This window comes from Magnolia sinica, chromosome 19 (assembly GCF_029962835.1).
Source record: "Magnolia sinica isolate HGM2019 chromosome 19, MsV1, whole genome shotgun sequence".
Lineage (NCBI taxonomy): Eukaryota > Viridiplantae > Streptophyta > Magnoliopsida > Magnoliales > Magnoliaceae > Magnolia > Magnolia sinica.
Genome location: NC_080591.1, coordinates 6,453,887 through 6,583,794, shown reverse-complemented (window position 1 = coordinate 6,583,794; position 129,908 = coordinate 6,453,887). Strand labels below are relative to the sequence as shown.

Genomic DNA, 129,908 nt, shown 5'->3' with positions numbered 1-129,908 from the left:
TTCTTTATGCCCCACCATGATTTATGTGTTTGATCCACATCGTTCATCAACTTTTTCAGATAATTTAACGTGTGATCCAATAAAAGAAGCAAGTCCAATGATTAATTGGACCATAAGGTGGGGATTGAATGTCCACTGTTAAAAACTTCTTGAGAGCTGGAGAAGTTTCAGATAAAGCTAATATTTGTGTTTTCACTTCATCCATGTCTACATGACCTAATGAAGAGGTTGGATGGTAAAAAAACATCACAGTGGCCCATGTAACTTTGATCTCTTTGAACCGTTTGGACGTAGATTGCGTACTACCCCCGCCCATCCCTAGCTCCGAACGGGCAGTTCTGTGGGCGGGCCCACCGTGATGTATCTGTACATACAAACCCTCTATCCCTTTTCTCATATTATTTAAAAGCATCAAAACAAAAATGAGTCAAATCCAACGATCAAATGGACCACATCACAGATGACTCTTGCATTTAATGCAACTGGTGCATTTTAATGCAACCAAGATTATTATTTGGTGCGGTCCCCTTGAGCGTTGGATCTGCCTCATTTTTATTTTGATTACTTAAAATAATCTGAGAAAAGGGATTGACGGTTTAGATGTACATATACATCACAGACCCACCCACAGAACTTCAAGTTCGGAGCCAAGGACGGGCGGGGGTAGTACACTAGTGCAAAATCCTTTGCAGGAAGCTCCTGCGTAGGGAATCTGGATGGGGCCCATTGAGATGTTTTTGAGAAAGCCACACCGTCCATCCGATTTTAGAGATCATATTAGGATATGCAGCCAAAAATAAGGTATATTCAGAACTCGAATCGACCACATGAGAGGAAACAGTGGAGATTTAGTGACCACCGTTGAAACATTTATATGGCCACGAAGGTTTTGTCTCCGTCTAATTTTTGATATTTTCACTTCATCCCAGTGAAAATGACCTTATAAACGGCTTGGATGGAATATAAACATCAAGGTGGAGCCTAGGAATGTTTCAGCGGTGGACATTCCTTTCCCACTATTTCATCTCGTATGGCCCACTTAAGTCTTATATCCTCCTAATTTTTAGTCACATGTACTAAAATGAGCTAGAAAAACGGATAAACGGGTTAGATTTCTCATAAACATCACGGTGGCCCCCACCATGCATTCCCAGCGCAGGAACTTCCTGCCAAAGACTTTCGTCGGAAATCCTCGTCCATTACGGGAGCGGACTGGCTACTCCCACTGCCACCAGCCAGTGGCTGATGGTCGGTGCTCTGTGGGCCCTACCATGATGTATGTGTTTCATCCATGCCATCCATCTATTTTTTTAGATCATTTCATGGTATGGGACAAAAAATTAGATATATCAAAATCTCAAGTGGGCCACATTACAGAAAAAGTGTTGAATGAGTGTCGACCATTAAAAACCTTTTGGGGGCTATAAAAGTTTTGGATCAAGCTGATCTTTGTTTTTTCCCTTCATCTGGGCCTGTATGACCTAATAAAAAGATTGAATGTCACATAAACAGTACAGTGGGCCTTAGGAGGATTTTAATGATGCATATCCAATCATTATTGTTTTCCTACGGTGTGGTCCACCTGAGATTTATATCCCCTAATTTTTAGGATGAAGCATTAGAATAATCTGTAAAAATGGATGAATGGAATGGATGAAAGACATACATCGTGGAGGGGCTAACAGAGCACCACCCAGGGAGTAACCAATCCGTCTCGAGTAAGGAGGCGCGGATTTCCTGCCAAAGGCTTTCGCGGGAAGTTCCAGCGCTAGAAAGTTAGGTGGGGCCTACCGTGATGTTTGTGAGAAATCCACCCCATCCATCCGTTTTTTGAGATCATTTTAGGACTTAGGAGAAAATTTGAGAAAGATCCAAGACTCAACTGGGCCGCAATAAAGGAAAATGTGTACAGGGAAATTCCTGCCGTTGAAATGTTCCCGGGTAGACTGATGTTTATGTGCCATCTATACCGTTTATAGTATCATTCATACTGCGATGAAATGAAAACAAAAATATTATCCTGATTCAAAACTTCTGTGGCCACACAAATATTTCAACTGTTGACGTTCAATACTCACATTTTTGTCCCACCTGAGTATCGGATACGGTTCATTTTTGTCCTTATGTCCTAAAATGAACTCACAAAACGGATGAATGGAGTGGATTTCTCACAAACATCACGTTAGGTCTTACCTTAGTTTCCCGGCGCAGGAACTTCATGTGAATGCCTTCCGCGATGAATCCTGGTCCGAGCCACGGACGGGATTGGGAAGCGGATTGGCTGGTGTATTGACCTAAGCAAGTTCTGTGGGTCCCATCATGATGTATTTGTTATATCTAAACCGTCCATCCATTTTGCGAGCTAGTCGTAAGACTTGAGCTAAAAAATAGACAAATATAAAGATAAACTGGACCACACTGTAAAAAGTAGTAGGGGATTGAACGTGTACCGTTGAAACCCTTTTGGGGTCATAGAAGTTTCGGATCAATATGAAATTTGTTTTTCCTCTTCATCCAGATATTTTTGACCTTATGAATATATTAGATGGAAATAAACGTAATAGTGGGCCCTGCGAATTTTTTAACGGTGAAAATCATTATCCCACTACTATTTTTGGTGTGGTCCATTTGAGTTTTGGATATGATTCATTTTTTTGACAATGCTCTAAAATAATCTTGAAAAATTTATGAATGGTGCGGATATAATAAATACATTATTGTAGGGCTCATGTAACTTTGATGTCCTTTGAAACCTTCATACAAGGAGTATTTGGAGACTTTGAACAAACTATTATGTCCAATATGCGAGAAGAAATTGCCGCCACACTTATACATGCAAATCATTAATTTTTTATCTGTATTCATGAATAATGATATTTTAATTTTTTTTATTAAGTATTTTATAGTTTATTTGAATTAAATAGAATAATTTTATTTTTATTTAATAAAAAATAATTTCTTTATAATGTAAAATATTTTCAAACTGGAGATAGAGGCAAATGTGTCAAATCAACATATTTCAGACAATTCATATATTCATTAACAAACAGATTGTTTCAAATTCAGTACTTAATTTTCAGAGTGCCCACACATCTAAGTACCTATTGAAAGACCTATCATCATCATCATCTGATCCTTATTCCCACTAATTGGGCTGGGCTACATCAATCCTTTCCTGTGCTTTCACTATTAAGTGTCGTAGCTTTAATTCAATTATGGATTATCAAGTCTTCTTTTTTTTCTTTTTTCTTTTTAATCATTATCTATACTCACATTCTTTTGAACATTTTTCACTGCTTTTTTAAAGCTTTAAACTTATACAAACTCACTCCTTCCAACCGACGTAGCTCTTAATCTTCGTTGTACATTGTCAAACCATGTAACCCTACTTTCACTTAATTATGTGTTGAGTGTGCTAGAGTCATGTTCAACTCAAATCAAACTGAACACTTGTGACCCTAAGTTCCGAATTAGCCGGATTAAGATTAGATATCTTTGAAGATTGGCCTAACTATTCAGTCACTGATAGAATCAATGAACACGAGATCTTGAAAGGGAATGATTAGTCTTTTAGAATGAGTTATTTTTACCTTAAGGATGAGAATTTTTCTTTCAATGGTGATAGCTTAGATCGTGTTTCTCAATAAAAGTAATAAAAGATAGATAAATTAAAAATAATAGCTTAATCACCGATTTTATTAATCAAAGTGTTAATGCAATACAATCAATAAAAATAAAAGAAAATAAGTAGATGAGGTTATCTACAGTAGTTTGTGCTAGCAAAAACTGTTGTAGTCTTGACAGTGCTCTAGACCTAGACAATCATGAGATGGTTATAGAAATAGTAGACAACTGTGAGACGATCGTAGTGTAAGGTCAACAAGATGTGACCAAAGATATACTTAGTAAAAACTCAATAATTTGGGGATCCAACGATGAAGTCGTGGATATTTATACTAACTTATTGGCGTACTACAATTCGTTGGACAGTAACGAAACTAACCTGAGAAACTAATGGCTTTGAAGTTGCTGCAAAATGGTGATGAATGGGGGTGGAGAAAACTAAGCTAAGAAACTAATAATTGTTCATAGATGACGAAAGAGATAAGTAGTAAAAAGTTGAAAGGTTGTGTGTAATTTTATTGGCGTGCAGTCCTGAACTATTCTTCGTGTGCTACTTCTATACTTTTGGAGAGGTGATGGTCATGCGTAGCGTTCGACCACGTATACAAGAAAGATTATGTAAGTCTTTTACTTTCCAATCAGTAAAGTTGTACACGAATCAAATTGATTTGAGGTTGGCACAGCTCAACTCAACTCAACTCAGCCAACAGCCAACCCCAACTCGAACTCAGCTCGGCTCAGTCCTTGAGCCTGATTGTCCAACTCAACCCAGTTTAGTCAGCAGCTCGGGCTAGCTCGAGCTGAGTTTGAACTCAAGCTTTTGAGGTAAGTTTTAGTTCGTGCCTTCGAGTCGAGTTCAAGTTTGATCTGTTGAATCGAGTTTGAAGTGTGTGTGTGTGTGTGTGTGTGTGTGTGTGTGTTATTAGCATTAATTAAAATTTAAAACTGAATGGGTTGCCATGGATAGTGGCCTGCCAAGCATCCAAATACAGAGAGAGAGAGAGAGAGAGAGAGAGAGAGAGAGAGAGAGAGAGTGTGTGTGTGTGTGTACTGACACTCGGACGAAGGGAAAATGGGCATTAGGCAGCAAGGGTTCAATGCTCGGCTCAAAGGGAATGGCCGAGAGGGGTGGTGGGCTAGGAGTGGGGACAGGGGTGTGCTTCTGGACGAATTGAGAGAGGGAGAGAGAAATGGGTTAGGGAAGGAGAGTTAGGGCCAACCGGACTTAAGGTTCAGACAAAGAGGAGAAAATGAGAGAGAGAGAGAGAGAGAGAGAGAGAGAGAGAGAGAGAGATTTCTGAATTTTTGAATTAGGGCTAAAGATAGGGCGTTCGACCGGGTATTTAATTACTTGGTCAATCCGAGTCGACTCAAGCCGATCCAAGTTGGGTTCGAGTTGTGGACCAAGTTGAGTTGAGTCGAGCTCGATCCAGCTCAGACTCGGCTCGAATTTTCTCGAGTTCCCCAAAATCAGCTCGACTCGGCTCGAATGCAGTTTCAAGCCGAGTCGAGTCAAGCATTCAATTACTACTGGCTTCTAACCAACTCTAAAGGACATAACCGAGCCCAACCCAATTTCTTACCAAGTCCAAAGGGAGACTTGTACCTATTAAAATCAGGTACCCACACATATGAGTACCCATTAAAAAACCTTCCTAACATCATCACAATCTAAGCCTTATTCTAACTTATTAAGCTCGGCCATATGAATCATTTTTTGTTATTTCAATCTATCAAGTGTCCTGATTACTATTAGAACATGAATCATTAGTCTTTTTTTCCATCTCTACTCACATCCTTTTGGACCTTTTGGTTGTCCTTTTGAAGCTTTAAACTTATACAAACTTACTCTTAACTGGCATGGTTATTGATCTCTATTGCAGGTGACCAAATCATCGAACTCTATTTTCTCTTGTTAAAAGGGTAGGTATCCATTAAAAGACATCCTTAATGTGCTACAACAAAGATGGATCGAGTGGATCTGACAATACATTGCGGTGGCACCACAAATATTTTTTATTACACAACTCACATTGAATTCACATCCATCTCAGCTTTTCAGCTTGAATAAGTAGGGCCCATGGTTCAATGATCTAGGCCATTCGTATGTCACGCCTCACCTCATGTTCAAAATATTCCTCGATGAGCTAGACAAACCTAATATTTTGTTTTCTAGCCTAGTCATAGGCATCTCAATTGCATAGCTTTAGTAATTAAACCGTCCAAATTATGTCTAGTTCGGATGTATCATGAACCAACAAAAAATTGTACATATTTGATTATCCGACCGTCAGAATGGTCAACATTCATTACACAGTTAAAAATGAAAAATTGCGCCACTTATTTGATTATCTGACTATCAGAATGGTGGACATTCATTGGACAGTCAAGATGAAAATTATCCAATGATCCTATTTCATCAAACAATTGTCCACGAAACAGAGGTTGTGATTACTCAAGCATGATTTTGGAACGGTGAGTACAAAATCTAGTCATTTTCTCGCGTTCAATTTTTAAGTCCCCACGTATCAAGCATCAACGCAACGGACTATCAAATGATCCAGTGTCTCCCATACAATGAGTCTAGTCCGTGGAAGTCTCGTAGTTAGATAGGGACAACGGTCAAACTTGGTGGGCCGCTAAATGACAAGCACCCCGGTTGAGTGTGGGCCATTAGCCATGTTCTGATGGTCTGTTATGCATGTCAGTCTAAGGGATCTTGTACGACCTATGCAGTCTTTTTATGTTAAACATCTGTGGTGGGCCACTACCTCGTAAACTCCGAACGACCGACGTCCAAGCTGGCAACATTGACCCAAACGGTCTAAAAACACTAATCACATTTTATTCATTTAACATACAATGCGGATGGCTGAGCAGCTAGAATACGATTTTGCTTTCTAATCATTCCCCTATCTGAACCATATTCATCTACTGGGCACCACAATATGGATGTGCCTACAGGGAAAGCTTACTGGAAGCTGGCCTGCTTGGTATGTTCTTGGACTCAAGTAGGCATTCTTACCTTACCCTTATAGAGAGCTATAGTACTAGGATAGGATAGGTCTTACCTGATTCATTCACATATACCTATTTCTAACTTGTGTGTACAATCTGACTTCAAATATCTCAATATATATATGTATGGAGTCCCAGCCATCTTGGCTTGCGAATGGATGGTTAAAAGATACAGAGTGATCCACTTCCATTGATAAAAGATACATCCATGGGGACAGTCAAGTATGGAGGTCCTTACTGGGTCACTTGGTGAACAATGGGTGTATACCAACGGTGCTATATTATTATTATCAGTATATATTGCATATGCGAGGTAGAATAAAGAGATGAAGTTGTTTGTGGAGAATTTTTTGTTGAATATTTGTTATTTGATACCCTGACTGACGGTGATGGTTGATAATCAGGCACCTTAAAATTGAACACAAGGTATATATTAACTCAATCAAACCATTTAACTCTTGGGACCTTAATTTAGATAGGCCGTTATCCAAAATTCAAAGTGATCATTTAATGATCCCAACCTTTGATAAGTACATCTCAACCTTTGATAAGTGCATCTTATTTATCTTGGCTCATGAGGCGAGTTGGTAGAGGTGCATTCGAGGCATCCCATAATTATAGTAGGACTCGATCAATGAGTGTGGACCCCATATTTTCAGGGCATCCCATAATTATGGTATCACTTGATGGGCAAGTGTGGACCCCAATTTTTTGGGGTCCCATAATTAGGGTAGGACTCCATGGGTGATTGCGGACCCTAAATTTTTGGGGCATCCTATACTGATGGTAGGACTCCATGGGAGAGTATAGACTCAAAATTTATATGGCATCCCATGGTTCTGATAGGACTTGATGGGTGAGTGTAGACCACATGGGAACAGTTGAATAACATTAATAGGTTCGACTCATGTTAGTAGCAGTTTTTTTTCTTTTTTTTCTTTTTTGTTAGCTTGTTAGTACACCTACTGCCAGTTCACACTTCACTGTTAGCCACCCCCACTAGGGAATGGATGCCAAGACCTCAGTGTTGAAACGAGGTATCTTTCATTCAGTCTACCACTTGAGCTATGGATCTGGGTGTACTCATGTTGGTAGCTTCTACACCCATGTTGGTAGACCCATGTTGGTAACCTTTACACGCTAACACCCAGATCCATAGCTCAACTGGCAGACTGAGTGGAGATACCTCGTTTCAACACTTGAGGTCTTGGAATCGATCCGTAGCGGGGGTGGCTAACATGGAGTGTGTGTACTGACATGGGTGTGTACTAACAAGCTAACCCAGAAAAACAAAAACAAAAACCTTTACACGCTGGTAGATAAGGTCTCTAGAAAAAAGCTTCACGGGCGTTTGAAGGGAGTGGGGCAAGGAATTTTTGTAAGAGCTTAAAAAATGAGTTCTAACCACCTAGTCAACCCATCCGCTGCAAGTCATGTCTTCGACCCGACTCAGTGACTCATGGAGTCCTGATTTGTGCTGACATGGCCATGTTTCTGCCCATGGTGGGGCACGGCAGAAGTACTGTCTGCTCTGCCTGTAATGTCTAAATGCATGTTATTTTGAATCCTGAACGTTGAATGGGATAAAAAGGAAAAAAGGAAATGCAGCTCGTGTTAAGATTTGATCCTTAAAATGAGGTTTAGCCAAGTTTCAAGTGGGCCACACCACAGGTAATAGTGGGGATTGAACACCCACCATTGAAATCTTCCTTTATATGCCATCCAACTTGTTTAGAATCTAAGTCCCACCAGGATGAACAGAAAAAACCAAATATTGGTTTTGATCCAAAAATTCAGAGGACCCCAAGGAGGTTTCAACGTTAGACAACCCCATCCCACTTTTTCATGTGGTGTGGCCCACTTGAGATTGGTCCTTTCGTCAGATCATGTCCCAACACTACGGTGGTCAATTGCTTGGTTCAGGTTGAGTCCCATGGCACCTTTTCTGGGCTAACTGGGTCCAAGTCTGGTTCCTGAAAATCTAGACCTAGATTCAATTGGGTTCAGCTACACGTCGCCCTACCCATCGGGTCATTAGATCTAGGTTCTGAATTAGGTTTCAAAAAAATAAAAGCATGTGTATGGCTTGCTCATCTAATGAATGGATTAAATTACACACATGTGCCACTTTGACAAATGCCTAGTTTGTAAACAGGCTCTATTACATGCCTATGGTTGAAAACCCTACTTTATTGTTAGAATAATCCATTTATATCCAATATATAATAGTTGTATTAGAACTAAATCAACCTGACCAGCACCCACCCAATTTTAACTAGGTCCGAATTAATAGTTCCGGATAGACCTTATTTTTAATTGGGTCTAAAGGGTGGGACCCAGCTTGACCCAATTTCTTACCAAGTTCAAGGTGAGACATCTACCTATTAATTAAAATCAGGTTCCCATGGGTCTGAGTAATGAATCCCTATATCAAGACCTATAACTTTATTTAAATTTTAGGTCATCAAGTCTTTTTTACTACCTCCATTCATGTTATTTCGAACCTTGTCATTGTTCAAATTCACTCTTAATCGACGCAGTTTTTTATCTCCATTACAAATGATCAAATCATCCAACTCGCTAGCAAATATGGACGTTGGACATGACAAATACATTATGGTGGCACCACAAATATTTTTGTTGGACAGGTTTACATTGGATTCACATACATCTCAAGTTTTCAATTTGAATAAGTGAGGCTTATGTTTCAATGATCTAGACCATTAGTATGTATAATGGTGCTATTAGAACTAAATCAACGTAAGTGGCACCCACCCAATTTTAACTGGGTCCAAAGTGAAGGACCATACTAGACCTGATTTTCGACCGGGTCTAAAGGGTGGGACCCAACCCAGCCCAATTTCTTACCAATTTCAAACGGAGACCTCTAACTATTAAAATCAGGTACTAGGATTCCATGGTACCTATTAAATGATAACCCTAACATTATCATCATCTAAGATGGACTCCCACCAACGAGAGTCAAGTGCATGAATCCTTCTTTATCATTTCGTCACTCATAGATATCCTTAAGCCTTTTTAATATTATCTCTACTCATGTCTCTATAAATCTTTTATTATTCTTTAAAATCTTTAGCTTGTACAAATTCACTCCTAACCAATGGAGTGTTTTTTAATTATTATTTCCCTTCCACCTGAAGAAATCATCTAGCTCTACCTCTTCTTGTTTAAAAGAGTTGCATGCCATTTAAAAAGATATTCTTAATATGTTAACACCAAAGATGACGAAGGACATGATAAATACATTATAGTGGCACTACAAATTTGCATGGCTTACATTGGATTGAATAAGTGGGGCCCATATGGTTCAAAGATCCGGACCATTGGTATGTCATGCCCCACCTTGATGTATCATGCCCAAAAGTTTTCCTCAATTAGAAAATTCTAATATTTTATTCTCTAGCCTAATAATAGACGGCTGAATTGCATACGTGTAGTAATTAAACCATCCAAATTATATCCAATTTGGATGCATCACCAACTAACCAAAAATTGCACTTATTTGATTATCTAACTATCAGAATGGTGGACATTCATTGGACGGTTAAGATGAAAATAAGGCAATGATAATATTTCATCAAATATTTTTTTTAGGAAACAGAGGTTGGTATTACTCCACCATGATGTGGAACATTTGACTACACAATTTAGTCGTTTTTATTTTAGTTAATATATTTCTCGTGTTCAATTTTTAAGTGCACGTGGATCGAGCATTCAGGACGCGGATTCGCTACTGACAGGTTGAGTAGCGGGACTCGCTACAGAAATAACGTCACCAAGTTATATGAGACCCACCATGATGTATGTGTCGTATCCACACCGTCCATACATTTGGAGATATCAATTTACTGTATGAGGCAAAGAATGACTCAGATCCAAAGCTCGAGTGGACCCCAAAACAGAAAAAAGTGGAGAGAGTGACGCCCACCATTAAAAACTTTTAAGGGCCACAGAAGTTTTGGATCAAGCTGAAATTTGTGTTTTCCCTGCTTTCATGTCTGTCTTGACTTATGAACACGTTGGATCTCAGATAAACATCATAGTGGACCTTAAGAAGGTTTCAATGGTAGGAGTCACTCTCTCCACTGTTTTCTTTGGTGGGATCCGTTCGAGTTTTGGATCTGACTCATTCTTTCTCTCATGCCCTAATATGATCTCTCCAAATGGATAGACGGTGTGGATACAACACATACATCATGGTGGGTCCCACAGAACTTGATGACGTCACTTCAGTAGGGAGTCTCGATACTCAACCTGTCAGTATCTAATCCGGGTCCAAGCATTCAACGCAGGCGGACTATCAAATGATCAAATGGCTCCCAGACAACGAGTCTAGTCAATGGTAGTCTCGTAGTTATTTCCGTAGAGAGAGAAGCTCCCTTTGTATGTTGAGAAGTGGACAACAATCAAAACTGGTAGGCCGGTACATGACAAGCATCACAGTTCCGTGTGGACCACTGGCCATGTTCTGATGGTCCGTTGTGCATGTCAGTTTCTGTGAAGGGAGCTGTACTTTCTCTGTAATCTTTTTCACGTTGACGTCCGTGGTGGACCACCACCTCGGTAAGTCCGGACGACCGTCCAAGCTGGCAACAATGACCCGGGCGGTCCAAAAACACTGAACTTGAAAATTGACAAAATTGCCCCCGCCCGCCATCAATGGGGTACCGAATTTTCACCGTATCCGGCTAGTGTTTGTCAAATTCGGAGGCCTCTTTCTTTTCTACTTTCACAAAGGCAAGGATACAAAGGAACAGGACCATTTGGTGGTCCACATAACCACTTAAAATGACGTCCGGAAAGCATGATCAGCCGCCCTCCGTTTCTGATTGTTAGTTTTAATGTTCATCTGGTTTGTCCATGGTGGGGTCTACGTGATGAACGGCTGCGATCATGGATCACGAGAGTTGTTTGAAAGGTTCAAGAGCTAGTGGTCCCGCGGACCATCAAATTTTCTATGCCCCGTTTCGGGTGTAGTTAATCTCACAGAAGCAGTAGCCAGTAGGGATGGGAACGGATTGGCTACTCCCCCTGCCACCAGCCAATAGCTGATGGTCGGTGCGCTGTGGGCCCCACCATGATGCATTGGTTTCATCCATGCCGTCCATCTATTTTTCTAGATTATTTTATGATATGAGACTAAAAAATAAGCTATATATCAATCTCAAGTCGACCTCATTACAGGAAAAAGTTTTGAATGGACGTAGACCATTAAAAACTTTTTGGAATCCATAAAAGTTTTGGATCAAGATGATCATTGTTTTTTCCCTTCATCTGGGTCTGTATGACCTAATAAATATATTAGATGTCAAATAAACAATAGAGTGGGCCTTAGGAGGATTTTAATGGTGGATATCCAATCACTATTTTTTTTCTTATGGTGTGGTCCACCTGAGCTTTATATCCCACTCATTTTTGGCATTATTCCATAAAATGATCTGAAAAAATGGATGAACGGAATGGATGAAAGACATTCATCATATCGGGGCCCACAGAGCACCGACCATCAGCCCCGGGGCTGGTGGCAGGGGGAGTAGCCAATCCGTTTCCAGTAGTGGTAAGTGAGGTGAGCATGTTGAACTGGAATATGGTAGTTCAACCTCTTCACAACACACATGGCAGGGGAAAGCATCAATCTGTACCGTCCATTTAGTGATGCCTGCCATGTATGCCCTTATTTCCAGAAATCACACTTAGAAAACAATCCAATCCATTTTCTCTCTCTGAATGTTGAAGTCACTAATTTTTTTACCGTAGAAATTTAAGGCCACTGATCAGAAGGATGAGATAAATGATTATTGTATATTTCAAAATAATCTTCATCCATAGAAATTGAAACTATATGAACGGTCTTGACTGGTACTTCACCTGCCACATCGGCTGTTAAAAGACTGATCTACCATATTAGGTTCTGTCAGACAGTAAAATAGTAAATACTGCTTTGCTAAGCCTAGGCGCGTGTACAGTAAAGCTCATGCACAGACCACACGTCTGCCAGCATGGCACGATAGGTCTGGCATCCAGTCCATCCATCCGAACCATACCAATATATTAATGCGGTGGATCAAGCAACAGATTGATCCGCCAAACAGATTAACCATAACTTGCAAAACAAATGCACGGCTCTGAAAAACTTAGCTGTGGTTTTCTATCAGATCCACCTGTTTCCAATATTGGAGCCACATACTGATTGGATCAAATTTTATTTTTTGGGAAAATATGTACAAGGTCGGACCAGATTGATGGATAGATCTTGCGCATATGTGCTATGGTGGCACATGTGTGGAGTATAGTCACACACGTCTGCAACATGGTAAATACTCTGAGGTCTTTTCACAGTAGGCATGAATACTTTCGAACGTGAAAGAATCCATCTAAGAAGAAGAAAACAAGGGAAACGCTTCGAAGGTTTTCCTCAAATGAATGGGCCAATGTCTCCGACAAATAGGGGTGTATATCAAGTCCAACCGCGTCGAGATGAGGCGCTCGGCAACTGGCTGACCTCAGCTTGAACTTGGCTCGGCTCGGTACTGGAGCTTGACTAGCCAGCTCGGCTCAGTTGAGTCAGCAACTTGGGTCAACTCGGGCCGAGTTTGAGTCAAGATTGAGCTGAGTTCGCCGTTGAGGCATTTTCACAGACACTTGGATTGCATCTTCAAAATCTCTTTGTATGTGAAACAAAAGCAATGGTTTTATAGGTATTTTAGCAAACACCTTCTAAGCAACATAAAAATTGAGAAAAATAAAACTATATATATATATATATATATATATATTTGTTTCATGTACATACCTTTCTCGCCACCAGCCACACTTCATTAAGTCATTTTATCAAACACTTGGTGAGCAACATCAATGGTAAAGTAACCAAGTCACCAACCTGGTTCAATCCAAGTTCGATTCGAGCTGGATTTGATCCGAGTCAAGTTGAGCTATGGCCTGCTCGAACTCATTTTCAAGCTCAAAAAATTAGCTCGACTCGACTCGACTCGACTCAAGCTTAGCTTCGAACCAAGTTGAATCGAGTTTTTTTGAGTCGAGTCGTGCGAGCTAACTGAGCTAGCTCGATTCGTATACACCTTTACCTACAAATGTTGAGATGTTGTATCAAGAGAGTAAATTACCAAACTACCCCAATACTAAGCCCATTTGGGGCCACTGGAGGGAAGCAAATGTAGGTTAATGAGCAGTATTGTGAGTAATTTATAAGTAAACTGGGTGAAATACTTTTTTGAGTTTTCATAGAGAGTCACACAGGTGAAAAAAGGTGCCGCTATGCACATATCCACCATACATGTAGCACATTGATGATATTTCAAAACAATTCAATTATTAACTACATCACTAAATTCACACTTCAAAAATAATCCAAACTATTTAAAGGTTGGTCATTGCTTGTTTGTAAATTTTATATTTTTGACCCACTTGGAGTTGAAAATATCTTCATTTTTGAACTTATTATAATTATTCTATTAAATATCACATATGTATAGTAATTTAGAATATTAAAGTTAATTTTGAAAATTATATATTTTTGTGAATATATTGAAAATTTTCAATGCATTTTAATTTTCCTTATTCACTCTCATTAAAACTAAATATTTAAATTACAAATGCATTTCATTTACTCTCATTCAAACATAATTGAATTAGTCATTTACTCTCAATTATTTTGCCTCCAATTTTGTTTCCAATTTTCATCTATTTAGAAGCTCCCAAACAGACCTTCAAAAGCTGATGTGTTCTAGAAGCTGATTGTACTTGAAACCCTTTTGAGGTCATAGAAGTTTTGGATCAATATGATTTTTTTTTTTTCTTCTTCTTCTTTCTTTATGTCTTTGTGAACGTATGAACAAATTGAATAGAAAATAAACATTATAGTCACCTTATAAATATTTAATGGTGTTCTCATTGCTATTTGTGATGTGGTCTACTTAACCTTTAGATATGACTCGTTTTGGGGCTGGTGCTTTAAAATGATCTTGCGAATTGGATGAACAGTATAATGTAATACATGCATCATTGTGAACTGTTGGTACAACTAGGAGCATGAGCAAAGTCAGTGCTTGTCTTTGCACGGCATGAACTCACACCAGCCAGGTCAGTGGTGTGTGGTACACGAGCCAATCAACTCTGCATGAGTGCCACTCTCATGGTGTATTGATGTGGCAAATCTTTTTAGACTTACCATGTACATATTATATTCACACTGTCCAATCATTTTAGGTGATCAGTTTTTAACATAAGCTTTAAAATGAGGCAGATCAAAAGCCCAAATGAACTATACCACCGAATTAAAAACTTTATAGGGAAAACACTTATATCAGCTTTCCTTGTAACCCCAAGAATTATTCCTGCTACTCTATGCGGTATGGTATACTTGAGCTTTGGATCTAACTCATTTTTAAGTTCATGCCATGCCCTAAAATAATCTGGCTAGCAAAATGGACAGGCGTTGTGAATATAACACAGACATCATGGCGGGTCCACGACTTGTCCACGTCAACATTCCATCATGGTCGGTGGCGTGGGTCACACCACGCAGTCTTACTTTTACACGATACCGCACATTCCAAATCCACACGTGTTTGGTGGAAGAGATTTAAGCAGACTGGCGTGGCTACATTGAGCTACGCAAACCCTATATAAACCGGGCCAATTGCCGTTGTCTCTTCACTCTAAATTCGGGCTTCTTCTTCATTTTCTTCTCTACCATTTACATACATTTCCTTCTCTCTTTTTTTCTCTACAATCTCTAACGATGGGAATGCCAGTCATCGATCTGAGCGGTCTGGATGGAGAGAACAGGAAAGAAACGATGGCTCTCTTGCGAGATGCCTTCGAGAACTGGGGCTTTTTCCAGGTACGTTTGGACGGAGCAGATATCCGATGTGAGATGCCCACAATCAAACAGCCATGATGTGTGTATCTGAATTTGTTGAAGTGGGTCCCACCGTTCTCGAGTGGTACCCCTTTTATCACCGTTCCATCCTGCTCAGGCATCAAATGGTTCTGCCAATAGTGATTTTTCGATGTGTGTGTGTGTGTGTGTGTGAACGTTGACACATGTGGCACTGATAGCACACGTGAATGTGTACGTTGAAACATATCGCACGTGTGGTGTGTTTGATGGCCCACTTATCAGCAGAAGTGGGCCTCTTTACAACTTCCCATCACCACCCAATTTCTCAATTAATCAGATGTGCTATGTATATGACATGTGGGCAGGAATTCACATATAACTGCTGGGTGTGATGATTTCTATATCTATTTTCGAGTGCTTGACTATGAGATGATCTTGATATGGGGTCCACCCAACTAGTAATGACCACCATCTGATCATTTCTACATGTGTGTTTGTGTGTAGATTGTGAACCATGGGATGCCCCTGGAAGTAATGGATAAGGTGAAGAAGCTGGCAAACGCACACCTTGCTGCATTAGCACAAAAGAAGTTCCAGGAGTCGGAGTTGGTGAAGAAATTGGAAGGGGTCAAATCCGAATCGGAGGTATCGGACGTTGATTGGGAGGCCTGCTTCTTTGTCCAAAACCTACCGATTTCCACCATCGCGGACGCCCCGGATCTATCGGCCCAGCTCAAGTAAGTTTTTCCATCGCCTATGATGATGTTGATCTGGTGGACCCAATCGTGGGATCGGGACTAAATCAGATGGTCGGGATTGTTTGATGATGGATTTTTCTTTTTTCTTTTTTCTTTTTCTGCCCGTGTTGGGGTTGTTTCGGGGGTTTTGTTTCGAATCCACCACATTGACGATATGAACGGTTTATGGATGATATCAGATGGTTAGCACCACTTGAAAACGGGGATTTGGGTTATCTCCAATCCACCACATGGACCATCTGAACGGTTTGGATCATCATAAGGTGGGCCACAAACACGTATAAAACACAGCTGGAGATGCTTAAAATGACTTGTGGAAAACAAACTACCAATTTGTCCACATATGATCGGGGCCAAATCAGTTGCTTAAGATTATTTAAAGTGGAAATTTTTTTGTGTCCTCTCCATTCCACGACACACACCATACGAACGGTTTGGATCATTAGAAGGTGGACCCCAGCTGTGTGTAAAGCACATCTGAACATTCTCAGAATGACTTGATTTCTCTAAATTTCAGGGAGGCTGTTGAAGAATATGTAGCAGAAGCAATTAAGCTGACTGAGAAGATGTTGGATCTGGTTGGGGAGAACTTGGGACTTGAGAAAGGCTACTTAAAGAAGGCCTTTTCGGGTGCTAATGGCCCATTCATGGGCACCAAGTTCGCCCAATACCCTTCATGCCCAAAGGCCGATCTGATCAAAGGTCTACGGACACACAGCGACGCCGGCGGTCTGATCTTGGTCCTTCAAGACGACAGGATCCCCGGCCTTCAGTTCTTGAAGGACGGCGAGTGGGTCGATGTCACTCCACTGCCCAACTCCATCTTCGTCAACACTGGCGAACAACTAGAGGTTTGTGTCTACATTTTCATGGATACTTATCTGAGAATGGCACATCAGCCATGGAACCTTTGTCCTGACCGTGTTCTTGGGCCATTGTCCAATTAATCAGACGGTCCAATCCTGAATTGGCCCACCAAGAAAAGAGTGGGACCCATCACTTCTAGAATGACTATTATATTTAATACTATTATTAAAACTAAGTTGACTTAATCCAGACACGATCTGCCATGAGTGATGGTGGGACCCGACTAGACTGATTTTAGCAGGGTCAAAAAATGGTGGACCATGCTTTATTTAACTTCGTAACTCAGACCAACTTGTTCAGTCTCGAGTCACGACTAGCCCATTTCAAGGGGTGGCATGCTCGACCGAGTCTGAGTTTACTCATGAGGTGGACCTGAACCCAACCTGACTTCTCAACAGGGCAGAACAATACACCCAGACTCATTTAAGTCTAGTTGGGTTCATAAGTTGCCGGCAGGTCTGGGCAGCCATTGATAACAGCCCTACCAGGTGGTGGATCCCATATATGGTTTTTAGACTTGGATGAGTCTGACTCGGATTCAGTACAACCCGATCGGGTTCGATACGGTGAATTGGGCCAATTCAGCCCCATCGTGCAAGTCACAACTTGACTCATGGTAGACGAGTTGATCCGAATAGCTGTCTTTTAATCATGGTCTCATAATTAAGATTGATCATGTGCATTTTTTGAAAATTCATTGTACAGGTAATTAGCAATGGGAGGATTAAGAGCATTCCCCACCGTGTGATTGCAAGGGAAGAGGGAGGACGGCTGTCCATCGCCTCTTTCTACAACCCAGCGAGCGACGCAGTGATCAGCCCGGCCGAGAAGCTGGTGTACCCACAGAACTACCGGTTCGAAGACTACATGAAAATATACTCGGGCACCAAGTTCGCCGAAAAAGAGCCTCGTTTTGAAACCATGAAGAAGGGTGGCGTTGTGGCCCCATCTAATGGCCAAGCTTGCTATTGATAGAGCTAGCTTTTTTTGAAGGCAATACAAAGGATTGAACCATGGTTCACTCACACACACCTCACTGCCCTTGGTTTTGCTGTTTTCTCTTATGTCTGATTGAATCGTCATTGCTTTTGCTGTTTTTTCTCGTGTCTGATTGAATGATTATCTATTCTTCTTCCGTGTGTTTTCAGAAATTATATAATAATAAGAATAATAATAAAAGCGTGTTATTCATTTCGTCATCTTTTCTTTTTAAGTTTTGGTTTGATGAGCTGATCCAGTGCTGAAGCTGAGTATCTTGCTCTTGCTCTAATATTCAATGGTCATGTTCCTACGTTGAGATATAATGTTCCCATATTTACAGCTACTTTAAAGTTTTGGTTTGAGTGGTTAATCCTAACCATCCAATCAATGTCTAGCAAATGAAGGGTTGGCAAGAAAATAAAGCAACGAATATTATATAGCTCTAGCAACTGGCCTAGGGTTGTTACAGGCCACCTTAATTTTTAAATGATTAGGTGGGCCTATTCAAAATTAGGCATGCTTTGACACTTTGCTACAGTGTGATGGACGATAATCAAGCACTTAGAAATTGTTTACTTGGCATACAAGTAAGTTGAATTAAATGGGCTAAACCATGGATTTTCCAAACTCGCCCAACATTTCGAATCTCTTCACTATGGGATAGAAATAATCATGGATTCTTACAATGGGCTCATGATAGATTTGGAGCTGGGAAAACCTACCTCCCAGTTGAATAAAAGGCCGCCCAAAATTGATGACCATTATACATTTTCTACTTCCTTGGACATGAAATCCACAACCTAATTCATGACAGTGATTGTGAGCATGAACTTATCCACTTGGGACTTCCAACTTGCCAAGGATCTTGAATAATAACGACGGGCCCCATATGATAAGAATTTTGGGATCAAATCAATCATGATTATCTTGACAAGGAATGGGGAAGGCAGGCATGGGACTAGATATTGACGTGGTCTAAGAGAGTGAAAAGATAGTTGACGGAGTGGGCCACCTGGATGAAGATTCGATTGTAAACTTTTTTAAAAATCTTGATTAGGACCATCCAGATCCATCATATTGCTAGGAAAATGTAGAAGTAAATTCAAAATTTAAATCACACAATGAGAAACAAACACAAATAAAGCATGCATGGAGACACATGATTTTACATGGGAAATTCTTATGAGAAAAAATCACGACATAAAACGACAAACAGATCCACTATGAAAACGAAAGTATAAGATATCTAATCACTTAAAGATAAGAAGACTCTTGTTTTCTCCCTTCCAAACCCTAGAATCGATTTACCCCTCTTTGTTCTCTTATCATAATCACGTATTATACCCATATATATAATGTTACACTCGGAATAGGAAACAAATTACACAATTACGCAAAATTGTGCGCGTCATTAATCTAATTAAGCATCGATCGATCGAGATCCCATGTTCAATCAATCAAACATGCTCAAAGCATTCATAAAGTTAACATGAATTTTTCAAATTATGTCGATTGCTTGAACCTCTAAGATCGATTGATTGAACCTATCTAAAGCTGTCAAAAGACCAATCTATCTAATCCGAGGTCACTCGATTGATCGAGTAGCCTGTTTGATCGATCAAACTCCATTTACTTTTATACAGATTGAAAACATTCAAACAAAATTCTCCACCATAGCTTTATTCATCATGATCCATAGCTTCAAGCTCCATCTCTAATTATGTCAATCATAGTAACCACATTGTCGTCCATTTTCGTGCACACTCTGTCTTCATCAAACTTTCGTCAGACCTAGAGAAATCGAACAAAATTTGAACTTCTCTATAAAAAATGTAACGCCTCAGTTTCTAAAACCCGAGTACGAGACTCATTCCAGAAACACGAGGGTTAATAAATCAGAATTAGCTGAATATCAAGTCAGAGTGCGATAGCATAAGTAAGCATGGATAATATCATATAAATTCGAATATTTGGCCCACTCAACTAGGGACCATAGTTATAAAGTTTTAAGAGTTTCAATGTATCAATCAACCATAAGAAATGTTACTACTACTGGTTAAGCCCAGAGTAATTAGCCGCTTCTTGCTGCGGCTCATCTTCATAATATCCGTCTTCGGGCTCCACCATCGCGTCTTTAGGGCTAGTGCTGCCATCTTCTCCATTTATACCTGTATACTCTGTACGGTTTGATATTCGATAAATGAGTGGTCAGCTCAGTGTGAATTCCCCTTAAGATTATACACCACCGCCTTAACAAACATAGTTTAAAGAAAAGCAATGATACATACAAAACAAACAAGATGCGATCTTATTAAAATGCATGGATGAATAAATGCATATCGACCTGGGGATGCTCAACCAATCAGACTTGGGCTCGTCACCCATGCATAAGACCTGTCACCAGCGTAGCATATCTCGTACAGCATGGTGCCAAGTCATCGTACATATCTCGTACTAGGTCACTAGTGTAGCATAACTTGTACAGCATATTGACCAAGGGTCAATAGTCGGTGGTCTGGAAGCCAGCGAAACAATACCCTAATAAACATAGGGCACGTGCTACGGCATCCAAAATTAGTCACTCGTCATCGCCAATATGCTATGAATGCATAATTAGCCAGATAATTATTATTCCAATTACAACCAACTAGTTTAAGAAACTCAATAGTCACTACGGGGATCTCGTCACCCAACGTAGGCCGACAGCCCGGGCATAGTGTCCCATGACCATCATCCCCTACTCATGAGGTTTTCTACCTTGGGATGTTAAATAAAACCATTTGATCAAAATGACACTAAGTCAAGGGCCCTTTTCTTCCACACAATCTGTCTAACTACATCCCAAGTGTGGCATGCAATAGTGGAATTTTCCACGTGTAATGTTGTGATTTGAATATTAAGGCGACTCGCAATCAATTATTAACATGTGAAGTGCATAGAATTTCATAATGGTAATAGGATTTTCAATGTATCATCATGAAACTAAAGTACAATCTATCAAGCAATATAATACCAAAGCATGGGAAGTCAGTGATCATTGCATATGAATGGCACTCATGATTTACTAATTATTATGTAAGTCTACAGAATCAATCATGAATTGGAGTAGGACAATTAGTAGAATTTAAAAAAAATTCAACAACTATTAGGACCTTGAACTAACGATAGTAATTTGATGTATACTATGTTTGGCTAACTTAGAGATGTAAGCCCAAGGGGAAAAATAATCACCTGAGTTGTTGTAGCTATCGGTCCAATGCCTTATAATGGATTTCCTAGAATTATTTCCAAGACAAGAATTGTATTAATAAGTTAGCGATTGAGCAAGTCGATAAGGGCCCTCCTACATGTAACTTTGGGCCAGACTTCGCCCAACAATCAAGGCCTAAACTGGGCCTTACCTTGGCCCGATCTGGCTGCCAATTGTAGTCTAATCTGGGCCGATCGGAGCCCATTATAGCTGGTCATGGATGGCTCAAAGATTTTGGGCTAGACTGGGCCTTGTTCGGCCTAGCTTGGCTACCCTCTCGCTGCTATAGTGTGGTCTATGTAAGTATGGTGAGGCCCACTGGGATTTATTCCCGGTGCTGCCCACTGGGACGTGGCCCACTGCAATGTATGGCAAGGCCCACTGGAACATGGCCCACTTCAATGTATGATGAGGTGGGCCAATGGTCTGGCCCACCTGGTTGCCTAAACTCGGGCCTGCTATGTTTTGGCCCACTTCTGGGCCGATTTTCAGCCCAGATCAAGTGGCTGATTCTGGCCCAAGTTGGGCTGGTTTTGGCTCAGTTCTGGGCTAGTTTTCAGCCCAAATCACTAGTTAAGATCCAGCTCTAATCAACCCACTGTAGACACTGAGTTCGGCCCATATACTTGGCTGGAATCTGGCTTGGCTCAGCACAATTGTTGGAGGCCTAATCTTTAGTCCATACCACAACCCGACGTGCTTCTAGGCCTGAGCTTCATTCAGGCCGAATCTTAGCTCACGCTCATGGCTATCCTCGACCAGATCTCGATCCACTTTTCTTGCTGGAACTAGGTCTGATCTCAACCCAGTTTTGAGGTTGTTTTCAACCCAAAACGTGATTGGTTTTAGCCCAGCACACTGATTGGTCCCAGCACCTCCCTCAGCTATTGTTTCCGACCCACACCACGGCCCGTAATGTGGCTGTTTTTGGACCAGCTGGGGGGATGATTGAACCCCAGCTACACGGCCCAAAATGTGAAAGTTCTCAGTCTGATTCTCACGGTCTGCCTGGAAGCCATTTTCGGCCCAGACTTCAAGGCTGGCTTCAACCTAGCATAAGGCTCAACTGAAGGCTACTTTCATCCCATATTTGGGAATGTTCCTAGGCTTGGACACGACTTGGTTTGGTGGCTGGGACTCAGCAAAAGAAAATAATTAGAAATGCTTGATCAAGCTGGCTTTTTCTGCTCATCAAAAAATGGCAATACTACCCACCATTGCATTGATGCAGATGTGCTCTCCCAGCTCGTCGAGTTTAGCCGGCCCATATGTTTTTGCTGAAAGTCTGGATTGGTATAGAACAATTGTTGGAGGTCCGGTTTCACACTGAATCGAGCTGGGTTCTCAGCTCTAGCTGCCACCTAGGTCTGTCTTAGGTCTAGCTTATCTTGGCCCATATCACAGCCATCACCCGGTCTTGGTTCCGGGCCAAGACTTAACCATTACATAGACTGACTAAGAGAGCCAAACGACCCTATTGTCACTGGAAAAAATGAAATGGACAATGGAGGTGGTGTGTTTGGCGTTACCTGACTTCTCCTTGCACACTTAGAGATGCCTCTGGTCTGCACTTATTCGACTTAGTCCGAGAGGCCAGGTCGACTCAGTGCGGCACCAAGATCGCACCTATCCTTCCTTCCTTCTTCCTGATTCTCTTTTCTATCATAATCCCTCTATCTCTCTCTGATTTTTCCCTCCTTCTAAAAGGTATTTATGGGCTGCACTGACCCGACTCGATCCGACTCGAACGGCTTGACTCAGTGCATTGTGGCACCTGGTTCAATACCCAACTCAGAAACTCGGTTCCTCTCTCTCTCTCTCTCTCTCTCTCTCTCTCTCTCTCTCTCTCTCTGCGAGCTCGTGGTCCGAATCCCGAGGCCAACGGTCGGTTTTTATGGTTTTTATAGAGTGAAGCACGTGTGAACTTCCCATTTAACAGTCACGATTTAATGGTCGGATGCACACGTTTATCTCGAATTTTTGCATGTATGGAATCCATCCATCATTGGGGATGGGTTCCTGCTGCTGTGGCCCAAATATTGCATATCAGACCCATTTATTGCATGGATTTACAAGCATGACACCGTTTAATAGCCTAATTTAATTGAATTTGTGATGCAGGGCGTCTTCATGAGCTTGGACTGGGAAAGGACACTAAAAAGCATGGATTTACCGATCTGATGACACTAAAGCAGGGAACGGACTCTAGAAGACTAAGAGCGACGAAATTATACACCAGGAGTCCGCGAAAATCGAGAAACTGAAGCTCAAATGGCCTGAAAGTTAAGCAGAATGCAAGATCACAGCGCTCCCACCATCCGATTGGCTCAAACTTCATACATGGGATTGGGACCATAAATTAACCGTACACGCCAAATTTCAGCCATTGGATCCTCGTGAAAGTGGCGGAGAACTAATAGATCAGTCCATAAAACCCCTGATTTGGGGCCCACCCGCTGTCCAGATACGCTTTAACTTCGGGCCCCACGGCTCAAATGAAATGGGGAACAAGATGGATGGTGTGGATTTCTCATAATCATCATACAGTGTACGTACTACACTTTTTGCACTAAACTTGCATGGCAAGACTCTCCCTGACGTCTCATCTTCAAAAACATAAGTTCTGTTTCTATTACGAAACAGAGCCTGCGGTTTTCCTTTGTGGGCCACCACCGTACACCAACGGTAGAATCCGGACCGACCATCAGGAGTGGGCCTAGAAATCGACCAAAGCCTGATCAATTCCTTGCAACTATGTAAACGATTAAGAATGCAAAGACTGGATGCTTCTGCTACGTTGATTAGTGGTGTGGTCTACCTAAAGCTCGGATCCACTTCGAATTTGAAAGATTGGCCTAAGTAGACCTTATGAATCTAATTATCGACGCTGATTCACTGGAAGATCACCGAGAGTGGCTCCCTCAAGGTCCAGCACAGCTGCCGTGCGCAAAGCCAGCGTCCGCAAGTTCCGGACGCTGCCCCGGCTTTTACGGCCCATTGAATGATCTTGGAGGTGATTGGTTGAAAGATCGACACCGTCCAAACTGTTGGGAGGGAAATTTAGACCCTTCCCAAGTTGACGGAATGCCCGGACGTGATCGCATGCTGGTCCACATCTCATCCAAACACAAACCGGTCTCGCGGTTTTGCTGCGACAGAAAACGCTGCTGTGCGTAAGAAATTCCGATTTTTCTCAGCGTAAGCAAGGTCGGTTCCCTGCAACCGACCTCCCCACCATCTTCTCTGCTTATAAAAGAAAGAGAAGAGAGAGAACCAAGGGAGTTTTTGGGGAGAGTTCGTCTTTGGTTGGAAAGAAACGGGAAGAAAGGAAGGACGGTCTGCGGTAGGGGCTGCTGAATGTGCTGCTGAGGAGTTTTCGTTTGGGAGAAGAAAACGGGGCTGCTGCTGCTGCTGTGCATGGGAGGAGTTCTTTGATGAGATACGGGAAGACAAGGAGAAGAGAGAGAAGTTTTTTTCTTTTACTTTATTTCCTTGCTTTGTTTTTTTGTTCCTTCTTCTTTTTCTTCTTCTTTTTCTTTTAATTAGAATTTAGCCCGCATCATGACGGGCTAAACCTCTTAGCTAGGGCTAAGAGGTGAAGCTTGTAGTGAGATGGGAGACTCTAATTGCTGGGTTAACTATTTAATCGTGAATTGAACTTGATTATGGTTTAATTATTAAGGGAATGTTTGTAGTTTTTAATGGTCTATTGTGACTGAAATTACAATGGGTCTGTGATAGCTTTGAGCATGTTCCTTTTCTCCTTTTCATGTTTATGAAGTCAGGAAGCCCTATTGTTCACCATCGTCTCATGGGCATGGTCGGATGACGGTACTCTGCCTAACTTTCATGGCATGTTGATTGATTGGTAATTAGATTAATTTCTGTTGTTTGCTTTGTCTCCTGGGCAAGGTTAGGTGATGGAATCCATTCTAATTCATACACCTTTCATCTCTTGAAAACCAGATCAAGTAAGTTCAGTTTAATTTCCATGATTCCTGATGCAGGCAAAAGATCTCCCTGATCTCTACGAGTGGATCCTCTGAATCCCTAGTTTTCCTTCCTTTGAATTCCTTAAAGTCTTAGATAATTCTTCCACAATTATTCCTTAATTTCTATTTGGTTTAGATCACATCTTAGTCTAGTTCTAGTTCTACTTGGTTTCAGATAACGTACAGGTATCAGTCCCTGTGGATTCGACCTCGGTCTTACCGAGTTTATTACTACATCACAACCCTATACTTGGGGAGTGAACAAGTTTTTGGCGCCATACGATTTTCTGAAATTAATTGGTTTTAGGATTAGTTTAAGATTAGGATTTTACTAACCTTAGTTTTTATTTATTTATTTATTTATTTCTATTTTTAGTTCAAAACTAACTTGTTTCCTATTTTATAGGATCTGGACATAAGTTTCTCAATTGGTAATTCCTTCCTAATCTCTCTACTTTTTCATATTTTTAGAATTTAGGTTATTTCTTTCCCTTCTTAGAAATTAACTTTCTATTTTTGTTTTATTTTAGTAACTTTCTAATTCTAACACTTTTAGAAACTAATTTTGTTTCCTAATTTATTTTTAGAATATCTGTTTAGAAACTAACCTTCTTATTTTATAGGCCTTTAAGATAGAAATCTCTAATTCGGTACACTCCTTCCCTACTTTCTATTTTTTTAAATTCTCCTTTAGTAATTTACTTTCTAAGTTAGGACTCTCCTAATTTATTTTAGAAATTTTCATCTTCTCTTAGGAATTCTTTCTTTTAGAAGCTAGTTCACTTCTATCTTTCTTTTAAGGATTGTTTTTCTCCTTTTTAGAATCTAACTTATTTTGTTTTATTTTGCAGGTCCTTAACTTAGGGGCTTCAATTTGGTAATTTCTTTCCAACTCTCTTTTTCTTTCTAGCTTTTCTTTTCCTTTCTTAGGGTTAAGTTTTTAATTTAGGGCTGCGAGTGTTTTCATGCCCAAGTGGGCCCGTGACGACACTCGACGTCTCTTGACTGAAGGAGGATTGGTTGAGGGGTTGACTATCCATCGCAGGACTAGACACCACTCGAAATCCCCTGAGTTAAGTGAAGTTATGGCTGAAGACCAACCTCCTCTACTCCCACCCAGGGTGGAGGATACCCAAGATGAGAATGAGGTGCAACAGGCACCCCCGCCTCGTACTTTACGAGATTTTCTGCAACCGGCGGGAGTGAGTATGCCCTCATGCATGATTTTTCACAGGACAAATGGACATCAAGCCAGGAGTTATCCAACTCCTTCCCAAATTCCATGGACTTGAATCCGAAAGTCCATATTTACATTTGAAAGAGTTCGATGAGATAATAGCTACATTATGTTTTCCTAATGTATCCGAGGATACAATTAGGAAACTCTTTCCTTTTTCCTTAAAAGAGAAAGCTAAGACGTGGTTACATTCACTACGCCCTAGATCCATTGGCACATGGAACGAATGCAGAGGGAATTCATAAAAAATTCTTCCCACATCATAAAACGATTACCCTCAGAAAAGCGATCATGAACTTTGCCCAAAAGGAAGATGAAACATTCTTTCAATGTTGGGAAAGGTTCAAAGATTTGGTCAGTTCATGCCCACAACACGGATTTGAAACGTGGCGCATTACAAATTTTTTCTATGATGGACTGACATCTTCCATGCGCCAAATGGTCGAGACAATGTGTAATGGAGAGTTCATTAATAAAGATATCGACGAGGTACGGGACTACCTCGATAGTTTGGCTGAAAAAACACAATCTTGGTTACCCAAAATCGAACACCACGTCTAGGCCGACTCAATTAAAGGAGAAAGGTGGATTATATCTCTTGAAAGAAGAGGATGATCTCAAGTGTAAAGTGACTACGCTCATAAGGAAAGTTGAGGCCATGGAAGGAAAGAAGGATAAGGTCAATGAAATTGTTTGCGGCATCTGTGATTGCAACATTCACACAACTGAAAACTGTCCTACAATACCTGCCTTTCAAGGAGTGTTGAATGAACAAGCCAATGCCGTAAATAACTATCAAAGACCTTTTACTGGACCTAACTCCAACACATACAATCCTGGCTGGAAAAATCATCCAAACTTTAGTTGGAGGAATGGACAAACGGCTACTCCTCCAGGTTTCTTCAATCAAAATCCAAATCAAGTGAAACCTCAAGAGGAACCGGTTCAAAATCCCATACAAGAGCTGGCTCAGGCAATGCGGGGAATTACAGATTTTATGCAAAAGATAGATTCTCGTATGACGGTTATAGAAAAGGGGATGCTTCCTGCACAACCTATCCCCAATCCTAAACCGCAGTACGAGAATAATGATCCCAGCTCTTCAAATCAGATGGGGCATGCTAAATCCATCACCACTCTTAGGAGTGGGAAGATCATTGATAAAACTCTTCCGGTTAGGCCCGAAAAGCCTCAAGAACCAAGAGGACAACAATGATGGATCCAGGATGTCCCACAAAAAGTAGAACCGGAACTTCTAAAGAACCAGTTGCTCCATTCCCTCAACGGTTGGTTTCACCAAAACCTCTCTCTAACTCTCGGATATCCTAGAGGTATTGAAACAGTGAAAGTCAACATTCCTCTACTTGATGTCGTAAACGATACCTTCATATGCCAAATTCCTAAAAGACTTATGCACGACCAACGACGGAAAATTATTCAAAAGAAAATTTTCGACGGAGAAAGTGAGCGCCATCCTCAAGCAAGACGTGCCAGAAATTCAAGGATCCCGTAGCCCAACCATATCATGTGTAATCGGGAACCATCGAATTGATCACGCACTTCGTGACTTAGGCGAGCGTCAATTTGATTCCCTACTCGGAATACAAACAGCTAGGTTTGGGTGAATTAAAACCCACCCTAACCACACTACAACTTGCTGATCACTCTGTTCGTGTACCAAGAGGGATAATTGAGGATGTGTTGGTCCAAGTTGATAGATTTTACTACCCTGTAGATTTTATCATCCTGGACACTGAACCCATCAATAACATGAGCACTCAGATTCCCGTCATTCTTGGTCGCCCATTCCTTGCCACGTCAAACGCAATTATCAATTGCAGGAATGGTATCATGACCATGTCTTTTGGAAATTTGATATTGGAGTCAAACATTTTTTTCAATAACGGCAGCAATTCAGAGGATGATGACGATTTCCACGATATTAACATGATTGACTCTTTCGTGGAAGATACGACACCTCTGACCTTATCCTCCGACCATCTAGAGACGTGCCTGGCCCACTCCCATGATTTTGATGATGACATGATTAGGGAGACGTGCGCCTTGCTTGATACTGCACCGGTACTTGAAGTTAACCGATGGAGGCCACAATTTGAAGAATTACCACAAACTGATGTAGTGCCTCTACCGTCTAACCTCAAGCCGCCGAAGCTTGACCTAAAACCTTTGCCCCCGATTTGAAATATGCATATTTGGGTCAAGATGAGACATACCCGGTGGTGATCTCGGCCCACCTGGAGAAAGAACAGGAGAGTATGCTTATATCTACTCTCATTGAGCATAAAGGAGCCCTAGGATGGACGACAGCGGACCTCAAAGGAATCGACCCTCGATTTGTACTCACCACATATATCTTGAGGATAATGCAAAAACCGCTCGGCAACCACAACGTAGACTAAATCCAAACATGAAGGAAGTGGTTAAGGCCGAAGTTCTTAAACTATTGGATGTGGGTATTATATACCCTATATCTGATAGTCAATGGGTGAGTCCAACTCAAGTGGTTCCTAAGAAGTCCGGAATCACCATCGTAGCCAATGCTAATAATGAACTCGTACAACTAGAGTCACTACTGGTTGGAGAATGTGCATTGACTACAGGAAGTTGAATACCGTCACGAGGAAAGACCACTTCCCTTTACCATTCATTGATCAGATCCTGGAAAGGTTAGCTGGTCATTCCTATTACAGTTTCCTTGACGGGTATTCGGGCTACAACCAGATAGAGATAGCCCCTGAAGACCAGGAAAAGACCACATTTACATGTCCCTACGGCACCTTTGCCTATCGAAGGATGCCATTCGGACTATGTAATGCCCCTGCCACTTTTCAGCGATGTATGCTTAGTATTTTTTCTGACATGGTGGGGCAATATCTAGAGGTCTTCATGGATGATTTCTCTGTTTACGGTCCATCTTTCAGCGAGTGCTTGGAAAGTCTTAAATGTGTGCTGAAAAGATGTGAAGAAAAGAACCTGGTACTTAATTGGGAGAAGTGTCATTTCATGGTTCAGAAGGGAATTGTCCTTGGGCATATCATCTCGTCCAAAGGAATCGAGGTAGATAAGGCAAAAATCGATCTTATCTCTAACCTACCTCCACCCAAGAACATCAGAGACGTGCGATCCTTCTTAGGACACGCAGGATTTTACAGGAGATTCATAAAGGACTTTAGTCTTCTCTCTCGTCCTTTATGTAATCTTCTTCAAAAGGATGCTCCGTACGAGTGGACTGAGCAATGCCAGGAAGCTTTCACCAAGCTTAAGGGCACGTTAACCACTGCACCTATCATGCAGCCACCCGACTGGAGCCTTCCTTTTGAGCTTATGTGCGACGCTTCTGATTATGCTCTTGGGGCGGTCCTAGGCCAGAGAAAAGACAAGAAGCCCTACGTCATTCACTACGTAAGTAGGACTCTAAATCCTGCCCAAGTGAACTACTCGACTACGGAAAAGGAACTCTTAGCTGTAGTGTTCGCCTTGGACAAATTTAGGTCCTACTTGATCGGATCCAAAATCATTATCTACACAGATCATGCGGCACTTAAGTATCTTCTTTCTAAGAATGATTCTAAGCCCCGTTTGATACGATGGATCCTTCTACTCCAAGAATTTGATTTGAAAATTAAAGATAAAAAGGGAGTAGAGAACGTAGTGGCCGATCACCTTTCTCGCCTTAATACCTCTGATTCCCTTGAGGCGACCCATATCAATGATATGTTCCCTGATGAACAACTGTTCAGAGTCGCCCATTCACCTTGGTTCGCCGATATTGCTAATTATCTTGCTACAGGTGCTATACCGACACAGTGGACCGCGCAAGATAAGAAGAAATTTTTCACCGAGGTGCGCAACTTTTTCTGGGATGATCCTTATTTATTTAAATATTGCCCAGACCAAATTCTAAGGAGATGTGTACGACGAAATATTACCCACCCCCTTCTGTCACTCGAGGCCCGTGGTGGTCACTTTTCCGCTAAAAAGACCACGGCCAAGATTCTGCAGTGTGGCTTTTATCAGCCCACTATGTTTAGGGATACTCATGAGTTTTGCAAAGCTTGTGAGCGTTGTCGTAAATTGGGAGCATTGTCCGTCGAAATATGATGCCTTTGAATCACATTCTTATCATCAAGGCATTGATTTTGGGGCATCGATTTCATGGGACCATTCTCCCAATCATTTGGAAATCTGATATTTTGCTCGCCGTGGATTATGTCACTAAATGGGTCAAGCGATTCCGTGTCGAAAGAATGACCATCGCACGGCCATTAAATTCCTAAAAGAGAACATCCTTTCTCGATTCGAACGCCTCGAGCCATCATTAGTGATGGGGCTCACACTTTTGTAATAGACCATTCGAGAGCTTAATGAAGAAATACGGTATCTCTCATAAGGTGAGCACCCCATACCATCCACAGACAAGTGGACAAGCTGAGATTTCCAATAGGGAGATCAAACATATTTTGGAGAAAACGGTTAACCCAGATCGTAAGGATTGGTCAATCCGATTGATCGATGCCTTATGGGCATACCGTACTGCCTTTAAAACTCCTATTGGAATGTCTCCCTTTAGACTTGTCTATGGGAAAGCTTGTCACTTGCCTGTGGAGCTGGAACATAAAGCGTACTGGGCGATCAAAAATCTTAATTTCAATCTAGACAACGCTGGCTCGCTACGCAAACTTCAACTAAATGAACTTGAAGAAATCCGGAACGACGCATACGAGAATTCGAGAATTTACAAGGACAGGATGAAGGCGTTTCATGATCAACATATTCTACGAAAATCATTCACGCCAGGCCAGAAAGTCCTTTTGTATAATTCTCGATTACATCTCTTTCCGGGTAAGCTTCGATCTCGTTGGACCGGCCCTTACATTGTTGTTACTGCTTATCCTCATGGGGCCGTCGAGATAAGAGATCCCGACAATGGCAAGGAGTTTAAAGTAAATGGACATCGTTTAAAGCCATTTGTCGAGAAATTTGATTCAGAGGACATGTCCATGCCTCTGACCGATCCTGTTTACCAGGACTGATCTCCTAGTCTGATGGAGGTATAGGTAGGTTTATCGCTTTCATAGGATTATGATAGTTGCTTTGGTCTGGCTGAAGACGTAAACTTAGCGCTCCTGGGAGGCAACCCAGCTCTTCATTTCATTTCATTTTTATCATTAGTTAGTTCAATGTTTGTGGGTAACATTACTGCAAACCCTCACGAGACTACAACTCGTCCACTAGGGGTAACCTAGGGGTTTAAAGGCTTGTTGCATGCGCTAAATGCAATCGAGAGCACCTGCGAAAGTGGTATAGGTAGGATTTTATTTTTGTTAGTTCTGTGTCACTTTCTCTCTCGTGCTGACCGGATTCCATGCTGCAATCTCTTGGAAAGTCTCTCACGATTCATCATCCAGGTACTATCTTCCCTTCACTCTTTCTTTACTTTTGTTGTCCTATGCGCATTTCATACTCATATCCTTTACATTGAGGACAATGTAGCTTTTAAGTTGGGGGTGGGAGATTAGGTTACATAATCAAATTTTTTTTGGACTTTCTGGTGAATTCAAAGTGATTGGACGACCATCTTTGATTTAGAATTACAGGATATGGAATGTTGGTGATTTACTGCTCTTGGATTCAGTTGCTCGTTAGATTTCACAGTTAAGTTTAATTATTAATCCATGATTAGAAGTTGTAAACATTGATTGAGTCATGATTTCACATGTCACATCTCGCTTACACATTAAGATTTCAGTTTGAAACTGATGGGTTAATTTAGTGATCAGTAAGCATAGAAGGAACCAACTTGAACAATTGCCCGTCAAGATCAATTAAAAGGAAGAGATACCATTGAAAAAGGTTAGGCAAAGAATCTTCACTATAGGTTTGCTCCCTATAAGTGTGGACTTCATTCCCCTTCTTGGTTTTCAGTTAAAAAAAAAAAAAAAAAAAAAAAAACAAAAAAAAAACTGAAGGAATGAAAAGATGATCTTTGAGGCAAGCTTTGGTTATTATAAATTCTCTTGTTGATTACCAACGATATCCTGAAATAAAGAATTGAATATTAATGTTGGAAGTTGGGATTACACTTTACATCTGTGGAACTCAATGTTTAGGATTATTTCTAATTAAGGGACTAATACTTTGAATGAAGTTTATCGTGTGTTTGAGTCTAGGAGAGAGTAAGGCCCAACATTCATGAATTGTTGAATTCTGAATATCTAGATTGTTTTCCAAAATCACTCGAGTTCATAGAAATTCTCCTGTAATTATCAACTTATTTTTCGCATACTTTGCTCGGGACTAGCAAAATGCTGGTTGGGGGTTGTGTTGAGGGTCAAATATTGCATATCAGACCCATTTATTGCATGGATTTACAAGCATGACACCGTTTAATAGCCTAATTTAATTGAATTTGTGATGCAGGGCGTCTTCATGAGCTTGGACTGGGAAAGGACACTAAAAAGCATGGATTTACCGATCTGATGACACTAAAGCATGGGACGGACTCTAGAAGACCAAGAGCGACGAAATTATACACCAGGAGTCCGCGAAAATCGAGAAACTGAAGCTCAAATGGCCTGAAAGTTAAGCAGAATGCAAGATCACAGCGCTCCCACCATCCGATTGGCTCGAAACTTCATACATGGGATTGGGACCATAAATTAACCGTACACGTCAAATTTCAGCCATTGGATCCTCGTGAAAGTGGCAGAACTAATAGATCAGTCCATAAAACCCTGATTTGGGGCCCACCCGCTGTCCAGATACGCTTTAACTTCGGGCCCCACGGCTCAAATGAAATGGGGAACAAGATGGATGGTGTGGATTTCTCATAATCATCATACAGTGTACGTACTATACTTTTTGCACTAAACTTGCATGGCAAGACTCTCCCTGACGTCTCATCTTCAAAAACATAAGTTCTGTTTCTATTACGAAACAGAGCCTGCGGTTTTCCTTTGTGGGCCACCACCGTACACCAACGGTAGAATCCGGATCGGCCATCAGGAGTGGGCCTAGAAATCGACCAAAGCCTGATCAATTCCTTGCAACTATGTAAACGATTAAGAATGCAAAGACTGGATGCTTCTGCTACGTTGATTAGTGGTGTGGTCTACCTAAAGCTCGGATCCACTTCGAATTTGAAAGATTGGCCTAAGTAGACCTTATGAATCTAATTATCGACGCTGATTCACTAGAAGATCACCGAGAGTGGCTCCCTCAAGGTCCAGCACAGCGCAAAGCCAGCGTCCGCAAGTTCCGGACGCTGCCCCGGCTTTTACGGCCCATTGAATGATCTTGGAGGTGATTGGTTGAAAGATCGACACCGTCCAAACTGTTGGGAGGGAAATTTAGACCCTTCCCAAGTTGACGGAATGCCCGGACGTGATCGCATGCTGGTCCACATCTCATCCAAACACAAACCGGTCTCGCGGTTTTGCTGCGACAGAAAACGCTGCTGTGCGTAAGAAATTCCGATTTTTCTCAGCGTAAGCAAGGTCGGTTCCCTGCAACCGACCTCCCCACCATCTTCTCTGCTTATAAAAGAAAGAGAAGAGAGAGAACCAAGGGAGTTTTTGGGGAGAGTTCGTCTTTGGTTGGAAAGAAACGGGAAGAAAGGAAGGACGGTCTGCGGTAGGGGCTGCTGAATGTGCTGCTGAGGAGTTTTCGTTTGGGAGAAGAAAACGGGGCTGCTGCTGCTGCTGTGCATGGGAGGAGTTCTTTGATGAGATACGGGAAGACAAGGAGAAGAGAGAGAAGTTTTTTTCTTTTACTTTATTTCCTTGCTTTGTTTTTTTGTTCCTTCTTCTTTTTCTTCTTCTTTTTCTTTTAATTAGAATTTAGCCCGCATCATGACGGGCTAAACCTCTTAGCTAGGGCTAAGAGGTGAAGCTTGTAGTGAGATGGGAGACTCTGATTGCTGGGTTAACTATTTAATCGTGAATTGAACTTGATTATGGTTTAATTGTTAAGGGAATGTTTGTAGTTTTTAATGGTCTATTGTGACTGAAATTACAATGGGTCTGTGATAGCTTTGAGCATGTTCCTTTTCTCCTTTTCATGTTTATGAAGTCAGGAAGCCCTATTGTTCACCATCGTCTCATGGGCATGGTCGGATGACGGTACTCTGCCTAACTTTCATGGCATGTTGATTGATTGGTAATTAGATTAATTCTGTTGTGAGCTTTGTCTCCTGGGCAAGGTTTGGTGATGGAATCCATTCTAATTCATACACCTTTCATCTCTTGAAAACCAGATCAAGTAAGTCCAGTTTGATTTCCACGATTCCTGATGCAGGAAAAAGATCTCCCTGATCTCTACGAGTGGATCCTCTGAATCCCTAGTTTTCCTTCCTTTGAATTACTTAAAGTCTTAGATAATTCTTCCACAATTATTCCTTAATTTCTATTTGGTTTAGATCACATCTTAGTCTAGTTCTAGTTCTACTTGGTTTCAGATAACGTAGGTATCAGTCCCTGTGGATTCGACCTCCGCCTTACCGAGTTTATTACTACATCACAACCCTATACTTGGGGAGTGAACAAGTTTTTGGCTGTGGCCCAAAGAAAAAGTAAATTTTTATCTTCAGTGGGGCCCATGTCATGAGGGTGGGTCATTAGGTTGGACAGAGGGGATGATATGGTTGGCAATGGTGGATTTTTGTCTACGGTACATTTCCGTGATCTGGTCTGTTTGAACGGATCAGATGGGACCCTTGATCACAATGGGGCCATTTTTATCACTCACCATCGCCGTTTGATCACACCTAGCGATATTTTCTGCCTTATCTGAATTTCTCGCGAGATGAGAAGTTTCTGACAAGGGAGCAGTTGCAGCCCTAGATGGGACGGCTAGGATCCATCCACGGAGCCCAGAGAGCTACTTGGATCACGCCAGCTGGGATTTCCTAAGAAGGAAATGTCTCCCACGCCATTCGCTCCTACAGACCATTGCCTGTCCACTTCCGGAAATGGATAGAAAGTTGAGATTTTTAGTCTTAGGAGCGGCTGAGATTAAGAGAGGGTCGAAGACGCGGATCGCTGACGTGGAGGACCTTACAATGGCTCTTTTCTGAAGAGTGTAGTCATGCATTCGGGACCGTCTGTTACTCACACGCATGCACGTGTGCATGGATTCGAATGACTGGCATGGAATTGGTCGTCCGGAGCTCCCTCACCCAATGGACGATTTAGATCATCCAAATGGTGGCTCAAAACGAGCCACAACTCGTCCCAAGTGGATGTTTCCCGTCTTCCCTTACCCGTGCATGAGCATGACTGCATGGGCCCAATTGACTGACATGTTTGTGGTCGTTTGGATGGTGTAAGACTGATGAACGGTCTAGATCTTGCGAAAGGTGGTTAGAGGTGGGCCATGTTTCATGCGAGTGGACACCACACGGTTCGTCTCGTTGCAGCGGGAGAAATCCCGAGTTTCTTTCGCAAACCGTCAGGTCAACGACGTTTTGACCGCCTTGGCCGGCTGGTGTACATTGGGTCCACGTGCTTTTGGTGCACATTCATGCTGACGTGGACCCTGTCGAGGTGGGATTCACACCAATCATCATCCATGATGGTCTCATTCGAGGCAAATGAACCATTGATCAAGACGATCCACTGCTTGGACGATCCCCATGTTATGATTGGAGCATTATTCAAGGTTTTCCGGGAAGTCTGAGGGTTGGATTTCTTCTAAGTTTGAATATTAATGGTCAAAAAGGAGTTCTGGCCTTCCTAGGAGACTGGTGTTGAGTACTAGGTGTTAATAGGTAGTTTCAGCACGTAGGTCCATCCCTTGTCTCAATTTTTAGTTTGAACCTAGGCTTATCATTATGTTAGAAATGTTTATTAGTAACACAATGTTTATCAGTAACACCCGTGTACTAAAAATGTGGGGTGTTACAGGAGCCACCTTAGTAAGCATATATATATATATATATATATATATATATATATATATCCGTCAGATTCACGCTTGTATGGATCTTCTCAAAAGTGACATTGTCTTCCTCCAAGCACGTGTCAGATAAAATGATAATGAACATCAATATGCTAAATATAATAATGACATATAGAAGTCTTTTCCAAATTGATCACACTTTCACTGTCACAATTAATCGACGCGGCCTCCTACTGAAGACTCAATTCGTTCATCATTCCTCTTAACCAAACACATTCCTTGAATGCTTCTATCATTTTCATATACTCAGCTTCAATTGTGGAAAGAGCAACCATATACTGAAGCTTTAATATCCAACTGATCGCTCTACCCGCTAGCATAAACAAGTAGTCGAAAGTCAACCTTATATTGTCGACATTCCCTATGTAATCCAAATTACTATAGCCTACAAGTTTTTCCTCTGATTTCTCACATGTCAAAACGTAGTAGCATACATCAAACTATCAACTGCGCTCGAATATGATACACGAGACATAAACCGCTTTTCTTCATTTGTAATGAAACATTACTATGAAGAAAGTCAAAAGTGAGCAGCATGAGGTATACTAACCAATTTAGCCTTGTCCATTCCAAACTTCACCAACACATTTTCAGTGTATTTTGCCTAAAATAACTATAATATACTCCCCTCTCTATCACTGTGTATATCAATACCAAGAATACTTTTTGCATCCCCCGAGTTTTTTATTTCAAATGTCCTTAATAACTAAATTTTCAATATATTGATCTCAGACATGCTATGTCTTATGATAAGCATGTTATCAACATATAATACCGATACAATGAATTCTCTATCATTTAGTGCCTTAAAGTAGACACAATAATCATATGCACTTCTGGTAAATCTAAACTCATAATAAAAGTATCAAATTTCTTATACCACCTCTTAGGCGACTATATCATGTCGTACAACGACCTCCTTAATCTACAAACTTTATTCTGACCCCTGTATTTCAAACTCTTATGATTGCTTCATATAGATTTGCCCTTCCAATTCTCCATATAGGAAAGCAATCTTTACATTATTGTTGAAGTGTGAATGGCTAAGCTACATAAAGTACATTCATGAGCCCAATAGGTTGTGTTTTATCACAATTGGTTGATTTAGATTCTTTTGAGTGTTACCTATGAATTTTAAAAATATTAATAGCTAATTATCCATCCATAACCTACCCCAAATTTTGGATGATCTAGTTATGTTGTACGTGTGCCACATAAGTAGCATGAGTCATCACCATTTTCTTTTGAGAATGGTGTTTCATCATTTAAGGAAAAGTGAAAAAACTCATGCAAAAGTCTAGCCAAGGCAGCAATTGAATCCATTATTCAAGTTGAAAATTGAAAGTAAATTTGGTAAGAATGAAGAAAAATGCAAAGAAGGTAGGGGAGAGTTCCCACGTTGGCAGCCTTATCTGAAAACCATGTCAATATTTGTTTATTTAGATATGCAAAATTTAAAATTATTCAAATGTTAAATATTTTTTAAAATCTTGCTACCTTTAATATATTTGTAATTTATTTATTATTGAATATTTTAAACCTTTATTTTTTAATATTATGTAGCATTTTAATTTTAAAAAAGATGCCTTCTATATGATAGTAAAATATGTTAAATATTTAGTTATAAATTTCTATGCTAATAAGAAATTTTACCATTTTCTATTTCGGTGTCTGATTAAATAATTTAATTATAAAAACAAATGAATTTAATTATGTAAATTTTAATGAGTTTTCCTAATAATATTTTTGTTGTTTATTTTTATAATTAACTTTAAAAAAATTATTTTCCGATGGCTTTTTTTACATGCACCCCCACACCACGCACACTCACACACATATAGAGGTGGGCACCAGACAACTCAATCCGGCTAATTTGACTCATCCGACTCGACCCGAACCGAATGGGTGAGTCGGTCTAAACTAGGTAGGCTTCGCCCAATCCAAACTCAAACCGAGTTAAGTTTGAGTTATGCAGTAACTCGACACGAAAATCAATCCGGTTAGACTCGACTCGATCCGAAACCGGACTCGACCCAACTCTCTAACCCTGCCCACCACACCCTACCCTGACCCGATCCCAAACTTTCTCTCTCTCCCTCCCTCCTCCTCCTCCTCTTCCAAGCCGGCAACCCACCACCATCACCACCCTCCTCCTCCTCCACCTCCTCCTCCTCTCCACTCCCTCCCTCATCCTCCTCCTCTTCCAAGCCGGGCAACCACTCGCCACCATCACCCTCCTCCTCCTCCTCTCTCTCCTCTCCACTCCCTCCCTCCCTCATCCCTCGATCTAACTCAGTGCCAACTCGACCCGACTCAATTCTTCTGACTGGATCGGACTTGGTCCAGATCAATTTAAGACAGACCGAACTCGGATTGAGTCAGGCATGTTGGATTCGGTATCGAGTCGGATCGAGTTCAGGTCAAGCCTTTTTCAAAACCGGATCGAGTCGAGTCAACCCTAACTCGGTCCGACTCGACTTGATGCCCAACTCTACACAGGCACCCACACCACATAGGTACTCGGTCCCATGATCTCAGTGATGAAACTAGGCATGTACTTTTTTTTTACTAACATGTATATATAACATACATGTCTGAACATTCTTAAAATAACTTGTTTCTCTCGAACTCTAGTGGTCATTTGAAAAATAAAGAATTCTTAATCACTCCTTTCTGACATAGGGTTTGTTTGTCTGCACAATATTATCTATGTAAATGCTTTACATGGTAAAGTATCTTACTAAAGAAATTATATGACTTTGTAAGCAGTTTACCATGTAGCAATTTAACAACCATGCTTTTGATTTTGATTCAATTTATAAGTGTAAGTTACTTTCACATGGGTCTTTATGCAAGCCTCCGGTAGACTCATAAGAGTTTCAATATTAGGTCATGAGTTCAAATACACATTATGGTGAAAACTCACTTGAAGGCCCAGCTATCTCAAATCACTTTTGATCGGATGCCCCAAGCCATCTAATTAAAAGATCTGATTATTTGGAGGCCAAAAAAAAAAGTTTATGCATTGATGTGGATAATTCATCATGTGGAGCCCACCTTTAATTGCCCATTTGACCATCCATTAAGAGGACTTCGATTACCCATGTCCTTGTTACCTCACTGTTATCAGATGATCCTAACTATCCAATTGGTGGTTTTGGTAAGGTGACTGCCCACATTAAGTATACTAGACTGTGGACTCTCCATCATGTGGGTCCCACATTTTATTGCCCATCTCCTTCAACACAATTTACCAGATGATCCTTAATTATTAGATTAGTGGTTTGGTGAAATGGAAGGTCCCTCTTAAGTATACTAGAGAGGTCTAAGAATCATCGTGGACCGTCCATCATATGGGTCCACCTGTGATTGCTCATTCTCTTTGATCGATTTTGCATAACCACCGAATCAATGGGTTGGGAAATGAGCTGTCCATGTCGAGTATACTAGAGAAGCCTAAGTAATGACGTGGACCATCCATTTTTGTGGGCCCACAGTTTGATTTCTCATCTCCCTTATATCACTTTGATTGTATGACATAACCATCGGATTAGTTGTTTGGAAAATGGACGGTCCATATTGGGGTAGTAAAACCAAACGAGCGAAATAAGGCAATTTAACATACGGAAGATCCTAGCGCTTCAAACTATGTCATGTTTTCCCTTGATTGTGAATTGTTTCCCAACATTCCCTTAATCGTCTATTGATAAGTCACTGATTGAAAGGTTAGGATCTTTCGATCAAAGAGATTTACATGGCATCACCAATCTACAGTGGTGCCCATCAGATTAACGGGGTAGATCACCAAACTATGCCCCCCAAATGGGGAACATCACCCCGTCCCATTCACAGCTGTAATGAGCTTACCTATTCAAAGCTTTCCTCTCAAAGTGGGACTTTGTTTGTTGAGCTTAGCGTGAAAATTCTTGATACTCTGAAAGAGTAGGACATATGATACGCAGCCACTTAGAAATTGCACATTATATAAATAGTTGAAGTTATGGGTCCCAAGTCAGATGTATAATGAACCAATATTTGTACTTATTTTATTTGGAAACCTTCAGATTGTTGGACATTTATTGGACGATTGAAAATGAAAACTATCCAACGGCTTTATTTCAAGAAACAAATGTCTACAAATCAGAGGTTAGGATTGTTCAACATATATATTTTTTAAGATAATCACTCTGGTACAATGATTTACATAATGTAGTCGGTTTAACTTGAGTTGAACTATGACACGTGTACAAGTTCTAAATGCCCGAGTATCAAGCGTCATACTCTGATGGAGTACTAAAGAACTACCGCTAAGTTAAGCCTCTTACGACAGATAAGTAGATAAAGCAAACAGATCCTCCATCTTAAAACGTCTCAGATTCTGCGTCAGAAATGTGGTTGATTTGCGCGAAGATACATTGAAAACGCTAATCGCGTCACACCAGCTAATGTAACGTACATGTGAGAGATCTGTACCATTCATTAGGTGCTTTGAGAATCCCTGAACCATAAAAACCAAACCAAAATCAATCAAGAATTTTAGGACGCTGAAAAATGAAAAGTTATAAAGAAAATCACCAACGGCCTTATTTAGCGTACATATCTGGCCCACCTGATGAGTGGACCAAAACTAACTATAAGGACGGGCAAGTTTGGATAGGGTCGGATCGGTAGAACCTCCTTCACATGCATGCCCGAATCCAACTCTTCAACGTCTCCTTGCGCGACTGGCTTCTTAGCATTTCTCATCACATACCGACCGAGTTATTCGATACTCTGGAAGCGGTCGATGCTTTTGATACACATGCAGTCGGAAATGGTATACGTGTAATACATTATCTAAAATTAATCCGACTAAATTTTTTAACCCACTATATCTAAATCACATGACTAAAATCAAGTTGTTCGAGTAATATAATCGTTGATCCGTTTGTGGAAATGGACCCTTGCATATATTTCATTTTTGACTGTCCAATAAATGTCCAGCAATCGGATGAAGAAGATGATAAATAACGATTATTTTTTATTCAAAAATCCATCTAAACTGAAATACATAATTTAGACAGTTAAATATAAAATATATGTATGCCACCCACGTATTCAATTTCTAAGCACTCTAGAAACACCTGCGTATCATCCGTCTATCACACACTCTGCCAGAGTATACAAGTTTCTCTCCTATATAAATAATGCCTACAAACCTCACGAAATCACACCACGCGCGCTGGAGAACGAGAAAGCAAGAGAATAGAGAGATTAAAACAGAGAAGGCAATTGGGTCATATTCCGGCCAGCCATCTGACCCACATCACGACCATATATCTGACCCACTTGATCCATCTGATTATTTCGTCAATCTCATCCATCTAATCAAGATCATCACTAGCAATGTCGACTGATTACATCGAAGAGGACATCACTAAGGTGGATGAAGGCTTATCCAAGAGCACGTCTGATGTAGATCACAGCGACTTTTGTTCGGCCAACATGGTGAATTTAACTCAGAAGGTGTGTAATCTGATCTTTCCTGACTAAATTCATCCATGTGGCCGATTGTTGTGCGGGCCATCATTATCAAGGACATGATCATTTGTATGGCTAATGTAATTTCTTCCATTTCTCGATCGATAGGTGCTTGCAGAGATCTTGGGAACTTTCTTTGTGGTGTTTGCTGGATGTGGAGCAGTGGCTGTGAATAAGATATATGGGTCTGTTACATTTCCAGGGATCTGCATTACGTGGGGTTTGATCGTCATGGTCATGATCTACTCCGTCGGTCATATATCCGGTGCGCATTTCAATCCAGCGGTCACGATCGCGTTTGCCATTTTTAGACGGTTCCCTTATCGCCAGGTGAGTTCCATCTATTATTGTATGATGTTTCCTCCAATACAGCGAAGGATAGAAGAAAATATTTGTAAAACAATCAGATTTATCGGGATCAAGGTTCTACTTGAATAGTCATTCTTCTTCTATTACCAACTGGATATACATATTTTTTATAAAAAAATTAAAAATCAATATATTTATTTATTTAATAAAAATAAATTTTTATTTTTAAAATGTATTTATTTTTATTATAAAAACACAGCAATATTTATATTTACAAAACAAATGTGGAATATTTCTACAGCTCGGATCTTCCAATCTGAACTGGTCCATCCATGGTATATCCCATCGTATTAACTGTTTAGACCACTCACCAAAAAATACATCCTAACCCTTTATTGATGCTGTTATGGGGTGTAGTCAGAGATGGTAAATGTAATAATAATAATTCAACTTTTATGGTATTCCAAAAATTCTCATAAATCAAGTAATTAGTAGTTAAAGAAATGGCATCCAACTGCTGCGTGTGAATTTTCAATGCATCGATGTGTAGAACATATTGTCTATGAAAACAGTGGGCCATACCATCATGATCACTTATTATGAAATCAGCTGGATCAACTTATTAAGTGGGCCACACAAATACAGTAGTACTGAACCATATACCATCAACTGTCCAAGGTTATGACATTGCACCCAATTCGATTTTCGTACCAGGAAATCAACACGGTGAGGCCCACCTTTTGCATAGATTAGATATTTCAAGAGAACATGAGGCCCTAGACATTACGATAAAAGAAAGAACAGAAAAAATGTAGAAAGTGAGATAAATCCCACACCCTAGCAGGAAAAAGAAAAAACAAAGGGCCAACACCCCAAGCTACGAAAAAATAGTTATTGTTCACGTACGTATGCATGATCATATAACACCCACGACACGTGTAAATGTGTATGTGGGGGAGTTATTTGATACTCTGGTTGTGCACTATCCATTCGGCATTCAATTAACTGAAATTAAACTGACCATGAAACCAATGTTGGATCAGCCATTACACGACTTATAATTATGATTAAAAGATCTTAATATCTTTTTACTGGCTGCATTTTTTGCTTCAATCTAGGCCATTGACTAGTTTTTTATTTAGGCCGTCCGGCTGATGTCTAGCGTTTCAGTTATATTCTTCTATTATAAGCCATCTTCTACAAATAAAGATGGATCCTATGTGATGCATGTGTGATTGAATTCATATTAATTACTGTATTTTGTTGTCTTTTGTTATATTTTGTAGTATCTCAGTGGAATCTTTTACTTTTGTAGTATTTAAGTGGAAGTTATTGTATTCAAATTCCGAATGTAGCAAATATGCTTTAATAATATATTCTCCCATAAAGTTGAGGAAAAAAAGTCCGGTCCAAAAATTAGTAAATCAAGCCGTCTAAAGTTTGACATATGATTTGAATCACACACACACACACACACACACACGTGTGAATGTCATGCGTTACATATTCTTTTTTTATCATATAAGATGAATTTGTGACGCAGGGGAGGACGTGAGGTCGAGCACCCTCTTCCTCAAGAGGATAACTATTCCGAATCCACGGAACTTCTTTGGACTCCTCACAGAGACTTCTTGAATCCACGAGGAAAGAAAGTAGAAAATAGAAATAAATTCTAATAAATTTAAAATTGATTGATGAATAATTAAAGACGAGTTCACAACCCTTTAAATAAGGGTACCAAGCAATGGGAAAGAAATTAGAATCAAACTACAACTCAAACTCCTAGAATCCGTGACTTACTATAAATAGTAAACTTACTATTTATAGACGGTCGTGATGTCTACTAGTGCGCAAGGTTTTCGGCCAAAAATAGTAAGTGTCCTATTTGGCTTCACCAAACCGTTCTCATAATTATTCTAAGCTCTTTTCACGTTGGGCGCAACTCCTAAAGCCCGATGGATGAAGAGTTATAAGCAAACTAAAACTTACTATTTATAGTAAAAACGAAATTAAAACAGGAAAACGACCATCGATTAGGGGGTTTTTCGCAATTCCGGGCTGTGCAACCCGGCGTAACTAGGTTGGATGGCTAAAGTAGCTCGTTCTACCCCAAAATCATATATTTTACGTCAGATAACTCATCCCGGATTGCAAGATATGCCCGATCTAAGGTCCGATGGTCCGGATCACTTCTGTCGTCGACCGGGCCTTTTCTGATCCATCTTGGCCATGAAACTGTCCACAACCCGCTCTACATCAATTTGGTTATTTTAATAAAAGGCTTTTTGAAAGTATCAAACATACATAAATAGAAATGTAGCCACCAACCTTGTCCAATTTAGATTTGAAGAATTTTAAAATGTTTTTATACTTTATTTTTCTTGATAGATCCATGCATAGAAATCAATATACTAAATAGAGAATATGAATTAAATACCAGATAATGTGATCAGAAATTCATAGAATAAGTTCGAAGGAAAACACCTGAATTGAAAGTCTAAAAAAACGCTTAAATCATATCAGCTCCAGTATACTTAGTGGAGGCGCGGATCCATATCACTTTCCTAAAGACTATTCGACCCCGTTGGATTGGTCTAGCCAAATGATCTAGATTTCTTGCAACCAATGTCTTTGGGATTCAATCACTTCTCAATTTAGAGTGACCGACTCAATTACCAGGTAGTTGATGCTCGAAATATCTCTTTATGGATTATAGAAAATTAGAGTTTTCGATCAAGAAAAGAAAAACTTGCTTTGAAAATTGACTGCGGTGCTTGTATTTTCTATGTTTTCCACATTACTATTTATAGGAATTTCAAAAGGTGATGTGGCGGATACTTGACACATAGGTGTCAGGACTCAACCACACGAATATCTCTAGAAGACTCGGTCAAACGAATATCTGCGAAAAACTCAGTCAATAGCTGTGAAAGATAGGTTCAAGGTAAAAGAAAAGGGAAAAATAGATCATGTAGACAATCCCAGGTCTTGAACCTCCTTGAGATTGTCTACATGATCCTTTTTCCTTTAATTTTTTTCTTTTACCTTTAACTATCTTCAGTAACTATTGACCGTGTCTTCCACATATTCATTTGACCGAGTCTTCTAGAGATATTCGTTTAGCTGAATCCTTGGTGCAACGGAAGTCCGTGTTAGCTGACACCTATGTGCCAAGTGTCCTCCACATCACCTTTTAAAATTTCTATAATAGTAATGCGGATAACCTATAAAATGCAAGCACTGCAATCAGTTTTCAAAGTAAGTTTTTTTTATCGAAAACTCCAATCTTCTATAATCCGTAAATAGATAATCCGAGCATCAAACACCTACTAATAGAGTCAGTCACTCTAAACCGAGAAGTGGTTGTATCCCAAAAACATTGATTGCAGGAAATTTGGATAGTTCGTCCAAACCATCCAACGGGGTCAAATAGTTTTCAGGAAAGTGACATGGATCCACACCTTCACTAAATATACTGCAGTTGATATGATTTATGTGTTTTTTCAGACTTTTGATCAAGTGCTTTCCTTCCAATTTATTCTATGAATTTGTGATCGCATTATCTAATATTTAATTTATATTTCTCTATTTAGCATATTAATTTTTGTGCATCGATCTATCATTTCTTTCCACGATTCATCTGTTTTTTAATTATATATAATAAACTTGATTAGCAGCTTGGATCTCGCGCGTCCTCCTAGTCGGCAAGTTTAAGTGGTGGATCTCGCACGTCCAATCTTTACCATTTTTTTAGTTCAATGTGGATCGTTTATTTATTTGTTTGGGGAAGCACATTGCTATATTGACATGAAACCGGATGGGTCCCGCCCCAAATGGCCACTGTGCCATTTCTTTGAATAAAAGATACGAACAAGCTCATTGGCCATTTCAAGATGGTTTGATGGACATCATCAGATAGGGGTGAAACGGGCCTCACGGGCGGCCCAGAATGGGCCCATACAGCCCTCTTCGAGCTATGTTGAGGCTCACTGCCCATGGACTCGGCCTCAGCATGACTTTAAAGGCCCAACAACTAATTGGGCCTAACCTATGGCCTTGAGCAAGCATAAAAACCAACCTAGATATACTTAGTGACATTCTCTACCTGGGCCTTATCATGGAAATTTAGATCATAAGCCCCTATATTTCAGAAGTAATTTTTTAAAAAAGGATTATGAATTTCTTAAAATTTTATATATATATATATATATATATATATATATATATATATAGTTTTTATGTTAGGCATTGACGTCCTGATACTTGTGCAGGTGCCTATTTATATTGTTGCTCAGTTATTGGGTTCGATACTCGCAAGTGGCACGTTGCGCTTGGCGTTAGACTCAAAGACGGATCATTTCTTCGGAACAGTTCCGGTGGGATCCAACGCTCAATCCCTGGTTCTTGAGATCATAATCTCCTTCCTATTGATGTTTGTCATTTCCGGTGTGTCGACGGATAATCGAGCGGTCAGCAACTGTGCCTACACTGTCACAATTCTCTTATCTTAATTAACAGGAGTTTTGAGTAAGAGCACATGCATGTGGTCCACACAACAATAGTACACACATACCTCGGTTGTCATCAGATAGTGGTGGGACCCACACTTCCAAGTATAACCCGTTGGGACCAAATTGTTTGCTAGTGACCACTACATTGTTGGGCCACATTCATTTGTGCTAGCAATCGAGTCAATATTTAAATAAGGCAGTTTATTTCATTTTCTCTGTTATTATTTCACTAATATTTTTTTTTCTTTTTCTTTTTTTTTCTGCAGATAGGAGAACTGGCAGGCCTTGCCGTGGGATCGACGATTTCGTTGAATGTCTTCGTCACAGGGTAATTCTTAGCTTGTGTTTGTGCGTTTGCTTTTATATATATATATATATGGGAAAAGGTACTATGCGCTCGACCTCACCATAAGCTCCGGTGAGGTCGAGCTGTGTGGGCCCCACCGTGATGCATGTCGACCATCAACACCGTGCATTTGATGGTTCTCCTCTAAATTATGGGATATCCCAAAAATCAGCCGTATAAGGAACTCAGGTGGGCCATATCATCTAAAATCATGTGAAGACACCATTAAAACATATAAAAGCACACCTGAGTTTTTAATGCTTCTGAAACTTGGTCTAAACCCTCATCCAAGTGGGACACACATAATGGATGGGCTGGATTTGCAAACCACATCTCGGTGGGCCCAAAAAATGATTATGAATGTTTTAATGGTGCACGGCCCCTCCCCACTTCTATATGTGGTGTGGCCCACACAAGTCACGGATTAACTTGATTTTTGAGAACTAGGTCCACGATGGAATGGTGCATCTGACTGATGGGGTAGATGTTCGAAACGCATCACGGTGGGGCCCACACAGCTCGACCGAACGAACACATGAGGTCGAGCGCATAATACCTTTTCCTAATATATATATGTGTGCGCGCGCACTCACTTAGCACATGATGAGAACTTTTTTAGCCTCTTCTTTTGTTATGGCCCACTAGAGTTTTGGATCAGGGTGTATATATATGCTCACTTAGCACGCGATGAGAACTTTTTTAGCCTCTTTTTTTTGTTATGGCTGTTTAGAGTTTTGGATCAGGGTCAAAGTTGGACCTCAGGGGCACTACATCACCTGGACCGTTCAGATTTTAGGCTCACATCACAAATAGTGTGAGAGGTCCAAGCTACACGTGAAGTGGGCCCCACCATGTACATGACTTGGCCAAAAAATCAAGCCCCGGGATGGATACACATGTACATTGAACGTGGACAGTATGCAAGTTTTGGTAGAACAGTGGTTGCACTGAGAGCATGCTCCCTTCCATTTTTCCATCTAAACAAACAAGGACCCATATCTACTACAGTGCTTTGGACTTACTAAGCCATGGGTATGGCCCACCACGATGTGTGCACCATATGCTATCCTTTGTCCATCACGTGCTCTCTCTCATGTTTTCCCTGGCTCCCAAAAATAAAACCTTTTGGATTGTGTGTGGGGCCAACATATCTTGTATTTTCCATCCATCCATTCACAAGATGCACCCCACCATGACGACTAGACCCTCTAAATATCAAGCCATTCTAAAGCTCAGGTGGGTCCCACCACTTGATTTTAGAAGTTTTCAGCATGATTTTACATTGATGTGGCTCACATAAGTTTTCGAATTGAATTCAATATAGGATCTGATGCCTCCTTTTTAGAGGATGCTATCACTCGGACTCGAACCGAGATGCTCTAGCACTGCTTCCTAAGAGCAGCGTGTCTATCAATTTCACCATGGCAGCTTGATCGAAATAGTAATAGCCCATATGATGTTCAATAGCTGAGATTGAAAGATTCAATGCAATTTTTTCTCATTTGGAAACAGTATCAGCATCTATCTTTTGGCAACTGTACAGGAAGATCTTTGATCAATTAAGGTTATAGGTCTGCTGACACAGGCACTTACGTGATGGACACACTGGATGTTATGCAAACATCAAGGTGGGCCCCACACATTGTGTTGTAGATTATGATTACACTTAGCTAGCAAAGCTTCAAATCATGGATCCAACCGTCACAAGTGTGGCCTAACAATTGCTAGCATCGGTTAGGCCCACATGATTTCATTTTCTCTAGACAGTTTGCAAAGATAAACTAACTAATAACATTCGTTCTGCAAAATGGTAAACATGCAGGCCGGTCTCCGGAGCGTCGATGAACCCAGCACGGAGCATCGGGCCAGCGATCATCATGAACAATTACAAAGGCTTGTGGGTCTACATCATTGGGCCGATTATCGGCACCATTGCCGGAGCCTTTGCCTACAATCTGATCAGGTTCACGGACAAACCACTCCGGGAGATAACGAAAAGCACGTCCTTCCTCAAGAGCATGTCTAGGGACATTCCCTAGTAGGGTTCTCCCCATATTTCTTCTTTTTCACTTTAATTGTGTACTGCTTACGAGCCAAAAGAATGTATATACTAGGATGTTTTACTTTTATTATTTATTTATTTGATTTGATTATTTAGGCCTTGTTTGGACATGAAATCCTGAAATATCATCATAGGATTTTTACTCAAAAATAGATCTTCCATTTTATTATTTTTCTTCAAAAAGTTTTACTACATTTGCAAAAATTGTTCTATGAGAGTGGACGGGTAGAGAAATATCCATGATCTGCTGTTCTAGAAAATTTATTTTAATACATGGAGCATGTTTGGATTGCAATGGAAATTAAAATGAAAGGAAAAAAAAATTAATATTATTTTCATAAGTACTATTTTACCTTGGACTCTGACATTGGTGTTCTTGTTTGGATGGCAATTGAAAATATCATGATTTCTTGTAGTCTTATAAAGAAGAACAATAACAGCTACATCGAATATTTTATTTTCTTTGCTATCTAAACTTTTTAAACTACTAAATCAATAGAAAACCATCTTTATTTTCCTTTTTTTTTTCCTCCTTGGATTTCACGTGTGCAAATACACCGTTAGAGGTGTTTGGTTGCTAGTTTTTCAATTTCTCCTATTGACATCCTTTGATTTAAAAAGAAGAAGAAGAAAGCTTGGTCTGTATTTTCGGTCGGTTTTTTCATACAAGTTTGCCTCAATTTTTAGAGCGAGCCAGGATAAAAGAAATTTAAGGAGAAAGAAAGAAAATTGTAATAATTGTTTAACGATGATTTTGAAGCATGTTTAGATACATGGAATCAAAGGCAAAATAAAAGAATATATAATAATCATCCAATGGGATTTTTAAGAGCACTATTGAAACATGGTTTATAGATTCTAATTTAAGGGACATGTTTGGATAATAATTGAAAATTGTACAGAGATTTTTATCAGAAAATTCCCTTAATTTAACAATTGTACCAAAAAAAATTAGCTACCGATGTAATTTCTACATTTTTGTCTACATTGACCGCTTGCTTTTTTTACACTAAAATAGAGAGTGTGAATTTCATGTGGAGCCCATTGTAATATGTGTGGCTTATCCACATCATCAATCCATTTCGCATTCTAATTTTGGGGCATGAACCCAAATTTGAGATAGATCCAAAGCTCAAGTGAACCACGCCACACAAAATAGTGGGTTGAACTCCTACGACCATGATTTCCTATGGTGTGGGCCACTTGAGCTTTGGGTCTACCTCATTTTTGGGCTCATGACCTGAATTTTTTAAGTAAAACAAATGAATGATGTGAATATGTTACCGACATCATAGTGGACCCCATATATTTAAATCAGTCTTTTATGGATCGAGTTTGAAGGTGGAAATACTACTTTGGTTATCAACCGGATGTAATTTACCAAGGAATTAAAAAATCAAATACTCAAGTGTATTTGGATGGGAATAAATGTATGAAAATGAAATGAAACAAGAATAAATGAGCTTGCAAATGAAATCCCCTATGGGAGAGAGGAAATGCCTTTTTGAACTCCTTGGAGAGTCGCATGAGTAAACAAAAGTGTCACTACGTACATATCCATCATATGTGGCACGCTAATGATACTCTAAAACCACTTAATTATCAGCTATATCACTAAAATCACACCAATAAAATGATTTAAATTATCCAAAGGTTGATCATCCGAATGAACTAAATTGTAGGAAGATTTCAATGATGGTGTATGCATTCTTGCTTTTTTCCTGTCATATGGCCCACTCAAACAAATGTTTTGGTAAATATTGGAGGTCAAAGGATTTTCTTGAAATATATTTACTTTTTTATAATTTTTTTTGTAGAAATCCCAATTTCATACTCCTTTTAGTATAGACTTAATTTCATATCAAGAGAATCTTAAATATGAATAAGTATAATGATTAATTTGGACAATTCTCCTTTTATGATTTTTTAAACAACAAAAATGTTAAATCAATTGGGAAACCTTATACATTTAGGAGCTGTCTAAATAGGAAATAATTACTTTACTAGGTAATTAGCACATCATTCCCAATGTTGACTATGACACCTGCTTTTTTAACACTAAGATGGAGGATATGTGCAAAATAAATGTGGAGCCCACTGCGATGTATGTGCCTTATCTACACCGTCCATCTATTATGCCAGCTAATTTTAGGGCATAAGCTCAGAAATGAAGTAGATCCAAAGCTTAGGTGGACTACACTAAGAAATAGTGGGAATCGTTAAAAACTTTTTGGGCTCCCCAAAAGTTTTAGATTAACATGATATTTGTATTTTTCACTCATCTATGTGACCTTATGAGCAGGTTAGATGACAAATAAACATCAATTTGAGCCTAATAGAGGGAATAACTTTTAACGGGGGACATTTTAAGGCCACAGTTTCCTTTGGTACTTGAGCTTTCAATCTACCTCATTTTTTAGCTCATGCCCTAAAATGTTTCGATAAAAGGGATAGATGGCGTGGATGTGCCACGTATGTCACAATGGGGCCATTAAATTTAAGTGACCTTTTGGACTGATTTTCAAGGTAGAAATACTCTTGAATTTTCAAACAAGCTGGAACAGTAATAATAATCCATTTATCACTTATTTACAAAAGAGATAAAAAATCAAACAGGCCCTTGTTAGGTTTACCTCTTCTTTACTTGTATTTAAACATTGCTTTTGGCCTGTTTGTACGCTCTTGTAGAAGAGGGGTTCCTGTAATTAGAGTTTCAACCCTACTTTTTTTCTACTTCGACTCCGTGTCCACATCTTAGTTCTTATTTTGCCGAAGTAGATGGTGAAACAAGGGTTTGCAAAGTCATTCCAATTGCATCTACATCTCAAACACTCCTTTGGAGCGTGCACCCACATGCCCTTAGTTTTGGAATGGAAAACCTATGGAACTAAAATAAATGTTTATTCAGTTTTTCTCAAGTTTTCATAGAAAACTCAATTTATTAACCAAACAAAAATTTAATCATTCTCTAACAAATAATAAGCCAATCATAACATTCTTGGGAAAGATAAAACTGTGTAATGAATTCCCAACAACAAAGCAGACTCTTGAAGCCTTGTAGTCATCTCCAGGTGCGTCCATAGGGTTAGATGACTGCATTGGGACACATAGTCATGCGAGCTTCCCATGAGGTTGAGCTCCATGGGCCCCACCTAAAACATGTATTGGGGCCACAATGAATTCCTTGTTGTTTATGGGGCCACTGAGATGTGGTTCTAGGGGTGTACATCAGGCCAAACCAAGTCAAACTAGGCTCAACCCGGCCCGGCCCGATTACCAGTCAAACCCAGCCCGAACTCGGCCCGGCCCAGTTACAGGGCCAACATGTCCAGCCTAAACTTGGCCCGGTAAGTAATCGGGCGAGTTTGGGCCAAGTTCGGGCCAGTTTCGGACCTGCTCCATCTACAAGGGGACCCACGATTTGGACGGCCTGGATTGCTGTAAATCTATGATACCTGTGAGGTGGATAAGTCACTGTCACTTCAAAGATGAGCGGTGAACTATCTCAAAAGTCAAGAGAGAGATTGAGAGAGAGGGAGAGAGAGATTGAGGGAGAGAGACAAGAGGGACGAGAGAGAGAGAGAGAGAGAGAGAGAGAGAGAGAGAGAGAGAGAGAGTTTTAGGGTTTAGGGTCGGGCGGCGTTCTCACTTCTCTGTCTCAAATGGTTAGGGTAAGGATTTAGGAATATATATATATATATATATATATATATATATATATATAAACGGCTAAGTCGAGCCGGGTTTCGGACCGAGTCGGGCCGAACTGGGACCTGTTCAAACTTGGCTCGAACTCAATTTTGAGCTGAAGAAAATGGTCCGTCCCGGACCGAACTCAGTTCCAAGTTGGGCCGAGTCAAGTGAGTTAAAGGGGCTAGCCCGGTTCGTGTACAGCCGTATGTGGTTCGGACATCCAGCCCATCCATTATGTCTTTTCCACTTGGATGACGGTCCGCACCAATTCAAGCCATTCCAACTCATGATGGACCCACAAAGTGCTTTTACATATTTTAAGCATGATTTCAAATGATTTTAAATGGTGTGGCTAACATGAGTTTTGCATTTGGCTGATTTCTAGGATATCCCATAACTTAGAAGGGACTCACCAAATGCACGGTGTGGATGACAGATATACACAACAGTGGAGCCCACAAAGCTCGACCTAGTGGATGCTTCCCGCGAGGTCAACCTGATACTACCTTTTCCCTTTTACATAAGAAAAGAAGTTGGCCTGTCATGATTAAGGCCTAATCGCAGTCTTGGTGGGGGAATGCCTGTACTCTCCTTCTCAAATTCTTATGTTAAGAAGTGGATGGGAAAAGGGCCTAAGCTACTAAAATTGTGATATAGGCTTATCATGATTTGACAAGACCCATACATTGACGTAGCATTAATTGTCAATACCTTTTACAGGCTTAATATAAAATTTACGTTCCAATACCTTTTTCGAAAGGTTTTCACTGAGCTACCCTATTAATGAAAGCAATTAATTTGGGAGTAGTTAAATTACTTAATTGGTTGGTTGTGCAAGCAAAGGGGTCGGTGGCTTGGGCAGGCTTCAACGTGATGTGAAATCCATCATGACAATCAAGTCGTTCACTCGTATTAGCCCTTGTGCCAAAAAATCAACCTTACCCCTGATTCAAATAGTTTATATGATTAGAAACAGTGCATGGGACAACCCTCGGCCTCCAAACAATTTCCCCTTACATGGCCCTCTTAAATTATGTATGTGTTTGATGTTTACGCTCCATCCTTAAATTTTGGTGTGGCATCTAATGATTGTAGTTGATTTCATATAATTATTGAGGTGGGTCTTGTAAAATCAAGAGTGGATGTCTCTCTCCTAACCATTTACTTTGGTATGGTACACTTGAATCATAGGCTAACTTATTTTGTTTTCCTTGGGCCTAACATGAGATTACACATCCAATGGTTAGAATGTCACGTACACCATGATCCATAGCTGCTATGGTAGATTGAGTGAAAGATACCTCGTTTCAACAACGAGGTCCTGGTATCGATCCCTAGTAGGGGTGGCTAACAGTGAAGTGTGAACTGCCAGTGGAGTGTACTAACAAGCTTAAAAAATTTATTTTTTAAAAAAAAAAAAAAAAAAAAAAAGGAGAATTTCACCTACACATTATGTTGTAACCAAGGTGAGTGTCCCCAAATTAAATCTTTGTTTTTAACTATTGTGAAAGAGATACCACCCTTACTTTTTCAATGGTCCACCATGATGTGTACGTAAAATCCACTTTGACCATTAGATGTTTAATCCCTCATTAGGCCAAGGGCACAAAAGTTAGGTTGACTTGTGATTCAAGTGGGCCACACCAAAGAAAATAATTTGAAAAGAGGTGTCCACCCTTGATTTTCACCGGGCCCACCAAAACAATTATATGAAATCCACTCTAACCATTAGATGTCACACTAAAATTTAGACTTGGGATCTAAACATCAAACTCATCCATGTGATCCGGGTAGTCCACATAAAGAGAAATAGTTTAGAGGGTGAGGATTGCCATGTACATTGTTTTCAATCTTGAAATCCACATACATCACCAATGGGGTTGCTGTTTGGGCCCTAGGCCTAATACAAGGTGACACGCTTGGTTGTCAAGGTGGATATCACATAAACATTATAGTGGGGCCTACCGAAGCTGCTAACCCCTTTGTTTTAAAGAAAATACTCTAATGATAATTACTTAAATTAAGAGACTAGTTTATTGATTAAAAAAATCTTTTTAAAAAAAAGTAACAGAATATAAATTCTATATTAAGTAGGTGGTTTTTGGTAAAATTCTTAATTTTTTAATACAACCCTTGTTTCTTTATAACATCGACCCTTTTTAGATGAAATGAATGGTGGAGATGGTTTTCCACGACGATATCTTTGTTTGGTCCGGTGGGCCCACGTAGGGTTGTGTGTATATTCATCCATGCATAAAACGAAGGGCTTTATCCTTTTACATCCCAGGGAAGGCTCCCCTTTCGCACTACATGACTATGCTTTTGAAAAAGAGACATTGATACTTTGGCCGAATGTGATGTGACATTGACGCACTAAAATATTACCTTGAAATGAAAACATGGTGTGCAACTAATTTCAACTAAATTATCTAAATTATGGGTCCAATTTAGATATATCATGAACCAAAAGTTATACTTATCATTATTATATGACCATCAGAACGGTGAGCTTTAATTGGACAGTTAAAATTAAAATTTTAATTAAAAAAAAAATCCAATGGCCCTATTTTAACAAAAAAGTGTCCACAAATCACTGGTTTGGATTGTTCAACCAATCTAATTTTGGGAATGCGATTTAGCGACTGTGGTCTCTGCAATATAGGTGGTTTATTTTTTAGTTAATGCACGCCATATGTACAATTTATGTGTATTAAGTGTCGTACTCTTTCAGAGCATCAATCACTTCCTATCGAAAAAGCTAAAAAGATGCTCTTATCGCTTTTCAATTTTCACTTGACAAGTTCCAAAGGAGAGGTTTTAACGTGGCCAACAAGGAAAGACGTCGGTGGCTAAGCAACTAACACGTGTCAGATGGGGGGAGGAGAATGCAGATGGTGCGTATGGTTGGTCTTGTACATAAATAGCCAACGGATGAGAATCAAATCAATCGGATGATCCTATTTGTATGGAAGGTGGCATTGTAATGGATGGACAGGATGGAAAGATAATCAACAGTAGAAACTTACACGTTTGGTTTGATTTTCCACCTAAGGCCATATATGATAGGACCCACCTAACCTCCCCATTTGCAACATGTCTGAGTATTTGAACTTTAACATACAGCATTTTCATTTTCTGCTGATGTATCACTTCATTAGAACATCTGAAATGTGAAAATGTGGGCCCATGCTATTAAGATTTTTTTTTTTAAAAAAAAAAAAAAGAACAATCAGCTCATTAGGTGGACCACACATGTATATTGAACTGGACCATCCATTGATTTCGACGGTCTAGAACACCTGATTCGGAATACATCGTGTCCAACCAAAAGTGGTCAGGAAACGAATCGGTTGTAACCGACCCATCTGGAGATTTGACAAGAGCTGAAAAAGGCTCATGGGCCCGCCTTGGAAAAGCTTGAGCTTCCAAGCATGGTTCCGGATATTCCCGAATAAATCAACCCTTTTCAATGTAGCTTTTAGCCTTTTACATGCGCTAATGGGGTTAAAGGCACTGTCACGGATGGCAGTAAATGCTGCTTCTTTAAAATTAAATTATTTAAAATTTTGAAATGTGGTGTACAGCTAATCCAAATCCCTTTAAAGCTACGAGGAGCCCAAGTGGGACCACTTATAATCAACAAAGGCCCATTGGGTAGGAGCCGTCCATCGTGTATTGCTACATACGAAAGCTTTTTACGTGTGTGTTGTGCGTTTAAGTATGTTTAAGTGCATCTAAAGCATGTATGAGTGGGATTTGAGTGTGTAAGTGCATCCAAGTAGACAAACCTAAACACACTTTTACATCATATTGGATGCACTTTATAGCTTGTTTGGATTGGAAATTATTACGGTAATGATATGAAAAGTTCCTTGTTATGATTTAACCAATGCAAAAACAAACGTGGCAATCGTTAGTCAAATGTCCATGTTTTTAGAGATGATTAAAGGAATTTATACTCATTACACTTTTCAATCATACTATCGTGAAAACTTTAAATCTAAACAGAAATATCAGTATATAAATTTGATGATTTGTGGTTAAAATAATGAAAAAATAATGTCATTATTATTTTATCACCAATAAACCAAATATATCAATTCCCCAGCCAAATGAATATTACTTTAGAAGAATAGTAAAAGAATTTATAATCATTATACTTTCATTGTGTTATTATACTAATCTTCAATCCAACTAGGCATTTGATGAAATTAATTACACTTTAACATACTTTTAACATATAAATCTTGGTTCCAGTCCTTGCCTCAGTGGTAGACTCTGAGGAGTTTCACTACGAGGTCTTGGGTTCAAAATCCACAGGCGGTGAAATCCCACTACAGCATGCATAGGTGTGTGTGTGGGGTGCGTGTGTTAAAAAAAAAAAAAAAACATACAAATCTTGGTACTGGCTGGATCCAACCTCTTGTGGAAGTGTCTTATAAGTAGCAAACGTGGACCGTATAAAAGTTTTCAACTTTTTTTGGTTTACAAGGAAAGAAAAAATCATTTAACTACAATTAAGGGCAAAAGTAGGGGTGTACATCGAGTCGAACTGAGTCGAGCTGGCCTCAGCTCGACTCGGCTCGGTCACCAGGCACACCCAGCTCGAACTCGGCTCGGTGACCGAGTCAGCATCTCCAACTCGACTCGGCTTCGTCAACAATCAGAACAGTTCGAGCCGAGTTCAAGCCAAGTTCGAGCTTTTGAGACGAGTTCGAGCCACAAGACAGTTGAGCAGGGGCCTCGGGCAAGCGGCGTAGCCTCGAAGGGAGAGGGAGAGCTCGAGGGCCGGGGCCTCGAGCGAGCAGCGCAGCCTCCCAGGTGGCTGACAGGCTGAGAGAGGGAGAGGGAGAGAGGGAGAGGTGGAGAGCTTGGGTGAGCGATGCCAGTGCAGCAGGTTGAGAGAGGGAGAGGGAGACAGGAAGAGGCGGAGAGCTCGGGTGAGCAGTGTCGGTGCAGCAGGTGGCTGACAGGTTGAGAGAGAGAGAGATCGAAGACTGGAAGAGGGAGGGAAGGAGAGATCGGGCAGTCCACAGTCAGGCGTGGGTTGAGAAGGGTAAGGGTAGGGGCGTGGGTTCGTTCGGAGAGAGAATGGGGTAAACTTCGGTTAGGGTTTTTAAAAAGTTTATATAACCTGTACCGAGTCGAGCTGGATTCGATCTGAGTCGAGTCGAGCTAGGGCCAGCTCGAACTCATTTTCGAGCTCAAAAAATCAACTCGACTTGGCTTGAACTCAACTTCGAACTAGAGCTAGGCAGAATTCGACCCGATCTGACGAATCCAACCCAAACCGAAGGCTAAGATCGGGTCGGATTAAATAGGCTCACTCAGATCCGATTGTACATCGAGTCGAGTTTGGATTAATGGCCAATTCGGACCGATCCAATTCGGAATCCGATCCGATTCGATCATCACAATATTCATTCAACATTGTTTCCTATGATGTTGTCCACTTTAGACTGGGATATACCTCATTTTTGTTTTAATACCATAAAATGATCTAGAAAAATAGATGGACGGCATGGATGAAATAAATACATCATGGTGGGTCCACAGAGCACCGACACCGGCCATTGGTGGTGGCAAAGGAGTAGCTGATTCGTCCTCTCCACATACACGGCTCAATGTGCATAGAGCACCGAGCTGCTCTGACGGTACATGGATTCCGTGCAAAAGCCTTTCCAATGAAGTTCGCGCGCAACAATGCTATATGGGGCCCACTTCAATGTATATGAGAAATTCATTCCGTCCATCTGTTTTGCGAGCTCATTTAAGGATGTGCCACCAAAAATGAGAAGGATACAAAAGTAAAGTGGGTCACATGAGAGGGAAAGTTGGGGAAAGAAATTCCTACAGTTGAAACTTTCTTGGGCTCCACCTTGATGTTTATTTGCTATCCAATCCGCTTATAGGGTCATTCCCAATGGGATGAAGTGAAAAAACTAGAAAGATAGCCTAATACAAAACTTTTATGGCCATAAAAATGCTTCAACGGTGCTAGCTGAATTCCCACTATTTATTCTTGTGTGGCCTAGTTGAGTTTTATATCCATCTCGATTTTGGTGACATGTCTTAGAACGAATTCGCAAAACAAATGGACGAAATGGATTTCTCATATACATTGAATTGGGCCACATAGCATACTTGCGCAGGAACTTCCCACCTAAAGCTTTTGTAGAAACTGCCTTGAAGAAAGGAAGCAGATTGGCAGGTGTAACACGTACATGCAGGAAGTGGATTGGCAAGTGTTTGGTGTACCACGCACATGCCAGCTGTGGAAGATAGCAAGTTCTATGGGTCCCATCACGAGGTATGTCCAAACTGTCCATCCATTTGGCGCGCTCGTCTTAAGGCTTGAGCCAAAAAATAAGACATATCTAAAGATCACGTGGACCACATTGTAAAAAGCAGTGGGGTTGAACGTCTACCATTGAAACTCTTTTTGGGGTCACAGAAGTTTCGGATCAATATGAAATTTGTTTTTCCTCTTCATCCATGTAGTTGTGACCTTATTAATAGATTCGATGGAAAATAAACGTTATGGTGGGCCCTATGCATTTTTTAAATTTGAAAATCATTTTTCTAAAATTTTCAAAAATAAAATAAGATATAAGATTTGATCCAAACTATACCTTACCTGATTCGACTCGGTTTTCCTGACTGGATTGGACTCGGTTCGGGTCAAGCCAGCAATGCAACGGATCGGATCGAGTCAGAGGACCCGGACTCGGTCCCGGATCGGATTGAATTCGGGTCAGCCATTTAAAATTTCGGACCGAGTCGAGTTGGACCCAATCCGGTCTGACTCGACTCGATGCCCACCTCTACTTCAAACCGAGTCGAATCGAGCCTTTTCGAGTCGAGTCGAGCAAGCTAACCGAGCTAGCTCAGTTCGTGTACACCTCTAGGCAAAAGCCTAAAAGTTACAAAGAATGAAAAAGTCAAAATCTTAACACAAGAAAAAAAAAAAGAAAAAGAAATTACATATATATATATATCAAACATCCATACTCCAAGTCGGGGATAATAAAGTGCTCACACCCTAGGCCAAAGATAGTAAAACACTCATAACCTTGGGTCAAAGAAAGATACAATCTGTATATGAGGCTTGATATAAGGAATGTACGTGAGCTTAGCAATAACCTTCTTATACAACGAGGAAGAGAGAGGAGGGGGCCTTGAACTTTGTATAACATGCTTTTAGTAGCTATGGCTTTAAGGGGCAGATTTCAAGCAGAACCCAAGACAGACATGATGATCTTCTTTATGTTAAAGTTGGATGTTGGGGGAAACTATGGAAGCACACAAAGATGAATCATGCAAAGTACTTTAATTGCACAAACAAGTTCAAACACAAACAGACCGAGTTTTATATGAAAAAATCCTTGTGGGAAAAAAACACGACACAACGTAATAGTAATACACTATGAAAGTAGAAAAGTACAAGAGATAGAGATTACCAATTTAAACAAGCCTCAAATCTTCCTTATAAGCCAAGTTATGCCCTTGAAAACCTGGAAACGAATTTAGAAAACCTAGAAATGAATTAAGAAAATCTAAAACACCTCTCTTGCTACTCGAATTCCGATTACACTCGTTATATATAGCATAACATCGTATCACAATCGGAATAGGGAATAAATCCCGCACTTACGCAATTGTGCGCACGTGTTCAATGTCACCTTCGATGGAACTTCATTGGCATCGACGATCTATCGATGGCATCGAATACCTTCGATGGTATTGATTAAAACACCAAAATGTTACGGTGATAAAATATGGATTTTTTCAATGGCATCATGCATCCGTCGATAGCATCAACATATACGACAGACCCTGCTACTTACAGATTTAACACATCAACAACATTGGACACTTAAACTTGATCATCCATATAAAAGTTGGCACTGAATTAGGTACATTGTACCCATGTTAGATCATATCATGGTCTGGGTTAAATTTTCACATTTAGAAAAGGGCATATTAATGCAAGCAATCGATGGTATAGGATGCAGGGATCGAAAATTAGTATATTTGCCAATTAAGTCAGACGAATTGATCCCATGCTTAATGGGCCAATGCTGAAATTTGAATTGATTTAGGTGATCCCAGCCTTCAATCTTTTTTGTCCATTTTTACCATCTAAATATAGATCATGGATTGAATATTTATTACCCTTGATTCAACATAATTCTTTTGGCAATGGCTTATCTGAGAAGTGGGCCACTAGTTAGATGAACGAAAATTCTCATCCTTTGAGAGATGGATATGTTGGCTGGTCCTTTGATGGGATTATTAGAATGTCTTACAGGAGTAATATTTGGGCTATGGCCGATCCATGCAGAGCCTACCAGATCAACGGTTCCAATCGTTTTGCTGCAATTTGTTGGGGCATTATATAATTTCCCTTGCAATATTCCGATTACTGGCATGAATCAAGCCATTACATTTTTAACTTGTGAGTGTACCGTTCAGTTTTTAAGAAGGCAGGGATCGATTCTATGATGAAGCTAGGTGGGGCCATCGTAATGTTTGTGTGAAATCCACCACGGCCATCCATTTTTCCAGCTCATGCCAGGACATGAACCCAAAAATGAGGCAGTTCAAAGACTCAAGTGGGCCACACCATAAGAAACAGTGGGAATGGAATGCATTAATGTGAAGCATCCATTATTAAAATTTTGTGTTTTCAGTTCATTGAAGTGGTAATGACTCTACCAATTAGCTTGGATGGTATGTAAACATTAGGGTGGACCCAAGAAGATTTCAGTGGTTGCATTTTTCTTTATTTTTAGGCTTATGTACTAACATGTCATGACAAAACAGATGAACGGAGTAGATTTCTTACAAAAATCAGCTCTACTTGGCTTTGGACGGCATCATCGAGTAAGTAACGGAAGCAAGCATACTTCAATGTTATTGCTGCACATGCGGCATAAATGGGCAATATCCAAACCATCTCAACCGTTCATTTGACAGAAAAGATAGAAGATTGACTAAATTACAAACATCATTCAAGTGGACAATAAAAGAGGAGAGTAATCATTACTAACATTCCAGTCCGTAGAAGGTTACATATCAGATTCTTAGGGAAATATAGTCAAACAAACTTTTAACTGTTAGCCAATCAATGGCGGGGCCCCAGGATGCCTGGTTCGGATCATCATAAACACATGCCAGTATCCTGTACATGATTATGAGGCATGGAGATGCCGTGCCCCGCAGGCAGTGGATCAGCTCCCCAAAATACCCCTCTAGACAACAAAAAATCATCTGGATTCACCACAGAAGTGAGGAGACGTAGCAAGGTTCGATTGGTGGGCCCATTCGGTCAGAAATGGGCTGAATTCGGCCAAGATACCTTAGAAAAAGGCTGGGCCCATCTCTCACAAAAGGTCCATCAATCATATCTCGCCACGTCTCCTCACCAATGCTCCAGGGCCGGCTTTATAAGGAAAAGAGACAAATAGAAAGGTTAGTCCCACATTTTTTTAATAAAGTGCCTCACTTTCGGCCAAGGAAGCTCAACGGCTGACTCTCAAAATGGATGCACTGGACCCACATTTTTATACAACATGAACTGGATCTCACACGTGTGAAACATAGTGCATGAGCCAGACCATTCATAACTACATGGGCCTAGCCCAGCTGGACTGGCCTGGCTTAGATTTCAAGCCTGGGTTAGCTTTGGCCCTCAGGCTAAACTTTAGGGCCAGGATGACAAATGTGGACCGCTGATGGCTCAAGAGATTAGGTAAGATGGAGAGCATATTAGGTGAAACCCCGGCCTCACCCAAGATGGTGTGGCCCTTACTTTGGGTCCCGTCTTGATGTATGTATTATGTATCCACATTGTCCATCCATTTTTCCATATCATTTTAGGGTATTATTCCAAAAATGAAGCAATCCAAATATCAAGTGGACCATACCATAAGAAACAATGGTGATTGATCATTAATGGGCCACAAAAGTCTTGAATCAAGCTGATATTTATTTTTTCCCTCCATTAAGGCTTATGTGACAGATTGTATAGTAAATAAACACTATGTAAACATTAATGTACACCCTAAAAGTTTTTAATGGTAGGACTGTTTATCACCACTGTTTCTTATGGTATGGTCCAGCTGGTAATTGGATCTGCTTCATCTTTAAAATAATGCCCTAAAATGATCTGAAAAAAAAGATGGACAACATGGATACATAATACATTCATCACGGTGGGCCCTATGGTAAACCCTGTGGTAAGGGCCGCACCATCGTGGGTGAGGCCAGGGTCTCACCTAATCAGCTCTCGGGTAGATGGGCTTGTGCCATACAGACCGGAATGTTTATGTAGTGGCCTAGCCAGCACTAGGTCCTGATCTTTGGGTCATGGGGTGTGCATCTACATGCCTCTCCATGGCCCAACCCAACCCAACCCAACCCATTTACATTTACAGCCCTGCTTGCTTGCATTCACAGGTTTGCAAGATCCAAAATCCAATTAGGGCCACATGAACGTGTCCCTGCCCAACAATCTATCTGGCCCACTCATTGGATGAGATCAATATTCATCTTTTGTTTTAACTATCTATTTTTCTTTTACCCGTGGATACATGAAGAATGCCAAGGATATTGGTCTATTTCTCAAGGAATATGTCCATTGGGTATGTGTCTTTAAATCTGGTTCATTCATCGCTATGATCCACTGTTCTAAAACTAATTTGATCTGTTTTTACGCATAATGAAGAGCGGGTTGTGGACACTTTCACGGTGAAGATGGGCTAGAGAAGACTTAGATCAAAGGTGGAAGTCATAAAGACCGTTAGAACCTTAAAACCGGCATATCTCGTAGACTGGAATGAGTTTTTCAACGTATCAAATATGATTTTGGGGTAAGAGAGGCTACTTTAGCCAACCAACCCCACCATAATGGGTTGCCCATGCCGGATTTGTGAGATCGCATCACATCAATGGTCAAAAGTCCAGTTTAATTTCGTTTTTACTACAACTAGTAAGTTTTAATTTGATCATAACTTATGATCATCTAAGTTGTAGAAGTTGTGTCCAACATGAAAAAAGGCTTAGAAAAATTAGGAGAATAACGTGGTTCAATCAAATTGGACACTTACTAATTTTGGCTGGAAATGGTAAAGCTTAATAGGAATCATGATGGCCTATAAATAGTAAGTTTACTATTTATAATTGATCATGTTTTTTAGGAGTTGGAGTTGGAGTTTGAGTTTGAGTCTAAAACTTCTTCTCAGGTTTGGGCTCATTATTAAAAGGATTGTAAATTAGTTTTTCATCATCAACCAATCTAATTTTGATTTTATTATAATTTATTTATTTTTATCCCTCATGTATTCGAGGAATCTTCATGAGGAGTCCAAAGAGCTTTGTGGATCCAGAGTAATTATTCCTTGATGAATGGAGTGATCGACCTCATCACGTCCTACCCTGCATCAACACCTAATTTGATCGCAATTGATTTAGTGATTCAAATGTTGCCACATGACACAATATCTTAACAAGAGAAACAAAATATTTTTTTGGTTTCTCTAACAATCGAATTTAATAAAAATCTAAAAGTTTATTGGTAGCTCAAAAGGGAAAGTCTAATTGACTACTGTCATGGGACACATGTTACATACGTTGCTCATGTGACATAGTTGATCACTTATGTTAGTGGTCTTATGGCCAATAATGGATACCGATTGGAATATGGTCCCAATGACAAATTCAACCAATGTGTCATACCCTCGCACAAAAGAAACCCTTGTAGTCAAAATCACTCAAGGAGTTATATGACAACGTAATGACAATGCTAAATTTTACAGTGCATAATACACATACGAGAGAAATGGATAATGCAATCTACGGATGGTGTTACAAGAAGAACTCTTGTCGGGTGATGGACTTAGGACATGCACATAACCAATGATTAACTCATGATAAACAACTAATACACATGACATTGTATGATAAGTTACAATCATTTATTGATCTATGGAGTTATCTCTACATCAACAAACGTGAGGAATTGTAACAAACATCTCCTTCCAATTATCACTTAAAGTTTTTATAAATAAGAGCGAGATTGAAAAGCTTTAGATTCTCGTTAACTTAATATAACATAACTCTATAGTGCAACACTATTTACCTAGTTTAATTATCAGTTTAGCTCTTAGTATAGTCCAACCCGTTTAAATTGTTACACTGAAAATCCTAACTTAGGAGTAGAGTAAATCTTTTTTGTTTATGCCCATGTCACTGAACTAGCAAAGATTTTCCCCCCTTTTTTTTTATGCTTCAGTCGCTGCACTAAGGAAGACTTTAACTTCATGAACTCGTCATGAGGGCCAAAGTTGCTAGATTGTCAATAATTTTTTTAAAATTTTAATTTGAAAGTGTTGATTTTTTATAATATAATTATTTTCTTTTTATTGTCAAGTTATGTTAGTAAATTAATCTTGGTTATTAAAGTAATAAAAAGTTATTTTGACTAAAAGACAAATTTTTTTTTTTTAAAAGATAGATATTTCATTTTACAAATAGCTTATTCTCTATTACAAGCAGTTGAACAGATGAGAAAATTACAAAATTCTAAATTTCTTTGTGCATCTTGATGCCTGGAGTCAGATCTACTGTGAAAAGCCCCGGATCGTTCATGCAATTATCCCATGAAAGGTAGTTTGATAATTTCGCAAAAGGAGTGGCATTTCCGTAATTCAACGCCAAAACAGTCCCCCAGCGCAAAAAGCGGTTTTATAAGGACTGTCTGAAACGCATGACTCTCTCTCATCATCAAAACCCCAGCTCTCTCTCAAACCCTGTACTACGTCCGATCTCTCACTCGCCGGATTCCCGTTGGACGTAAGAATCAGCCACCGGAATTTCAAAGATCCTCTAATCCCATCCGATCCTCTCGTTTTGTCGCTAAAGATCCGTTTACCCAAACCCTACTTTCAGCGACATCGGAGGAATTTCCATAAAGGATGGGAGATCCTTTGGAACGGTTGGGATCCGAGGCGGCTGCCGGCCTCGAATCGTGCATGAAGGATGATCTGAGCATGGAGATCGACCCACCATTCCGTGAGAACGCTGCGACAGCGGAGGACTGGCGGAAGGCGCTGAACAAGGTGGTTCCCGCCGTGATTGTGCTGCGGACGACAGCGGCCCGTGCGTTCGATACGGAGGCAGCCGGTGCCAGCTACGCGACTGGGTTCGTCGTCGACAAGCGCCGCGGGATCATACTCACGAACCGCCATGTCGTCAAGCCCGGTAGGAGTCTTTGCCTTTGTATTGTTTTTGTATTTCGATTGAGGAAAAATGCAATCTTTAGCTCCTCTTTCTTTCTGTTTGTAGGGCCTGTGGTTGCTGAAGCTATGTTTGTTAACCGTGAGGAAATTCCGGTGCATCCGATATATAGGGATCCGGTGAGATAATTTTTTATATCTATTATCTAGACTGCGTTTGGATGCAGTATCTGATCTAATTGCGAAAAAAGTTCAATTAAGTGGGAAATTACTAAAGTGTTGTTACCTTTTATCTTTTATTATTTTGAGGGAGTAAGCTCAAAATTGCAACTATTCTACTTTCAAGTTGAATTTGAAAGGAGTCTAGGTGCAATTGGAGCGCTACAATTTCATAATTTTCATCTCTATTGATTTGATTCAATGGTTTGCATGCTCTACGAGAGCGCATGTGACTGACGTAAGTTCACTTCTTTAAAGGTTCATGATTTTGGATTCTTTCGTTATGACCCTGGAGCAATACAATTTCTAAGCTACGAGGAGATCCCTCTCTCTCCTGAAGCTGCGTGTGTTGGACTGGAGATTCGGGTGGTTGGCAATGACAGTGGCGAGAAGGTATTTATACTGCATTTGCTTGGATTCTGTCTTGTTATACTTAGCAAGAGACAGTTTTTCATTTGATAGGGTTCCTTCAAACCTGTATCTTGTATTGTAGAAAATGGATCTTCTTAGCTGATCTGTCATTTTGAATTTGTCGCAGGTCTCAATTTTGGCCGGCACTCTAGCTCGCTTGGATAGAGATGCTCCTCATTACAAGAAGTATGCGGTGCTTTTCTGCTTATTGCAAATTTCACTTGGGTTTATGCCTAAAGAACAATAAATTAACACTTCACACTACATCTCTTTGGCACCACCAGTAGGGAAACTCTTTAGTGTATTTCTATTTGTGGAACGATTATTTGCACCCACTGTGTCCAATAAACCAAAAGTAGGACAGGTGTATTTATTTGACAGAGTGGGCACTGACAAAAATTCTCTCTATATTTTTGCATCTTTATGATACCTGTCAAAAAATCTTTATGTTGTGTCTCATGAATTTGTGGACGTGTGATTGTCTTGGGTTTGTAAGTAGGGCTAGCAATGGATACCCATATGCCCGATTACCCGACATATCTGAACCTGGAAAATTGGATTTGGATATGGGAGTTTTTCACCAATTCAAAAGTTTTACTCAATTACCCGATTACCTGATCATCTAACTTTTCAACTGGTCAGATATGGATATTACCATATCTGAATATATGTGTACGCGATTACCAAGGGCATCTCGCAATTTACCCAACTAATAATATTTTTGAGTTAAAAATAATAATAATAGTGAACATAATCAGCTAACCTAGAAAGTTTTTGGCCCATACTACATCTACAATGAGGCTGATCATATCAACAATCTAAATCATCATACCATGGGTCAGTCGCACTTGTATAAAATGGGTGCAGTAGGACATGGTGTATCATGACCTTCTAAGTCCTCCAGAGGGAACAACCTATGTGGCAAACGTACTGGATCAAGCCCATAGCACATATAAAGCTGGGAAGAATTGATGCATCCAAGACCTCACACAAGCAATAACGAGATGTCTAGGCCACACAAGTTATTCAATCGAAGATCAAGCCATCAGAACATATATCACGCCCTGATCAAGCCCATCCAATGATCTCGATCATGTATTGGACTGATCCAAATGTCCAGATTAAAGATCTGGATAATTCAACTAATACGGGTCATTTCAAATGCTCAAAATTCAAATTGATTAGATCACAAATTTAGACCAGATTCAGGGTTGGCTGTTATATGGACTTGATTCAATGAGCCTATTGGTTTGTATGGTCTGTTGATACGATTGAACGGTGTCGATGGAACACACATGTGACTTGGACAACGAAATATTTTTGATATTTCATAGTTTGGATTCTTCTTATTTCTCTCTTAGATGTAGAATCTTTTAAATAGTTGTACGGATTTTATTATATCATAGGTAGTCTAACAATAGTAAAGTCTAGATATATGTAAGGTCCATGGTGTGTCATAAAGGCCGTTATGGGGACGTAAAGGCCGTTACGTAAAGGTAATGGTGGCAACCGTTACATGTTACGGAATCGTAACAGCCGTTATGGAAAAAAAATGACTCGTAATTGCCGTTAATGGCACGTTACATCCCCTATAAAGGCCTTAATAGCCCTGTAATGGTCTATTACGGGACATATACAGGTTTTTCATACTTTTTAATCAACATTACGGGGCAGATACATGTGTTTCAAGTTTTTTTCAATAAATAAAAAAAATAAAAAAGAGAGACCATAACAGCCGTTATGCCCCGTATCGTAAAGGTAACGGTGGTGGCCGTTATGGCCACCGTTACCATTAGGGAACACCTTGGTAATGTCTTTAATTGGCTTGTATGAAGACCTTGAAGGCCTTATGTTAAAAAAAGAAAAAGAAGAGAGAGAGAGAGAGAGAGAGAGAATGGAGTGTTTCATCTTCTTTTTGTGCAGCGGGAGTTGTCAATCTCTCAGTGAGATGCCATTAGAACTGTTGGTGAAATGTCATCGGATTTGGTAGAGTGATTCTACCTAGTTATCTTAAAATTTTCCACTACATCACACTGATAGGATGATTCTAACCATCAACTGGTGGCCACAAAATGGGCAGTTAGGGTCCAAGTCCCACCAAAGTAAATGAGACATAGGAATTATACAATGCTCAACCTTTCCAAAGAAAAAGAAAAGAAAAGAAAATGAATTATACAATGCTAGCGTAAAGTTTTTATAAGGGGCTGGCAATGGATATCTATGTATCTGATAACTTGTATACAACCTGAGAAGATTGGATGCAGATATGGGACTTTTTACCCGTTTAAAAAAATTACTCAATTATCCAACTTCTAAGTGGACTGGGTATGGATATTGCCATATTTGACCTGTATTACAGACCTATTGCAGGGAGTGCTGGTTCTCGTACCTCATATTCGTTTCTGGTGCTTACCCATATTTGTGTCTGGCTTTTTATTTTTATTTTTTTTTTGAATGATGTGGCTAAAATGGTTTATGCAATTGTTTTGCATTCATGTTAACTATGTTTTTTCTCAATGGAAAGTGGAAACCAAATTTTATTAGAGAAAAATGCCAAAAATCTTACAAAATTGTAGCCAGGAGAGATGATGAGCTATCATCCCCCAAAAGGAACAATAAAAAAGCAATGCAATGCAAACCTGACAAACAGCAAAGAAGCACTTGGGCAGCCCTTACCGCAATGGACCACAAAACCTACCTGCTTTAAGACTTGCCGTGGCAACATCAAAAGAATCATTGTCGATATAGACTCCGCCTTTGCCTCTCTACCTTAAAAAATATGGGCATTCCTTCCTTTCCAAATTCCTCATAACAATGCAAGCAGCACCTTCTCCCATCATTTATGGGACATGCAATTCCAAATAGATTGAAATACTTCCCCAAAGGACAAAGAGGTGGTTAACGGACTCTTCATCCTCTTACACAGAAAACACGTGTTTGGAATTACCATGTTGACTATGTTAAAGGATAAGTTGTGCCATTCAGGATTCTTTATATTAATTTAAAAATTTTTGTTGTTGAATATGTTGTAGTGGGATTATTGTACATTTACTGTGGTGGCATTCTTGGAGATACTAGTCTCTTCAATCCCTAGAATCCTAGGTCTTCTAAACTATTCCTAGATATGGACTTCGAGAATTATAAATATAACACATCTTATTTGTTTGTCCCTTTTTTTTTTTCCAAGGGAGACAGGTTTCTCTATTATATTATATCACTTTTTCATTTTTCAAGCTAACCATCTAACTATTTTTTCTGCAGGGATGGATATAATGACTTCAATACATTCTACATGCAGGTATTTAGCCTGATCATTAGATGCTATAAATAGCCCCTGATCAGTGGGCTACTTGTTGAATCTTCACTGGATATATTTTTCTACTTTGTTTATCAAGCTACTCTTGTGTCAACCATTTAATCTTGGTTACAATAGCAACACGGTCATTTTTCTAGACCAATTGATGTGCATGTGAATGCTTCCAAATGTTACTTGGTGTTTTCATATGTTACTTTCAGCTGGTCATACCTGTGCATTAGGTTTGCCGTTAGGTGCTCTCTTATCATTTTTATGCTTCCATTAGTTAGTTGCTAGTTGATAGTCGCTACTGCTTTTGATGGTTTAATTCATGTTTTCTGTTGACTTCTTATGTCTATGCATCTTGATTTTAGTTCTGGTCCTTTTGTTCTTGTTGTAGTGATAACACAAAATGATGCCTCATTCCACTTTTTGGAGCACATCAATGGTTATACACCTTCGATACGAATGATTCTCAAGAACCATAATCTAACATAGGGCAGCATTCAGTTATTTGAATCCTGATTGGTTATACATGTATAAGCTATGTTACCTGGAGATGAGATATTCATGGCTATGGGTTTTTGATATGGGGTTCCTTGAGAAGGGTGTTATATGGAGTAGGCATTGCTTTTGCCTTTCAGTGAGGGCTGGGCGGATTTGCTTGGATATTGTTGCAACTACTACATTAGTGCCCATAAAAAAAGCTATTATAATAGAATAGTGCTAGCATGTATGATTCCTCTGCTTGCTCTGTTTGAAGCTCATTTTTGGCATCACAAAGCAAGTATTTTCATTTCTTTATAGTGCATCGGAGAAGAATAGATTATGAAAGGGAAGAATTCAGCAGATAGATGCTCAGTATTCTAGTTTCACAACTGTTGCCTTGTATGACCATTGTTATGTCACAAAGTGATAAAAGAAGAGAACTCCTGTCAACTGTTTGTCCTGCACCTTTTTTTGTACTCCTAGATTACTGCCATATATAGTTCATTTGAATGGTTATGAAATCATTGGTGCTTATACCAAATTCTTTGTTTTTGTTTCCTTCTTTTTTTTTTTTCCCACTTCTTTCTTCTGCCAGGCTGCATCTGGGACAAAGGGAGGCTCAAGTGGTTCCCCAGTCATTGATTGGCAAGGAAGAGCTGTTGCCTTGAATGCTGGGAGCAAATCTTCAAGTGCTTCTGCCTTTTTCCTTCCTTTAGAGCGAGTTAGTTTTCACTCTACTGCACTCTGAATTTTTCTTTATGCTTCTTATATTCTTTTATACTTGAACTTCATTACACTTTTCCATGCTCTTATGGTTAAATAATTAGAATTTGAATGTGCTAACGCACCACAATACAACCTACTAAAGCTTTTTGGCAGTGTAATCAGATCTCCTTTTCTTCACATCCATTATTATTATTATTATTATTATTTGGGGGTGGTGAAGATTCATAATCCAGATAGCGTCTTGCAATTTGAGGATTCATAGTCCAGCTATCATCCGATCTGTGTGAAGATTCACAATCCAGAGATAACCTCAATTTCTCCCTTGGTTATATCATTTTCTGTAATGTTCTTGAGATAAGTGAATGGTTAGCATGGCATTTCTGCTGTCCGGTGTTTATAGTTGAAATCCTAGTGGCCTACATGGATCTGATGTATAGTTCCACGAAGAATGAAGCGAAGCGGCAACAAATTTGGGTGTAGGAGCGGGGAAGCATCTCTTTCAAAATGGAAACAAGTATAAATAGGTAGGAAGTGGTAGCAGGAACTCGAAGTGGGAGCAGCGGCTGAGATTTGATGCATTCACTTGGAAAAAAGAAAAAAACAGAAAAAGGAAAAGGACCTGATGTAGATAATATAGTTAAAAAAGTCTTCAGTTGTAGGGTTGGAACTTGGAATAAGTTGCAATTGTCTATAATGTTGGTTCCCTGTAGAGAAACAAAATCGTTTCTAGGGTTTCAAACTTTAACACTTGTCACTTAATCACTATGGCCTTGAGAAGATACCTTGGCGGCACTGCATGTTCTGTGCTCTTAAATATGCCACATCATGTTATAAAATGTAAAGAACCAAAAAAATACAATAATACTTGGATTAAACCTGCATATCCCCTAGAGCTGAATACAAGTAATCCCAGTATAGTTGAGGTAGCCATCCTTGTTTTTTTGGCTATAGGAATGGTTGCACAACTGGTATAATGCAGGTGAAGTGACCGAAGTTTAGTACGGTCTTCCAGCTGGCACATAGATTCTTCTGTTTACTTGTTTTGTATTGTATCATTTATTTTTTCTCATACGACTCCTCTATATCTCATGCTTGCTTTCATGATGAAGTTAAGGCACTTGATCTTTTATGCAACAATCTGTCTTAAGTCTTAACTCATCTTTTGGCCACCCCCAATTGAATTCTAGGTTTACACATATAATGGTATTTACACTCACCTTATTTGGGGAACCACTTTCTAATTTGAGTTAGGCAATGGTATAGAGTGTCCTATTGTATAGCGAAAATTAGAAATGAGTAGGTGTTTTTATTAGTCAGACTGCTGTTAACGTTCTCCTGATTTTAGGATCAGATGTGGTCTGTGCTTTTTCTCTGAATTTTGATCTAGTGATTGGAAAATATCAGAAACAACTTGATAAATGGCATTTGTTTCGTAGAAAAATATGATGCATCATGTTATAGCAACATTCAGGCAATGGTCACTGGTATGTTCCAGATGCTAAGCATGGCATTTTGCCATTGGCAGGTTGTTAGAGCATTAAAGTTTCTACAGAAAGGCAGTGATGCATTTGAAAGTAAATGGGAGGCAGTAACTATTCCTCGTGGTACGCTTCAGGTTTGTTGGTTCTTATTCTCACAGGCTTCACATCCCCTGACCTTTGTAGATTTTCACACAAGACATGCTGTATCAAGGGGAAGCTTTAACGTATTCTCATATATTAGTGATAATGATGAAAATGCATCTTCAAGTAGTACTTCTATTTAAGTTACTCTTTCGACAAGAGTTGGTTGCTCAATTTTTCTGCAGAATGAGCAAAGGTGATGATTTGACTACCTATTGCTTATTCAAGAAATCTTATTTGTGTTTCTTGTTTAGGAAGAAAATGCCATGAGTTGTTACATGGGCTCTGGAACAAATGATTGCGCACCAGTTCTGCTTGTTTGATTTGTTTCTAGCCAGTAATTGTAGTTTTCAATGTGACTTTAGAGGGCAAATCTGGAAGTACCCACAAACCTACAATGGTTCCATTTTTCAGGCAGAACTGATCCACTAGGTGCTTGGGATGGCTCGGAAGAGCGACATTAGGTGGATTCACCATTCATGTTTTCCCATTTGTCTGTTCTAAATTGCAAGTGAGATCAAAAGGCTCTGACAATTTGAGTAAATTGCATTTAGTGTGCCTAAATCACCATACCCCCTACATTTTCCATTCCGAATTGGGCAATCTAGAGTATGGGTCACTTGCTATATAGATCGCTAATTAGCAACCTAAAATTATGGTTCTATACCCCTAAGTTGTCATGCTATTTGGTAGCATGCATATGGAATAATGATGTGCATTCTGGGTTTATAATAATAACATTCATGATTTGATATATTTGCAATATGAATTCCTATATAAAAGTATATTGCATACACTCAATGTATGGGAGCAACCACATGATCCTATCCGTACATACCACCTATTGGAGGAAATAGCCTACTGCGTAACCGTTCTCATACCATGTACCGAAGTGGCTCGTGATCCAGGTAAACTTGATTGCATCCCGTATACCAACAGAAGGGTACACTTCTAAATCTATCCTTACTCTTTTCAATATATACAGTAGATTAACCTGCATGTACTTCTAGGGGTGGATTAAGGAAATGAAATAGTAATCTTTGTTTTAATTATTATTATTATTTTTAAAAAACTATTATGTCGCTTGTAAATTTCTGGGTTGGGCAGTTCTGCACTGGATCACATCAGGACACTGCAGTTAGGTGTTCTTGGGCAATAACAATACTAGGATGGGTGACCTTCTGGGAAACCTTCATTTTGCAGCCCTTTTCTTTTATAATTCTCCAGAAGAGCTTGCAATCTCAGACTTTTTTGGATGGGTCTCTTCACCGATGAATAAATATAGAAAACTGAGCTGTGTGGTTAAAATACCTGTCTATATCCACATACAAAAGCTGGATATTCTTTTAAGGTTGTGGCTCTCTAGAATGCGTAATGAGGATCTGTTTTCATCTCAATTCAAAGCAAAAGACATGTCCAGTCTGAAAATTGAAAATTCTAATATTCAGTTCTACTGATGTAATGGGTATTTAATATTTTTCCATTCTCTTACAACACCATGTTATAGGTGACGTTCCTTCACAAAGGATTTGATGAGACGCGTCGGCTTGGACTTCAGAGTGAGACAGAACAGGTACCAGTTCCCAAGTTGAAGTCTGTTATTTTTAGGTATCTTTTCTATTAATGCCTTCAAAAATGCTTATTTTTCATATCAATGTTGATGTTCATAGTTGGCGTTCTTCAATTTTTATTTTTATTTTCTGCTCGAGTAATTTTATTTCCTTTCTTGGTGGCTGTATGGATGGATTAATTAGATGGTGAGACATGCATCTCCTATTGGCGAGACTGGAATGCTTGTTGTTGATTCTGTGGTGAGTGCTATTTCCTTTTTCTTTCAGTGTCCACTTTTAGAATGATTTGCAAATTGCTATAGGATAATCTTGTTAGTTTTAGTTGAGGGCTTCTCAGCATCATCTACCTATTGCAGGTGCCAGGTGGCCCTGCACACAAACATTTGGAGCCAGGTGATGTGCTAGTTCGGGTGAATGGGGAGGTAAGCTCTACTTCATATGAGAGTTTGTTGCATTTGAATTTTAGTAACGAACTTCCATGCTGCCATGTACTATGGTTATGGGGCAGTAAATTTTGCAGTGGCATTCCATGATGGGGTGATTAAAACTTTTACTTGTTGGGCCGAGTTTGGTTAGGTACATCAACTCTCTAAAGGAAAGTCTAGCTTTTAGAGATTGTCTGCATTCCATTGAATAGCTTGCAGATATTCAATAAATAGACAAGGTTGTCAAAAGTGTACGATTTGCAATTCATATTGTATGATTTGATTTGTATTGTATACATGTACGATGCAAGCCCAAATTGCAAATTGATCAATAAATAGACAAGGTTGTCAAAAGTGTACGATTTGCAATTCATATTGTATGATTTGATTTGTATTGTACGATGCAAGCCCAAATTGCAAATTGACCGAACAGTATCAAATTGTACAATAATTGTGGACTGAGTAAATGGCTCCCGAAATTACTTTAAAAAAATCCATTTATTTCTTTTCTTCATTATCTCCCGATTTTGACAACATTGTGCATAGGCTACACACACACACACAAAACCTCATTTTTTTGTCTTTTTGAGATGGAGGGAGATTTGTTATTCAAAAACCCAAAACAAAGAAATCAAGTAATTCAATCTCCAAATCAAAAGAGATTTGGGAATTTCCTTTATTCAGCCACAAATTGAATGCCACTTTGTCCAATGTGATTCTACACTCAAGAAAGGTACAAAAGAGCAAGATCATTGAAGTGGCTCATGTATGTTTTTAACATAAATTTCTTGAAAGACAGAAAAAAAAGAGAGAATAATCCTTTACTGTCATGATATGTATACTGCACACGCATTCTCAACTAATAATATCATGATACATATTTTTGTGGTTCATATTGATTAGAAATGGATGATTGATTAGTTTTTTTTTTTTTTTCTGATTTATTTATATTTTATTCAGAGTTTTTTAATTTTTTAAGAATTAAAAAAAAAAAAAAACCTTATGATCTATGATTCGATATGATTCGACCCCTATTACAATTTGCAATGCAATATTGATTTTGACAACATTGTGCATAGGCTACTTGCCAACCTGCTGAAGCCATTTTCATTACAATTAAATTTTTATAATGCTTTAATTTGCTACTTGCACAGCTTAGGTATTGGGTCAAAAACCAAGGTTTTTAGCATGTGCACCAACCAATGCCCTAGGGAATTATGAATTTTCCATCTTATTCGTCTTCTTCTGCTTTTATTATTATTATTTTTGAAGATAAATTTTCCTCTGTTGTTACTCATTGCATGGTTAGTTGTTTCCAAGTCTTATATCTGGTAGTTGCCTGATTAATGCCAGAATACATGCGCACGCATGTGCATCATCTTTAGGAGGGGCACTTGATCGCAGGTCACTCCTCCTGAGGGTTTTTAACAAGGTCCTCCCTCTTGGCAACCAGAAAATCATTCATTTTGAATTATCGGCATTTTAGTGCAGGTCATTACCCAGTTTTTGAAACTGGAAACATTGCTTGATGATAGGGTCGACGAGAAGATTGATTTGGAGATTGAAAGGGGTGGCACTTCCTTGACAGTAAAATTGTTGGTAAGTTGAATTTCCTCACATTCTACCTTATATATCTCTGGATTAAATTCTGTGGAGAGTGAGGTTATGTAAACAGTCTAAATCGTTTTGGAGAAACGAAGGTCTTGCTTTATGCTCAATCACTTTAGTAAATATAACATGTTCTTCGGCAATGATTCAGGTTCAGGATTTGCATTGCATAACTCCTAATTACTTCTTGGAAGTCAGTGGTGCTGTTATTCACCCTCTTTCCTATCAACAGGTGGGCAGGTTTTGTGTTCAAAATTAATGTATAATTCAATCTTATAATCCCATTGCATCATCCTTAATAGCCAGACTTCATTTTAGTTAAGCTCAAACTAGGTTTCTTAGTAGCTCAAAGTTTTTTATTTCCCACACAAGGTACAGAGATCAAGGGAAAATTAAAAGAGGAGAGCAGACAAACTGTCCGATTTAACTGTGTTCTTTCAAATAATGATTTGGATAAATAGTGAAATAGTCGTGCTGGGGGCCTTGGAACTCATTGTGATCCAATCTACCATCTAATATAATGTCATTCACTTAGTTTTGATTTTTCTGTATTTGTGATCTCTTAGTTGTGATTTTTCAGGATTTGAGATTGCATTGTGGCGGTTATGGATTCTCTTGTCTGTGAACGACCTAATGCTGTTTGCTTTTTATTTAACATGCAGGCTAGAAATTTCCGTTTCAACTGTGGTCAAGTGTATGTCACTGAGCCAGGGTAAGTGTATTCTTACCTACCAAAAAGTATTTTCTTATTTCAGTTGAATTGATTATTGTCATTTGGATTTTCCCTTTTCACCTGTCCCTATATTTATCTACCCTGATGCACACTTGTCTGTTGAAGTTTCTTGCATTGTTTTTTATTTTAATTTATTTATTTATTTATTTTTGTGTGTGTGTGTGTGTGTGTAGAAGTGCAAGTTTTATGATGTATTTATACGTATAGTCAGTGCTTCCTGATATCAGGGTTGTAACTAGGAAGACAAGTGAATTGTTGATTTGCCATGGTGAAAATTTCACCCTTTATCATTTACAGTTCATGCTACTTCAATTAGTTGTAAACTGATCGAATAGTGGGCAAAATACAGGTATATGCTCTCTAGGGCAGGTGTTCCTCGCCATGCCATAATAAAGAAGTTTGCAGGAGAAGGGATATCACACCTGGACGAGCTAATTTCAGTTCTTAGCAAGTTGTCTAGAGGTGCTCGTGTGCCTCTGGAATATGTAAGCTACACGGATCGTCATCGAAGCAAGGTGCATGTTGATTCTGTATTGTTGCATTTGCACTCATTTTGTGTTCATTTATTTAGCTTAGTCTATACTAATAATCTCCATATTCTTTTACTAATGCATACCATCTCATCAGCAATTGCTCTTCACTGCTTTTCATTCCTTTATTTTGTTCTTCTAACTAATATCCGTAATCTTATGCTAATGTACACCATCTCATCAGCAATGGCTCTTCACTTCTTCTTCTTTCTTCTTCTTCTTCTTCTTCTTCTTCTGATATTAACGTCAAATTCAAGGATACAGTGTTGGGATTATTACAATCACACTTTTCTACTGTTGTTGCAGTCTGTACTGGTCACAGTTGACCGCCATGAGTGGTATGCTCCTCCACAGATATACACTCGTGATGACAGTACTGGTTTATGGACCTCAAGACCCGCAATACCCCCCGGGTCGCCACTACTATCTTCAAGTGTCCATTGCGATGGCAACAGCATAGCATGCCATACAGCTGCATCAACTATTACTGAAGCTGGTCTTGTTGAATCCATACATCAGCATGCGGACAAAGATTGGAGGGATGGCTGTACTAGAATGCAGACTAGTGATGAAAATGTTGCTGAGGAATCACACTCTCAGGAAGAATCTAACACTGACACTAAAAGACGAAGAGTGGAAGAGGATTCAACGGCAGAAGGAATTGTTATATCTGATGGTATTATGCATGACCAAAGAGAAGAAACCATGGAGGATCCCAGAACCTTGGATACTACTGACATTCTAGATGATCGAGGGGCAACAGCTGCGAATGCTTCAGTGGCTGAACAAGTGATAGAGCCCACACTTGTAATGTTTGAGGTAGGAAACGTCAGTATCTTCAGAATTCACCATGGTATTTTCAACATGCAGTCTTTCCTTTGTTTAAATAAGAAATACTTCCCTGATGGTTCGCCATTGCTAGCAACAATTAACTGTTATCAGTGCTGTTTCAAATGATTGACTTCTGATCTCCTAAACCGCAAGCTCACCTAGAAAAAGGAAGAAGGAAACACATGCACGCTTCAGTTGAGTACAGATTGATGTTTATTCATATGGAAGTGGCACTCATGTTGATTATTATAATTTGATTCCTCGTTTCTTCTACTTAATTATTTGTTTTGGCATATGAAGGGGAATTATTAATATAATATATGAGGATGCCCACTTTTACATATCTTGTCTGCACTCTCTGGTATCAACACAATAAGTACCATACTAATACTGAATAATTTATGGACACTAATAAGTTACTGTTTCACTATAATCTATTGTACTAAGTTTGTTATTTCTGTGTTCCTAAAAGTCTGCTCGTGTTTTCAATGTGTCAGGTGGGAATGGAACCCATATTCTTATCTGCATACTGTATTTGTGTAGAGTTTCGCTACTTCTAATATCCGTATCTGTGACTAGGCATCATTGACAATCTATTATTGCATGAGCATATGCTTGTTAGTAGTATGATATCATCCTCATCTTTGCCTTTAGCCAGTAGTTTGGGGTTGTTGTTAAATGGTAGATTGGCATATGATTCACGATCGATTATCCCTCAGAAAGAACAATAAAAAGAAAGTTCTATAAGCAATATTCATTTTGTCTCGGTAGGACGCTAAAATGGGGTGTCGACAACATCCTCTCTCAAACCCGTCACAGTTTGGGTGAATGGCTTCGGTCGTGGGTTTGCTCCCCACAAACATGAGTTCGAGTCCCCTCCCCGTGGATTACCCAATGCACGTGGTTGACAGGTGATTGCATGCATCTGCAGGGAATAGTCTCTCCTTAAAGGGGTGGGGACACCCTGTCATCATAAAAATAAATAAATAAACATCCTCTCAAAGAATTCTGAGAAGAAAGCTAAGGTTTCTCTTGTTAACCTCCTATCGAAACACCTGGAAGAAAGCCATTGGAAACCATCTAGCCCTAGAGCTTTATCCCTACCAACATTCTTGACCACCTCAAAAACCTCCTCTTCAAACTCCCTTTCTAGCCATGCCTTTAGAATCTTCAATCTGCTTGAACTGGAGACAGTCCAATCTTTAGAAAGCAATGACGAGTAATTGTCAACAATGGCATCACAAATGGCTTCTTTTCATTTAGTGTGCTCGGAATTGACCAGAGGGCTGTGAATTCTATTAGCTCTGCCTGTGAATTCTATTAGCTCTGCCTTTGGCACTTGTGCAGCCATGGAAATAGTTAGTGTTTCTGTCGCCTACCTTTAGCCAAGGTGCCTTCATTTGATGTCTTCTTGGAGGAGGAGCTTCTCTACTTCCAACTCCAACTCGTACCTCTCCACTAACTCGTCTTCCGATAGGGGGGACTCCTCTCTGCAATCAAGGAAGCGGATTGCATCAAGGAGCCTAACTCTTTCTTATTCGGATGAGTCCCTCTTACCCTTAACCCAATCTTTGATCTTGCCTTTGAGCAACTTAAGTTTAATAATCAATCTATGGGCAGGACTCCTGTCCACCTGAGAACCTGTTTACAATCCTTTATATTGGCAACAAAATACTGTCTTCCAACCAAGCAAATTCAAAACAGAAGGGTTTGTGGCTCCACAACTCCTTGCTACACTCAAGATTGTAGTATGAGTTAGTAGTATAATATATCTAAAATGAGATTTTCTTTGGCCACAAGTGTGTACAAGGAAGCTGATGTACCCGCCGCACATATGCCCACAACATGGCACATGGGTAGGAGATACAATCCTTCCATTAGAAGGGTACTGATATCTAAATCTCTGGCCCAAGTATCAGGTCCGTCCACTAGGCAGATGGTCCACAGTTATCAAATGTGAGGAGAAAAAATTGCTTGGAGTTTTCCATGTGTCCACCAGTTTCTAGCATTGTGGCCCACCTACTGAGCGAACCCTATTTATTTATGGGCCGGAACATCTATGGTCAGACTCACCTGATGGATGGTTTGAATATTGCACCTATCTGCCGCAGTGTAATGGCATTTAGAATGTATGCCTTCTACGTGCATGGTCTTAGCAAAAGCTCTATCGAAAATATGGACTAATATTAGAAGAGCTATAATTCAGTATGAGTCCTTCGTATCTTATTGCTATGCAAAATTATTTGTGGGGCCAGGTGGGCCCAACCATGGTCATGATTGACCAGGATATGAGGAATCAACCTATGTGGGTAACTGGGGTGGGTCAATTGCTATTAATCTGTTCATGCTTAGAGAAGGACAGCCCATCTTTTCCTTGTTTTCTGGAAAGCTTATGATTGAAGGAGATGGTCGGATTGCATTCCAGCAGGCCTTGTCTCATAAGTCAGGGCTGCGGAGGCTTGTCTTATGTATTAACAAAATCAAATATCTTATAGTGATTTCATATCTTATTCCCTAGTCTTGAGTAGTTGAAACAAGGTACCAATGGACTTTTAGAGTGAGTGACAAGAGGGCCACTGATTATCATCCCTTTGGATTTTTTGTAATTCGGTGTTCTTTGTTCTGTTAATTTTGTTGCTATGATTTGAAGAAAAGCACAAATGCCATGACATTTATTTTCATCACGTATTTGGTGAGCCACTTTTCGGGTATCAAACGATGTCCGAACGGCATGAAATTGGTCCTATTTCAAAGCCATGATATGATGCATCCAATCAAGTTGGTTGGTCAAAGATTTGGCCGATCTAACGGTTGTGTAGGAGGATCTAGACAATCCAACAACATTGAAGATTGAACCATTTGGTGGGTCTAGATTGATCTTATGGAAGATCAATGGTCCTAATGTGTGCTATGGACCACATTAGTAGTGGTCTATTTAGTTGTTAGAGTTAAGTTTGGTTGACCTAGTTTTCTTTTATTATTTTCATCATGTATTTGGTGAGCCACTTTTCGGGTATCAAGCGATGTCCGAATGGCATGAAATTGGTCTTATTTGAAAGCCTATTGAGTTAGCTTTTAAACGAGCTTAAGATCTTGCAATGCTGATGTCATTTGAGTGACTTATGACTAATTTACATAGTCTATAGGGTTGTGACAGGATTCAATGATATTTTTATTGTTTTAGTGAAAAAATTGTTAACACTAGATGAGCTGGTAGAGACATTGTAATGTGTGTGTGTGTGTGTGAGTGAACCGGGGTTCAAACCCTAGTAGTGTTACCTTTCGAAAAAAAGAAAAAAAGGGTTAACATTAGAAGTAATAGATAGTTAAGATATTTTGACAACACTTTCGGTGGTTGTTTTACAATTCGGCAAAACTTTTGGTGATCTAGAGAGGCCATTATATTTGCTAGTGAGAGAGAGCCCTTTAAAACTTTATGACAGGGCTGTAAGAAAGGTAAAAAAAGAGGGGGGAATAAAAAACAAAAGAGATTGGAGGGAAGAAAGGTATCATGACACAACCAAATCAAATAAGAGTATCAATTTGGATATATACCTTTTACTTGAAGATCAAACCATTAAATTTCTCGATGGATGCAACAAAAAGATCAAAATAAGTACTGTGGATTAATATTTAATAACCTACCAGCCGCTATGCTAGTAAAAACAATAAACCTATGCTCGTCTTCTGCCATATGCAAAACAATTGATTCGAGTATCGGCAATATTACTGATAATATTGATGATATCATTGGTATCACCAGCTCGGCGATCCTAACAACACTGGTAATATCAGAAATTTCAGGTATCAGTGAAATATTGTCAATTTATCGCAAAGTATCACCAATGTATTGTGATCCCTTCGACTTTATAAATTCCAAATGCTGCTTATTTGCCAATGTATCGGTGATATTATCGATATTGCCAAAAACTTTTTATTAAAAAAAAAATCCAATTCAGTTTTTTAAATGAGTGCATGGCTGTATGATGAAATGCATGTCTGTATGCATGTATATATATGCATGCATTGATGGATGGATGGATGCATAGATGGTTTGATGGATGGATGTATGCGTGCATGTGTTTATGTGCATGTATGCATGCATGGATGGATTGATGGATCGCGCGCGCGCGCGTGTGTGCATGCATGCATGGATAGTTGGATGGATGGATCATGCATGTGTTTTTGTCTCTATGTATGTGCATGGATGAATGGATGGATGGATGGATCCACCGTTTTCCCCATGTTTCCCCAACGCTTTCCTGAGTCAATGATATGCTTTTAGGCCCCCATTAAAGAGACTTATTATGTATGCATGATGCATCTTTTCTTACTATATTTTTTTTATAGAAGCAACAAACTGAAATCTATTAAAGAGGGGAAACAAACAACAAGAAAGCAAAAGAAACAAAAGGAGCAGAAGCACCTAACAACCTCGAAAAGTAAAATCACACTATTCAAATCCTTAACATTTACAACCCATTCTAAAACCATCTTTTTAGCCCTAGCCCCCACCGCTATAGCAGTAGACGATCTGCCATTAAAGCATTTTTCATTTCTTTCATTCCAAACTGCCCACCAAATTGCCAGAATGGTCATACGCCTGAGCTGCAATTTGTTTTTTCCAAGCTTGACCCCGTTCCACGCCATCAACATCTTCACGGCGGACTCCGGAACACACCAGGAGAGGGAGAAGAGCTCGCAGAAATGAGAGAAGATGGAAGAAATAAAGGAGTAGTGGACTAGCAAGTGGTCCACAGATTCCGCCTTACACATGCAACACAGGCAAATGTTGACGATCTGCATGCCTCTCTTGGCCAGATTATCAATAGTTAGAATTCTATTCCGAGCCGCTAACCACCCGAAACATCTGAACTTAGGAGGATCATGATATTTCCAAACAAAAGGGGTCGCGTCGCAGGGAGACCTGTCTGCAGAGTAAAGAGTGGCATAAAGGGATCTGATTGAGAACGCCTCGGACTTCTCAAGCAGCCACGCGATACTGTCTGACTGAGAGGAGATGATCTTATAATTGCAGATGTAATCGTGCAACGCTATGTATTCCTCCACCTCACCTTCATAAAGGTTTCTGATGCAAGTTATGTCCCAAACAAATTGGGTGGAGGTAAAGTAGCCACATCTGTTAATGAGGATGTCTCTGTCAGGAGAAAGCCAGTAGATTTGCGGAAAAGAGGATTTGAGAGGCTTTTCTTACTATTATTTGATCCCTAAATATGCAAATATGTGTATTTTAGCATTTGCTGAAGTATCATTGAGAAATTGCACCATTTCCCCATTTTTACCTAATGTTTCCCTCAGTCAAGATACATTTCCAGGTATCAGCAATACTATTGGTGATATCATTACATGTTTCCGTATCCCCAACCAGCGATACGTGTAATGATATCGATAGTACGAACATTGGCTAAAACATGCCAAGGGGAAAGCATCATATGCTATAGCTCAAGAAAAATATCTTTTTTCATTCCATCATCACACCTTAGAAAAGAGTCTTTACATGCAGTATAATCTTTCTTAACGCAAGAGAACCTTATTATTATCCTAAACATCTATTACTTTTAATTCTAACAATTTTTTTCCCTAAAATTCCCTTGAATCCTGTCAACCCTATAGGCTTTATGTAAATTGGTCATAATTTAATCAAACGGTATCAGAATTGTAAGATCTTGGGTGTATTTAAAAGCAACCTTAATAATCTTTCGGACGTTACTAATTTTATATCCAGTCATCATTTGATACCAGAAGAGTGGCCCACCAAATATGTGATGAAAATAACAAAAGAAAACTTGTTCAACCAAACTGTAACAACTAAATGGATGATTAATTGTTCGTAGCACATATTAGGACCATTAGTCTTCCATCAGATCAATCTAAACCTTCAAAGTTGTTCAAATCTTTAACGTAGATTGTTGGATGGTCTAGATTCTCCTTGATCATGACTCGTGGATGGGCTGGGTCTTTGACTGGCCTTGATGCATCATATATTTAGTTGTCATGTGGTGCACCATATACTTGGAGGTAATGCTATATATTTTAGACTTGATTTTATTTTAGTTTGAGCTTGTATTTTGTAACAAGTGGTTTATAAATAAGAGCTTTTGGAAGGGAGGGTTGTGAAGAAAATATTCTCTTCTCCTCTTTTATTCCTCTCCATGTCTTCTAAAATCTATTCTCTTAAGTTTAACAATATTAAATGGAACAATATTTAAAAAGCAGAACATGAAGTCTTGGATTGGGGAGGATTGGGGAGAGCTTTTGAGTAGGGGTGGCAATGGGCTGGGTAGCCTGCCCGACCCAGCTTTGGGTGGGCTTGGGCCACCATGCATGGCCCGATCAATTTTCTGGTAGGGCTCAAGCTCAAGTCAGTTTAGCCCAACCCAGCTTTTTATATACATGTATTTTTTAAGGGTATATATACATGTGTTATATCCTATATAATATGCCATTCTAATCCTTAGGCAACCATCTATCTTCAATGCAGTCCGTTGGTTCCATTCCTCTAAAATGTTTATTTATTTATTTACTTTTTGTGCATCTGTGGCCCACTTGATAAACAGATAGCTTAGGAAAATTTAAGTGGTAAATAGGGATTTTATCAATTTTGGGTTGGGTCGGGCTAGGACCCAATCGAGTTTTTTGGGCCTGGCTTGGGCCTGCAGCCTGCTATTGTAGGCCCATACCGGGTTCGGGCCTGGCCTGGCCCAGTCCAAACTTGGCCCATTGCCACCCCTAACTTAAGAGTCTTCTAAGGAAGTGGTTGTGGACATTTAGCCTTATGGAGGGTGATCATTACTAGAAAATAAGGGGAACAGAACAGAGGTTGGGACCTAGGGGTAAGAGGAAGATTTGGCTCGGAAGTGTGGAAGAATATTCGCAGATTTGTGGCATTCAAAGGAACACAGGAATGACCATTCGGGAGGGAATGAGATTTAGGGCAGACAATGGGTGGGTGAGGACACTCTTGCAAGAAAATTCCCTAACCTCTATAGGGTGCTCTTTAACAGGTGCTTGGTAAAAGAATGCTATGAGATAGTAGGGGGTAGCATGGTATGGAATATTACATTTCAGAAAGCATCTTAACGATCTTACAGATAAGGAAGGGAACGGTTGTCATCCCAGTGGAGAAGCTTTGCACGTGCTCCTTATGGAGTTGGGTCCTTACTCTTGCCCTGGTGGTAGACTTACAAGAGTTTCAACACTAGTTCAAGGGTTTGAGTATCCATAGGTGGTGAAATCCCACTACGACGTGAGTGTGTGGGGTGTGTGTGCGTGTGAAAAAAGAAGAAGAAGAAGTGTTCCTTATGGAGCCAGCAGAGGATGGACTTGTTTGGGAAATCTTAGGGCGGATACACAGTTAGCTCCTTCTTTTGGGTTTTAACTTCAGAAGGTGGCTCGCCTCTCTTGTGCTTTGGCTTGTTTTGCCTTGACCCCACCTAGAGTGGAGGCTTTTTTTAGGACAATATTGGCCGCGATAAGAACTTCGTGTTGATCACTGAAGTTTTTATAAAGTTCTTTCATGTATGTTATACACCAGTGTCGATTGCTATGCTGATAGGTTGTAACTTACCACTAGGAGTATGGGCTCCGTATTTTGTTCAATTGCTGACTGGTGTTGCATTTGCAGTAGGCGCTTTGACTTACTATGGTGACACTTGCAGGTTCATGTGCCACCATCATGTATGCTTGATGGTGTCCACTCGCAGCATTTCTTTGGAACAGGTGTTATTATATATCATTCTGAAAGCATGGGATTGGTTGCTGTCGACAAGAACACAGTTGCCGTATCTGTCTCTGACGTGATGATCTCATTTGCTGCATTTCCCATAGAAATTCCAGGAGAGGTAATATCTGATTACATGTTTGCCATTCATTGTCCCAGGCTAACATTATGGGTCATAAGTGACTAACTAATGTTTACAACGCAGGTAGTTTTCCTTCACCCTGTTCACAACTATGCACTCGTTGCTTACGATCCTTCTGCTCTGGGAACAGCAGGTGCCTCAGTTGTTCGTGCAGCTGAACTACTTCCTGGTCAGTACATTTCCATATTCAACAATTTGTAGCTAATGCTGATAAAAAATAAGTAAATGTTCTCAACAATTTCTAATATAGTGCGGGTGCCCTTTATAGCATGTATTGCTGCTATAATATATCAGTAGTTTGTCTGTCAAACTCAATGTTTATATGAATCAGCATACAGCTGTGAAATGTCCTATGCCAGAATTCTTATATGCCAGAATCTGATACTGCTCTACCTATGCCATATATATGTATATATCAGTGTTCTAAGTAGAAAATAGTGTGTAGCGTAGCATTCACCTCCCTAGAGCGTGAGGTTTAAGCTACATGCTACTATTAGATTTTTAATCAAGGTTGTGCTTGGTTGCACCAATTTCATGATATTCTGTACCAAATTAGACTGATTAATAATGAATTTTAACGAAGTTTCATGATATGTAGTGCCACTTAACGTAATAGGAAAAGGCGATGATTAAGTATAAAGGTAAAGAAAAAGCAAAGAAACTGATTTAACACTGTTACCTATATACCTATGTTATTTCACGAAAGGCATTGAAAAGATTTAACTTTTTTTGAAAAAAAAATTGAAAATAGAAAATTATAAGAAATCTTTGAAACCATTAACTGATTTTAATGTTGTAGTGAAAAATAAGTTGTTATTTGAGCTGCATTGTGTGTGGTGTAGTCTATGTAGCGTGTATCCTATGCAAATTTTTACGTAGCGTATGCTACAAATGACTTGAGCTATTTTCATGAGCTACGTAGCGTTGAGGCTAAGCTATGCTATGTAGCATAAGCTACATGCTACATAGTGTAGCTGTTTAAAACACACACACACATAGTCATAGGCTGATTAGTTGATCATTGATTTTCCAGAAAACATTGTCAATTTATTGGACCTCTTTCAATTTCTTAATGCAGTTTCCTAATATTCTAATTGATAAGGGGGGAAGTTTCCCCCTGTGCTCCACAAAATTTCCCGACATTTTCTTCTTACCCTATGGATAAAGATTTTTGAAGAATAGATGCTACTTGGATTGATGCTTGTACGTACTATGGATATCATCTTTATGCATATCTATTGCGTGTTGGCCTGTCTGACATGCAAGTAGCAAGAGAATAGTAAGTTTGTGCTAAAATTTATTGGCTCAACCCCACAGTGGAAATTTGCCAACTAGTGTTCTGATGATTATTTTCTTCTTCTTCTTCTTCTTCTGAAGAGGGGAATTTTATTAAGAGAGCCCAAGGGGAAAAAATACAACCGGTTGCCAAAAGCAAGCCAAAGACCCCTTAATCAGGGTGCCCACTCCCTGATGTACAATAAAGGGTCTATGAATAGAAGCAGGAAGAGACCTCTAATCAGGGAGCTCTGGTTATTATGCTAAGTTCAATTCCCTGACTGAATTAACCTTGTAAAGTGGAACCTGCCAATATGTTCCATGTAACCCAAGTTCCAACTTGAATTGACAGTGGGGATTGCTAATCTCTCTCTTACAGGATTCAGGGATATATCCCTTTTAAGATGTTCAAATTATATTTAGGTTCAAGTATCATGGTAATTTTGCATGGCTGTGAAACTCCAATTTTGTTCATAACTATTCTGCTGGTTTTCTTTTCTTGTCTTTCCTTTTTTTTTTCCCCCCTTTTGACAGAGCCTGCTTTGCGTCGAGGTGATTCAGTCTATCTTGTGGGGTTAAGTAGAAGTCTGCAGGCAACGTCAAGGAAGTCCACTGTTACAAATCCCTGTGCAGCTTTGAATATTGGCTCGGCTGACTGTCCACGTTACAGAGCAACTAATATGGAAGTCATTGAGCTTGATACTGGTAAATCTCTCGGTTTGCTTCAAGTGTATCTTGATTTGGTACTGCACTTTCCATATAGAAAATTCAAATTGTTTTTTCTTGTTATTATTATTGTTATTATTTTTTTGGTTGTGTTTAAGATTTTGGCAGTACCTTTTCTGGTGTGCTAACTGATGAACGTGGAAGGGTTCAGGCACTTTGGGGCAGTTTTTCCACTCAGGTTCGTATTCAGTACCGATCCAAAAAAGTAAAAAATAAAAAAAAGGTCCGTATTTTTCATATTGCTTCTCTTGATTCACTATATTTTTGGGTTGTGCTTTATTGGTAATGTGCCCATTTGCAGCTGAAATATGGTTGTAATTCATCTGAAGATCATCAATTTGTTAGAGGTATACCAATTTATGCAATCAGCCAAGTCCTTGACAAGATAATTCATGGTGCCAAAGGACCACCCCTGCTCATTAATGGCATGAAAAGGCCAATGCCTCTTGTAAGGATTTTAGAAGCTGAACTTTACCCGACCTTGCTGTCCAAGGCAAGGAGTTTTGGATTGAGCGACAATTGGGTTCAGGTGTATTTTCTAACTCCTAATACAATTTTCCTTGGCATTTTTTTTTGTTCTTGCATGAAATGTGAATAATTTCTTTTTCCAGTTTTAGTCTTCATGTACCTATATTAATTATTATGGAGAACATGATAGGTGTTCATTTAGTATGATATGTTGTGAAGTCATTGCACACCATCTTCAGGATTGTTTTATTTTATTTTATTTTAACTTTGACGGATGTGCTTTATAGTTTAAACCATGAATATTGGAAAATGAGTTCTTTCTTCAACACTTTGAGGATCTTGTAGTTTGATTATAACTTAGTTCACTGTGGCTTGCCTAAGCTCTCTGTTTTTGTATGTGTCCCCTATCAGTGTTGTTTCACTTCGGCTTTGAGGGTTTTCTACATGTTTTAACAATGGCTTGACTTAATTTTCTATAGTTTTCTACATGTTCACCCATCATTGACGTCTGTGGTATCGTTTTAGCTATTGTTAGTTCTCAGTATCCCTTCTTTATGAGTGGATGAAACATATTGGAATTGATTGAATTTTGTAAGGAACATTCTACTTGACATCTTATGGCCCTTGATCTTTTTCCTACCCCTGAAACAATGGATCTTGTTTTCTACTGAGAAAGGCTGGTAAGGTTGGCAAGGTGCTTCATTCCATTTAACCTAGACATTAGAACTTCGTTTATTTATGTTATCACCATGGTTTGCATTCAAATTTTCACATCAGTTGAACAGGACCATGTTGACAACTTCGATTGGCTTTTGCCCATGAAACTATGGATCTTGTTTTGTACTGAGAAAGGCTGGTAAGGTTGGCAAGGTGCTTCATTACATTTAACCTAGACGTTAGAAGTTTGTTTATTTATGTTACTATGGTTTGCATTCAAATTTTCATGTTCCATAACATAAGGGTGCTTTAGACAGTTTTCATTCTTCACAGGTGGATATTTGTAGATACCTTGAAATATAAATGGGAAAGTTACAGGAATCCCTCAGTCAAAAGTGAAGGAGTGAAGGGCATCATCATCATTTATTGTTGTTATTGTTGTTTTAACTATAGCAAGATGCAAGTAACTGTGAAACGCACCTAATTTCGCCAGCCTGGAGCACCACCTGTCATTTTGGAATTTGAGGATATTTTGTCATTTCTTTTCTAGGGAGATTTTGCTTTTGTAGCGGTGGTGACAAAACACATTCATTAAAAGAAAAGTATTTTGCAGGCTCTTGCCAAGAAAGATCCTGTAAGACGGCAAGTCTTACGCGTGAAAGGTTGTTTGGCGGGGTCAAAAGCTGATAACTTATTAGAACAGGGCGACATGCTCCTTGCAATCAAGAAGGAGCCAATCACTTGCTTCCGTGACATAGAAAATGCTTGCCAAGAGCTGGATAAATCTCAAGATGATGAAGGGAAGCTTCATATGACTATTTTTAGGCAGGTGAGGGGAGAATTGATTCTTTTCTTATGGGTGCTGAAGCATTATGTTACACATAAATGTTCTGCTTTTGGCTATTTGAACACTCCCCAACAAAGGAATTTGTCTTCATGAGTTTGTCTGCATGGTTTGACAGGGTCGGGAAATTGAACTACTTGTGGGCACTGATATCAGAGATGGCAATGGCACAGCACAGATGGTGAACTGGTGTGGGTGTATCGTTCAAGATCCTCACTCTGCAGTCCGTGCACTCGGATTTCTTCCTGAAGAAGGGCATGGTGTATATGTGGCAAGGTTAGTATTTTCTTTTCTCTCTCTCTGTCATATTGAAATTCCTGTACTTGGAAGGACTAGACAGTCAGTCCAATAACATGCATCGGGCAGATTATGGTGGTGTGCCTTGGCATGAAGGGTCTTTCCCCTCGTTTGCTTGGGCGGTCACCTCAGTGTCGGGTGGTCAATCATATGGGAATTTTTTTGATGACTGTGTTCTATTCTATTCTATTTACAGATGGTGTCACGGGAGTCCGGTACACAGGTACGGCCTCTATGCTCTCCAGTGGATAGTTGAAGTTAATGGGAAACTCACACCCGATCTAGAAACTTTCGTGGATGTGACCAAGGTATGTTGCCTGGACTCCTTTTTCTTTTTCTCTGAAAACAATAACAGCATACAAGTATCTTTATCCTGGTTGGTAAAGGGAACTGATATCAGCACCCAACTTGTTTGCTAAATGCATCTGTTTCTTTTCTACATATGGTACCGCAATAATACAACTTTGTTAGTTCTTGCCCTTCTGGTAATTGAGGTTTCTTTGTTTGTGATTTTTTCTTTTCTTTTTATTTATTTTTAATACAGGGGCTGGAACATGGAGAATTCGTTCGTGTAAGGACGGTCCATCTGAATGGGAAGCCGCGGGTGATGACATTGAAGCAAGATCTTCATTACTGGCCGACATGGGAGCTGAAATTCGATCCAGACACTGCCACATGGCGCCGCGGAACGATCAAAGCATTGGATTGCAGTACTGCGTGACAGCTATAATCCCACCAGCTGTGAAACTATCCTTGGGATATGCCATACTATGGACCTCAGCTGCACATCATAGAGTAAAACAAACCTTTTGGGGCCCACCTTCAGCACTGAGATGGGGTCATGGGCCATCCCAATCAGTCTCTTAACTATTAACTTGGAGCCAATAATGTGAGGTATATATAATATATAATATACATATGGCTTCCATACACGTGATGTTAGCCTTATATATGCATATTGTAAATTACTTGATTTTTCATGCACAATAAATATTTAAGGGAGAGATGGGAGTTGGTTATCCACGGCCTCTTGAATCAGTTATTTTTGCTTAAATTGAATAGAGTAGCGGTAAAGAGGTCTGTCTGGTTTATTTGTTGTGGAGCTCTCTAACCAGGCTCTGTAGGGTTGGTAAATCCAGACCGACCTTTTAGTGGGCTGTGTTGTTGAATAAATTCCCTACCAGTCAATTGTAGTTTTTGCCCAATCCGTGGTGAGTGCACCCCCCCTCACTCTGTCTTTTGGTATGTTTTCTTTAGTTTGGTAGATGATTATGATTATGATGATGATGATGATAGAGGGACCCACTACCCCACTGTTACGTTTGTATGCCATTCATCCCATTCAATAAATACCTTAAATATGATTGAAGGGAAGACAAAAATCAGCTTGAAGGGAAGACAAAAATCAGCTTGTCCCAAAGCTTGTGTGGGAACCACCATGATATTTATCAGCCATCTAACCTGTTCTTAGGGGTCACAAAGACCTGGATGGAGAGACTACAAATATCAGTTTGATCAGACCTAACTGGCCGCTGTGGTGCATCTGTTTTTATCCGAACCGTCTAGGTCATGGACCCCACTAGGGTATTCAACCCCCGCACACACACATGTCAAAATTCCTTATAATAATTAAAAAGAAAAAATTAGCGTCAGAAGACGCTGCCGCTGTCAGCGTCCCTGGTGCATTTGGAAACGGACGAGGTGGGGCCCAGTGCATGCCCCACCATGTTGTATGTGTTAGATCCACACCGTCCATCCATCCTGCCAGTTCATTTTATTGCAAAGTCCCAAAAATCAGGCCGATCCAGAGTTCAGGTGGGCCGTACTATCTGAACAGTGGGATTAAATGCTTGCCACTGAAATCTTTCTGGAGCCTACCTTGATGATGTACTGGAAATCCAAGCCGTCCATCCTATATAACAGTTTATTTTAGGCGTGGATCCCCAAGATTAGGCTGATCCAAACCTCAGGTGGACCGCACACAACAGTGAGGATTAAACGCCTGCCTTGGCCAGCGTGGTTCCCCCGGCAGCTGGGGCCCACCGTAATGTATATTCTAAACCTACGCCGTTCATCTGGTGGGCCCCGTCTGGGACCACCATAATGTATGGATTTTATCATAACCGTCCATCAGGTGGACCACCTCAAGGTGGGACAAAAAAACTCATGTGGACCTTACCACAGGAAACAGTGCCGACGACTATTGAAAACTTCTGGGGCCCATTGCTATATTTATTTGACACTCAACCTGGTGGTGGACCCCGCCCTGAGTGTGTGCGGCCTCCATTCTGATATTATGTTAATATACAGGCCGTCTATCTGTGAACTCCGCCGGTGTGTTTGATGTGGGCTGCCCACGGGGCCCCACCGCGATGAATCCTCCCTGTCCAGCCTTAGGGACCCAGCTATTCTTATGTTTTGTATTATTATTATTATTATTATTTTTGCCGCCAACCGGACTTGCCGACATCCTTGTAGAGCCGGGCTCAAATGGGCTACATTTGCGCCTATCTTGAGTTTTACGTTGGGTCAACGTTGTAAGTAGCACTGAGCCAACCAGTAGACTCTGTTGATGTGTTCACAATAACTTGAGGGTGGTAGGCTCGTTAGCCTTAAAGCCCATGCGGGCCCATTAGTGGTAGTTCGATTTGAGCCAATGCTTGGGCCTCATTGGCTAATTCTTGTGATTGCCAGTGCCATGTGATGCATGTATACCGGGCCTCATTTGGGCCTTTTCAAATGATAATGTGTGCCGGGCCTCATTTGGACCTTTTCAAATGATAATGAATGGGCTCTTGATTGGACCGATTGTGCATAAGCCAAAAGTATGAGTTGTAGTGACCTACTAATCGCCCATACAAGTGGGGTATTAGACCAAGCCTTAACACGCTAAAAACGTTATGGATCAAGCTGATATTTATTGTTTCCCTCATCTGGGTCTTTATGACCTAATCAACAGATTGGATGTCAAATAAACAGTACAGTGGGCCTTAGGAGGATTTTAATGGTGGATATCCAATCATTATTTTTTCGTGTGGTGTGGTCCACTTAAGATTTATATCCCTATCATTTTTTGTATCAAGCCCTAAAATGATCTGTAAAAATGGATGAACGGAATGGATGAAACACATACATCATGGTGGCGCCCATAGAGCACCGAGCATCAGCTACGGGGCTGGTGTCAGGGGGAGTAGACAATCCGTCTCACTCGAACCGACGAACCCTTGACCTTGGTGTTGTAACTCTTGTGAGTCTACCACCGGGCAAGAATAAAGACCCTCGTGCCATTCACATGTGCTAAAATAGTAAGTCACGTAAAATGCCACATGATCGATGCAGTATCGATTCTCATGATGACGTGGCCGAATCCGACGATGAGCATGTTCATGCTCTAATCTCTGGGCAAGGTATTAAAAGAAAAACTGAGTGGGCCCTACCTTTAAACACTGTACACCTGGCAAGTTGTCAACCACTTCTCATTTCACGGCCCATCAACGGCTAGGAACGAGAGAAGTCATTCTCCATATGGGTTTCTTAGAAAGGAGACATTGAGAGTTGTTGACTAGATCTTGGCTATTTCTGTCTGACCACATGGGTGGGCCCTCTTGTTCCAACTCATCTGGATTTACCATCCTTACTCCCACCCCCTTCCTCTTCATCTTGCTTGTAGCGCATGTGCTAGATCTGAGCCCTTTATCAGGAGACCCCGACAACAGATATACTGATATCCTGAAAGTAGACGGTACCGATAGCTATTACTACTTGGTTTTAATAAAAGAAGTACGATTAACTGCCTCTCCTCTCAAATTCAGAGGTTAGGATTATCTGATCAGCCCCCCCTTTTTTATGGTGTTAACCACCGAAGTGGTCCTTCAAATGAGTGGCTTGGATCACGCACAAGTGTTCTTCGATGGCACGTGTGCCGCGAGTAGCACAGCCGCGAGTAAGATTTGGCAAAACTCATTTCCTTGATCAGAAACAAGTCCTTGGCTCTCTCTGTATTATTGAAGAAGAAAATAACAAGGCATGAATGAATATAAGAAAAGAATAAGGTGCTAGTCTAACAACACCTTCTAAAGTTATGGTGTCGAATCCACTACGCATGTCGAGCATAAACATCAATCCAGACCATCCAAATTGTATGGCCCATCGTGGAATGATCATACCCCAAAGACTACACTGGTTGAATGATCCTAGCAGTAAATGGATGGCCATAAATTGTACAGTTGAAAAGCAATGGTTAGGAATTCAAATTGAATAAGGTAAATCAGGGTGTTGAAATTGTTAAACCAGTCTAATTTTGTTCGTATACTATATGCACAATGGGACTCACAATTTGAACGGTCGAGATTACCGTACAGGTAAGCTCCATTTACACGGATGAGATACTGCAATTTGAAATATGGCCAAAAACTATCATGATAGGCTGGCCCATGAACATGTGATAGGATGAGCTGAGACATTACTCGAGCATGGCGAGCATGTGATGGAGATGGTCTTTTGGAATGGTCACATGGCTCTGTTGTGGTCCATTTCTTGGAGTATTAAACTACTATCTGTCTCATCACATCATTATTTTGGAAGTGTGTGAATATCATACGTTAACCTTTTAAATTGTAGGCCCCACATAGATGGGTCAGGATCCAAATCAATTAGAGGGTATGATCGGGTCCTTACTCATGCTCGGGTGGTAGACTCTCAGGAGTTTCAACTCCCGGTCAAGGGTTCGAGTACCCATAGGTGGTGAAATTCCACCAGTGTGAGTGTGTGGGGGTGTGTGTGCGTGTGTAAAAAATAAAATAAAAATTAGAGGGTATGATCCTAACTCGGGAACATCATGAAGATAATCAACGGTCTAAATTCAATGAACAAATGTCCATCAATCAGAGGTAAGGACTGTCTAATAGACACTATTTTTCAGGCTATTCTCCATCTATGATGGGTCCAACTATTTGGGCGGTTTGGATTTGGGCACGTGTACGTCATGTGTATGATGAGGAAGTGCATGCACGTGGCTTTCACAATCTGCCCCGGCCTCACCCAACAGGGTGCGGTCCTGACCGTGGGGCCCACCATGATGTATTTATTATATATCCACGCCGTTCATCCGTTTTTCCAGGTCATCTATGGGAATAAACCAAAAAATTAAGAAGATCCAAATCTCAAGTGAACCACACCGTAGGAAATTGGGATGAATGACCATTAAAAATTTCTTACGGGCCACAAAAGTTTTGGATCCAGCTTATATTTATTGTTTTCCTTTCATCCATATCTATATAAACTTATCAATAGGTTGGTTAGAAAATAAACATCATGGTGGGCCTTAGGAGGTTTTTAATGGTGGCTGTTCAATCACTGCTTTTCTCCCGAGATTTGGATCTGCTTAGTTTTTTGGACTATCTGGAAAATGGATGAACGGCGTGGATATGTAATGCATATATCACGGTGGGCCCCACGTAAGGGCCTCACCTAATCCACTCCCCTGATATATTCGGTACGGCAGGTAGATCCGGCGTGTGGTAGGGCATTGATCAGATGGCTAGGATCACATGATCATCCAGACTACCGGTTAGGCCGTATCCTCTTCTAATTTTAGAGGATAAAAAGTTAGAATAAAAGAGGAATTATATCGTAAGTGTGGCCCACGTCACTCTATGTCGACCAGTGGACCCGTGGTTCGGTAATCCAGATCGACGATCCGATCTGTCCCACCGTGGATGGACTATTCGTTGTTAATCTCCTCTATCGTAAAATCCTAACCTTTGGATTTGATGAGTACAGATAGACGGTTAAGAATAGAAATAGAACAAACCCATCTAATTTGCGGGTCCAACGAACTAGTTGTCTGGATTAGAAATCCATGGGTCCCACTGGTCACGATTGTATCATATATTTCCTCCGAATGCAACAACTAAAAATGCGGCACGTGTATGAGACATCTGAGCAGTGTATCGGATGGATCTTACCGTGCAGATGGTCCAATAAAAACCAGGCCGATCTTACCGTGCAGATGGTCCAATAAAAACCAGGCCGATCTTACCGTGCAGATGGTCCTATAAAAATAAGGCCGATCCACTCATCAAGGGATGGACCGGATGTCATATATGTGGGCCACATGCACGGCTGTAGAGGACGCGGATTGCTTCCTACCACTGCCAGGACGGACTCGGTCCTGTCAGGGGCTCTGTGGGGGCCCACCGTGACGTATATATATTATCCACTCTGTCCATCCATCTTAGCCGATCATTTTAAGGCATGAACTCAAAAAAGGAGGCAGATCCAAGGCTCAAGTGGGCCACACCACACGAAGCAGTGATGATAATGACACCACCGCTGAAACTTTCCTAGGCCCCACTGCAATGAATTTTTGCCAACCAACCTGTTCATAAGGTCACGGAGACCTGGATGAAGGGAAAAAACAAATATAAGCTTGATCAAAACTTTTGTAGCCCCCAGAGGTTTTCAACGGTAGGCATTCAATCCCCACTGTTTCCTGGTGTGTGGTCCACTTGAGTCTTGGATCTGCCTAAATTTTGGGCTAATGCCTTAAAATGATCAAATGTATGGACCGCATGGATAAAACACATACATAACAGTGGGCCCTACAGAATCCCAGCTATAGAGTGGACGCAATCGGGTCCGGCTATGGAGTGGGTGATGGCTATCAGAGATATTAGCGTACCGTACCATGGTTGATGATACACGTACCATTTGCTTTACCCATTTTATCAATATAAAGATGCCTGGCTTGATAGTCTGCCAGATGTTAACCGTACATGCCAGCGATTACCCATTTTAGATTTGAATCTGCTTTATTTTGGACTTGTGCCCTAAAATGAGCCAGATAAATGTATGGACGGCGTGGATATAAAATACATATATCAAAGTGGGCCTCACAGTCACGGATCCACCGACCTTGATTCCACAGAATCCGATGGGCCAAAATCCCGATTCCACGGCAAAAAGCGAATTGAATGGCAAGTTGCAATTTGCTTGAGCGGAGATATTAGACACTCCTGCCTGTTACGATGGATGATACGCAGGCACTTACATTTGCATACGTGGCATCTATTTAACTCAAACTCAACTGTTCATTTCGTGGAATAGAACTACAAAGTACCGTACAAATGATTGCAACCTCTTATTTATATATAAAATATATAAGTTGGACTCAAACGGTTGATAAGTTGGCCATCTGTTTAGATATCAACTAACCCAATCAAGGCATCATTTTAATATAATTATTGTTTTATAAACTGTCTAAAGTCGAACCCAATACCTAGACGGTTTAATTTCAATTACACGGAGAGACATACATGAGCTATTGAGTTTGACCCAAGTTTAATTTGGCTTGTTCATGTAAAACTCCTATTCCAGCTTTACATGAGCTGAGCTTTGAGCTCATTCCTATATATATATATATATATATATATATATATATATATATATATATATATACACACACACACACACACACACACACACACACACACACACACACGTGGAAAAGGTGCTATGCGTTGGACTTCACGATAAGCTCTTGTGAGGTTGAGTTGTGTGGGCCCTACCGTGATGCGTGTCGACCATCAATACTGTGCATTTGATGGGTCCCCTCTAAATTGTAGGATATCCAAAAAATCAGCCGTATACGGAACTCAGGTGGGTCATACTATCTAAAATCATGTGAAGACATGCCAAAAATATATAAAAGCAATTGGTGGGGCCCACCTGAGTTTTAAATGCTGTTGAAACTTGGTCTGAACCCTCATCCAAGTGGGACACACATAATGGATGGGCTAGATTTGCAAACCACATCTCGATGGGCCTAAAAAATGATTATGAATGTTTTAATGGTGCACAGCCCCTCTCCACTTCTGTATGTGGTGTGGCCCACACAAGTCACGGATTCACTTGATTTTCGAGACCTAGGCCCACGATGGAATGGTGCATCTGATTGATGGGGTAGATGTTCGAAACGCATAACAGTGGGGCCCATACAACTTGACCTCATGGGATGGTCTTGTGAGGGCGAGCCTATAGTACCTTTTCCCATATATATATATATCCATTGTCTAGTACTATTTTTGCTTACCATTTAAAGACATGATTTCAAATTTAAATCATAACCAAAGCTTAAGTGGATCATTGTAGGAAATTTGTGCATACAATTTATGAGCCAAACCAAGGCAAATTAAAATGAGCTAAATTGGGTCGAACTTCAATCAAAGTCGAGTGATGTTTGATAGAAATCCATGGTATCCATTTATTTTTCAAACTCATGTTAAGATACAAGACTGAAAGTAATAACGATCCAAAACTCAAGTGGGCTACATAGGGGGGAAAAATGGTGACTGAACTTGCACCATTGAAGCATTGATACGGCTATTGAAGTTATGTATCAGATTAAATTTTGTGTTTTCAGTTCATACAAGAATAACCTTACAAACTATTTGGATGACGTATCAATACGAAGGTGAACTAGGAAGGTTTCAATGGTAGTCATTTTTTTCCCCATTTTTTTTTAAATCTTGAGTATTACCTTGAGTTTTGGATCCACCTATTTTCATTTCATGTCTGGCCTGAAAACCTGGATGGATGGAGTAGATTTATCACAAACAATGCGGTGGACCCAACTAGGTTTTTTTAACACTTTTCACGCCGACACACCCACACCACATTGGTTTTTCACGAGAGGAACCTATGACCTCGTTTCTAATCAGTCCAATTTTTCCGGCCACCGATCAGAGAGAAACCCACGAATCGGACGGTGAAGATGGTTTATTTCCAAGTACAGCCTATTCGCCAGCTCATACGGTGCATTCACGTACGTCACTTTGCTTCCCGTTTTAAATTACGGATCTTCACCCCTCTCTCTATCTCTCGCTGACGTACAACGGCAAAGTCAACATAAAAGAAAACTTTAAAAGTCTGCCAGAGCAGGACAGGTGATACACAGTCACTTAGAAACTGTATACGTAAATAAAATTATTTGAAATCAGTCCGTCCAAATTGGTTCTAGTTCATCGCGTATTTGGAAACCTGATTATCTGATTGGTGTATATTTTTTGGACGGTTGAAAAATGAAGGATATTTAACGGTCCTCGTTTCAACGAACAATTTCTACGAATCAGATTTTATAATAACTCAAATAATCTGACTTTGGGAGTGTGACTCAACAACATTGTGTTCTACAATTGGGACAGTGCAGTCTGAGTCAATGCATGCCGCGTTTAATTTCTGAGTGCCTGCGTATCAAGCATCCTTCTCAGCCAGAGTATCAGATAACTCCCATGTCCAAAAGCAAAACTGTGACCCGTTACACACGTGTCGAATTGGCACGCGTGAACAAGCCATTGGATGCACAGTTCGTTTTCTCCTTGGAATCACCCGTTAAATCCATCTAAAACCTGATTACTTATCACAAACCAACGGCTGTGAAATCCCCTTATCCGGTGATAAGCTACTCCTAACCGTCGGATCTAAAAAGAACTTGACGTTCTTAAACTGCAATGACGTCAAGTCCATAACGGCGTTAAACCTGTCTGAATAAGACAAAAAGCAGCAGACATAGCAAAAGATACTTTTACGCATCTGTTCATTAGCTCATCATAAAAGGAAAAAAAACTCCGAAGTAAAACGCCGTTTTCATTTTGCTCGAAACGCTTCGATATCCAACCTTCCGATTCGATTTTTTCGATGGTTAGGAGCTCTCGAAGTCCCCAGATTCGTAGAGATCAAACGGAGCTCTCTCGAACGAGCTATCGATCGACGGATTTGGTGGACTCTGCAAGGATATTTTAGGTATTTTTCATTTTTTCTTCGAAAATGACGGGTTTTGGGGATTGTTGCAAGCGAAGATCGAATCGTACCGATTGAGGGCATCGAAAGGTAAATTTTCCTTCCTTTTTTTTTTTTTTTTTGGGTGCTTTAATGTAAAATGATAGCAAAAAATGGCATAAAATTCTCATTTTCCTTATTACAAATTAGAGAAATTTCGAAAATTAGAATTTTTCTGATTTTTTAAAGGAATATATGCTCAAAGATTCGAGATTTAGTTGAATTTTTTTATTTTTAATTTTTCAAGTTTTTTCATAGATTTTATGATTATGTGTAGTGTGTATTTTTAGCTGATTTTGTTGGAGTAATTAATTAATTAAGCTAATTACTTATGTTAAACTGTGATTAGTTTTGCGCATCGATCTAGTAGAAGTTTCTAGAAGATTTAATCCATTTAGTGTATCTTCATGTGTGCAGGTGGTTTTGATTTCTTTGGATTGTCAAATGGCAGGAGAAATCGAAGATCCGATAGGATTTCAGGTTTTCGTTCAAGAACTTCCATTTTTATTTATTTATTTGTTATTTGTTTATATGATAAAAGAATGTGGTTGATTTATCTGAATTAAGGATCTATGCGGCTTTTCCTTGTATATACTGTTTGGCAGTGTATCGATGAATGTTAGTGTTGAAGAAGCTGAAATGTTGGCGCTTGGACGTGTGATATGATCCAATGTGGATTTGGTTGTGTTTGTGTTGTTATTTTGATCCTCGACTTGTTTTCTTGGGTGGTTTGGCCCGACTGCTGGTCTAAGTGATCAGATCCTCTCTGACCTGGTCAGGCCCCAAAATCAATTTGGTTTAAAGTTAGAAAATAGAAGGAATTAATTAGTAATCTGCTGTTAGCAGAATGGTTATAGTGTCTGATTTTCTAGTAGAATTCATGGATTCAAACTTTGACTGGTATAGTTGCGTTTTGCTTAAGAAAACAGTCCGCTTAATTGAGCAGTGACCATTTTGGTGGCGGGTATTCTGATCCAAACCAGTTCAATTGTCCAGTTGGGGTTTGTCTTGGTTGGATTTGTTTTCTTATCATTGTGGAAGTGGAGGGAAGAGATCTTGTTTCTATTCTGTTGCAGTGGACCAATATATATGGTACTGTTGGTTAACTGGGACCCTTCATCCAGTAGACCTTGCATTGGATTTTCTCGCAGTGTGACTCCTGTAATGATCAGATGATTCTCACTGTCTGATTTTTTTTTTCCCCTGTTGAATTGGGAACCTTCACTGTTTTTGCTTCTTAACCTCTGTTTGATCGACACCGATTGGATGATGCTAGGGTCATCTGACTGGACTGGTTTTTGTGCTGTGGACCATTGAAGGGAGGGAACATTAGATGGTTGGATGGGCTTGATCCATCTGACTGTCTTATCACACTTTATGGTGGTGAGGGTTGACAAATTTGTCTTGGTTTGTGGCGATGGACCATAAAAATCCTCATTGCACAACTCTTTGTGCATGGCCTACTGGCTTCTTGTTACATGGATCTTCTCACAATGAAATTGGAGGCACAGTATGGTATGCATGCATGGGATACTTCTCTCACTAGTCTCTAGGGAGGGTTTTCTAGACCTTTTTTTCCTCTAGTATCCATGAAATTGTGGTCTCTCATGGAGTTTGTTTTAGAGAAGTCCAGTTCTAATAGAGAAGTCCTCCTCCTTTTGACTTTTGTTGGTCTGTTACTGAGAATGTAACATTCTTATCTTCTGTGTGGGTTGGAAATCTCAACAGTGCCATTCATGACAGGTCTGGCCTTTGAGCTATAAGGACTGAAACTACCTACTTTTAAAATATTTAAAGTAAACCACCTACTTCTTGCACCGTTATACATCTCGATGCCATTGTCTTCCGTTGTCTAGCTATACGTATGAGGAACCATATTTTTAGAAACCCAAAAATGCCCATTAGTCATTTGTTACCACTATTTCAGATCTGCCACTGGAGTCACTAGGTTCCCATGTTTGTTTACGACCATTTTGAAAATGGTGGTGACTCATTTTCCTCACCTTCAGCACTGTATACAAAACTATCCTGACCATATAAATTGTGGGTCCTGTTTTCTATGCGTCATATTTATAAAATTATGCCCTGAACAAGAGATCATAACCATCCAATCAGTGAAATAGTGAGTTTTCCAAATTTAAATGGAAAGATCAGATGGTCAATTTTTCCTTTACGCTCCTTCATAGTTTTTTCCAGCTATTTGGATGGTATAGATTCCGTAAAACTATTTCATGCGTAGGCTTGAAGAGTCACCACCATTCTTTGAATGGTGGGAAACTAACATGGGAGTCTACCCCGCTGTTGGAGGTGTCACGACTCTCACAAGTCGGGGTTGGAGTGGGGAAGGTGGCCTTGTCACACGTGTGGGAGATCTGGGCCATTCAGTAAATGGGACTCACAAGAATCATGCTTCAACCTGGAACAAGATCAGTCCAGCTATTGGTTTGGCCATGCTTGTTTGAGAATGGTGGACGATTTCACGAATGGTTGTGTTCAACTTAACTTATGCATGACCTGATGAGAAAGTAATGCAGGGGCATTTTCACACCGGGCTCGAGTGGGGTTGCCTGTGGGATACAGGGGCACACTTAGGGTGGGTGGCATGTGTGAGGCGGGTGGCTTGTGTAAGGCGGGCACCACTCGTGTGAGGTGGGTGGCTCGTGTGAGGCGGTACTCATGTGATTTGGGGCCCACGAGGGGGATTCGACCGAGGTCCTAACTTATGAGATGTGGGTCCTGGGCTATGAGATAAAGGGATTAATTCGCCATGCTTTAACAGTTCAAGCTTTTAGAGCAAGTGGTTAATTGTCCTTCATCAAATTGATATTAGAGCGGGAGGTCTCGTGTTCAAAACTCCTCACTGAGGGTGATTAATACAGGAGCATTTTTTATTCTTTTTTCTTTGGGGGGGAGGGTATGCTCTCCATAGATCTAACAAAACGCTCTTTAGTGCTAGGATAGAGGAATTATACAATTCAAGGGATCAATCACAGATTATCACTAACCAATTGAGGCAGTCCATTTTTATGGAAAAAAAAAACAGGGATTTTTCGGCTCAGTGTTTCAACAATGGGCATTCAGTCACTACCATTTCCTGTGGTGTGGTGCACCTGCACTTCGGTTATGCTTCATTTTTTGGGCTCTTGGCCTAAAATGAGCTGGCAAAATGGATGGACGGCATTGATCAAACACATACATCACGGTGGGCCCCATTGAAACTTCCGCACACCCAACATCACGTCAACCATTGAAACGGAGTATAACTATGAAAACAGGAGGTCATGAGGGGCAAATCCGACTTTTTCACACGTTAAAAGTGCTTTTCTGTCATGCATTGTCAGTCAAAGTCAAAGCAGCGTTTTTTTACCACCAAATTTGCAAAAGGTAGGTGGTTTACTTTTAAATACTTTAAAAGTAGGCAGTTTTCAGTCCATATCTAAAAGGGCAGGCGGTTAAATGGAAAATCCCTGACTTCCACAGAAATACAGGCGCATACAAACATGCACAAGAATTGCATTCCCATCCACACACCCACGTTTCAAATAGATGCCAATTCACACACACAAGACAGACACAACACACACTGATGAGTTCAGTCTTCCATAAATACTTCAATAGCACTGGGATTTTCCAAAAACAACTTCAGATAGTAGTCATGCCAAGTAATTGTTTTATGAGAAACCTAGCTAATTCCCATCTTTTTGACACTTTGATCACTTGCTCGTTCCTTTATAATTTGGTAATTGATCATTGGCAGGGGGACTGCTTGCCCACTGGTTCCATATCATTTGGAAGGTTTGAAGAAGAATCCTTATCTTGGGAAAGGAGATCATCCTTCTCTCACAACAGGTATCTAGAGGAGGTGAAGAAATACTCAAGGCCAGGTTCAGTTATTGAGAAGAAAGCTTATTTTGAAGCTCATTTCAAGAGAAAGGCTCTTTTGCATCAAGCTGCTTCATCTGAGTGCCAAAATGGGATGGGATGCCAAAGTGCTGAAAATGATATCCTGGATGACATTAATTATATGGAGGATTTTGAAGGTAATGATAATGAAGCAACCCTTTACGCCCAGTGCCGAGATGGCACCGAATACCAAACTGCTGAAAACGACATCCTGGAACACATGAATTATGTTGAAGATTTTGAGGATAACGGTAATGAAGAAACCCATTATACTCACTATGATGAAACACCTGATGGCTCAGATGAACATGAATGCGAGGTCATGGATTGTGAAAGAGAGGGAGAACTCATTTCACCTAATGAATTTCAGATGGGCCCCAAAATCAGTAATGCCGATACAGTGCTGGACGATGATACTCAAGAGGTAGAACCTGGTGAAATATTTAAAACTCAATTCGGATGTGGTACCTCACTATTATTCAATAATGATTTAAAAATAGAACCAGAATGGAAGCTTGAAAGTGAAGCTGAATTTTCAAAAACAGAGGTAGAACAGAAGCGTACAGATGAAGTAGACAATTCAAAGTTAGAAATAGAACATAGTGTTTCAAATCAAGTTGAAAATGCAGATGGATTACTTAAGAAGACAGATCAGTTAGTGAAGAATTCTACGACTGAAATGGATAAAGCTCCTAGTTCGAAAAAACCACAGAAACTGCCTCTTAATGTGAGATTGCTCAACTTTATTCCCTTTCCAATGTTCTCTTTTAAGCTTATTTTGTTTCCCTTACTGATATTTTCTCTCATGCACGGATGTAATTTTTTCACCTTTTTATCATTAGTTCCATTTTAAATTCTTTCTTCACAAACATTTCTTTTGAGGAAGCTGAACAAGGGAATGCATGCTTTGAATTGCAGAATATGATTTTATGCCTGTGGAGCTTATGTTCAGTTTATTCTTATGCTTCTTGAAATCTTTGTTTCTAGGTAAAGGTGACAATAGAACAGAAAACTAATAAACCCAAAGCACATACTCAGGTTCCTGGTGCTCAGATTCCTAGGAAGATTTTAAATGAAACAGCTTCTCTCTCTTCCATTAAGGCTTTCGGCAAAACCCCAAGGAAGGTGGACAGAGAGAGTCTGTTGAGAACTAAAACAGAGAGGCGGTTGCCTTTGAAGGTTCCACCCACTTCATGTACTCTACAGAAAAGTGTGAAACCAGAGGTAGAACACTCGATCTGGAACTATCTGATAAGAATTACCTTTTTTTTTTTTTTTTGAAATTATTTATTGTAATCCAAGCTGCAAACTACATTACTTAGACATGGTAACTGTAAAAAAACCCAATATCTTGATATGTAAATTTAATTTTATGACTTTGCTTGTCTCTACCCACACATGCCCATGCCATGCCTGGATAAGGCTTAGATGAGGATGACGACAATGAAGGCTGTGTCACACATCTGACAAGTGTGCCTGACTTGAGTTTCTGACCTGCCAAATTTATAACTGAGTGTCCTTGTCACTTATGTTCTAAACATTCTTCTTTTGTCTCTAGGTAGTGATTGATCTATTTCCCATGCAGGATTCTGAAAATGCAAAGGCGAAATTGAATCAAGAAAATAAAAGGTACTGCTTTTCTTCTTTCTCTCTTTTTTTTTTTTCTTTTGTTTTTCAGAGTTCAAACTGCCATGCAATGTCAAGTATATATGTTTCTATGTTACTTACTAGAAATGGTTGTCTCGTTGCACTGTGCAAATGAATCTTTATCAGAGACAAGGATCTAAAGGCGAAGAGAGTCAGTATGGTCCCTCAAGCTGCAGCTGAAAAGGCTGAATTGGAAGGACGTCGATCTGCTAGCAGGTTTTATAAGCTAAATTACAGATAAATTTCCATTCTGATCTCTTCATTTTGACCTTCTATTGACGACTTGTTCATGTAGGCCAAAGCACATTACAACTTCGGCTAAGTCAGACTTAAAGTCAAGTGGTGTGATCTTCAATTTCAAAAGCAGTGAAAGAGCAGAAAAGAGGAGACAGGCAAGCAATTGTCTTGTTCTTTTCATTTGATATTTGCTTCATGTGATAGACCCAGAATGGCTTACCCAATTGTTTCTGCAATTCATCCTATTCAGTTCTACCTGAAGTTGGAAGAAAAGCAGCATGCTAAGGAGGCTGAGATGAATCAGATCCAAGCAAGAACACAGGTTTGTAGGGACATTATCTGTATCATTGTTTGAAGCAAAATATCATGAAATTCCATGGTATTTTGTGCACCCAAACTTGGCCTTTTGTATATTACTTTTTATAGTAAATTGAATAGATTTGTAATAACATTACAGTATCATAAATAGCTTGGATGAGGTTACGGTGAATGGAACTTTTTCTTCCAGAAATTTCGGTCAATAACAATAAAAATGGCCGATGAGTTTTCCAAGATCTGAGTTCCCAACTCCTGAGAAATTTCTGGCTGAGATATCGGCTGTGCCCTGGATGATATCCACTGATATCTTGGGCAAGCTGGAACAAGGCTATGATGACGATGGTGATGATCTACGACATCTGCTGATATCTTGGACCATCTTGGAATTGGATCCTTACCGTTATGACCCAATCACATGGTTGTGCCCATCATTTTGTGGGATGGTGCCCGATTGGTTTATAGTAAATTGGATAGATTTTCATAAATACCATTACAGTATTATAAATAGCTAGGACAAGGTTGTGGTGAATGGAACTTTTTCTTCCAGAAATTTCAGTCAATAACAGTAACAATGGCTGACGAATTTTCCAAGATCTGAGTTCCTAATAAGAAAATTCTGGCTAAGATATCAGCTGTATCTGTCCTGGATGATATCCACTGATATCTGGGGCCAGCTGGGACAAGGCTATGATGACGATGGTGATGATCTACCACATCTGCTGCTATCTTGGACCATCTAGGAATCGGATCCTCACCATTATGACCTGATACATGGTTGTGCTCTTCATCCTTTGGGATGGTGCCTGATTGGTTAATTGTTATTGTACATGCAGGAAGAGATGGAAGCCAAGATGAAACAGTTTCGAAGAAGCCTTAACTTCAAAGCAACACCCATGCCTTCTTTCTATCATGAAGCAGCACCACAAAGCTCTAATGGCAAAAAGGTATGGATTTCATAGTTATAATTTTAGAGTTCATAGGGTTTCTATAAGCAGAAGTTGGGGGATGAGCACCATCTTTGCTCATGATAGTGTATGGAGATCTGATGTAGAGCGGGTCGCGGACAGTTTCATGGCCAAGATGGATCAGAAAAGGCCCGGTCGACGACAGAAGTGATCCGGACCATCGGACCTTAGATCGGGCGTATCTCGCAATCCGGAAGGAGTTAGCTGACGTAAAATATATGATTTTGGGGTAGAACGAGCTACTTTAGCCAACCAACCCAGCTACGCCGGGTTGCGCCGCCCGGAATTGCGAAAAACCCCTTGATTGACGGTCGTTTCCCTGTTTTAATTTCGTTTTTACTATAAATAGTAAGTTTTAGTTTGATTGTAACTCTTCATCCGTTGGGCTTTAGGAGTTGCGCCCAACGTGAAAAGAGCTTAGAATAATTAGGGGAACGGTTTGGTGAAGCCAAATAGGACACTTACTATTTTTGGCCGAAAACTTTGCGCACTAGTAGACATCACGACTGTCTATAAATAGTAAGTTTACTATTTATAGTAAGTCGCAGATTCTAGGAGTTTGAGTTGTAGTTTGATTCTGATTTCTTTCCCATTGCTTGATACCCTTATTTAAAGGGTTGTGAACTCGTTTTTAATTATTTATCAATCAATTTCAAATTTATTAGAATTTATTTCTATTTTCTGCTTTCTTTCCTCGTGGATTCGAGAAGTCTCTGTAAAGAGTCCAGAGAAGTTTTGTGGATTTGGAATAGTTATCCTCTTGAGGAAGACGGTGGTCGACCTCACGTCCTCCCCTGCGTCAGTTTGGTATCAAAGCGAGGTTTCTCCTCGGATTGATGGCTTTTAACGGGTCGGCAACAATCCCATGGGCGGTGCTCCGGGGAATTTACCTTTAACGGGCGGCTTTCGAGTAGCGCGAGAGAATCGGAAGCCATGCAGGGTGAGCTTCCATCGACCGCATAGCGGATCTCTTGCCGAAAACCTAAGGCAACTCCGTGTTCTGGTGTCAATCATCCACCCCAAATTAATCGCCCTGATCGCAGTACCGACCGTGCATCCAAGGGTCATTCCAGGAAGGGGGCTCCGGTGAGGAGGAAATCGACGATATACTCTTCCAACACCCCGGACATGGCGGCGATCGAGTAGATCGACGGATCGAGAATTCAAGATGAGGGTTGATATTCCTAGCTTAATGGCCAATTACACATTGAGGATTTCCTCGATTGGCTTTATGAAGTTGAGCGATTTTTTGACTACATGGACATCCCCGAAGTAAAGAAGGTCAAGCTTGTGGCCTACAAGTTGAAAGGAGGAGCTTCGGCTTGGTGGGAACAACTCCAACCAGATGAAAGCACCAATCCGCACTGGCAACGGATGAAGCTACTACATGCCCGATTCCTCCTAGCGATTACGATCGGTATTATTCCAACAATACCAAAATTGTCGACGGGTAGTCGGTCGGTGAGAGAATACGCAGAAGAATTTTACTTTGTGTGTAAGATAAGGTCGAGACTGAATCGCCGCAAGTCGCCCGATTCAACGGTGGATTGCGTATGGCTATCCAGGATCGGGTCAAGATGCAGTCCGTCTGGACGATGAATGATGCGATCCTTGAACGTCCTAACACACGGACCGATCCTACTGCAAGGATTCCTGTGGCAGGTCTGCCCCAGGGAACTGCACAGCCTAAGGGGAAGGAGGCCGTAGGAGCACGCACTCAACCTCCTACGTTTGAGAACCGAGATCGGGAAGTGGGCAAGCTAGACCCCAAAGGGCGTATCGACTGCTGCTCCAAGTAGAATTCCGAACCCCTATGCTCGGCCAAGGCCCGATAATTGCTATCGGTGGCCAACCAGGCCACCTATCAAATACTTGTCCCGGCGAAAAGTGGCAAACCTCGCCATCAATGATGGTAGTCGATAACGCTTATGAAGATCCGGATATTGAAGAAACAGAGCATACCACCGGGGCGAGGCGGATGATTCGAGTTGGGTTCGGAGATCACGGCGAGTCGCTGGTCATGAGGCGACTATTATATGCACCAAGAAAAGAAGTGCATCCACAACGGCATAACATCTTCCGCACTAGGTGTACGGTGAATCGAAAGGTTTGCAACGTGATCATTGATAGTGGGAGTAGCGAGAACATCGTCTCCAAGGTCATGGTGGAAAAATTACAATTGAAAACGGAGCGTCATCCCTCTCCATATACAATCGGTTGGATCAAGAAGGTCAGCGAAACAAAGGTAACTGAACGGTGCACCATATCCTTTTCAATTGGCAAACATTATAAGGATGAAGTAGTATGCGATGTGGTCGACATGGAAGCATGTCACATACTACTCGGTCAGCCCTGACAATCTGACCGTGATGCCACTCATAAAGGGCGAGATAATATATATATCTTCGTCAAGGACGGCCGAAAGACCATATTGGCCCCTATGGATCCAGAGGGACCACCTGAAACTTCTAAAGTGGAGGGCCGTTTTCTCTTAACCATACGGGACTTCGTGGAAGAATCAAAGGAAACAGGACAGACTTATGCATTAATTGTAAAAGGGGAAGAACTCGAGCCTACCAACATCCCTGAAATACTAAGGCCCCTGCTACATGAATTCAAAGAAATCTGGCCCGATGACCTTCCCGATGGGTTACCCCCCATGCGGGATATCCAACACCATATCGACTTTGTCCCTGGGTCCAGTTTACCGAATCGTCCCCATTATCGAATGAGTCCGAATGAGTGCGAGATTCTGCAGGGGCAAGTAGAGGAGTTGATCCGTAAGGGTCTTATTCGAGAGAGCATGAGTCCATGTGCTGTACCAGCTCTATTAACTCCAAAGAAAGATGGGAGTTGGCGCATGTGTGTTGACAGCCGAGCCATCAACAAAATCACCATAAAATACAGGTTTCCTATACCACGGTTAGACGATATCCGTAAAATCTCCCTCGCCCACTAGGTGCATCACCCCATGTTAGGCCAAGGAGCGGCTACCATCAGATTCGAATACGGTCGGGTGATGAGTGGAAAACAGCCTTTAAAACCAAGGAAGGATTATACGAATGGATGGTCATGCCCTTTGGGCTTTCGAATGCGCCTAGCACATTTATGAGATTGATGAACCAAGTTCTGAAACCTTTCATTGGGCGGTTCGTTGTGGTTTACTTCGATGATATTTTGATATACAGTCAAGACGAAACCACCCATATGGAACACCTCAAGAAGGTCCTTCAAGTGCTCACTAAAAATAAACTGTATCTCAATTTAAAAAAGTGCAGCTTCATGACTGATAGCCTATTGTTTCTGGGTTTTGTTGTCACATCCACGGGCATTCGGGTGGATGAGGAAAAGGTGAAGGCAATCAGAGAATGGCCGGTTCCTACAAATATTCACGAAGTGCGAAGTTTTCATGGACTGGCGACATTCTATCGTCGGTTCGTGAAAAATTTCATACCATTGTGTCACCAATCAAAGATTGCATGAAGAAGGGGTGTGGACTGACGAAGCCGACAGAGCTTTGCCGAAATCAAGTGCAGACTAACTTCGACACACTGTTTGAAGTCGAATGTGATGCCTCATATGTCGGAATTGGGGGAGTTTTGTCTCAAGAAGGTAGGCCGGTAGCCTTCTACAGCGAGAAACTTAGCGATGCACGTAAGAAGTGGTCTACATATGAGATCGAGTTATACGCGGTGGTCCAAGCACGCGACATTATTTGATTCAAAGGGAATTCATACTTTACCCGGACCATCAAGCTCTCAAATTCATTAATAGTCAAGCTAACATTAACCGTGTGCATGCTAGGTGGATCTCGTTTTTGCAGGAATTCACGTTCGTACTAAAACATAAGTCAGGGCAACAGAACAAGGTAGCTGATGCACTGAGTCGCCGCGTAACTTTGTTAGTCACCATGAGCAATGAGGTTGTCGGGTTCGAGCGCCTCAAAGACATATATGCCGATGACGACGACTTCAAGGACGCATGGGTTAGATGCCAAGAAGGTCACCCCGATGACTTACATATGCAAGACGGGTTCCTTTTCAAGGGAAATCGATTGTGCATCCCAAACAGTTCGCTAAGGGAACAGATAATCCAAGAGCTACATGGAGGTGGCCTCAGTGTGAGCTCTTGTGGAAGAACGGTATTACTGGCCGCAATTGGTATGTAATGTGAGAAAGGCAGTCCAACGTTGTTATATTTGTTAGACCTCTAAGGGGTAATATCATAATACGGGCCTCTAAACCCCGTTACCCGTGTCTGACGGCCCTTGGGAGAATTTATCTATGGACTTCGTGCTTGGTCTCCCACGAACACAACGTGGCATGGATTCGGTGTTCGTGGTAGTAGATCGTTTCTCCAAGATGGCGCACTTTATTCCATGCAAGAAGACTCTCGATGCAACACACGTGGCGAATCTATTCTTCAGAGAAATTGTGCGGCTACATGGGGTTCCTAAGACTATTACTTCTGACCGTGACACGAAGTTCATAAGCCACTTTTGGCGGACTTTGTGGACTCGATTCGATACACGACTTCAGGTCTACCACCCACAGACTGATGGGCAAACCGAGGTTGTGAATCGCACGTTGGGAAACCTCCTTCGATGTATTTCAGGAGAAAAACCGAAGCAGTGGGATTTGGCTTTGTCTCAAGCGGAGTTTGCATTCAACAACATGGTGAACCGCTCGACAGGAAAATCCCCGTTCCAAGTTATTTATGGACGAGTCCCTCGCCACACACTAGACTTGGTCCCTCTGCCCAAGCTCCCAGGCATGAGCATTGCAGCGGAACATATGGCTGACAAGATCATGGGCATTCATGCGGAAGTACAAACCAAGTTACATGCCTCGAACGAAAAATACAAGGAGCAAGCCGACAAACATCGGCGACAAAAAGTGTTCGAAGTGGGTGACCAAGTAATGGTCCATCTGCGCAAAGAACGATTTGCGTACAACAATTTGAAGAATAAAAAGATTGGACCGGTACCAATCATCCGAAAGATCAATGACAACGCTTATGTTGTTGATCTTCCAGATGACATGGCGATCTCACGGACTTTTAACGTCGCGGACTTGTTCGAGTATCATGAACCAGCGCATGATGAGAACTCGAGGACGAGTTCTTTTGAAGTGGAGGGGACTGATGTAGAGCGGGTCGCGGACAGTTTCATGGCCAAGATGGAAAAGAAAAGGACGACAGAAGTGATCCCGACCATCGGACCTTAGATCGGGCGTATCTCGCAATCCGGAAGGAGTTAGCGCGTAAAATATATGATTTTGGGGTAGAACGAGCTACTTTAGCCAACCAACCCTACGCCGGGTTGCGCCGCCCGGAATTGCGAAAAACCCCTTGATTGACGGTCGTTTCCCTGTTTTAATTTCGTTTTTACTATAAATAGTAAGTTTTAGTTTGATTGTAACTCTTCATCCGTTGGGCTTTAGGAGTTGCGCCCAACGTGAAAAGAGCTTAGAATAATTAGGGGAACGGTTTGGTGAAGCCAAATAGGACACTTACTATTTTTGGCCGAAAACCTTGCGCACTAGTAGACATCACGACCGTCTATAAATAGTAAGTTTACTATTTATAGTAAGTCGCGGATTCTAGGAGTTTGAGTTGTAGTTTGATTATGATTTCTTTCCCATTGCTTGATACCCTTATTTAAAGGGTTGTAAACTCGATTTTAATTATTCATCAATCAATTTCAAATTTATTAGAATTTATTTCTATTTTCTGCTTTCTTTCCTCGTGGATTCGAGAAGTCTCTGTGAGGAGTCCAGAGAAGTTCCGTGGATTCGGAATAGTTATCCTCTTGAGGAAGACGGTGCTCGACCTCACGTCCTCCCCTGCGTCAAGATCCTTACCATAGAATGTTGAGTTATTTGATAACCTGGCGTCATGTGACCATCCATATGTACAGACGCTGCCAGTCCACACGTGGCATACACATACCTCAATCCAAGCTGTCCAAATTGGTGGATGATCCTAACCTCTCGGAATAATGTAAAGCTGTTTGTGGAATTTCGACTGTTGACGATTTCTCATTTCAGATGTAGTGGGGACAATGGCTTGAATGGTCTGGATTGGGGTACATATATGCCATGTATATAGTGGCTGTTCTGCATGCCTACATGCCACAACTTTTATCATGAATCCTGACAGCGCAACAGGATATTTTTGGCTGACCCCAGTTAGTTGGGATAAGGCTTAGATGACGATGATGACAACTTATTTTGTGAAAGATGCTTCATGGCCTCTCCTGCTTGCTGGCATTTTAAGAATTGACATTTCCTGCACTCATACACTGAAATCTGCTTGGGCGTCAAGCAAGGATGTTTCACACATTTGTAACTTCACGTGTCTGACTGTGTCAGACAAGGATGCAAATGTGGGGAGCTTAGTTGCACGATCCTTCTAACCAGGTGCCTCTCCCACTTCAAATTGCGCTTCACACCTGTTTATACCCGAAACATTTTGAAACAAACACTTCCTTGCTCCCACAACTGAATCTGTTGCCTCTTTGCTTCACACTTCATGCAACTATAGTGGGGAGTAGGACAAGGTGGATTTTAGACAAGATTTTTGCTGACATAGATCTGTAAAATTATTTTAACTAATAGATTAAAAAAAATTGCATTGAAATGTGTCCTGACTTGCTAATCAGTGGACATCTGGTGGATGCTAAAAAAATAATCGAGGGTCCAAATTTAACAAACATATGTATATAATATGAGGTTAGGATCATCCAACCTATCCATGGTGGACCCAACAATTTGGACGGTTTAATTGAGTTACATGCGCGATTTAAGTTACTTGCATTGTGCATGCCACATGTATAGTTGGTGAGTGCATGCATGCGAACCACACATGGGCACACACCTGTGAGCAAGATTAACTGGCCCCCTCACAGACATGCATCAATCACATGATTTAGTGCCAATGGCCAATACCATCCATTATCTTATTTTCAGGCTGTTATAGCTCATACAAAATCTCCAAAATCCCGTAGTAAGTCCATGAGTCCAGGAAGCACAGCTTCAGCGCCAGACAACTCCCAACCATTTTCAAAGAATGTGAAACAACAAGGTCCCCACTCTGCTTCTGACTCTGTTAACACTGCTCAGCCACAAACTCAGGAAGCTACCAACTGTCATGGCGCATCAGAAGCCAACGTTAACCGTCAGACCCCGATGGATGGATCGGATGATATCAATGAGATGGGGACTCGGAGTTGGGTTTCCCAAGCTGGGAAGAAAACCGAGGTAGGAAAGAATGAGAGGGAGAAGTGCAAGGCAAGCAGTGGCATACAAGGACAGTATGGAGACGCCGCTAATAAGGTGAGGAAAGGAGAGAGAATGAAGGCAACAAGAGCAGGAGTCAGCAGAAAGACAAAGGACGTTGGTTCGGAAATGGGCCGTTTGGCAGTGCATGTTGCATCATGAAAACCGATTACATATATTTTTTGTAATTCTCTGTGGGAAGTAGGAATAATGTTGGGAAAGATGGGGAGGATGGAAGCTTGGAATCCCCTGTCATTGTCTTGAATTCTTTTTAAGTGGACCTTTTACAGTCATTTGATCATGTAACAGTGAGCAATTTAATGGTAGACATTACTTCTGGGATATCATCCCTTAAAACTTAGCCAGATATCTTACCATTGATGCAGCAAAACTTGATGGTGTTAAGGTGGGCCATTTGTTTCATCTCATTCTCTGGACTGGCGTAGCAGCCAAACGTAAAAAATGATGTGTGTATTTAGCAGCCGTAGCAGTTTTTGAGACTAAATGGTTCACACCAAGCCCTAGTTTTATGGGAAGGCATGGTTGGAGGGTGAAACCTATATATAGCAAATATCAGCAAATCTGGTATTGGGCCTTGGCCCAATATCGGTTGGCTTGGGCGTGTGATATAGCTCCCTTAGTTGGCCTGGGCCTGCATCAGGCCCTAAGATGGTTTCAGCCAAGTTTTCTATTAAGCTCTGATCCAAGCCTGGGAACGGGTCGGCATATAACTTAAGTGGGTGGATTTCGCCTGTATTGAGTGCCCGGCTTCTGATGGACCATGAACAGGCCTCATTTTAGGCCCAATTAAACGATGGGCCATTCATTGCTCAGGTCGAACCCTATTGCAGCAACTACATGGTTTAAAGACTTGGATGAGTGACGTGAGTCTTGTGCGACTTGTCTGAGTGGATTAGGATCTGGCTGATCCCGAGTCAGTCATTTGAATGGCCTGGATTGCCACACAACCTTGCAATGCTTAAGTTGGCCATTTATTAAATGGCAGAAAACTAACACAAGAATCTACATTTAAATTGTTCTCAATTAGTGTTATGTTGAAATTTTAGACCATATATATATATATATCACAACTATAGTTTAAAAACTCGAAACCCTGACTCCATTCGATGTTCATCTGGGGCGGGTAGACTCGAAGACTAATATTTTATCCGATTCAACTCAATATTTAATAAATTTAGGAAGTTATATTTAAGATAATAATGGCATTTAAAACCCAATAAGTATTTAAATGGTCACAGAAAAAGTTACATGCAATGGTGGGCCAGTTTGTTGCATGGCATGATTACTTGAGAGTGAGGGTTTAAACCTCAGCTTTTCCTTTTAAAAATAAAAATAAAAAATAATTCAGGGTTCGAACCTCAGCCCTTGTATAATTTTTTTATTTTAATTAAAAGTGATACCAAAGTAGAGAGTATCTAGGACTGATGGTGATCAAAGGAGAAGATCAGGGACCAAGATCAAGCAGTGATGCCAAAACCAAGCGTTTCTACTAATAGCGGGCTGGTGAAGCCGAGTCGAACACCGTCGGTGGTGTTGATGACAGAACAATCGGCGAGGATGGTTGGTCGCAGACGGAGCAGTGCAAAAACAGATGTCTGACCAAAGTATGGACGGTTAGGATCCGAATACTAAGAATGGCCGTAGGAAAAAGGAGCCAATACGATCGGGAGTGAGGCGTAGAACCAGTCGCCGAGAAAAGAAGGAAATTGCGCGTCGGCATGTCTCTGAATAGAAGATGAGCGGTGTGGAACGAGTCCAGCAGCAACAAAGAGATGAAAGGGTATTGCCCTTTAGGGAAAGATGACATTTTTAAACAAAAGGCATTTATTGCAAACAAATATCCACTTCCCATTGCTCTTCAGGTCAACCTTGCGCCGTTTGAGCCTACCTACTACACTCTGGATTAAAGTCTGCTGACTGGTGTGTGTGGCTATGGTCCTTGAGTTCAAGGCCATCCATAAGTAGGGCACCTGGACTTTGTTTCCACATTGTGGTAAGAACTTAGTGGGTTATAAATAGATTTACAAAATTAAAAGACAGTCACTTGATTTACATCAACCTCCTCATTTTCCTCTTAATAACTAAATCTAATTTTTAATAATTTGAATTTATAGCCTATCTTATTTAAGATTCCCACGTATGATAGACAAAACTTGTAATCAGAAAATACAATTTCTACATAATCTATCTATTTTCATGCCTTATATAGCTTATCTTGGTTTCTAATTATTAAGTTGAAGTGATTAAATAATTTTAAGTAAAAAAGTTACTTATAATTAACCTTAAACTAAAATTATCTTAAATAAGTTACTTATTTACTGCTATAAGTAGAAAAATTAGCTCATTTGGTGGTATCCAAATGGGCCCTTAAAGATTTATTTAGTTTTTTCATTTCTAATATAATTTAATATAAATGAGTCATTATTATCTTTTCAAGTCAAACATAAGTAATATCAACACATAATCATAGATGTAAGTAATCATCATCCATTTTTAAATCAATTACTATTGTAATTAAAAAACTAAACATACCATTAATGTAATATAACATATATAATATATAACTTTATGTGCATTCAAACTGACAGCTTGAAAATATTAGTGAGTGCATGCCAATAAAATCAATTGGAATTTAAAAATAAATAAATAAATAACACTATTAGTGGCAAGCGATGTAGTAAATGATACATTGATTTAAAACCTTTGGTTGGAATACTAATTCCTAATAAAAATAGCTGGATTCCACATTTTATTGGAAGTCCAGTTATTTATATAATACAACCGTTAACGATGCTATGGATACACCTGTTAAGGGGCGAAACGCCAAGCAATTCATGCCAGTGTGATGCAAAAGGAAGGGCCCAAAGTGAATCTTCCTTTTATGCGTCGCACGCGTCTATGTGTGGTGGCCCACTGAATTATTAGATCAGCATTGTTCTTTAGATGAGTCATCCACAGACCGGAGCCCCACTAGCGAGCGGCTTTTGGATCTTGTATACGTGGCTGGTTTCCACGTCTGAATGGCAAGTGCCTAGAAGGTGCAGGGACGCTGATTGACAGTCGGTGGTTGTTTAATCCTCACCATTTCCTCTCATGTGGCCCAATTGAGCTTTGTATCGGCCTAAGTTTTGGCCCCATTTCCTAAAATGAGGGGACAAAACAGATGGATAGAGTAGATTTCTTAAAAATATCACGATGGGCCTCACTTAACTTCTGAGCACATAGGAACTTCCCAGGAGACGGTGTAAGACATCCAAGCCGTTGCATTTGTAAGACATCCAAACCGCTAAAAAATCAGGCCCCAACTTGAAGATTATAGGTCTCAATAATCAAGCCGGTCCATCAATCAGGTATTCCAAAGGCTTATATTGGCTAAAATATACATGAGCCTTAGCTTGCAGGGATTGTCTGTTCATTGTTCTCTAATGTGGGCCCCACCAGATGAATGGATTGGCCTATTTTTATATCCATGATCTTCAAATCGGGGAATAACTTTTCAACGGCTCGGATTTCTTATATACATGCCAAATTTTCTGTAAACACAATCGACGGCGAGGATGTATTCAGGTCTTGGACGCACCCACAGACAATAATAAACAGACAGCCCCAACGAATCCCACTGGTTGTTTTCCCAAAACAAATCCCACTTCTTATCCTTTCTCCTGCTGTGAGATGTGTTATACGATATACTGGCGGACTATAACGGATCCATACACATGCACACTCATCTTGTGGATCTATCATACATAACCTAATCGAAGTCGTCCAAATGGTCGACCCCATTGTGAAAGGATCAAGATCCTGGAAATACACTGACTGGTGGTTCCAACTATCTGATTGGTAGCCAAAGATTTAAAATATCAGCAAACGGAATATCTAATAATTGGACGATATGATCCTCCAAATAATCTGATTTTGGTACTTTCCTTCATTAATATGGGGTCCACGGTTTGGACGGTTTGGGATGTGCATTGGATGTATAGAGAAGCGGTGTGCGTGTTTATGGATGACCATACACAGCCAGTGTATCAATGGTTTTACAGTACCCCTGGAACGTGCGCATAACAAAATAGTGTGTGTCATTTCCACGTGTACCATCCAACCGACCACTGTCACGAAACATGGTGGGCCACCCCTTCTCTGACCGTGCAAGCTTTAATCCACCACTCCATGTTTTCTGAATCAAGAACGCCAAACAAACCCTTACATTTTGGACCAGCTTTTTTCATAACAGGACTACAATTTTCCGGACCGGATTCCCCCACAACACCTGCTTCACGCACCGCGTCAAACACCCAATCATTGTGGGGCCCATAATGTTGTATATGTGACATCCATTCTGTAAAAAAGGTTCTATGCTCGTTTATACGTACTGTAAAAAATAAATCATTCAGATCCACCAATTAGGTGGGCCACACCCCAAAGAACAATGTGTATGGGATGCCAACCATCGGTTTGTGGATATGGCTACCATAGTTCGTATCTTTCATCAAACCTGTTAATCAGATGAAAATCAACCGGATGTAGTGAATACAGAAATTTCTTCCTGATCCAAAAGTCAGGTGGGCCACGTCAATTGAAATTATAAGTTTTCGGAGGAATTTTAGATTGTTCCCGTTTTTGTGTCTAATCCAAGTATTTTATCAATCTGTTATTTGTTATATACAGTTAAAATAATTTTTCCCACCTCATTGACGGAATTGATTTACATATTCAACATGGTAGGCCCCACAGGATCGATGTTTTACACCCTGCGTCAAACAAGCGTTGTATACGATTTGGATACCGTTGTTCCAGCTTCCACGTGTAATGTTTCACACGAGGATTGCCAGCTCCACACGCAACTCTACAGCGGTACACGTGCCAATTTAGAACCCATGAACGGTATGTCAGGTAGCCACATATATGAGCTGGCTAAGAAAAGGCGGGTCCACGCTCAAGTGGACCAACCTCTTGCAGAGTCATCTCTCCATGGTACACGTGGCAGGGTGATGTACCAATGGGGACCCTCCATGTAGTCGCCACTACTGTAGATGGCTAATGGTCCAAACCCCACATGGATCAGATGACCCTAGCTATCTGATCAGTGGCTTTCAACAGTGACCGTAGACAACAAAAACTTGTCAACGGTTGAGATCCAATGGGAAGAGTGAGACAGTGACGGATGTGATTGTTTAATAGTTATGATTTCGGACCACAGATCATTCGTTTGACAGATCCCACTAGGCGGACGGTCCCAATTGATTAATCACACTGCCACGTCTCCGAAAATAATTCCCACCGTTCATCTAACGAACCAGCGCCAATTTGCCGGAACGATCCTGACCACCAAGTTGTAGGATGCCAATAGTCATCCTAATTGGGGCGTTTTTCCCGTTGATTTTTGGGGTTTCTGAAATTTTCGGCTTAATGCTAATCTATTGTGGGTCCCACCAAATGAACGGTTTAGATGATGCTAGCATCCATCATGTGGCTGGGCCCAATCGAATGCGAGTGATGCGCCATGGTAGGCTTCCAAGTCCTCATAGTACCCGCTTTTCCGTTTTTTATCCACAGCCAGGCATGGTGTGCACGTGGAATGTCTGTATATAAATCCAAACCATTCATCAGTAGCCGTCCATTGATTTCTACAGTGTAGCCAATCTTGATTGAATCGGTCTGAGTTTATCATGATATCCCTGCTGAGGCCAACCTCTTGCACGGCTCAGATATCCTCCACACATGCCAAGATGTCTGGAAAAAAGAGCACGGTACGGTAAGCCTATGGTACTCCAGTAGCATCTAATCACTTGTATAAAAAAAAACAACACCTGAGCTGAGTCTTTAACCACCACCGTAGGATCTTGATCTGATGGATATCCCCCACAAAAGTATGTCCTTCATATGTTCAGGTGGTGAAATTCCATGAGTGTGTGGGGTGTGTGCGCGTGTGTAAAAAAAAAAAAAAAAAGGGCTCAGATCTCTGATACGTATTCCGTTGGCAAAGACCTCTGACAGGTGAATCACAACCCTTAAAAGATAGGGATGATTTCGTTGTTCGATGGCCGACAGGAGTCCGACCAGAGTCATGGAGCTTCAAATATCAGCCATGCAAGACAAAAAGAAACTCATTATTTTAAGTGGCGCGCTCATATGGTACCGGTACCACCACTACTTGTGGTGGTACCCAGATGTTGTGGGGCCCAGACGATGCGTGCCTCAGATCCTTTCCCTCCATAGAATGGGCCCTTCAATCTTATTATATGAGGGAAAAAATAAATCTGAACGGAATATTGGATGGGCCACACCATAGGAAGTAAGTTGGGGGGACGTCTAACCAATAAAAAGATCCGGCCGGATTTTAAAGCCCATCATGCCGTGTATATTCCATCCAACCTACTCATCAGATGCATCCCACCAATATCAAGGCATATAACAAAAGTAATCAGACCAAACCAATATCAAGGCAGGTCACGCCACGTGAATTTCCTGTGTGTGGCCCACCATGGCTTTAGTCGAACCGAGGTAATTCACCCCGTCCATCCGTTTGGCCAGCTAATATGACGACATCAGCCCAAAAATGAAACCGAAAATGCCTGCAGTTGAAACTGTCCCCGAGTCCACCGTGATGTTTATGTGCTGTCCAAATGTTCTATGTGGGCCCACGAATTTTTCAATGGCAAGCGTTCAATCCTCACTATTTCTATGTGGCCCACTTGAATTTTGGATCCACTGATTGAAATTTTCACAAACATCGCGGGCCCCACGTATAGGCGGGGACACGGGCAACTCGCGTTCGTTTTAGTAATTGTTTTACATTTTTTTTTCACTGCATTGAGGCCCATTTAAGCTTTTGATTATCATAAATTTTTGTTTTTATGGTGACAACGAAGAAAAGAAGATGATGGACGGATCGGATCTGAGTCTCACATCTTGTAGGCCCCACTCGAATCCCGGTACCAACATAAGTAGCTGTAGTACCAGTACCATATCAGCACACATATTATTTTAATACATTTTACAAGAGCGTGCTCTCCGGATTACTGTCGCAGATTTGCGGCAGAGAGACAGAGACCGAGGCCAAAAAAGAGTCAGAATATCCGAAAATATTTATTTATGTAATTTCTATTAAAAATACAAAAAGGCAAAAGGAAAGTACGGCATTTCACCCCCATCGAGTTCATTACCATACACGTGGCACATTCTACGCTGATCAGAGTGGAGCCATCTTTTGTTATAGTCCGTTGATTGTTTAATAAGGGTCATCTAAACAGGGACCGGCTTCGGTAGTGATTCCTCCAGTACCGAGGTCAGTACTGATCGGTGCTGGAAAAGTTCTGTGGGCCCACCATGATATATTTATCTTATCCACGCCGTCCATTCATTTTTACAGCTCATTTTGGGGGCATCATCCCAAAATCAGGTAAATCCAAATCTCGGTTGCACCACACCGCAGAAAAAAAAAGATGATGATCGAACAATTGCTGTTAAAAGGTTTCGATGGACCACTGTAATATTTATTTGCCAGACCAGCTGTCGATTAGGTCACACGGAACAGGGAGGTAAAACACAAATATCAGCTTGATCGAAAACTTTTGTTGTCCCAAGAAGTTTTTAACGGTGAGCGTTCAATCACTGTTTCCTACGGTGTGGTCCACTTGAAAATTGGATGTCTCATTTTTTATTTCATGCCATAAAATAATGTGTAAAAGTGGATGGACGGCGTGGATAAAACTAGTAAATCATGGAGGGCCGAAAGGGCTTTTTCCAGCACCGACCAGTACCGTGCTCGGTAGTGAGAGATCGCTACCGAATCCGAGTCATCCAAACACCCTGGTCATATAGTCCAAACATGTGTGTTAATCTACCAAATAGACGGTTCGGATCTGATCAGTGTGCCACGTGGCACGAGTGCACTAGACCTCGATTGACCAAGAGGTCAGGAAACGTGTCCAAAAAGAGAAAAAGTTGGAGAATGCAGGAGCATTAAATGGTGGAGGCTTCGGTCTGGCATGCTATACATGCTTTTTTGTCTCGGTGTATACGAAGCGGCCTTTTGCATTCAATACGGCCACCATTTCTCTTTCCAACGTCTCTCTCTTTTTAACAAAGACAATTTTTTATACTCGGTAGGATGTGAAGGTTGATACTCAGTCACTTAGAAATTACGTAGGAACTACTGACATGGAATACAACTAAATCAGATAATACTGTCCACATTATGAGTAGAAATTTAGACATCTTGAACCAAAAATTAAACTTATTTGATTGTGTTAATATCCGATTGGTAGACGTTTAATGGTTTTATTTCAAGAAATAAGTCTCCATCAATCTGAAGTCAGGCGATTTTTGGTTGGTAACTTATCTATGGTAGTTTCAACATTCTAATCTTTTTAAGTTTGAGTTATGATGTTATACATGTACAAATTTTGAGTGCACGTGTATCAAGCGTCGTAAGCAGCAGAGTATCAAATAGCTCCCCCGAAAAGTCTTTTGGGTTGGGCCCAGGGACGCGTCGTTACGAAGATAGTTAACCACCAGGAACGGTCTCGATTGAGTTAGCCTTGCCCCTCGTGTCACGCTCCGCCTGGACGGAATCTGTCCAGGCAGGTTTTTGTGCGGCCCACGTGATGTATGGATATTATCCACGCCGTTCATCCATTTTTCCAGATCATTTTAGGATATGAGCCCAAAAAAGAGACAGATCTAAGTCTCAAGTGGACCACAGGGTGGGGATGGAATGCTTACCGTTGAAAACTTCATGGGGGCCACAAGTTTTAGAAAAAGCCGACATTTGTGTTTTCAATTCATCCGTGTTTGTGTGTGTTTGTGTGACCTTATGAACAGGTTTCATGGCAAATAAACATCACGGCGGGCTCTAGGAAGGTTTCAACGGTGGTTGTGATCATCACATCTGCTTCCTGTGGTGTGGTCCACTTGAGCCATAGACCTACCTCAATTTTGGAATCCGACATTAAAATAATAAGAAAAAATAGATGAACGGTGTGGATAAAACCCATACATCTTGATGGGTCCCACAGAACCCCTTCCTGGGATTTCCGTCCAGCGGGGCAGGACGCAATCCACATCCCACGTAAAGAGGAATACAAGTCAAGGATCCGGGCGAACAGCACAGATGTCAGAGATCTGAGCCATTCATCAGGTAGTGCGCGCTGCCATGCTACCAAGATCAGGGCAGTACACATCGAGAGAACCACGCGTGTACAAGTTAGACCTGGTCGATCAGCCGAGCAACACTATCTTTGGTCAGTGGTATGTCCACATTGTACGTTTATCTGATGAATGGCCTCCATCTCTGACACGTGCGTCACCCATCCGGATCTTCCACACGATTTCCACACCCTCACAGGTGGGGCCCCTCGTTGGATCACCACCGTTTTGTTAACATGCAGCTACTACTTTGCTTTACACGTGGCAACCACATATGATGTTCAGAGCCGTTGATCTGGTGGGCACCAAATATCAAGGGCGAATGGAGTGTGGTGGGCATCCAAATCAGTGGCCTTCGAACGAAGTGTTAAGAGCAATGGTTCTTATATAGGACCAATGAAGTTTGCCATTGGAGAGTGATCTATTGGCCCTACTATGATATATGTGTTTTATCTAAGCCGTCCATTAATTTTTCGGATCGTTTTAGGTCAGGAACCCAAAAATGAGAGAGATCCAAATCTCAACTAAATCACACCACAAGAAAACAGCGGTGATCGAACGCCCTAAAAATTGAGACAGAACCAAATCTGAAGTGGACCACACCACGAGAAAACAGTGGTGATTGAACGCCCACCATTGGAAAACTGTCCGTGGACGTTTATAATGGGATGAAAGGGAGTTGATACTCTGCATGAAACTTGATACGCTGCCACATGGAGTAAACCATTTTATCTTCTTGTTCCTAATGAAAATCGACCATGCTCTGAAATTCCAAATGTCGGAACATACTGGCCACGCAATCGAGTCCTCTTGTATTTTTGCCAGCCATTCTTCGACTTCTTTTTCTGATCGTCCATTGCTGATCAATTAAAGCTTGTAATGATTGTTGATGCAAAAATTTGGTTCAACCGTGCTGAGCTCATAGATTCAAGCACCTGCATAGATGAATGACAATAGAAACCCTAGCTAAAGCAGGTACCCTCCGATGCCAAAGTCAAGTCCAGAATCTAGGTCTAACTTGTGTAGATGGGTTTGAAGTGAGAGATTTTGTGTACTTGTCTCAATGGTATAAATCAGTATTTATAGTGAAGGATAGGACGTGGGAGTCTATTGATCTCGGCACAATCTTAGCCATTAAGCTAGACGTGCGTGAGAGGTGACGTTGGCGGTTACACTAAGGTTGTGCACCGGATGTTATTCCTATCGTGTGTTAATGGAGTTTGTTTCTGGACATGATTCCAGGTCATAAGCTGAGCTTATCGGATTTGAGCCTGATGGTTCTTTCATCTGAGGACCTTTTTATTTTTATTTTTATACACACGCACACAGACCCCACACACTCACGCTAGTCGAATTTCACCACCTATGGGTACTCGAACCCTTGACCAGGTGTTGAAACTCCTGAGAGTCTACCATCCGAAGACCTAATTCGAGCTGACATCGTCGGAATAAACAATTTATGTTGATTCCTTATCTATTCCGTTCAGTCCCAGAATTGGTTCATATTTGAAGTTGACTCAGTGGAGAGCGACTTTCGTAAGTTATTACAGGATCGGCCACGCCAATGTTGTTATGACTTCACCGAGCTTATCACGCCCTGAAATTCGATACTTGAGTTGGCCAGACCCGACTCCAAATCCTAGGTTATGATTTAATATTAAACATTCACAACCGCATTTGATAAAAAAAAAAATCATTACAATACACGAACGTTCATCCAATACAATGTATAACACTATCGGTGTAGATTCACTTCTGAATTTCTGCTATACATTTTTTTTTTTTTTTTCCAAATACAAATAGAGAGGTAATTACAACTAATCCGATTGCTAGATCTTTGCTCCGCTTTGTCCTAATTAAACTCTGAGCCCTGAAACACTGTTATTTCAGGTATGAGCATAACAGCTCATGGGATATTATCCAACCCAAATCTAAAATCTGTAAAATTAAATCATATGTACAGAAAATAAAATACTTTGCTTAAAGTTCATATCAAAACACGAATCAAATATGAATCTTAAGAATACCATGTATGCAATGTTATAATCATAGAGATTACTGTAAATACCATACTTTACATAAATTCCATAAATAATGAAATCAAGTAATCATCATCTCTTACAACACCGTACCCAAGTGGATGGATACGCTGCATTAACGCCCACGCACCAGTAACTCGTGGTGAGGGACTCATTTATACGTTAGTTAGTCAAACTACTGCTCCAGTTGTACTTCTAACGTATGTCTGTGCACACAATTGTACTCATACACCGTATATAAATGAGAATCCGAAGGATCCAACGGGTTCTAGGGTCTTTCACTCAAGGGACACGATTGCTCTACTTGCTGACTTTAGGGTCTTTCACCTAAGGAATACGATTGCCCTTCTTATTGACATTAGGGTTTTTCACCCAAGGGACACGATTTCCCTACTTGCTGATACCGTTTTCTTTTTCATTTCTTTTTCCACAATTTCTTAATAAATAAATATACACGTATGTCATGAATGAATCTAAAATTAATTATAAAATGATTTAATAGATTAGATTTCCCTACAATAATGTAGGTCCTATACAAAAATTGTAGAAATCCAATACTGTTAAAATTCAGTCTCTGAAATTTATTTATTTTTAATTTTTTTATTTTATTTAAGTCGTTTACTATAACATATTGTAAATTTGGATTTTCTTAAGGTACAGGCTGTTTTCGTAACAGTATAGAAATTTATGACAAAGTTCCCCTGATTTGTTGAAAATTAGAATTAAGTCTTGAAATTTTGATATTGAGTTAATTTAATTATATATATTGAAATAACTTGATTATTTTATAACTAATTTTAATTCCTGTTTGATAATTCATTGAGAATGTATATTTACATTTAATCGATAAATTTATTTAAATTTTAATTTAAATAAAAATTTTAAACTATAAAGAGAAGATTTTTAATTTTAAAATCTAATATTATACTTTATTAAAATTTTAATTTAGTAATGTTTAAATATATATTAATCACTAAAATTTCAAAATATAGAAATCTAATGAATTTAGTTTCAATTCCAAAATTTTGAAAAATTTCTTAAACTTGAATTCAATTAATATTTAAATTAATTAACTATTTAAAATTTTAGAATTAAAATTCAGATTTTAATCTTTCTAAAAAAAAATATTACACTGATTCCATAAATTCATAAAATTAGCGATGTAATTAAATTATTATTTAATAATTTAAGTTGAACTATCTTAAATTAAATGAATGTTTTTTATCTAATTATTTTAAATTAAATATTCTAAATTTATAATTTTATCTAGTTTTTATATCTAAATTTAATAAGTTAAAGCATGTTATTAATTTGGACTTTAGATACTATTATTTTTACATATTCGAATTTTAATTATTATTTTTTAATTATAAGTATTGGAATTTAAATTTTGGATTACCTTTTAACTTCAGTTTTTTTTTAATATATGATTCAGATCAATTACACGATTGAATTTAATAATTAACATAATCATTAATTAAGAGTATCTTGGAATTAATTCAAATTTACTAATCTAGATAAATTCATTACTTCATAAACTCATATATTAAAATATATAATATACCGCCCGTGCGGGCTATACTGTGACACGGAAAGGTCAGAAAATTATAAAAATTCAAGGGAGCATAGATATCACTGGGCTTGGGGACCATCGCGGACCACGGACCCAGTGGACACCTAGAAGTGGAATCTGGCACTTGCCAGATACGCCCCACCAATGCCAAAATTGGAATCTGACACATGTAAATAAAATTGAAATGTAAGACATTTTAGCCGTTGAATTTCTTCATAATTTACGATGAGGGTTTAATGTATTTTTCTACGCCCGTCCACAAACACTAAGACCCGATCGTGGCACGGTGACCGTTGATCGCAAATCAGACCTGTGCAACCAAACCCCATATCTGATCATCTCCAAATTTTGCATGGCCCTTCATCAGGCCATGGAGTACCTATCCTATAAGTTTCATGGTCAGAGGGCCACCAGAACTGCCCCGGTTATCTAAACAAGCTCTATACCGCTCGTTGGTGGACCACTAGTTCCAAAACTATAGAATAATGTCCGTCTCATTGGGCTTGACGTCCATCGAGGGAATCGGACCTGGGTACGGTCCAGAACCGCTCAACTTGAGCTAAAGGATGAGTGCATGAGAAGCGCAAATACCTTAAAGAAATGAGTTGGAACTCAAGTGAATTAAGTCATCCACTCTTATGCAAAGTTGAGGATTTCGGACCGTCGGTTTGCGACCAAACTTTACCTATGGAGTAAGGATATTTTCCTGCTCATATCCGTATAGCCGCGGCCCTGATCGACTATCGGTGACCGTTGAACAGACTTCTTATCATATCTGTCGATCGACGCATCCAAATGGCGGGCCGATCATATCCATACGTAGATCATCATTAGGGCTAGCTATCCTACGGTGTATATTGACTTGTACACCTCATAGTGGGCCCTAGAGGCTAGAAAGACCCTCTCATAGGTCTAGTATAGTAAAAACCCAACACTTGGGGCCATTGTCATCAAATCTGGGACTATATAAAGGTCTCATTTGGGGCACCCCTCTCCTCATACGAATTTTCCCTAAGGAACAAAGGGAGAGAGGAGAGAAAAATGAGAAGGAAGAGAGAAAGAAGAGAGTAAAGGTGAGAGTGAAGGTGGACCGTATGCAAGATGGGACCCAAGGGAGTTCAATCTTACACCTTCCTACCTCTTCTTCAAGGAAGAACTCTCCACCACAACCACACATTTGCTCCGTTGATCGTCTAGGTAAAAGCCCTCTTCCCTTTTCTTGAAAACCTTGAGTTGAGGAAGGATTTGCTTGAAACTCTAACATGCGAATGGTTGCTATAGGGATTCCGGCCGTCCGACCCCAAAGGCCCTCATTCCTAGGTCGTTTTTCAAGCCTCCAATGATCCATAGGTGCGGACTATTACTCCTAGGTGGTCTAGCACCAATTTCATTATGAGATTAATGATTTTGATTGCTTGGTTGATGTATTTAGAGAACATAGAGAAAAATCTAGGAAATTATGCTTATTAGAGTGGTGTGGAATTGTATGTTTTATTTGATTTCCTCACATGATGTTTGTTCTCGCTTCTTACATGACTTGGTGCAAATTTGATGATTACTTGTTGATGTCTTGTTGGATTGCTCATATGATGATGCCCTATAGCATGCATGCCTTAATTATTTCCTGTGAAATTTATTTTTTCATGAGTTGTGGGAAGTGAGCAACTTCCTCACTAACACACACGACATACATGCACTCTTACTCATAAATCGTGATAGCTTGCTTATTAGATGAATTTGAATTGTATGTTGAGCAACATGAGAACATGGTGTTGAATATGTTTGATGTTACATTGGTAGTTGGCATGCTATGAGTCACTATTCCTACCCTTGGGTTGGTCAGGAACATGAAGAGAGCGAAGGTGTTTCCGTTGGTAGGACCACCTTGAGGCTAAACCCGCGGATTTGGGCGAGTGCGTGTGGGCGACAGTAGTTGGACTACATGGGTTGCTTGCACCCGATGTCGTACCGCCATGTACTCGCCTGGACTCGTGCGGTCTAGCCTACTGTCTGACCAACCATGATTGTTAACCCTATTTGCTCACATCTGTATGGAACCTGCG

The 129,908-nt window shown here is 40.3% G+C and overlaps 4 protein-coding genes and 1 non-coding gene across 8 annotated transcripts; 4 read left to right on the top strand and 1 right to left on the bottom strand.

The window, feature by feature from the left end:
• The first annotated feature begins 15,334 nt into the window (after window positions 1-15,334).
• Window positions 15,335-18,350, top strand: LOC131234795 (1-aminocyclopropane-1-carboxylate oxidase 1-like). Its single transcript, XM_058231753.1, has 4 exons — window positions 15,335-15,526; window positions 16,031-16,263; window positions 16,802-17,135; window positions 17,857-18,350. The coding sequence occupies exons 1-4, from the start codon at window positions 15,425-15,427 to the stop codon at window positions 18,121-18,123; spliced, it is 936 nt and encodes a 311-aa protein (XP_058087736.1). The 5' UTR covers window positions 15,335-15,424; the 3' UTR covers window positions 18,124-18,350.
• Window positions 18,351-26,884: 8,534 nt separating this feature from the next.
• LOC131235935 (small nucleolar RNA R71) lies at window positions 26,885-26,991 on the bottom strand. The gene has a single exon (XR_009166446.1). It is a non-coding gene; the product is annotated as a small nucleolar RNA R71 (small nucleolar RNA).
• Window positions 26,992-41,819: 14,828 nt separating this feature from the next.
• Window positions 41,820-49,409, top strand: LOC131234930 (probable aquaporin NIP-type). The gene is made up of 5 exons (XM_058231932.1): window positions 41,820-42,094; window positions 42,218-42,439; window positions 46,690-46,887; window positions 47,196-47,257; window positions 49,098-49,409. The coding sequence occupies exons 1-5, from the start codon at window positions 41,975-41,977 to the stop codon at window positions 49,312-49,314; spliced, it is 819 nt and encodes a 272-aa protein (XP_058087915.1). The 5' UTR covers window positions 41,820-41,974; the 3' UTR covers window positions 49,315-49,409.
• A 16,296-nt stretch (window positions 49,410-65,705) lies between these two features.
• LOC131234767 (protease Do-like 7) lies at window positions 65,706-91,899 on the top strand. Of its 2 annotated transcripts, none has more exons than XM_058231717.1 (24): window positions 65,706-66,293; window positions 66,378-66,448; window positions 66,746-66,880; window positions 67,026-67,084; window positions 70,160-70,196; window positions 71,278-71,403; window positions 72,934-73,023; window positions 74,538-74,603; window positions 74,785-74,841; window positions 74,958-75,023; window positions 76,518-76,625; window positions 76,786-76,866; window positions 77,297-77,346; window positions 77,717-77,882; window positions 78,204-78,716; window positions 86,408-86,590; window positions 86,675-86,780; window positions 88,421-88,591; window positions 88,711-88,835; window positions 88,914-89,141; window positions 90,351-90,566; window positions 90,700-90,857; window positions 91,075-91,186; window positions 91,423-91,899. In XM_058231717.1, exons 1-24 carry the CDS (start codon window positions 66,008-66,010, stop codon window positions 91,597-91,599), a joined length of 3,387 nt encoding a protein of 1,128 aa, XP_058087700.1. In that variant the 5' UTR covers window positions 65,706-66,007; the 3' UTR covers window positions 91,600-91,899. The 2 variants fall into 2 exon arrangements, with proteins under 2 accessions (XP_058087700.1, XP_058087702.1); XM_058231719.1 differs by having other exon boundaries at window positions 65,707-66,293; window positions 88,711-88,790.
• Window positions 91,900-100,472: 8,573 nt separating this feature from the next.
• On the top strand, window positions 100,473-115,423 carry LOC131234438 (protein WVD2-like 7). 3 transcript variants are annotated; one of them, XM_058231310.1, is made up of 10 exons: window positions 100,473-100,766; window positions 101,133-101,195; window positions 104,473-105,345; window positions 105,606-105,842; window positions 106,204-106,247; window positions 106,392-106,481; window positions 106,561-106,657; window positions 106,753-106,824; window positions 107,654-107,764; window positions 114,157-114,747. In XM_058231310.1, the coding sequence occupies exons 2-10, from the start codon at window positions 101,160-101,162 to the stop codon at window positions 114,181-114,183; spliced, it is 1,587 nt and encodes a 528-aa protein (XP_058087293.1). In that variant the 5' UTR covers window positions 100,473-100,766; window positions 101,133-101,159; the 3' UTR covers window positions 114,184-114,747. The 3 variants fall into 3 exon arrangements, with proteins under 3 accessions (XP_058087293.1, XP_058087291.1, XP_058087292.1); XM_058231308.1 differs by lacking the exon at window positions 114,157-114,747 and adding an exon at window positions 114,754-115,423 and having other exon boundaries at window positions 100,476-100,766; XM_058231309.1 differs by lacking the exons at window positions 105,606-105,842; window positions 114,157-114,747 and adding an exon at window positions 114,754-115,423 and having other exon boundaries at window positions 100,476-100,766.
• The last annotated feature ends 14,485 nt before the right edge of the window (window positions 115,424-129,908 follow it).

Bases quoted from the DNA above. Each gene is read 5' to 3' on its own strand.
- LOC131234767 (XM_058231717.1), top strand. From the start codon at position 66,008: ATGGGAGATCCTTTGGAACGGTTGGGATCCGAGGCGGCTGCCGGCCTC. The intron at 76,626-76,785 runs GTAAGTTGAATT...GCAATGATTCAG, and splicing joins CCTTGACAGTAAAATTGTTG to GTTCAGGATTTGCATTGCAT. The intron at 88,592-88,710 runs GTAAATCTCTCG...GTTGTGTTTAAG, and splicing joins AGTCATTGAGCTTGATACTG to ATTTTGGCAGTACCTTTTCT.
- LOC131234930 (XM_058231932.1), top strand. From the start codon at position 41,975: ATGTCGACTGATTACATCGAAGAGGACATCACTAAGGTGGATGAAGGC. The intron at 46,888-47,195 runs GTCAGCAACTGT...TTTTTTCTGCAG, and splicing joins TGTCGACGGATAATCGAGCG to ATAGGAGAACTGGCAGGCCT. The intron at 47,258-49,097 runs GTAATTCTTAGC...GTAAACATGCAG, and splicing joins TTGAATGTCTTCGTCACAGG to GCCGGTCTCCGGAGCGTCGA.
- LOC131234438 (XM_058231308.1), top strand. From the start codon at position 101,160: ATGGCAGGAGAAATCGAAGATCCGATAGGATTTCAG. The intron at 105,843-106,203 runs GTAGAACACTCG...TTTCCCATGCAG, and splicing joins AGAAAAGTGTGAAACCAGAG to GATTCTGAAAATGCAAAGGC. The intron at 106,248-106,391 runs GTACTGCTTTTC...AATCTTTATCAG, and splicing joins TTGAATCAAGAAAATAAAAG to AGACAAGGATCTAAAGGCGA.
- LOC131234795 (XM_058231753.1), top strand. From the start codon at position 15,425: ATGGGAATGCCAGTCATCGATCTGAGCGGTCTGGATGGAGAGAACAGG. The intron at 15,527-16,030 runs GTACGTTTGGAC...GTTTGTGTGTAG, and splicing joins AGAACTGGGGCTTTTTCCAG to ATTGTGAACCATGGGATGCC. The intron at 17,136-17,856 runs GTTTGTGTCTAC...TTCATTGTACAG, and splicing joins ACACTGGCGAACAACTAGAG to GTAATTAGCAATGGGAGGAT.